This window comes from Juglans regia, chromosome 16 (genome assembly GCF_001411555.2).
Source record: "Juglans regia cultivar Chandler chromosome 16, Walnut 2.0, whole genome shotgun sequence".
In the NCBI taxonomy this organism is placed as follows: domain Eukaryota; kingdom Viridiplantae; phylum Streptophyta; class Magnoliopsida; order Fagales; family Juglandaceae; genus Juglans; species Juglans regia.
This window is the reverse complement of record NC_049916.1, coordinates 4,365,414-4,501,207: the sequence shown is the minus strand read 5'-3', so window position 1 is coordinate 4,501,207 and position 135,794 is coordinate 4,365,414. Positions and strand designations below refer to the sequence as shown.

The 135,794-nt window shown below is 34.7% G+C and overlaps 11 protein-coding genes across 24 annotated transcripts; 6 read left to right on the top strand and 5 right to left on the bottom strand.

Moving 5' to 3' along the window:
• The first annotated feature begins 6,833 nt into the window (after positions 1-6,833).
• On the top strand, positions 6,834-9,820 carry LOC109018748 (TLC domain-containing protein 2). Its single transcript, XM_019000926.2, has 3 exons — positions 6,834-7,236; positions 8,220-8,497; positions 9,309-9,820. The coding sequence occupies exons 1-3, from the start codon at positions 6,993-6,995 to the stop codon at positions 9,636-9,638; spliced, it is 852 nt and encodes a 283-aa protein (XP_018856471.1). The 5' UTR covers positions 6,834-6,992; the 3' UTR covers positions 9,639-9,820.
• An 11,526-nt stretch (positions 9,821-21,346) lies between these two features.
• LOC108989552 (cysteine-rich and transmembrane domain-containing protein WIH1-like) lies at positions 21,347-22,386 on the top strand. Its single transcript, XM_035686148.1, has 3 exons — positions 21,347-21,529; positions 21,775-21,937; positions 22,197-22,386. Exons 1-3 carry the CDS (start codon positions 21,400-21,402, stop codon positions 22,252-22,254), a joined length of 351 nt encoding a protein of 116 aa, XP_035542041.1. The 5' UTR covers positions 21,347-21,399; the 3' UTR covers positions 22,255-22,386.
• Positions 22,387-22,750: 364 nt separating this feature from the next.
• LOC108989550 (filament-like plant protein) lies at positions 22,751-27,760 on the bottom strand. 5 transcript variants are annotated; one of them, XM_018963195.2, is made up of 6 exons: positions 27,673-27,760; positions 27,425-27,460; positions 26,521-26,675; positions 25,108-25,324; positions 23,569-24,863; positions 22,751-23,416 (listed from the first exon to the last, which is right to left on the bottom strand). In XM_018963195.2, the coding sequence occupies exons 3-6, from the start codon at positions 26,629-26,631 to the stop codon at positions 23,021-23,023; spliced, it is 2,019 nt and encodes a 672-aa protein (XP_018818740.2). In that variant the 5' UTR covers positions 26,632-26,675; positions 27,425-27,460; positions 27,673-27,760; the 3' UTR covers positions 22,751-23,020. The 5 variants fall into 5 exon arrangements, with proteins under 5 accessions (XP_018818740.2, XP_018818736.2, XP_035542203.1 ...); XM_018963191.2 differs by having other exon boundaries at positions 22,752-23,416; positions 25,108-25,327; XM_035686310.1 differs by having other exon boundaries at positions 22,752-23,416; positions 25,108-25,327; positions 27,425-27,571; positions 27,673-27,704.
• A 5,159-nt stretch (positions 27,761-32,919) lies between these two features.
• Positions 32,920-33,477, bottom strand: LOC108989551. The gene has a single exon (XM_018963196.2). The coding sequence runs from the start codon at positions 33,475-33,477 to the stop codon at positions 32,920-32,922; it is 558 nt and encodes a 185-aa protein (XP_018818741.2).
• A 12,767-nt stretch (positions 33,478-46,244) lies between these two features.
• Positions 46,245-48,426, top strand: LOC109018428 (uncharacterized protein At4g08330, chloroplastic-like). Its single transcript, XM_019000585.2, has 2 exons — positions 46,245-46,603; positions 47,719-48,426. Exons 1-2 carry the CDS (start codon positions 46,494-46,496, stop codon positions 48,113-48,115), a joined length of 507 nt encoding a protein of 168 aa, XP_018856130.2. The 5' UTR covers positions 46,245-46,493; the 3' UTR covers positions 48,116-48,426.
• Positions 48,427-52,296: 3,870 nt separating this feature from the next.
• Positions 52,297-64,373, top strand: LOC108984899 (long chain acyl-CoA synthetase 9, chloroplastic-like). Of its 4 annotated transcripts, XM_018956992.2 has the most exons (13): positions 52,314-52,405; positions 52,537-52,561; positions 53,273-53,762; positions 54,055-54,135; positions 55,114-55,383; positions 56,039-56,170; positions 56,313-56,486; positions 56,657-56,886; positions 57,588-57,705; positions 62,407-62,538; positions 62,644-62,778; positions 62,845-63,051; positions 63,504-63,973. In XM_018956992.2, the coding sequence occupies exons 3-13, from the start codon at positions 53,316-53,318 to the stop codon at positions 63,669-63,671; spliced, it is 2,094 nt and encodes a 697-aa protein (XP_018812537.2). In that variant the 5' UTR covers positions 52,314-52,405; positions 52,537-52,561; positions 53,273-53,315; the 3' UTR covers positions 63,672-63,973. The 4 variants fall into 4 exon arrangements, with proteins under 4 accessions (XP_018812538.2, XP_035542695.1, XP_018812537.2 ...); XM_018956993.2 differs by lacking the exon at positions 52,537-52,561 and having other exon boundaries at positions 52,297-52,405; XM_035686802.1 differs by having other exon boundaries at positions 52,311-52,561; positions 63,882-64,373.
• A 2,478-nt stretch (positions 64,374-66,851) lies between these two features.
• LOC108984896 lies at positions 66,852-68,922 on the top strand. Of its 2 annotated transcripts, XM_035686801.1 has the most exons (4): positions 66,852-67,238; positions 68,020-68,370; positions 68,626-68,686; positions 68,791-68,922. In XM_035686801.1, exons 1-2 carry the CDS (start codon positions 66,935-66,937, stop codon positions 68,367-68,369), a joined length of 654 nt encoding a protein of 217 aa, XP_035542694.1. In that variant the 5' UTR covers positions 66,852-66,934; the 3' UTR covers position 68,370; positions 68,626-68,686; positions 68,791-68,922. The 2 variants fall into 2 exon arrangements, with proteins under 2 accessions (XP_035542694.1, XP_018812528.1); XM_018956983.1 differs by lacking the exons at positions 68,626-68,686; positions 68,791-68,922 and having other exon boundaries at positions 68,011-68,582.
• Positions 68,923-71,469: 2,547 nt separating this feature from the next.
• On the bottom strand, positions 71,470-88,039 carry LOC108984897 (small glutamine-rich tetratricopeptide repeat-containing protein). Of its 4 annotated transcripts, none has more exons than XM_018956985.2 (10): positions 87,859-88,039; positions 87,046-87,293; positions 86,297-86,333; positions 82,988-83,124; positions 79,269-79,335; positions 78,802-78,901; positions 77,626-77,789; positions 72,835-72,881; positions 72,712-72,762; positions 71,470-72,121 (listed from the first exon to the last, which is right to left on the bottom strand). In XM_018956985.2, exons 1-10 carry the CDS (start codon positions 87,989-87,991, stop codon positions 71,729-71,731), a joined length of 1,377 nt encoding a protein of 458 aa, XP_018812530.1. In that variant the 5' UTR covers positions 87,992-88,039; the 3' UTR covers positions 71,470-71,728. The 4 variants fall into 4 exon arrangements, with proteins under 4 accessions (XP_018812530.1, XP_018812532.1, XP_018812533.1 ...); XM_018956987.2 differs by having other exon boundaries at positions 87,049-87,293; XM_018956988.2 differs by having other exon boundaries at positions 86,297-86,330; positions 87,049-87,293.
• A 2,621-nt stretch (positions 88,040-90,660) lies between these two features.
• Positions 90,661-102,616, bottom strand: LOC108984898 (rab escort protein 1). Its single transcript, XM_018956990.2, has 9 exons — positions 101,805-102,616; positions 101,404-101,526; positions 100,899-100,998; positions 93,199-93,237; positions 92,853-93,099; positions 92,663-92,738; positions 91,608-91,803; positions 91,399-91,479; positions 90,661-91,224 (listed from the first exon to the last, which is right to left on the bottom strand). Exons 1-9 carry the CDS (start codon positions 102,503-102,505, stop codon positions 91,126-91,128), a joined length of 1,662 nt encoding a protein of 553 aa, XP_018812535.1. The 5' UTR covers positions 102,506-102,616; the 3' UTR covers positions 90,661-91,125.
• A 15,847-nt stretch (positions 102,617-118,463) lies between these two features.
• On the top strand, positions 118,464-125,178 carry LOC108984900 (UDP-galactose transporter 1-like). Of its 3 annotated transcripts, none has more exons than XM_018956997.2 (5): positions 118,464-118,912; positions 121,563-121,812; positions 121,919-122,126; positions 123,746-123,977; positions 124,737-125,178. In XM_018956997.2, the coding sequence occupies exons 1-5, from the start codon at positions 118,799-118,801 to the stop codon at positions 124,956-124,958; spliced, it is 1,026 nt and encodes a 341-aa protein (XP_018812542.1). In that variant the 5' UTR covers positions 118,464-118,798; the 3' UTR covers positions 124,959-125,178. The 3 variants fall into 3 exon arrangements, with proteins under 3 accessions (XP_018812542.1, XP_018812545.1, XP_035542693.1); XM_018957000.2 differs by having other exon boundaries at positions 118,771-118,863; XM_035686800.1 differs by having other exon boundaries at positions 118,805-118,912; positions 120,045-121,812.
• Positions 125,179-125,662: 484 nt separating this feature from the next.
• LOC108984902 lies at positions 125,663-127,313 on the bottom strand. The gene is made up of 3 exons (XM_018957001.2): positions 126,786-127,313; positions 126,156-126,277; positions 125,663-126,024 (listed from the first exon to the last, which is right to left on the bottom strand). Exons 1-3 carry the CDS (start codon positions 127,212-127,214, stop codon positions 125,874-125,876), a joined length of 702 nt encoding a protein of 233 aa, XP_018812546.1. The 5' UTR covers positions 127,215-127,313; the 3' UTR covers positions 125,663-125,873.
• Positions 127,314-135,794: the final 8,481 nt, after the last annotated feature.

Genomic DNA, 135,794 nt, shown 5'->3' with positions numbered 1-135,794 from the left:
CGTTTATCTTGTTGTGTATGTTGATGATTTATCATCACTGCATCTAAAGCCTTTGCCATTGATACATTTGTTCGGGATTTAAGTCTGGCCTTTCCAGTTAAAGATCTTGGGCCTCTATCATACTTTCTTCGGTTGGAGATCAATTATTTTTCCACTGGTATTTTATTATCTCAAAGGAAGTATATCAAGGATCTACTATCTAGAAGTTAAATGTTGCATTCTAAACCAATCTCGTCACCCATGGTTGCTTCCTTGAGACTGTCACAGTTTGATACCCCATTTTTTGATGATGTTACTCTGTTTAGGAGTATTATTGGAGGCCTACAATACCTATCTCTCACTAGACCCAACATTGCATTTGCAGTAAATAAGGTGTGCCATTTGCAGTAAAATAATTCTACGTTACTTGAAAGAGACCATCAATCATGGCCTCTTTTTCTCCTCATTGTCCTCCTTTAAACTTCAACCTTATTCTGATACGGATTGGGCAGGTTGCCCAGATGATAGGAAATCTACCGATGGATTTTGTGTTTATTTGGGTAGACATATGATCTCCTGGAGCTCAAAATAATAGAGAACGGTTGCTAGGTCTAGCACAGAAGCTGAGTACAAGGTTGTGGCCTCCTCGACTGCTGAAATCATCTGGATGCAGACCTTAATATCAGAACTTGGCTTACCCTTATCACAAGCTCAAATACTATGGTGTGATACTATTGGAGCCACATATCTTGCAGCAAATCCTGTTTATCATTCACGGACCAAGCATGTAGACATTGATTTTCATTTTGTCAGAGACCGGGTAGCAGTCAAGTCCCTGACCATTGCTTTCATAAGCTCAAAAGATCAACTAGCAGATGCTCTTACAAAACCATTGGTAGCTGATAGGTTCTTCAAGCTCAAGTCGAGTGTTAATGTCACTGACACTCCCTTAGACTCGAAGAGGCGTATCAACAGAAAACATTCAACCACCTCATCAAAGGAGGAAATGGACACATCATCAAAGAATATAGTAGTGGAACCTTAGCCTAATTGTACAAAATATTGCCTTGTAACAATAGGAAAACTTGTTATACTTTCTCTCCAGTTATTGTAATCGTTTTATTCCTTACATTCATGTATAAATTCAACCAGCAATGAAATGAAAAACATGCTTAAGAATTCAGCCAAAATAAACCATTCCAATTTTTCAAATCAAAAAATAATAATATTATAAAGTAATATTTTATTCAATTACTTTCACCTCAACTCACTATTCAAACCTCACCTAAGTCGTTAGCAAATAGGATATAGGAGATAGGGCTGCAGGCTTTGGGGAGTATATAATTTTAGTTTGCAAAAATTCAGACTTGTAAAATAATTATAAAAGTGTTTACTTTATCCTTATCATATACAACAATGTTTCTTCAAAATATCACTTCCCCAAACCACAAATGTCATCCTAATATATCATAAACTCAAAAAAATAAAAATTGGACCCCACACTTTAGGTAAGATTATATAATTGATATTCGGGTAGAGGGACACTTTATAGAGTCCCTCTTCGGAGAGGATGAAGTGAGTATGAGCTTTTGACACCAACCAATGGGAGGTTGACACGTGAACCTCTCATAATTTCTAAGAATACACCTGATGCAGTGAATAACAGTCTACTATCAGCCTACGTTTAATTCCTTTATTCATTTTCAGTTCCTTTATTTCTTTGTAGTTCCTTTCGGCATTCTTGCAAATTAGATTTGGCGGCCCGCTGCAGGTATTTTCTTTCTTCATTTTCTATTGCTAGTTACGATTGGGATTTCACAATATTTTGTGAATCCTTGGGATTTCATTTTGTCTAGGTTAGTCACTGTAGATGATTCTTCCCTCTCTTTCTCAATAATTTTTTTCCTTAAGATAATTTATGCTTCTGAACCATCACAATTTGTAAGTTGTATTTGCCCATTCTACTTGTTATAATGCTTCTAAACCACCACCAAAGGTCCTCCGCCCCAAATTCTAAATGGTATTTTTTGACAAATGCTTAAGCAATTAAACCTGAACTTAGTGAATTAAAAAACAAAATTCTACTCATCATCCTCACACTACACTCCACACATAGTTTTTAATTTTTTAATTTTTTTTTCTCTTGCCAAATGTCTGTTATATGGATGATGAGTAGAATAACTCAATTAGTTTAGGAAGAATAAAACAAAAAACAAAAATAAAAATAAGTGTAGTGTGTGGTGTATGAGATGATGAGAAACAAAACTCAATTGAAAAATCTTTCAAAAGATATTAATAGCTTTAAACATGAATTTCATGGAGGCCGGACTTCGATGAATTTCAATTTCAAATATCAGTAGCTATTAAACATGAGTTGCAAAGAAAAAAAAAACTCTACTTGCAACCTAGCTGGGGAATCCCGGCGTAATCGAGCGCTCGTTTTGATAAAAAAAAATATTTTTTTTTCTACTTTTCTTCTCTTCGTTTCGTTCCCTCTCTCTCTTAATTTTTTTTTTCTACCATCTTCATCCTCTCATTCTCCCTCTTGATTTCACTCATTCTCCCCTTCCCCCCAAGCACAGAGGTACCCCTTTCATCTTCCCCAAGATTCTTACTCTCCCTCCCTCAGTTTGATCTCCCACCGAAGACGAAGACGCCCCTCCCTCCCTTCCTCTGCCTCGAACCAAAGTCCGCCACCTCCATCCCTTCCTCTGCCAGAGAACTAGAGTCTTCTTCTTCACATGACAGTTTTGCGAAAAAAGTACATAAAAAAAGCTTCACAAAGATCCATTCTATGCATCCAGGTCGAAGCTATTTTTGGAGATTTTTTCGTAGCCAAACGATTCCAAATTTCTTTATATGAAATATAGTGTTCATGCAAAAAAAATAATCAAAACCTTTGAAATGTTGATTGTTTTCTGAGCATGAACGAACCTAGAAGAGGAAGGAATAGGAAATGAAAAGTATCAAATTGCGATTCTGAGTTGGAAGACCCACTCAGTTTGCTCCAAAACAAGTTGGAAGTTGGAAGAAATGAAAAGTAACATTTAGCTCTATACACCATTTATAGCAAGTTGGAAGACCCACTCGATTTGCTCCAAAACAACTGCTACCAAGAGTAAATTTGTGAGCTTTGGTGGTAAAAAAATAATGGGTGCCACAACGACAAACACTGATTTACCTTTTGAAACCTTTAATGATTTGTGATTTTCAATCTGTTGTGATTTGTAGACTGTCTTCACTGTTTTCTTGGCTTCAGTCTAGTTGTGATTTTTTTTTTTAAATATTGACTAACGTGGCAGTATGATGCCGCGGGGGTTCCCCACGGTGGTTGTCTATTGAAGAATTGAAAAAAATATGAGTTTCAGTAACTTTCAATTTTGTTCATAGAGAGAGAGAGAGAGAGAGAAGTGCCTGAAAGAGACAAGGGATGGTGAGGATAGAGAGAGGGTGACAAGGTGAGATAGGAAAAGGGACTGAGTGAATTGAGAGAAACGAAAATGGACTTTGTAACTTGTATGTGAGTGTACTATAAGTATAATAGAATCATGATGTGTCAACCTCCCATTAGGGGTGTAAAACTCACAAAGGCACCACATCCAATTTGAAGATTTTCTCTCTGGGTAGATGTCGTGTATATCTAAGAGCACTCTCATTGGATTAGATAAAGTTAAAGTACATTTTTTATGAATGTAAGATGAATTTAGCATTTAGCTATTACATTCACATAAATTTCTATATTGGAATAGCCATTTTTTCATTATATGACAATAAAATAATATAAAATGAATTTAATTTTGACTATTCACATCAAATCTTCACATTAGATTATCCATTTATTCATTATATAGTAATGAGTAATTAATAATTTTGAAAATTTTTTAATTTTTTTAATTATGAATTTATTTTATTTTATCATATTTTACTATTCATAATATTATATATTAATTAGTAATTGTATTCTAATTATATTTTTTCAATTGTCATTTAAAATGGAGAGATAAATAATTGATATTAAAAGGAGAGAGAAAAAAAGAATATAAAATAGATTTGATGAATGAATAGTTCTTTTCAAATTTAAAAATTATTTTAGATATTACTGTAGTTATATTCCAAATATTTGAAATATAGCTATTTCAATGTGAGCTATTTTATGACTTAATAACTAAATTCTCATTGGATTTAGCTTTTAGCTAATCCAATGAGAATGCTCTAATTATCTTGAGAAAATGTTAATATGCCGCTTGAGTTTATCCCATCATTTTGAGTGTTTATAAATTTTATTTTTATTTTTTAATTTTTTTTACTTAATGATTAAGAAAGTTATTTTTAATATATTGGTGTATTTTCTGTATTTTTTAAAAATATTTAAATATGTTAAAAAATATGAAAAAAATAAAAAAAGAAATTTGTGCTTGGCGGCACGCCCAGCCATCAAAGTTGGGCGGCAGCCTAGCAGGACTCATTATCTTAACGTCAACTATAGATCTTGAGGATGAGAAAATGGGTCTTTTCTTCAAAAAACTCAAAACAACAAACCATGCAGTGCACCACAACCAACCATCGTCTTTAACCAGAGCACCAATTTGAATAATTTGAATAATTGCTGTATCTAACTTGCATTTATTAAACATTTTAATGTCTTATTAAACCTTACTCATTTTCAATTCATCTAGGATGACAGTTGTGTCATCGTTAGCTTCACTTTGCTATCTTCATTGCAAGCCATTATCACTTGCTCCCTCATTTATCTTTCTACTTGGCTCAGAATTTGGAGCTGAAGCAAAAGAGCCTCGTTGAATGATCAATCTCAGAATATTGACTTTTAAAACTTGAGCATTGGAATACCATAGCTGGTTTCTCGAATTTGGATGAGCTGATATTGTGTTTCCTTCACCCTGCTCGCAAAGAAATAACAGTTTGAAATGATGCAATTCAAGTATTTTTCCTTATAAGAAGTCAAGTGGAGCGGAATTCTTGCAAGTTTGGATCTTTACTCATCTTACAACCCACGTCAAATTGTGGTGATTGTACCTCTACATCACTTAAAACACTCTCAGTGACTTTTGTATTATACAAAAAATGTAAATTATTTGAAAAATTGCTCTAAAAAGGAGTTTCATCCGATCATGTCAAAAGAATTATAAAATACAATCAGCTACAGTAACAATCAGCTACATGTAGCGGGTACTATTCATCTTGTAAAATTTTTTTTATTATTGATATTTCATTTACTACCTCATTTTTTTTTACTTTGATTTTTATCATGTAAGCAAATTCTTTTTTATTGTTCATCATTTAAAACACATATATTTCATTTTCTTCTAAAAAATATCTTGAAAATATTTTGAAACCAATTTTTTCATATTTGATTTTATTTTTAATTTTTATTTGGCTTATATATTTTTTTTTTACTTGTATAGGACTGAATTATTTTACATTGTATATAAAAAATAAATTGCAAATATAAAAAAATATATGGGTATTATAAATTTATTGATAGAAATGAAATATTTAAAAAGAATAAAAAAGAATATTTAAATGATATAGAAAAAAATAAATAAGCTGATGGATAACATATTGTAAAAGTTAATATGTAAAATAAAAAAATTAAGTTTTGATGATGTATTTTAAAGGATAGGATAAAGAATCCATTGTAAGTGCTCTGGAGGCTATTAGAATCTCCTAAAAAAATTTCACACTTCAAGTTCAAGAGTTTAAGATGATTACTTTGAGAAATTGTAGAGAGAGATTAGAGGGATTTTTTTTTTGTACGTTTACTTTTTTACTCTTAAAGTTAACATACGTAAAAATAAGAGTGTAATTTGGTCTGATTTAGTCCAGTCTGATTTGGTCCAGGGGTTCACCGTCTAAAATATTTGATCCATGATTTTTTCAAACCGGATTGATTGCCCCTAAGAACCAGATCAGACCGTTAACTAATGATCTTGTTAGTCTAATTCGGTCCATATGAGTTAGGAACATATTTTTTCTCTTTTCTTTTTTTTTGGAAAATTAATTAATACAAAAATCTAATTAAATTAATAAAATTAAAATTATGTGAACCTTTTAATATGGATTATGTAACTAATTTATTAAAAAAATAATTAATTATAATTATATCTATGATGTTAATAGTTACCAACTTAGTACTTTACTCTAGTATTTATAATGGCCTATATTAAAATTCTAACATTTAATATATGGTTAATGAATATGAAATAATTTAATTATCCATAAATTATTCATACTTACTTGCAACTTAGGTATTTTAAAAAATTACCTAATTATTTTAATTAAGTATAAATAGTAGAGTATGTATATACATATAATAACACATATTATCATATGATTTATCATATGATATATTAGTTAATTAATAGCATATATTATTTTAATATTTTACATAATCAAAGACAACAGATTAAATAAAAATTACATAATTAATTTATACAACTATTATATAAAATAATATATTATATATAAAAAAAATTAAAAAATTTATAACAATCTAATTCGATCAATTTCAATCCGTCCGGTCCAAACCAAAATATTCTCACCCTACGTAAACTCTCATTTACAGCATTTTCTGATGGGGTAGTTAAATAATTGTCATGTGTACGAGTGGATTATGTTTATTCCTCTTATGGTGTAGCCTATCTGAGATTTTGAAGCACTCATGGACTAACGAGGCTATTACTTGGATCCAAACACACCCTTTAAGGCAAAGACAAGTCAATCGGTTCGTTTTGGGATCGGGTATTTACCCGAAAATGGATTTTCGGGTCGAACCACCATTCGGGAGTGGCGATGGAGGGTCCCGTAGAAAGAAAACCCATTAGATATGGTTTGCGCGTAAAGGAAAGAATCCCCTCTCCCTCACACACACTCTCTTTCTCTGTGTCGGTAACGAAATGGAAATTTGTTCGATCTCCACATGAAACACTGGGGCTCAAAAAACCCGTCGAAGGCAATAGATTAGAGACTGCGAGAGAGTATAGTATCAGAGAGTAATGGATAGAAGAGTACGAGATGAGAACAAGGCGGAGATCTTCTTCTTGGCTACCCTGGTGCTGTGGTTCGTTTCGGTTTTGTTCGAAGTAGTATTCAACAAGCGGAAGGAGCTCCTCAGTATCCTCGCTGGCTGTTGCTTTTTTCAAACGGCCAACTGGATCATCCGCTTTTGCTTCTCTCCGGATCCTCTCTTCGTCAATACTTCCGTCTCTCTCCTCCACTCATCAATCACCTCCGCCTCTGGTTTGTTCTTTTCCCCCGATTCACTTTCTATTTGTTTCCAATTCTAGGTCTCTTTCTGTATCTTGAATTTTTTGTATTCATAGTATGCCCGAAAGGTACTGATGAATGATGTTAGGCTTGTAGAGTTTGAATGGGAAACTAAAGTCTGCAGGATGCATCAATCATCCCTGTACAGTGTACACTGATTATGGTTCTGACCACTTCGGTAGCTACTTCTAGAAAACTGAAAATTATTCCAGTAATTTGGAGGCCAGGCAGGAAAAAATAATAGTAATTATATATTGTGTTCTCATGCGTGGCTGTTAGTTGTGAAGATATGGGTTATCACTTGTCGTAGTTTTATGATCCATGTGTGTGCGTTTCCATTAGATATCCACATATGTAGGTCTCATACCTATATAAATTTTTATATTCATATGTGTTCAAGTTAGTTGACTAGGAATTTTGGAAAAAATCGTCAAAGCTTGAACTGATTTGTTAGACCTAAAATTAGGTTGTCCCTAGGCGTTGCTCTTATATATGACCCGTGTACTTGGGTTATTCTTATTCCTACAATTAATAAAATCTTATTTACCAATAAAAAAAATTAGTTTGTCCTTCAAATAAAAAGTTTCATCCGTTTCCTGATTTGTGGTATATATAACATAATAGTTATTATTCATTTTCATTTACTTTCTAAAGTTTCCTTTGTCCTGATATGTGGTCTCTCCTGACTTTTTCTGAAAGGTCGTCATTGGCTTTTTGTTCTTATAATTGCATAGACTCAAATATTCTACTGCAAGTTAGGTTGTCTTATACATTTTCACATAGAGCCCGTTTGGATTCACTCACCTCATCTCATCTCATCTCATCTAATTTCAACTAAAAATCTCACTACTATTCACAAACCATCTCAACTCATCTCATCTCTAAATCCAAACAGGCTTTGGGTCATCATGCCTTTGTATTGTTGTAACTTCAACTTTTGTTCACTTCTTGTGCAGTGGTATTCATTTTGGTTAATGAGTGGTTGAAAAATGGATCGTACGGGATGTTTGATCACTCACAATTGTTTGGGGGAACTTGGCCGTGGGCATACCCCACTTTGTGCTTCTCATGTGGTTACTTTGCATATGATCAGTGGGATATGCTGCATTACCGGTTATACAATGGTTGGATCCCTACCATCTTAGTCCATCATCTGATACTCCTGATCTGCTTTTCTCTTGCTTTATATCGAAATGTCACCATCAACTACCTCATTCTCACTCTCACTTGTGAGGTATGATCCTCTATGTTTGCTTATGCCTAGGATGAGAATCAAATTTATTTATGATGAATTGTTTGTTTAAACAGATGAATGAGCCTTAATATTTTAGAAATTTTTATTGTGTTGCGTATGCAGTGTTTGAGTTCTGTACAGTCTGCTATCTGTATGAGTTATAACATGTAAAATTCTCAGATAACCAAGCCTAGAGGTAAAGGCTGTACTTCATTTTCCCCCACTTTTGTTAACATTTTTATAACATCAAAACCTAGAGAATTTAAACATTAGGTTTTCATGAAGACTTTATTGAAGGGTGTGAAATGTGCCTTAAGGTCTGAAGCCTTGGATGACTTTTTATGGGATTAGAAGGACATCTTCAAGTGGTTACGGCTTTGAAGTTAAGATCCATTTCATTATCCTTGTATGCTATCAAAGGTTGTGCTTATTTGAAATTCAAATGAATTCTTGGCATACTAATATAAATGAGATGCTTGACCTCCACACTGTGGAAACTGTGGAAATTTAGGGAAAACTGGCTCCAATTGTTTCAATTGCAATACTTGCAAAAAAAAATATTGCTTCAATTGGAATAAATCTTGTATTCGTACAGTTGGATGAGGCATTCTTCATGAGGATATACGTTTTTGCTGCCCTTGCTATATGAGATGAAAGAAAGTGAGCAACCAGTTAACAAAAGTATTAAGGCAACTTCAAATTGAAATTAAGTCTCAGATCAATGATATTGTCCAAATTTATAATCTTAAGCCAAATATTGTGCAGAATGTGTTTGATGTAACTAAAGGTCCAATTTCTTCTGATGATACAGCTGCATTCTATATTTCTGCATGTGAGGAAAGTGCGAAGAATGGCTGGTATTCGTGATGCCAAGAGCAGAATTGTGAGGTTAGAATGGGTTCTTAATTGGATCACTTTCGTCGTAGCACGGCTGGTATCTCACGTGCTCATCACCGTCAAGCTCCTTAGAGACGCTGATAAGTTTGGACAGGGTGTCGAGCTGCCGCTTGCCTTATTTGGGATGGCTGGAATGAATTTGCTTAATGTTTTTCTTGGCATTGATCTTTATAATGCTTTCAGGAGAGAGAGAAATCCCCAAGGGAAGGGTCGTCGCCATCATGAAGGAGAGAAGGAAGGCTAGAAAGAGTTGTAACTGTATTTTTATGTTCTATCATTCGTTATATTCTTTTTGTTCGAGAAATTGTCAGCAAAAAATGAACTTCACAGTAACAAAAAATACCAATGTATGATATTCTATTAGACATGTGAAAACAGTGATTTGAAGTACAATACGATTGTTCAAGCAATATTATTTTAAAACTAGCTCTCGATTGTTTTCACAGATAAGATGAGATGAGTTGAAATAAAAGTTGAAAGTTGAATAAAATATTGTTAGAATATATGTTTTTAATATTATTTTTATTTTAGGATTTGAAAAAATTGAATTGTTTGTTTTATTTTATGTGAGAATGTAAAAAAATTATAATAATTAGATTAGATGAGATGAGTTGATAATGATTATGAAGACAAACAAGGCAGGCACAGAAGGTCCCACCGGGGTTCAAACCATTCGCTGGATTCAAAGTCCCGAGAGCTAAACAACTTCACCATGGAACCTCCACAACTACTGTTCCCAAAGCCAAAGCATAAAATTCGATTTATTTCATACATATAATTCACATGATACAGGCACTCTTTCGATTTAAAGCATCACCAAAATCTCTCTCAAAGAATAAAAAATCGATTTTCCTGGAGAATAAATGCAAGTAGTGGCATAAAAAATTAACCACCCCCCCTACCCTTTTTCTTTTCGATCAGTTCTCTTTTTTATTGTTTCGGGCGTCAGAGGTTGATGCTGGCTGGCCTTCTGGATATAAGAACATTGCTTTGAGATATGGAACTTCTAAGATTTGGTGCCATGGCTTTCTTTTCATTCGTTGCAGACATAGAAACAGTATGTAAAACTCCTGTTCACGTTAATGGAGAAAGTGTAATATTGATAGACTGGCGGAACCAGAAAATCTGGTTTGAGGGGACCAAGTTAAAAAAAAAAATTTGAAAGGGTTAAATACTAATTTTTATATAGTCTACTTTGTAGAAACACATTTCAAAACTTAATTTTCATCAAATTTTAAAAATTTTGAAGGCCAAAGCCCGCCAAGCCTCCTTGTTTGTTTCCCAAAAACATCTCATCTCATCATTACAACTTTTTCAAATCTCCACACAAAATAAAATAAACAATTCAACTTTTTCAAATCCCAAAACAACAATAATATTAAAAAATATATTCTAATAATATTTTATTCAACTTTTTAATTTTAATCTCAACTCATCTTATCTCATCTCTGAAAACAAACGAGCCGTAGTTCCGCCCCGATAGACAAGATTTTTTTTTACAACCGTGTTTTGAATGGGAAATATTTTTATAAAATAACTTAAAACTCTTTTTTTTTTTTTTAAATAAAATAACTTAATACTCTTATAAATATTTGGCAGGGAAACAATGCTAGCTAGGATCTATCTAACATTGTATAAAACATCGAGAAGTACTCAACATTAATTATCATAAACACATGAGTCATGGAATAGCAGATGATGAGCCTTTGCCGTCGGCTCCAATGGCTTATTATGTGTTTGTTTTAAACTTAAAAATCATATTTTTATGATATTATCATATTAAATATTAAAAAGCCTCAATTCATGGAGTCGAGATAATTATGAAATACTTTTTGAGTTTTATAATGTACAAGCAAGTTTGCGAGATAACTATGAAATACTTTTTGAGTTTTATAATGTACAAGTAAGTTTGCGTACCAATTTAGATATTAATATTGTTATTTTTATATTTTAAATTTAAATTAATATTATTTTTAATTAAATCTACTTTCTGATCAATTATACTAAATAAATGTTCGTATTAATGTGCAAAATCACTTATAATTAGATTATACTTTTTTATATGCTACCTAGATACCTAGAGCAATGGCCAACGTCTATATTCTGTGTTGTGTGTGTGTGTATAGACATACATATTTGATGTTAACAAAGTTGCCGACGCGCTTCAGTTTAATCGGTATCAATTCGCTGCGAACAAGTTTGGATGGATGCTGATGTAGTGATGTCTCATGTCCCTCACTTTCTCCGAGGAGCTTGTTTGTCCATTTCGCCACTTACCAAAACACATGATATTTCAGGTTCCACACTCAGCTTGCCGGCTTAAGCTTGATGACTTTCTATATCTATAAAAAAAGCATCCTCAATCTCCATGGCTCATTCCCACGTACCCAGCAGCTTGTTCTCAAATCTTTTGTCCAGCGTGCAGCTAGAGAATATATTCTGAAGAGAGATCGTCATCATCATGAATTATTACGACCAGCAACAGCCTGATTTTGTTGGTGTTCCTCAACAGCCTCATGTTGGTGTTCCTCAACAGCCTCCTGTTGGTGTTCCTCCTCCTCAGTGTACGTGTGCCATGTCTTCTTGAATTTATCTGTGCAGTGATGGGTTAATCTAGATTTTTTACGATTTTCTGGCAGATATAGCACATAAATCCATTATATTAATAAATATTACAGAATTTACGTAGTATCTTTATCTCTATTCAAATTATAGAAAATATTTCAATCGGAGAATTGCTGGCAATCATGATTGATGGGTTTATTTTGTTTAATGGTAATTGATAGTACAATGGTTTTTATACTCGCAGGGAATCCAAATTATGTTGCCTATCCTCCACCACCACCAGTATATCCTCCACCACCGGTATATCCTCCACCACCGGTCAGTATCCAAATGAATAACAATTCAACGCCACGAGTAGAGTACGTCTACGTGACTCAAAAACAAGAAACGGGTTTACTCGAGAGCTGGTATCTCTCTCTCTCTCTCTCTCTCTCTCTCTCTCTCTCTCTCGCAGTCCTACTATAATTGCCGAGCACTGAAAACTAGATAGTTGGACTGCTTGTTTTGAATATTTTCTATAGATGGGGATCCATTGATCGATATATTGTTAATGTTTGTTGTTCATTTTAATTTGGCAAAACATGTAGTATAGACACAACCTTTTTCATAGTTCTGTTATAAAATGAATGGCATTTTTATAAAATATTAATACAGATTTGGTAGAGGGAGAAAATTAACAGTTTTTTGCTTTTTGCAGTATGGCGCTGCTCTGCTGTTGTTGCATCTTTTCCATGTTTCCTTGCTAATATTGCTGAACAAAGAAGCTTCAGCTATTCAACCATGCATGGTCACTTCACTTTGATCGCAATAAATATGTAGGAGGCATGATTTTCCGTACTTTCACATATGTAAAGAGTATATATACGTTTGTGCTTTCTTCCAATGTCTGAATTGATATTTGAATGGAATATACGCACAGCGCTGCAAGACTTTTTTTGTTTTCTGTTCATATATGTTATTGGAAACGCACGTCAACTCTTAGGTAAACATTAGTATGTATAGAAAGAATTGTATAGAAAGGTATTGGTCAAGTTACCCAGACCAGAGCATCTATTCATTTATATATATGATTACAACTGTAATAATCGTATACTCTGTACAAAGAAAGAAGACTTAACGATCGTATACTCTGTACAAGGAAAGAATAAAGAGCTAAGTGTATATTCTATACAAATAAAGAATAAAGAGCTAAAGGAAAGAAATATCAAAGGAAATGCAGCAGATGCAGCAGACCATAAACAAAGTTGTAATCACGTAGACACTCCTGCCTCTTCTTCTAATATGGCAAGTTGACTATGATTGTTTTTAACATCCCCCCGCAAGCGAATGGGAGGGAGACGAACTAAGAGCTTGTCCTTGAGAAAGAGGAACCAAGAAAACGTAAGTCCCTTCGTAAAAATATCGGCAATTTGGTCATATGTAGAAATAAACTTAACAACAACATCCTTATTAAGAACCTTCTCCCGAATGAAATGAACATCCACCTCCACATGTTTAGTACAGGCATGAAACACGGGGTTGGAGGCAAGCGCAATAGCACCCAAATTGTCGCACCAAATAGTAGGGACTCGTGGAAGAGGAACATGTAAATCTTTGAGAATCATCCGAATCCAATAGAGTTCGGCAACAGTCATTGCCAAGGCCCTATATTCGGCCTCAGTACTTGAGCAAGCAACGACCGATTGCTTTTTAGCACACCATGAAATTAAACAAGGGCCTAAGAAAGTGCCAAAACCAGTGGTGGAACGACGGTTATCCGGATCACCCGTTCAATCAGAATCACTAAAAGCTTGTAAGTGAAGACTCCCTTTGGTGAAAATAAGACCATGATCAACCGTACCTTTAAGATACCGAAGAACCCGTTTGGCAGCGGTCCAATGTGTAGTAGTGGGGGTATGAAGATGCTGACAAAGTTGGTTGACAAAATAAGCAATCTCTGGGCGTGTAAGGGTGCAATATTGGAGAGCCCCCTCAATTTGACGATATTCAATGGCATGAGGAAGAGGATCACCACTAGAAGCAGCAAGTTTCGAACCTGAAGTACATGGTGCGGAATAAGGCTTGGCTCCAACCATATGAGCACGGTGTAGAACATCCAAGATGTACTTTGATTGATGAAGATGCAAGCCATGAGAGTCACGTGTGACCTTAATTCCAAGAAAATAATGGAGGGACCCAAATCTTTCAAGGCAAAGTCATATTTTAGTTGTTGAATCAAGGAGGCAATGAACAAGTTGTGTGATCCTGTGACAAGAATATCATCCACATACACCAAAATAAAAATATGCATATCAGACTTGTGGTAATTAAAAAGAGAGTGATCAGCAGAGGATCCCAAAAAACCAAGCTCCAAAAGGCATTGAGAAAATCGATTAAACCAAGCTCTAGGAGCCTGTTTTAATCCATAAAGTGCCTTATTAAGTCTACATACATAATCCGGGTGTTGTGGATCAACATAACCTTTGGATTGAGAAATGTAAACTTCTTCATCAAGAGTACCATGGAGGAAGGCATTGGACACGTCTAATTGCTTAATATCCCATCCAAAATGTATGGTAAGGGTCAAAACAATTCGAATGGTGGCAGGTTTGATAACTGGACTAAAAGTCTCAGAAAAATCAATGCCACTAATTTGATAAAATCCATTCGCCACTAATCGTGCTTTGCAACGATCAAAAGAACCATCTGCATTTTGTTTAGCCTTATAGACTCACTTAGTGTCAATGACATTATGAGCGAGAGGCCGAGGACAAAGAGTCCATGTATGATTGGCAAGCAAAGCAACATATTCCTCATCCATTGCCTTTTTACACTCTGTAGAAAATATTGCTTGTGAAAAATTCAATGGTGCCGTTGGTAGAGGAATCATGGCCAAGGCAGATATGGGATGGCGAGTAGAGTAATGGGTAACAAAATCTGGAAATTGTTTGGGCTGTGAAGAACCAATTTGTGATCTTGTCACAATCTGGTTTGAAGAAGGAATAGAATTAAGGAGAGGTGATCAAATGAGTGTGGAAGGATGAGAAGAATCCGTGAGAGAGTTGACCAAATGAGTGTGGGTAGAATCTTCTAACTCATGCTCACGAGAAGAAGGAAGTGAATCGATAGGAGGATTGTGGTCAAACTCTCCAACTTGAGAAGATGCGGATTCAGTGGATGGAGATGAAGAAGGCCCGAGAATAATGGGGGAAGAAATGGGATTAACAGGAGAAGTAGTTGCCGAAAATAGAGGGGTTGATGGTATCGGATTTTGAAGTAAAACAGAGGAGTTGTGTAGGACCGGATTTTGAGGAGGAAATCTTGGACTTGCAACGGGTGAGTGATCTTCCAGTGAACAAGTGACAGTGGACGTATCCTTGCCTGGAAAAAATTTCTCATCAAACACTACATGTCGTGATAAATAAACCCTCTTTCAGATGGGATCAAGGCAACGATAACATTTATGATTGGATGAGTAGCCTATGAAGATGCACTGTTTACTACGAAAGGTGAGCTTGTTTTCATTATAGGGTCTAAGGAGAGGATAACAAGCACAACCAAAGGATTTGAGTTGAGAGTAATCAGGCGGTCCTTTGAAGAGGAGACTGTAAGGGGAGTCGGAATGTAAAACAAGAGTTGGAAGACAATTAATGAGAAATATGGCCGTGGAAAAAGCATCAACCCAAAAATGTTTTGGAAGATTGGATTGAGGCAATAAGGATAATCCAATTTCCATAATATGGCGATGTTTTCGTTCGGAAACCCCGTTTTGTTGTGATGTATATGGACAAGTGAGCCGATGAAGAATACCATTTATATTGAGAAAGGAAATGAATTGATTTGAAGTGTATTCTCCACCATTATCCGACTGAAAGTGTTTAACTTTGCAAGAGAAAAGATTTTCCACTAATAGTTTAAATTTGACAAAGCAACTAAAAACTTCTGATTTGGTGGAAATAGAATACATCTAAGTAAAACGTGAATAATCATCAATAAAAATAACATAATACTGACAACCACTTGAAGAAGAAATAGGGGAAACCCAAACATCGAAATGAATAAGATCTAAAGGACTAACAGACACTCTATTGGACTGAGTAAATGGTAATTGTTTACTTTTTCCTAATTGACAAGAATAACAAATAGATTCTTGAGAGAGGGAGCTGGCAACGGGAAGCTTGAATGAGGAGATTATTTGCTTGGTCATTTGTGAAAAAGGATGGCCAAGTCGGGCATGCCACACATCAAGAGAGGTTTTTATTCCAAAGAGAGCTACATGTCCACGATAGTTATTGAGAGAAGTTTTATTCAACGTGATAGGATAGAGGCCACCTTCACTTGTTCCCTCCAGCAGCATTTTTCCCTTTGCGTTGTCCTTGACATAATAATGAGTATTGGTTAGAATAAAATAACAATTATTATCCACACAAAATTTATTTATAGAGAGCAAATCAATCATAGCATTAGGACAATGTAACACATTTTGAAAGGATAAATTTTTCTGAGGATTTTGGATGGAGAAGGAACCAATATTTGAAATGGATAAACTAGATCCGTTACCTACAACCACCAAATCCTCACCAGTGTAAGTCTCCTGCAAAGACAGATTGGCAACTTCATTAGTAATATGTTGGTTTGCTCCCGAATCAGCATACCACACATTGGACTCTTCAAGAACATTGTTGCTTTGAGCAACCATTGCAGCAAGTTGAGTTGGTGGATGGCGTCCTTGATAACTGTAATCCATGTGATGATAGCAGTCCAAGGCTTGATGGCTTGTTTTTCCACAAATCTTACATGGAGTGCGAGGATAAGAGTTGTTGATGCCATTGGCTACTGGATTCGAAGACCCTCCTTGTGCCTTGACAGATTGTGGATGGAACTTGGAAAATTGTGGTTTGGATGGACCTTGTATGGGAGAATTTTTTGGAGGGAAATTTCCTATGCCATTGTCCTCCCTCACGTGGATTTTTGCCAACAACCATGGCAAATGTTGGTTGCTCCATAGAAGATACATGAGCTTGATTGTCAATCATTATCTCATAAGACAACAATTCAAATTGGAAGTCATCAAAACTTATTGGACTACATCTTAAAGCAAAAGAGATCGATGTGATAAAAGGATTATAGGTTGAATTTAATCCGCTCAACACATAAGAGAGAAGATCATTCTCACTTTCTGGCTTACCAACAAATGCAAGCTGATCAATAAGAGATTTGGCAATAGCAAAATAATCGGTGCATGTCTTATTTCCTTGCTGCAGCTATTGCAATTGGCGCTTAAGGCGCTGCACATGAGCAGGGGAGTGGGAGGCATAGCACTTGGTAGAGAGTCCCACACTTGTTGGGTAGAAGTGAAGCCAAAGACAGAAGGAAAGACTTTATCTGTTAGAGTAGCATTCAGCCATCCTAGGACAAACTGGTCCTTCTTGTTCCACAAGACATATTCTGGATTAATGTTCTTAGTAAGCTTTCCCTCAGAGTCACAAAGAAACTGATCAGGACAGGGTTTGGAACCATCCACAAATCTGAGCAAATCATTGCTGCGTAAATCAGGTAGCAGCTGTGAGATCCAATTAAAATAATTGGTACCGTCCATTTTTACCAAAACCAACTGAGAAAAATTCGATTGAGAAAAAATAAGGGAGCAGTAGAGTTAGCGGAAGCCATTGATGAAAAAAAAAAGACAGGAACTTGATTGAGCATGAGCTATTAAAGCTCTGATACCAAGAAAGAATTGTATAGAAAGGTATTCTTCAAATTACCCAGACCAGAGCATCTATTCATTTATATATATATATGATTACAACTGTAATAATCATATACTCTGTACAAGGAAAGAAAACTTAACGATCGTATACTCCGTACAAGAAAAGAATAAAGAGCTAAGTGTATATTCTATACAAGGAAAGAATAAAGAGCTAAAGGAAAGAAATATCAAAGGAAATGCAGCAGATGTAGCAGACCATAAATAAAATTGTAATCACGTAGATACTCCTGCCTCTTCTTATAATATGGCAAGTTGACTATGATTGTTCTTAACATGTATGTCTTTTCTTCGCCAGTGATTGCAATTTTCTACAACGTAAAAACAGAACCACGAACTGGTGTAGCATGCAGTCAGTTTGCCGTTTCCAAGGTACTGTTTGGAGAGACCCAATACAGTTTTCTTATTTCCAAAAGAGCAGGAGAAGTTAGAGGTTGGAGGAGTTTCGAAAGATCTGCAGAAAGCCCAAAACAAGGAAATGGAGAAGTCAGAGACTAGAGAGTAATCTCTCACATACCCACTTTTTCAGCTCTATTCATAATTCTAAAGGACCGGAACTTTCAACGGCCATTCATGAAGAATAAGAATCTCTTTTAGGTAAAAATGTTTCATTACAATTTTCACAATTCTCCGTCAACTTTAGTCATCACCGATACACCTGCAGAAAGCTCTGATACGTTGGCAGTATCAATCAGAAAGTCCCCCAGTGTTAACTGCTAGAGATTTCAGCTGATCCCAAGAGATACTATTGTTTTACGGCACTCTGCAAGTTTTCCAGTAACTACAGCTATGTCCTCCTAATTTAGACAAAATCCTCAGGATCGTTATATATAAAGAAACATAATATTTCTTTCCATACAATTCTCCTGATTTAAGTGCACCCATTTTGGAAACGCAATAGTTTTTGTGCATGGTCTATATATCTTATATGCACACTCGGGACTCCGAAAATGAATAAGGGGAAGATTTACTTTTTGATATTGTCTGGTTTAGCCACCAGGGATAGCACAACCTTACCATGAAGGTTAAACATGTTTTCTGATATAATATGATATGATATGATGTGATGTGATGACGCTCAGTCATGCTATGCCAAATAATTTTTTAATATGAACATTTTGAAATGTCGCTCTGATGTTATGATTATAACATGTTTTTGGATTTTACATTCTGAAACTGAACTGTTTTGTTCTGCATTCTGAACTTTGTGAAAAGACTCATATTTACATATTAGTATATATTCTCAACTTACTAAGTTGTTGATAACTTACCCCTTATCTCTACAATATTTTTTAGATAATTTAAATGTTTCGTTGGGAATCAAGATTAGAGAGCATGAATGAAATTAGTTAAGCACAATGGACTAAATACAAAAGGATGTCATGGTTATTGGAGAATTTTATTCAGTAAAGTTGTTATATTCTGGTGATGTGATATGTCGAGAGATTGATGTTTATATTGAGAATTTATAGTGTTCCTAGTTAATTAGAGTAGTTGAGTTAAAAATAGTGAGATCTAAGTGTAATTGAGAAATTGTAGTTTTTATATGTACTATCATTTGTGAGTTTAAGTGATATGAAGTAACTATCCTCCCCATCCGGACCGGGGCTTTACAAATAAGCCATTAATTCAACTTTTGCTCTGGAACTTCTAAGATTTGGTGCCATGGCTTTCTTTTCATCAGTTGCAGACCTAGAAACAGTATGTAAAGCTCCTCATGTTCTTATTGGTGAAATTTAAGGATGGCAATATGTGACACGACCCGTTAACCCAAAACGAACACGACACGATAAAAGCGGGTTAAGGTTTAGCCTTAACGGGTTCGGGTCAAAACGGGTTGACCCGTTATGACACGATTGCTTAACGGGTCACTAACGGGTCAACCCGTTATGACCCGTTAAGAAAATTAAATTTACCTTTATACCCTTAGACCTAAAGGGCAAGGAGGATGCTCCACTTTCTTCTTCAAGTTCTAAATTTGTTTAGATCTGTATTTTAAATTTTTTATTATATTTGAGATTGTAACATTAATATATTAACATTATATGTTTTGTTTATTATATTTGATAATGAATATTATGATAAATTGTGTGGATCATATTTGTTTAGATTGTAATTTTAGACTTGTAGTTAGTTTTTATTTTTTATAGATATTTTTTATATTTAAATATTTATATAAAATCAATTAAGTCAAACGGGTCGTGTCGTGTCGTATCGTATCTGTTCAACCCATTAATATAAACGGGTTGAAACAGAACGGGTCGTGTCGTGTCATATCGTGTCAATTTATTTATTATTCATTAACGGGTCGTGTCGTGTCAACCTGTTATCTTATCGTGTCGTGTTCGGGTTTGGAATTTTGACACGAAATTCTTAACGGGTCGTGTTCGTGTTGACCTGTTAAGTGTAATGTACATGCCTTGACACGACACGAACACGACCCGTTAACACGATTTGACACCCCTAGTGAAATTAAGTGTAATGATAGACAATTTTTGTTTTTTTCCAACTATGTTTTGAATGGGAAATATTTTTATAAAATAACTTAATACTTTTATAAATATTTGGCAGGGAAACAATGCTAGAATCTATCTAACATTGTACAACATTAATTATCATAAACAAAGTCATGGAATAGCAGATGAGCCTTTGCCGTCAGCCCCAATGGCTTATTATGTGTTTGTTTTAAGCTTAAAAATCATATTTTTATTATATTATCATATTAAATTTTAAAAAGCCTCATTAATTTTAGTTGTTTTCTATAGGTCTCAATTCATGTTGAGTCCAGATAACTGTGAAATACTTTTTTATATGCTACGTAGATACATAGAGCAATGGCCAACGTCTATATTCTGTGTTGTGTGTGTGTGTCAGGTCCGGCTCAATGGTAAGGCCATTTAGGTCATTGCCTAAGGCCACATCTTATATAAGGCCTTAAAAATAAAAATGAGATTTTTTCTTTTTCTTTTTTTTGAAAAAAATAAAAACTTTTTCATTAAATAAAATTTTCAATATTTTTTTATAATTTTCAATGTGTGCAAGGCCCTATAATACTAAATTTAATATTTAATACAATGATTTTTTTAATAAGTAATACAATGAGTTATTTATATTTTAAATAATTTTTTTAAGATCTTGCTAAATTAAGATACAAAATTTGCATTAAAGCCTCATTTTAAGTTGTTATTGTAAATATAAATTTACAAAAATTGTATTAAAGATTTTAAATAAAATTTCATTTTATTAAAAATTTTCAAAATATTTCATATAATAATTTAGATTTTATTATATTATAATTACGAATCACTCGTTTAAATTTTGCTTTTTATGTCTCAACTTATATCGAGCCGCCCCTGGTGTGTATAGACATACATATTTGATGTTAACAAAGTTGCAGACGCGCTTCAGTTTAATCGGTATCAATGCGATGCGAACAAGTTTGGATGGAAGCTGATGTAGTGATGTCCGTCACTTTCTCCGTGGAGCTTGTTTGTCCATTTCGCCACTTAAGAAAACACATGATATTTCAGGTTCCACACTCAGCTTGCCGGCTTAAGCTTGATGACTTTCTATATCTATAAAAAAAGCATCCTCAATCTCCATGGCTCATTCCCACGTACCCAGTAGCTTGTTCTCAAATCTTTTGTCGAGCGTGCAGCTAGAGAATATATTCTGAAGAGAGATCGTCATCATCATGAATTATTACGACCAGCAACAGCCTGATTTTGTTGGTGTTCCGCAACAGCCTCCTGTTGGTGTTCCTCAACAGCCTCATGTACTTGGTGTTCCTCAACAGCCTCCTATTGGTGTTCCTCCTCCTCAGTGTACGTGTGCTATGTCTTCTTGAATGTATCTGTGCAGTGATGGGTTAATCTAGATTTTTTACGATTTTCTGGCAGATATAGCACATAAATCCATTATATTAATAAATATTACAGAATTTACGTAGTATCTTTATCTCTATTCAAATTATAGAAAATATTTCAATCGGAGAATTGCTGGCAATCATGGTTGATGGGTTTATTTTGTTTAATGGTAATTGATAGTACAATGGTTTTTATACTCGCAGGGAATCCAAATTATGTTGCCTATCCTCCACCACCACCAGTATATCCTCCACCACCGGTATATCCTCCACCACCGGTCAGTATCCAAATGAATAACAATTCAACGCCACAAGTAGAGTACGTCTACGTGACTCAAAAACAAGAAACGGGTTTACTCGAGAGCTGGTATCTCTCTCTCTCTCTCTCTCTCTCTCTCTCTCTCTCTCCAAGCACTGAAAACTAGATAGTTGGACTGCTTGTTTTGAATATTTTCTATAAATGGGGTTCCATTGATCGATGTTAATGTTTGTTGTTCATTTTAATTTGGCAAAACATGTAGTATAGACAACCTTTTTCATAGTTATGTTATAAAATGAATGGCATTTTTATAAAATAATACAGATTTGGTAGGGGGAGAAAATTGACAGCTTTTTGCTTTTTGCAGTATGGCGCTGCTCTGCTGTTGTTGCATCTTTTCCATATTTCCTTGCTACTATTGCTGAACAAAGAACTTCAGCGATTCAGCCATGCATGGTCACTTGACTTCGATCGCAATAAGTATGTAGGAGGCATCATTTTCGCATATTTTCACATATGTATTTATGTTTGTGCTTTCCAATGTTTGAATTGATGTTTGAATGGAATATACGCACAGCACTTCAAGACTTTTTTTGTTTTTTGTTCATTTATGTTATTGGAAACGTCAACTCTTAAGTAAACATTAGTATGTATGTCTTTTCTTCGCCGTTGATTGCAATTTTCTGCAATGTAAAGAGAGAACCACGAATTTGTGTAGCGTTTAGTCAGTTTGCCGTTTCCAAGGTACTGTTTGGAGAGACCCAATACAGTTTTTTTATTCCCAAAGAGCAGGAGAAGTCAGAGGTTGGAGGAGTTTCGAAAGCTCTGGGGAAAGCCCAAAACAAGGAAATGAAATTCAAGAGTGATTGGAAGAGACTAGAGAGTAATCTCTCACATGCCCACTTTTTCAGCTCTATTTAGTTTTGAAAATGGAGATGTATTCCCACCATCTTCCATTCGTGAAGAATCAGAATCTCGTTCTAATGATCATTTCATTAAACAAAACATAAACAGAGGACTTGCCTGGCATTTCAGATTGCAAAGATCCCCATTCATATGAAAAGGAAATGGAGCAAACTCTTTTGCTGCCGATTAAACGGGCATGTAATCCTCAGCTTTCAAATGGAAAAGAGTCCAGAATTCTCTGTTTACAACTGAGAAACCATTTACTCCTTGTTTTGTACATCCTCACTAAATTATCCCACTCTTCGTACGTGAGAAGAACTTCGCAAACCCATTTCGATTCTTCTCAGAAATGACATGAATTGACGATGCAGCAGCTGAAGTTGCTGAAGATGAAAATGGTGGGGAGTTCTCTTCATTTTTATTTACTAAAGGGCCAGAACTTTCATCGGCCATTCGTGAAGAATAAGAATCTCTTTTAGGTAAAAATGTTTCATTACAATGCAATTTCCACAATTCTCCGTCAGCTTTAGATATCACGGATGCACCTGCAGAAAGCTCTGATATGTTGGCAGTATCAATCAGGAAGTCCTCCAGTGTTGCTAGAGATTTCAGCTGATTCCCAAGAGATGCTATTGTTTTACGGCACTCTGCAAGTTTTCCAGTAGCTACAGCTATGTCCTCCTGATTTAGACAAAATCCTCAGGATCGTTATATATAAAGAAACATAATATTTCTTTCCATACATTGCTCATAACCAGCAAACAATAGAAAATGATAGAAGTTCAAATAAGCAACACATTCATAGTATATAGCAAAAGTTCATGATGACTGACCTGTTTTATCTTCAATTCACCATTCGAGCTTGTAGTTTTCTGAAGTTCAATTTCCTGCCTCTCCCTTGATAGCTCTTCCTCTGATTTTCGACACTTGGCTGCAATTTCTGCTGACAAAGTCCTCTCTTTCTGAACCTCTACTTCTAAAGCGTCAACTTTTGCTGACATGGTCCTTGCTTCTGCTTCCATGCTAATGAGTCTAGACTCGACAACTTGCTTGGTTTCTTTCACGATGTTCAGCTCTGTTTGCAACTCCTCCAACTTTAGTTCTGCCTCCCTCAGCTGAAGCCGGGATACCTCAATACGGTCTTGACTTGTGGATAGAGCACTCTCCAGGTCAGCTTTCTGTGCTTCCACCTTCCCTAGCTTCTCTTCTAATTCAGCTTTCTGACGAGTCAGGGCTTCTAGTTCAGTTCTCAGGGAGCTTTCTCCATTAGTGGATTGATTGGAAACTATTGGTGCAAAACCATGGCTTTCACTTTTGGTTTCGGGTAGTGCAGCAAGTCGCTCCATCTCAAGAAAATCGTCCATGAGATCAATTTGAACAGAACAGGCTTGGATATTTCTTTTAACAGTCTTGTCATTTTTGAACTGATCAAGTTCAGAAATCGGGGCAGATGCCCACGAGTCCGAGCAACTATGTTCACTCTTATTTGACTCTGAACTACTCATTTTGCGAGTATCAATCTCTCCCAAGCTGAGCCTCTCTCCACTCTCTGACTGACTATCTGCAAGGGATTCAACACAAATAGAGGAGGCAAGAGTGGATTTATGATCATTAACCCTGAATGATTTACAAGGCATTGATTTAAGCTTCCGGCACTCAGCCTCAAGCTTGGCCACCTTCTTTATGCTCTCTAAATGTTGCTTGCTGGCCATCTCAGCTGCTTGGGTACTCAAGTCCCACTCGATCGTCCTGATTTCCAACTCTTCAGATTGTGATTGGAGCTCAAGTTTGAGAGCTGAGTTCTCCTTCTCCAAATATTCAAGTTTCTGGCAAATATCAGGATCAATATTTGCATGAGATCCAGATTTAGCCACTTCAGTGTTGCTTTGGAGCTCAAGAAGCTGGCTCTCAAGTTTGAGTTTAGTGGTTTCCCACTCTCGGGTTTTCATCATCACAGCTTCGTGAATCATTTGCTCCTGCTCCTCCCTTGTTTGTCGTAGCTGCCGAACAAGTTCTATGAGGGCCCCATCAAGATGGTTCGCCCGATCTTCAAGAACTGAGTTTTTCCGAACTGAAAATTCAAGTTGTTGCTTTAGGACCACCACTTCATTTTCAGCCTTCTCCCATCCTAGGATGATATATTGAACTGTGAGAAATATTATTAAAGATGAAAAGAATACATCAATCATTACCATGTTTGGTTGAGATTTAAAAACTTATCGGGCAGACTTATTCATGCAAGCTTAGTTTGAAACATTAAGAGAGAAAATCTATTTCAACTAAACTGCTGCAACGAAACATGGCCTTGTGATTGGTTGTTCTTAGAATAAGAAATAGCAGACGTTCCCTAGCATTGTATGTGGGAGTACTACCAGCAACAGCTTCTTCTGCAACTTTTGCATGCTGCTTCACCAAGTCTTCTTTGGCAATAACATTTACTAAAGCAGCTGATAACTTCTCTGTCAGGCTTTGAATACTATCATTAACATCTTTCTTTGATGAAGCGCCACTAACATCTTCAGCACTTTCCATAGCTTTTGATGTGACTTCAGGTGATTGAGTGTCGTGACTAGGAGATGACTCGAATGCCTCCTGATTCAATGAGTTGATTATGGATAAAACAATGATCAACATGCATGAAAACAATATGACAACCTCATGCAATAGCTCCAAAATGCCCACAATTCAATTCTATGTTGGCAAACGGGAAGAACACAGGTTTCTATTAGAGCTACAAATCAGGAAGCAATATGCAAATGTAATTTTATAACAGCTGGGATTAGGGTGGCTGTTTCATTATTGTAAGCACGTGTAGTTGTGAGTTTCAAATCCAGTTACTATTTATACTGCCTGTGCTGTGATGAGGTCATGGATCCTGCCTATATCATGGAGGTGATGTACAGGGGCAGACATTGCCGAGAATGCATCTGGGATTAACTTCAACTTCACTTCTTCTATTGAACAATTGTCATCCCAAAGGAGAATTCGTGCAAATGCTTGTCATCCTAGAAAATACGAGCATTCATTCTCCTCATTCCCTAATGCAAATTTTGACATTCGAGCATACAGGCTTTAGTTGGCTACATGTCTTGTTAATTTGGTTCTACTTACTATATAATTTAGTCAGTGTTTGTAGCACAATGGGGGTTTTGTGTTTATTATAATGTTTTTGGGAAGTATAGTAATTAGGTTTCTTTTTATGAATTGTAACAAGATGGTATGTTGCTGAAGTTTATCAATTAAGGTCTGCTCAGGCTTTTGGTTAACAAAAATTTTTTGTTCTTTAAGCTATGATATAAATGATATTAGCATCCTAGGAGAGCACTAACATTGGATTATGCATTTACATATTTGCATAATATAACCTTAAATTGGATTGCATTGAATTATGTATATTCAAAAATTTGCATAGTTATAAACAGTGTTTATACAAATTTGATGCACTGTTCACTCTCCAAATTTTATTTTATTATTTTGTCTCTCTCCTCCCCCTCTCTCTCTCTCCACCAAGAGATAGAATTTTAAGAAAAAAATTTAGGAAAAAAAAAGTCATAATATTTTATTATCATTTGACTCAAAGATACATAATCTAACGTGGGAGTTTTTTTTTTATATACAAAATAATTTCTAAAAGATGTGATTTTGTTTATAGAAACCAATGCTAGTGCCGGAGTAAGAGGGCGTTACAACCAAGTTTCCAACAAAAAAGGGGGGGGCCAAAAGAAACCGTCCGAGAAGTCACAATTTAACCCATTCTATTTTTTGCGAGGGATTCTGTGTCATACCGGATCATCAGAGTATCTCTCTGAATGCGAAGATATCGACCGCGAACTCTCACTTTCAAATGGACTTTTGTCAGAAGGCTTCCTCTTCCACAACCATTTCCTCTTTTCCATTGCGAAATAGTCCAACACCAACGAGCACTTCACTGAGTGTTCATCTGCACACACATTTACACCATTTGTCGACAGGTCACCAAAAAAACTATCTTAAAATCCTCCCCAAAATTGCAGTGATATGCAGACAACAGAACAATCTAGTGGGTATCCAATTGCAACACTATTCCTCGTTGTTAAGTAACAAAGCTACCACCAGACTGTTCAAGCCTTTAAAAAGCAGAAATGTACATCCGCTTCAACAAACTCCAAAAAAAAATTATACAAAAAGATGACTTGGCTTATGATTCTTTCAGCTTTGCTTCAAATCCAATCCAGTTACCATCCAACTCTAACACAAAAAGCATATGATATCCAAAGAACCAAAATCGGTTTCTCTTAGTCAAAAAGCCAAATGATAGCTTAAGAGTAAAGGACAGAAGACACAAATACATTCAGAAGACGGATTCAGTTTGCACCTTTTATTCACATTCAACACCTTGGTGGTTTCTGAAACCCCCACAAGCTTCAAAATCAACACAAACTGAGGATTTGAATTACGAAGTGAGAACTTCCCCGCTGATAAAATTACTAAAATTTTCCAACACATATGAGAGAGAGAGAGAATTCAAAGCAAAAACAGGGGATGGTACGAATTTCCCGTCTAAAAGATCCTAAAGATGAGTGACCCATCAAAGCACAAAACCCAACTAACTTTTCCCAAGACGTGATAAATAATAGCAAATCAATAATTTTATGTATTTAGAAAAAAACAAAAAGAACCAATTAGAAGAGCAAGATCCGGATCAAATACCTTTGACTGGGAGACCAAAGCAACCTGGAGATTAGACTGGAGCCAGCCATCAACGAATGAAAACAAAAGAAGTTGAATTGGTTCAGTTCAGACTTGATATGCAAGATTGCAGAAATATGATTGATATATAATACCAACAAAATAACTCTATAAAAATCTGTGGAACATCAGCGATTAATCAGATATATAAAACAAAGAACGAACAAACAAACAAACAGAGTAGCAGATTTCCTTGTTTTTCACTTTACCTTTTTATTTCTTTCTTTTCTAAAGACGAGAAGAGGAGCTGGTTTGTGGAGGTGAAATTCAAAGGTGAGAGGAAAAGAATGATCTCAAATGCTGACTTTTTCAGCTCTCTTTAGATTTGAAAACGGGAGCTGCCTTGTTCCCGCCCTCGGAGATCAGGTATCACAATTTTTCAATTAATTAATAATTAGTACATATTTATTGGTAGAAAAATTATACTCATCATTCACACGCCATACATCATATATAATTTTTTATTTTTTTTATTTTTTTCTCTTACCAAATATGTGATCATTGTGGTGTATAGATGAGAAGTAGAAAAAATCAATAAATTTATGAAGAATAAAATTTAAAAAAATATATATATATATAATGTATCGGAATGATAAGTAGTAAAACTCTTCTGCATAAAGGGAATTTTGAAAATCTTCTAAGTCTCATTTTATTTATAATTTCATATCACGTATCAATATGTAATTTATTATTTTATATAAATATATATATATTTACATATCGTGTATTTAGATAAAAAATAATAAATTATGTCAATGAATGATAATTTAACATGCAAAGGGGCAAAACAATCTCAATTGTCAAAGTCATGATAGGGACCCAATTATTACATGAGCAATCTGTAGGCAATTTAATGTAATAAAGGTTTTTTTTAATACAAATAAATAATTATTATTTTATTACCGAGCATGCCTTCTCCTTGCACGAACTGTTGGGTCATTTTTTGTGTGAGAATGGCTTTTTGTTTATGACCACACGAATGATGATATGATCTAATTTGATAATGATTTGTTAAATTTTTTTTTATAGATTTTTAGACTGCGTTTAGTTTTCAAACTTAATTGAATCATTCCACTATAAACTCATTCAACCATCCAAACAACTAAGGGAATTGCTTTCATACATAAATTCGGTGAGTTTTGTTCCTGTGAATGGACTGACAAAAACTGATCTCGCAGCTTTTTTTTTTTTTTTTTCCGTAACTCTTTCACTCTGTCGTCAACTCTATCTATCTCACTCTCTGCTGACAAGCATCATCTCTCTCTCTTTTCTTTCTTTCAGCTAGCACAAGTCTCTTTTTTTCAAAATATCATTGTAGGTTGGCGCGATGGGGGACAAGCATTGCCAGTGAATAGTCATGGGTCCCACCAACTTTATAAATTCTCATAAATATATCTAAAATCATTTTAACATCTAAACACATTTTAAACTCATTTTAGATGGGTCTCACATAACTCTTTCTATTACTTAACTCACTATTATTTATAAATAATTGAGTTTAGCTCAACTCAACATCCAAACACAGTCTTAATGAACTTGTATCATAGTCATAGAGTGAAGGTTTGGGCTAATAGGCACATTGCCTACCCAATCCGTTAATTAGGATTTGCTCGTAGATTATATTATATTATTATATTGTCAATATCGTCAGGCAAAATAAGAATTATTTTGACGGCTTGTTAATTAACAAAACTTAGGGATTGAAATTGATACAAGATGCATAACAGAGAGAAAACTATAAGAAAATGTTTATTGATAAAATTCGAAAAATTCTTTGTGAAAGCTGCAAGCCAGCTCAAATAGTTAAGAAAATCTGAAATTTTACTCGAAAAGGAAAATTTTCAATTATTATATAAAAATAAAATACATAATAAAATAATAATCTTGCCAAAAATAAGTCCAAATCAAAATTAAAATCAAAATTATCCCTAAAAGTGAAGGAGAAACATTTTCATAAAAAGGAAAAAATAACTTAAGTTGACAATTCAAAAAAGAAAACGATTGGTATCGAGGTCAAAATGGGGACCACCAGGCATAATGTGGTGACCAGGTATCGAAAAGAGTTTTTCAAATTCGGGATTATATGTGTGATTATGATATCCGTAACTAAAATTATGATCAAAATACTGACACGTGCAGAATATTACCACAATCCGATGAATCTTCACTTTTTTCATGTCATATTTATTCTAATATGCGATCTCGATGGGGAATCTGCCAACTTAGCATCATCAGACACGAATCTCCATGCATCAATTGTTGTATTGTTTTTTATTATCATATGAAATAGAACTCGCTACAACTTTGTAGACGTAGTCACATTATCAAATTATATAAATCTTATATTGTGTGTGATTAATTCTACTTTTCATTATTTTCTCTTAAGTGTTGTTTGGATAGTGAGATGAGATGAGATGTTTTAGATGAAAGTTAAATAAAATATTATTTTTTAATATTATTATTATTTTAAAATTTAAAAAAGTTTAATTGTTTATTATATTTTGTGTGAAAATTTAAAAAAATTGTAATAATGAGTTGAGATGAGGTGAGGTGAAACACTTTTACTATTTAAACGGAACTTATTGTTCATAACATGAATGTTCTCTTTGATACTATTATTTAAGGGTCGGCCTTGTTTGGATTTAGAATTTACCTCAATTCATCTCATCTCATCTCATTATTATAATTTTTTTAAATTTTTACATAAAATATAAAAAAAAATTCAACATTTTCAAATCTTTCCGTTTTTAACTATTTAAAAAGTGACAAGTCGATAAGATAAGCATGGTTAATGTTGAAATATAGAAAATAAAATCTTTCCGTGAGAATCACTCAAGTGTTCCTCTAAATTAGGACGATGAAGGCTAAAGCCTCTCAAATATATATAACCAATTATTTTCTCTTCTCTAAGGTTGACCACCGGCAAATTTGGTCCAATCCTAGCAATTCTTATTTAATTTTCTTTACGTTTTCATCTATCCAAACAATAAATAGCTGGATTCTTAACAGGATGTTGGATATAGATTGATTTAGGAGTGGTTTGGATTTGAGATGTATTGAGATGGTTTATAAATAGTAGAATAAAAATTAAATTATTTATTATATTTTATATAAAAATTTAAAAAAATTATAATGATGTGATGAGATGAGATGAATTACGAATACAAACGAGATCTTAATTCAAATATACGTTGTCATTGGGTTGGAGTACTAGAGGTCGAGAAAATCCCATGAAAATTATATACAAACATAATTTTTTTTTTTAAATGTTAGTTTAATTATAAATAAATTTATAAATTAACATAATTTAATATAATATAAATAATTATAAAATTATTTTTATTATAAAATAAATCAAAATCATGCCGATCAGGAGATCGTGACTTTTCAAATGGCCTGTCGTGTATAGGCAAGAGAATCTCGAATCTAATTGGGCCGGCGAACAATGCTTTTTGTGGTGTCACTTCAAGATTAGTCAGCTTCAGTAAGTTCGGTCCAGCTCGAATTTTGGGAGGATGGGTGTTATGGTCAGTAAATTAGAGAATAGGTAATGGATTACTCAAATATTTTTTTTATTTTTAAATTTAATAAATATCATTTATATTTACTTTATATTGAATTAGTTAAATTATTTACATTCAAAATATAAATTACATAAATTCATTCTTCTTTTTAAATATGAAAAGAATTATAAAAAGTCTAAAAATATTTTTTGAGATTATTATATTATAAATATGAAATTTTGATTCATATAAAATTTTACCATCTATATACATATGATATTATTATATTATAGATTGTTGGATTATGAAAATAAAAATGAATAGGATGGTTGGAGGTTATTAAATATTATGAAAATAAAATAATTAAATAATTAAAATAATAATAAAATAATTTATTATTATAGAGAGTGTGATGATTAATATAATGTAGATTTCAAGTTTTGAATGATTAGTTAAAAGTGAAAAAGTTACATATTAGTCAAAATCTGAAGAATAGGATGGTCAATCCAATGCTAATGCTCTTAGGATTCGTTTAGTTATTAAATTCATCTCAACTCATCATTACAATTTTTTTAAATTCTAATACAAAATATAATAAACAATTCAATTTTTTTCAAATCTCAAAATAATAATAATATTAAAAAATAATATTTTAACAATATTTTATCCCTTTGAACTAACGGTAGACACATGTTTCCTCCTAATATACTTTGCACGAAAAAAAGGACGACCATAAATTGTCCACCAAAAGGAGACGCCAAGCCATTTTCATATGAAGCACACGTTGGACCTCTTTTAAATCTCTAATGCCCAAGCCTCCCTCACTAGTGGGTTTGCAAATCTTACTCCAAGCTCTCCATTTAGATCTAGGCGAACCATCAACATTACCCCAAAAGAAAATCCACAAAATGGAAATAATTTTCTGAATAATAACCAACGAGACATTCATCACAGCGAGAATATGGATGACCATAGAAGATAAAATATGACGCAATAAAATAAAACACCCCCCTTGCGAGAGTAAGTTGAACTTCCAACCAGTCACTTTCTTTCGAATTTTTTCCACAAGAGGTTCAAAAATGCGAGCCGTAACTCTACCAGAAACCAAAGGAACCCCCAAATAAGATAAAGGGAACTGACTAACCTTAAAACCTATAGCTCTCACTAGGCTACGCACCCTCGAAACATTAATCAACTTCGAAGGAAAGAAAGCTGATTTTTCTTTGCTCATAACTTGACCAAACCAATGCTCATAAGTCCTCAAAGTGTCCATAAGCCTTTTCAACGAACTCTTATTGCCATTGATAAATACCAAAAGGTTATCAACATATAATAAGTGAGAAATAAGAGGAGCACCCGTAGGGTGGTAAAAATTTTTAATATGACCCTCATCGAAATTTTTCCGCAAAAGCCTAGTCAATACCTCTTCAATTGAAATAAACAAATAAGGAGACAAATGATCTCCCTGACATAAACCACGAGAAGGTTTGAAAAAACCTTTATAAGTCTCATGCATCATCACCGAAAACCAAGGTGACTAGATACACTCCCCCACCAATCTGCAAAAATTAGCAGAGAAACCAAATCTCCCTGATCATAGGCCTTAGCCATATCAATTTTCACCATAATATTTCCCCCACAAGTCTTCCTGTGGAGAGAATGAACCATTTCTTGGGCGAGGGTAATATTTTCAAAAATGCTCCTTCTAGGTACAAATGCACCTTGTTCCATAGAAATCAAATAAGGAAGAAGCCGCGTCAACCATTTGACTATGATCTTGGAGAAAATTTTATAAGCCACCGAATAGAGACTAATCGGATGGAATTTATCAAAACTAGTAGGATCTTGCACTTTAGGAATTAAGACAATATAAGAGGAAGAAAAATACATTGGCAAAGGTGCACCTTGAAAGAAATTTGTTGCCGCCCCAACAATGTCAGCTTTAACAATATCTCAGCAGGCAATGAAAAAAACCGAGTCGAAACCATCAAGGCCAGGACTGCTGTGTCTTGGAATGGAAGTGAGAGCTTCTATGATCTCTTCCTCCGAGGGAGCCTTACAAAGAGCGTTATTCTCTGCCATCGAAACGCTACAACTCAACAAAGGTGTAAGATCCGCCTGATCCAATATTGGACTCTCAGTAAGAAACTCCCTGAAATACTCAACAGCACCCAGATGAACCTCTTCCGGATTTCCCAAAACACGACCATCATCTAGCTTCATTTGAGAGATCATAGTTTTGGATCTTCTTTGATTAATAACTGCATGATAGAACTTGCTATTTTGATCCCCTTCAAGTAACCATTTTTTCTTGGCAATTTGAGCCAACCTTGTTTCTTCTATAACATCCCAAACTTCAAGCACAATTTTGAACACAAGAAAATCTGCTTCTACATCTTCAGAGTAACCCGCTTGAAGTTGATGTTCCAAAGTTTCCACCTGTTCCTCCAGAGCCCGAATGTGAGAATCCACCCTTCCAAAAATGGACTTATTACAGGCCCGCAAAGCCATTTTTGTCTTCTTTAATTTTTTAGCAAGCTTCCAAAGACCCCTCGAGCGCACTGGAAACATCCAAACCTCTCTCACACAAGACAAGAAATCGGCATGAGATACCCACATATTCTAGAACCTGAAAGGGTGTGGACCATTCAATTCCTCCATTCTCGCAAAATTAATCACCATGGGGCAGTGGTCCAAAGTTTTCCTCACCCGATACTCATAATGGGCCAAAGGAAATTTAGAGTGGACCTCAATATTAATCAAAGCCCTATCCAACTTTGCCCAGCTGCGGGACTGACCCTCATGTCCATTGCACCAAGACATGTGTTGTCCATTGCTAGAAAGTTCGACAATGCCGCAACTATCCAAACACCTATTAAATTCCTCCATGGAGGCCAAGGGTGTAGGATTTCCACCAATCATTTCTTCATCCCTGCAAATAGCATTAAAATCCCCCACTACAAGCCAAGGCTTATCCACAACCTGCATATCCTTCAAAACCCTCCAAAGATCCTGACGATCAATTTGAGTACATTTAGTATAAACAAAAGTAAGGAGAATTTTTTTATTATCCAACACAACAGGGCTAGAGATCATTTGAGATGAACTACCTACCTTCTCAAAGGTGAGTGACTCCCTCCAAAACATCCAAAGCTTACCACCTTTAGCCTCATTACAACAAAACTTCGACAAGCCCAAAAAACATCCCAGACCATGCATTTTATCTTCCAAACTAAAAAGGTGTCAATCATGGATTAGTTTTTAAGGACGGGTGGGCACCCGCAAGGATTTTCTCACAGGCATATTGGTGAAACTGCTCGACTTATCAAGGGTCTCTTTATCAAAATAGTAAGCCTTTTCTTTTGCCAAGTCTGACATCCTCTCATGCACGTTGCTTCGAGTCACACCTTTTTCCGAGTCCTCCTCCTCAACAGAGAGAGTTCCCAGATCTGGCTTCCCCTGAACCTCTCGAGTACTATCAAACCGAATAGGACTTTTGACCGGCTTCGGATCACACAAAATTTCTTCACAATCCTCTTCATCGGACATAGGCCCCATGTCTTCCTTTTCCATTTTGTCCAACTTTTCAGATTGTAAAACTTGAGTCTCTCCAACCATCTATACGGGGCCACAAGGTTCTAAGATCGTCATTGGAACGTAATCCTCCACATACACTTCCCCCACTCCTCTCGAGACCACCAATCTGTCAGTATTTGTTTCCCCATCATTGCTATCATCAACATTTATATTGATACTCGGCTGTTGCGATAAAGATCCAGTGCATTCCCGAGTCAAATCTTCTGCATTTCCATTAATTCCTTCCTTGTGCTTCTGGTTTTTTCCTTTTGAATTACAATCCCCTGCTTGCTCCCTTGCTTCTTCCACATTACTATCCTCTTTGTGCAACATTCCCTCCTCTAGATCAACAAACTCAATTGGATTGCTTGTCTCTGCCCTTTCCCAATGTCCATCCTCTTTTGAATTATCTGCCTCTTTTCTAATCCAAACTTTCTTCTCTCTTCCTCGTTCTTCCTGCTGCCGATCTTCCTTCTTCAAACCTCCATTCCATTTACAAGTAAAGCCGTTGTGGCCCTGCATTCTACGTCAATAGGAGTGAGCAGAGAGATTTTCATATATTACTTCTTGCAAACATCTAAAGGCTTGATGGGGCATGCCTATCCAGAACGACTCAAGCGAAGTTTTGGCAGCGTCCATTTTGATACAAATCCGTGCTCCATCTGTTCTAGTTGCACATCTTGTGCTATTGTCCATTCGGATGAACTGACCTAGAGGCATTGTAATATTACGCAAAAAAGCCTCATGATAATAATTTGGGAGAAGACCTGGTAAAGTGATCCATATCGGCACCAATGAGGGCTCGATTTCTTCCTCAAACTCAGGATTCCATTGAAAAATACGATAAGGTACTCCTTCAACATCACAAGTCTCTCTCGAGAAGGCTTTAATGTAATCAAATTCATTAGAAAAATGAATAAAAACATACCTGGCCTTAAGCATGGTAGACACCACCGGTTGTGAATCCAAGCCCCATCGACTTCGAATGAAGGCTCTAATGATATCCAATGAAGGTCTTTGTCGCAGGAACTTCATCACAAGAGAAAACTTGAAGGGTAGGGCCGATCGATCTATCTCCTCTTTGGAGAAAAAACCATACGGGACCCCATCGAAGATCTTCAAGGGCCGTAAAGGAATCTCGACCTCCGGGATAGGCTGAGGAGTCTGGTTCACGATCTCTGCAAAAGATTTGAGTCTTCCGGTTGGAGCCCGGACATGGGCCTCGGCGGCCATATTTCACATGGAGCTAAAACTGTTAGCCCATACGGAACTAGCCAATCGAGAAACTCTGCCGAAGCTTTCCGATGAGGACTCCCACTCCCCACCTCCCCACCTTTCCGACGAGGACACCCGAGGCTGAAACCGCCGAAGACCTCCGTCAAAGGAAGCAGAGCCGTAACACAGATGAAAGACAGAATCACAACCGTGCTGGAAGACTCTTGGCAGAGTCGCCTGAGTTCTGCGATAAAGTCTGTGCCAGTGGTGAGCCGCCACTTGCCAGACTATGGCGGCACTGGGTCTTCTCTCTCCTCACGGTTTTCTCTCCCAAACGGAGAAAAAACCAGCCGCAACAGTGCCGGAAGACTCTCGGTGGAGTCGCCTGAGCCCGGTGATGAATTATGTGCTGGCGGTGAGCTGCCACTCGCCGAACTATGGCGGCGCTGGGTCTTCTCTCTTGTCACGGTCTTCTCTCTCCATAAAGGTCTTTTGGATTGTAGGTAAAAAATTATGCACTTCTAACTCAACTCAATTCAGTTCAACATTCAAACGTAGCCTTAATGTGTTATGTGTGGTGCACATCCCCAACATACTGGTAGTATTCATTGAGTTGCACATTTTGTTTACATCTAGTACTCTTGAATCTTTGACAAATTCTCCCACACTTCAGAGTAATAAGTCTGCATTTGGTTGTAAAACTTAGTTGACTTCAATCTAATTTTAAACCAAGTCTAACATCCAAACACTCAACTATCAAATTATTAAACTCATCTCAACTCAAAACCTCCTTACACATAGGACTCACAACCTTTTTCAACTTAACACATTTATATGTGGGACCCAAAACCTTTTTCCTTCCCATAATAAGTATTAAACTCATCTTAACATTCAAACACACTTTAAACTCAGTTTAGATGGCTCCACATAACTACTTCCACTACTATTCATAAAGAGCTGAGCTGAGCTCAACATCAAAACGCAGTCTAAATCTTTTGGTTGTAAATCGTCTCGTTTGGTTATGCAGTTTACATGAAATGAGATGAGATGATATATTTTATTGAGAGCTAAATAAAATATTATTATAATATTATTTTTATTTTGAAATTTAAAAAAATTGAATTGTTTATTATCTTTTATATGTGAATTTAAAAAAATTATAATGATTCTATAAGATGACATGAGATGAGATAGTTTTCAGCCCTGATTCTATACCAAAATCTTTATGCCCTGATTCTATACCAAAATCTTTATGCATATTTTGGTTTTATTGCTTTTGATATTTGTAATTGCTTAGATATTTTGATCTGTTTGCTTTTTAATTTCTGTTGTGTTGTTTGAAAACACCTATTTAACCCTTTAGGTGACATCGAACGAACTTATCTTAAAACTAATTGCAACTCAATTGAACTAAGCTTTATCATTAGAATTTTCCAACGCTTAATTTTTACTTTAACCAATACAATAGAGAGATCTTGTTTACGTTATTTCATTTCAGAACAAGTTGGACTCAGGATCTTTATTTTGAGGGGCTTTCTTTTAAATGTTAGGAATTTAAATAAATTGTCTTGTTTATGTATAAACTCTTGTATATAGAAACAAGAGCATCGCTACTCTTCATCCTTAATTTTGTTATCCACAATCAACCTTGTTAAGTTGGCATATTTTAAATGACTATTCATTTAAGTAGTTAACATATAAAATTATTTATAATGCGCCAAATAGATAATGTGATTAAGGATGATAAATTCAAGAATAAAGAACGTAATTTCTCTATAAAAAATAATAATAATCTAAATTTTGGTATGATATTAAGCTCGCTAATGAGGCTTGCCATGACATAGTTATTGATTATTTATTGAAATACAATTTACACCCTCAAATTGATACTCAAATTTTTTTTCTCAGCAAGTTAAGTATTGTATAGATAAACTAAACGGTTACAAGGATATAAGATTCAATGAGGTGGGAGTCCCAAACAATTATCCCAAACACAACAAAAGTAGCACAGAAAATAAAAATAAAAAAGCAGGTTATTAAGTCAAAAGCTTGACTCCAACCCAATCCCACAAGGGGATGCCGCTTTAAAGCAGTTTTAATATAGCCTGATAAACATACTATAAACCTACGACTAAAAGTTGTAGTCGAGAGGGGTGTGTTGCATTTTGTTGATCTGGTTCAACTGTAAGAGATTATCACATCGTCTTAATCGTTGGTTAGGGAAAGCATGAACATAGGAGAATAGCAACCTGAAGATGATCTGATACACCGGTGAAGGACCACCACCATCTAGCTTGTGGGACACGCGCCACACTGAGGTAAGAAGTACTCAGATCTGAAAGATCCGAAACCGATGGCCCTGATGGTGCCGCAGGACACTCCCTTTGGTGCGGTAGTGCGTGTGGCCCACATGCACTGTAAGCCGCACATGAGCCACACGCGCCACTCGGTTGGACATATTTCTTCCACCGTTCAATAAATTGGCAACTAGGATTCCTTTGGAGGGGCACTTGACGGTTGGATATGGCCGACAAGCAGCAGATTGGAACCTCTTGGTACTATTGTGGCGCCCTCGACCCCCACGTGTTATTTTTGTGGAGTTCGTGACACCGGTATGATGACCACACGAATCATGCACCCCATCGACCAGTGCTCAGAGTATGTACAACATGTAATAAGTGTACAAAATAATATTCGCAACGGAGAAATAAAAGGTCTAACTTTATTAAGTACTATAATTGTTCAAAAACAGTAAAATAACTTTACAAGAGTTACATAGTCATCCGACAGATAAATTAAAGACATGAAATATCATAAAACGCTGAACAGCAAATCAGCAACTTAAACCTCCGGCGGAGTCGGCCCCTCAGGTTCAAACTCGGGCTCTGCGTCAGACTCTACGACACCATAAGACGAAATCGTAGGGTAAAACAACACAATGAGATTATGACATCTCAGCAAGTAATTAACCAAAACAAGATCATGACATCTCAACAAGTAATTAACCAAAACAATAAAAAAAAGTAACCTGCGTCCCAATACGGACATAATCCACATAAAACAACACCATATGTTCTTTTTTCCAAAATACTATTTTTAAACCACTCACGCCAAAATTCCATTTTGGTCAAATCATAACCATTATTTTATTAAGCATGCACCACGGTCTCCCTTATGGACCATCCGCACGACCTGGCTCTCTTCGTCACACCACGGGTAACGTCCGTGCATGGAACTTCGTAACGAGCGATGCCCAGTTCCGCGCCCAGCGCGTTCATGGCCAAGCATCCTCTAACCTCGCCAGCCAAAAGGTCACGGAATCAGTACGAGAGCGTTACCGTCTCGTCCGTTCCAGTTGTCGCCCTGCAACAACTCATGGGACGTCACGTCAGTCTGTTACGCTCCCGAGTGACCAGAGGAGCTCCACCGAGAATATGCCCCATCTCGGCTTGGGGTCGTGATACACACGCACCCACATATTCATTCACAATTGCATACAGACCACGTGACATCATAACACAATTTATTAAAGACGATAAATATGCTTTTCAACATTTTATTGGAATACGCATTTAAATATCTCATTTACAAATTCTCAATAATACAAAAATACAATTTACAAGCAACTACACACGTAATCCCGTCCTCCAATCTGGCACAAGGCCCAACACCAAATCCAACCATTTATACGGTCAAACATTTTAACAGCCCAAGACCCATTTTCCAACATACCAACAGTTATAAGTTACAATAACAATATTATTATAAACTGGGAAATTACGTACAAGAAGAGGAGTAAATCTGGAAGATCACGAATAAGGAATTGTTGCCAGAATTGGCAGCACAGCAGCGGCACACGGCGGAGCTCACGGCAGAACACTGCCAAACAGGCCGGTCAACTCACGGGTTGGTCAAAACACAAGAGGATGGAAACTCAACACAATTCAACCCAACAATTCACCAAGAACCCAAGCAAAATTTATGATTTTAGAAACAATTTAGAGCTCACGGGTTCATAAATGAAAACACAGAAAATTTCTCAAACACCAACAAATGCGAGATGCTTAAGCAAGAGAGAGAAGATGCGTGATTGGAAGACTTAATTTGAGGAACCTGTGGACTATAAATAGGCCGAAATGGCGGTTTGAGAAGCATGCGTGTCGCACTGGTAGAAGAAGTGAAAAAAGGCAGCAAGCCGTGCGTGGCGGTGTGGGTCGCGTGGTGAAGCTTCGGGTTGACAGCAGATGGTTGCCGAAGGACACAAGGGCAACCGATGAAGCTTGAGGTAGAGAGTGGTGGGTGGCCGCGTGGGGCAGCAGCTGGACAGTTAGCACTCGGAGCCGCAACCGAGCGACACGGAGCTACCATGGGAAGGTGGAGGTGGCTCATGACAGCTGCTGCATGGGGCTTGAAGAAAGAAGAAGGGAGAAGAAGAAGAAGGAAGAAGAAGATGAGAGGGGAAATGATGTGCGGTGCAAGAGGAGAACACGATGGAACCTAAGGGGTTCCTCAAAACGACGCCGTTTCAGAAAGTGGGGGGCTGGGTTCTCGCACGGGTTGGGCTGCTGGGTTAGACAGGCGCATGGGTTGGGCTTCGGGCTGGATCTAAAACAAACACACACACACACACACACACACAGCCCAGCAAAACTAAAACACCAAAAACACAAGCTCAAATAAAATAATCACTACAAAAATAAATAAAATAACACACTTAAAATAAAATTAACATAAATAAAATACCAAAATAAATAACAATAAAATAACACATTTAATTAAAATAACAAAATAACACCTCAATTAAAAATAATAATAAAGATTTAAAACACATACAAAAATTAGAGATCTCACAACTATCACCGGAAAAAGTAAAAGGAAACCGAAAATAAACCTATAAACAGGGTTTGGGGGAGCGGAGGAAAGCTCCTCCCCCCCCTTGGGCGGAGATATTGAGATGACGGGCTGTGGGTGGAGAGAAAACTTTGGAGGGGAGAAAACAAAGAAAACACTATGATACTCAATTTGCATGTGATACTCGTTTTACATCTTCAAACTACTAACGAATTATAATATTAACCATCTATTTGTTAGATTTTATTATTTAAAAAAATATATTTTGGGTATTTCAAATAAATATACTTATTTCCTTTTATATATATATATATATTATCTTGCATGTGCATTGATGAAAAATGTTAACTCATTAAAATATACGAAAAAGAAAATCACTACAAGAAATCTGTTTATTTGTGGCCATTTAATTCCAGCGAAATGACTATTTACAGCCAAAATGAGTCTGTTTTAGTCACAAATAACATTTTCGCCGCAATTAAACGGCCACAAAAGCCCATTTTTCTTGTAGTGAATGTCAATCCCACATTGATAAAATAAAATGTAGATAAGTAGTTTATATTAAATCATTCCCACTATAGTATTATCTTAAAGAGAAGGAGAATATAGAGCTACATAAGACGTGGGCAATGACAATTGGTTTTGGGTTGCTATAAGCACACTAAGCACATAGCACTTCGAACACATCGTCGGAGTTCTACAATTATTTTAAAAATAAAGTGTTGTCTACATTTGTTACATACTGAAATTATTACTATTTTTTTTTAGCACAGATCAAGTTCTTAAAATCTTCAAAGCAACAAGACTCGGGTTTGTTTGGAAAGTGAGATAATCTCGTCTCGTCTCGTCTCGTCTCATCTAAAAAATTCTTATAATTTCATTTCTAAAGATTATTCAACTGTAAATATTTTTTAATTTTTAATTTTTAACTTTTTTATCTAATCATTATCTAATTATTATAAACTTTTTAAACTTCTACTTTCAAATTTCAAAATAAAAATAATATTTCAAAATTCTATTATAATAATATTTAAACTTTATAATATTTTATTCAATTTTTTCTCTGTTTCACAAACCATTTCATTAATATTTATAAAATTCTTATCTCAATACCCAAAAGAGCATGATCATGTTGGTTCAGACTCCTGGGTTTAATTCGGTTTAAGATTCATGGGTTTGTCATGCATGGCTAATCTTCTCAGACTGTTGAGACAGGCGCTATTATAATTAAACTTAAGTTGAACAAATTAACATGTTGATCAAAGCAAAGCAAAGCAATTAAAATGTCGTACTTTGGTTCAGACTTCTTATTACTGGCTGATCAGGCTATTATAATTTATAATTGCTTAAAAAAAATACATGATATCTGCCTTGTAAATTTTATCATCTTTAATTATATTTATATTTGTTGTATAATATTTTAAATAATATTTATTTTGAATGATTGATACATGAATCAAGGATTTCTTATAGTTTTTTTTTTTTTAGTAATACTACATACAATCGTGGAATGCACAAACATCGTGCAGTTGCTTTAAAAAAGAGTAAGGTCCATTATTAAAAAATTAATTTCTTTTCATGTGGATCTCATATTTATTCACTTTTTTTAAAGTGATTGTATAGTACTTGCACACTCATGATTATAAGTATCATTGCTCTTTTTTTATTTTATTTTATCTAGGTACCTGTTATAAATTATAATTCAACAAAAAGACAACATGTAGACCCTACTGTATTTAATATTACTTGCGGATAAAATGAACTAGATCCAATCCATTGGAAGTGTATTACAAGGATTAAAAAGAAAAAATAAGATACGAAAGGGATAAAGTCAAAATAATTAACTTACACATAAAAAGATAAAAGTGACGTGATTAGCAAATAAGCCTTAGCTATTTCTAAGAAGGAAGAATCTCTACAAACGTGGGGATAATCTCTACACTCTCTCTCTCTCTCTCTCCCTCCATATTTCAATCGGGACGGTATTTACACTTTAATTAAATGTGTATGTTTAAATAAAATAATAAATTACATATTGATTAGGTGGAAGCGTATATAATACTTTTTTGTAACATTTCTCTAAGTCAATACGAGACCATGAGAAATTATAGAAACACCAAATATAGTAGACTTCACTTTCAAACCACCAATGTAATTAAACTTTTATGTATGCTGAATAATGTAAATTTTTGTATCTATCTTTATTTTATATAAAATTAAATTATCTCGTCTCGTCTCATATAATCATTATATTTTTTTTAAACTTCTATACAAAATATAATAAACAATTTAATTTTTTTAAATTTCAAAATAAAAATAATATTATAACAATATTTTATTTAATTTTTGACAAAATCTATCATCTCATTTAAACTATATAACAAACGAATCATTTCATCTCATCTAAACTGCGTAACAAACGGGTTATGTTGGCCTACACCTCCATAAAAAAAATTGCATCAACATTACCCAAGAGTAGTAGTAAAACACTGTGCTTAATGCCTTAATTAACTTATCGTATCCTAGTTTACTGCATACAGTAGTTTACAAAAATATTGAAGATATATATTTAAAACAACAAATTATAAAAATAAAAATAAAAATAAAAATAAAAATCTCAATCAATCGTATCGTATAAGCCCTGAGCTGCTAGCTAGTTTGACCATTGATTAATGCCTTAACTTGGTGATGGTCGGTGTTGAATTAAAGCTAGATCATCCGATTGTCGGTGGTGCAGGACCTGACACCTGTCTATTGAAGCTTTGCCCATCATGCGTAATATCTTAAGAAAATAAGCCAATAAAATAATAAGCAAAAAATAAATAAATAATTATTCTCGCACGTAACGACGTGGCGGCTGTTAATCAATCCATGCATGCAGGCTTAATTTATTCTTAAAGTTGCTAATCATGGCCGACTTCAGACGACCTTTTCACATCAGGGAGGACTCTTCATGCAAACTGACACGACACCAATTCACATATCAATAATTCATTTCCCAACGTCTCATTACTTTTTTTTAAAATAAAAAAGAGTACCGCTAGAGCCTGAGTGCTATCGCTGAGTTTAGTATGTTTTTTTTATGTGTTTTTTTTAATTATTTTTTATAAAAAATTTATAATATTTAAAAAAAATTAAAATATTATTAAAAAATATTTCTTTAATCATAAAGTAAAAAAACAAATATTAAAAAATACTTCCTTAATCTAAAAGTTTTATTTCGTGATTAAGGTAGTATTTTTTTATAATATTGTAAATTTTTTTATTTTTTTAAAATATTTAAAATTATTAAAAGTATATATATAAAAAAAAAGAACTAAAAACAATACATGCTAAAACCAGCCGTAGCTTCCAACGATGACTTTAGCATTATTCAATAAAAAAAATACAACGCGTCCTTAATTCATATATTACTATAATGATTAATCTTCCCTGAAGTTTTAAACAGCGCGTATAGAATTTATATATTTCAAAATTGTATTTAATATTATTCTTATATATAATAATATATATTAACAAAATAAATCCTTATTTTCTGTCAAATATGCAAATGTTAATGTATCACTATCCACAGATACCGTAGTTAGGGACGAAATCAGGATTATAAATTTGGAGAGGTCAGATGAGTTTTGCTATACAACTTTTACTATATTTTACAATTCACATTTTTTAATATTTTTAAATTTTTTAATATTTTTTTTTAGTTTATTCTTTTTAAATTATTTCAAATTTTTTATTTATTATTCATATAATAAATATTTGATAAAAAGAAAAAAATAATAAAAATTAAAAAAAATGTAAATTGTGGAATGTGAGGAGATTGTGAAGATTTATTCATTAAACTATGAAAATAATCTATGTAGGAATTATAAAAATTAGGTAATATATGTAAACCATAAACTAAGTTTTGTATTTTGCTGAATAATGTATAGCAGTAACATCATATATTTAAAAGTTTTTAAACAGTAGAATTGCGTACTGCGTAGTCAGCTATCTAATGAATGTGGTTTTTTTTTTTGTTAAATATGTTTCACCTCGATAATTATAAACCTTAAAAGAGAAATAATCAAATGTGCATCTTATATTCTAATTTAATTTCTTAAAATAAAACCTAAAAACAAAATGTAGTTATTATAAAATCTTAAATGAGATTAGGGTTTGTTTGGATTCGCAAGTCATCTCAGCTCATCTCAACTCATCTCAACTCATCTCACTACTATTCATTACTATTCAACAACTTTAACTCATAAATCTCACTACTATTCACAACTCATCTCATTACTATTCACAATCCATCTCAGCTCATCTCAAGTCATCTTCGAATTTGATGATATAAAACAAAGATCTATTGTATATTTTTCTTAGTTTTTGATATTTTTGTTTTTTATTCTTGTCCACAATTCATAACTGGCATTGACCACTGCTTGGGGGGCCATTGGCCTCGTGCATGACTGAAGTACACCAATTAACTCTCATTAATAATTTAAGTAAAGTTTGAAGAATCTGTTTGGAACAGTAGAATTTTCTCAATCACCAAATATAATCAAGAAAAATTCTAAACATAAGTCTCACATCCTGCACATCTACTTAAAAATATGTGATTTTACTTTTTTATCCTCATATTTCATATTGAATTTGAAATATGAGGATAAAAAAATAAAATCATATATTTTTAAGTGGATGTGTAGGGTGTAGAGCTTCTGTGTAGCACAACTCTATAATCAATGGTAAATTTATGAATAATACTAGCATTGAATAACTTTTTTTTACGTTTAAATTAGAAAAAATCGAGAGAAATAAGCATTTATGGATAGTAATAAATTGGGTAGTGCTACAAGGACCGATCGAAGAATTCAAAACGATAAATGCAAATGTATTTTAATATTTGAAAAATACTATTATGTCTACTCTTTTTGACACCATCATTTGACTGCTAATCAAAAATTTTTTTTTAACTTAATGACTAAGGAAGTAATTTTAAATGTATTAATGTATTTTTTTATTTTTTAAATATATTTAAATATGTTAAAAAATATGAATTTTTTTTTTTTTTTTTTTTTTTGTTGGGTGTATACCGCCTAGCGGTCAAGATGGGGCAGCATAGTAGCCGCACCCTTTATATTTTTGTCTTCTTTTTTTTAATTACTTTCTTATCTATTAAGTAAAAGAAAAAATTAAAATTAAAATTAAAAATAAAAAAATCAATCGGTCACTTTTATAAGTTTAACTAGTATTTTCTAATAAATTTAATAATTGCATCAAACAAATAAAACGTAAGATAATAAAAAAATAATATTAAGATCTATTCCTTTCTCATATTTTTTTTCCCGTCCTAGTTTAAGTTTTTAACTTTAAAATAAAATTAAATATTTAGTTAAATAATTAAATATTAAAATAATATTAAAATATAATAATTTTGCATATTTAAAAAAAAAAAATTAATCATGAAAATGTTAGGTTTTTGCTCGTGGATACTGCACTCTCAATTTGTAATATATTTTTTCAATTAAATTATGTTATGAAAATGAAAGATGTTTAATGCAAAAATTATTGTAGTCGTGCTAATAATTTCGCCTGGGCCACGTCGGATAAGGATGATAAAGTCACAGGAGAGGCACAAAACCCATCCCTACCCTGAGAAAGGTCACCTTCTTCATTTCTTATTTCACTTCGCTCTTTTCCAGTCTCTCTCTCTCTCTCTCTCAACTGCTTCGCATCGGCTCCATCTGCGATATCCGAATTAAGAACTCGATTCGTTAAAGTCACCCGGATCGGTGATCAAACTTTGGTCACCTCTCTTCACTCTGGGGAACCGTAGCTTCGAAGAGGTGGTTCTCACCGTCACGGTCACAGGTACGATCGCAGTCTTCTGCTTAGAACATCAAATGGAGGAGGAGCCTACGTCTGTCAAAGACGGATATCTGAACGCAAATCACCGCCACAGTTCCTTTTCTTCCTCCTGTCCTAATCCCTCTCGGAGGGATGTTTCTTATAGGTTCCAACCTCTCTATCTCTCTTAATTGCCTCTTGGTTTGCAGATTTAAAAATAAATTTTGTTTTTTCATTGGTTTTTTTTTCCGGGACGCCTGATTTTCGCATAATTTTCAATCTTCTCAGTAGAAAAACACTTGTGGATTGACTTCGTTTGATAATCGTTGATGCTGATAGGAAGCAAGATCATGGAGAATCAACTTTATTAAAGTTTTCTTCTTTATTTTCCCCTCAGAATACACAAATTTGATGGTTTTTTTTTTTATCGGTTATAGACTTATAGTCAACTATTTACCACTTCCGTGATTAAAACGTTTATAGAACCAATCCAAATTGGTGGCTGATCATACATATCCGTCGCTCACTTCGATGCTTATCTTCCTTAATTAGAAAATTTGCTTCAAATTTCAGTTCAATAAGTAGAGGGTTTTGGGGTCCTCATCTGCAACTATAACTTGTTTTATATTATTTTAGAGACGTGAGATCGAGATGAGATAATTTTAGATAAAAGTTGAAAGTTGGATAAAATATTATTAGAATATTATTTTTAATGTTATTATTATTTTAGGATTTGAAAAAATTGAATTATTGATTATATTTTGTATAAAAATTTGAAAAAGTTGTAATGATAAGATGAAATGAGATGAAACCGTTTCTGTATGCAAACGAGGCCCTCTACATAAGAAAGTTGTTTTCTCTTTTATCTTATTGATCTTGGACATATTGTAATTGAAAAAGGGGTTGGACTGAAAATGGCATTTGCAATGCTTTTCCCCTCCCTGGACAAATAGAATACTACATGTCCAGGGGTGGTTTCTGCCATTACAAGAATAGAATGTTACCACTGTACAAAATTTGAAACATTGCCTCTCTTGAGTTTATGATGCCTTTATCTCTAAAATCATCTCTGTTATATCATCAAAGTCTGACTAGTTTTTTAATCTCTCAATGTCTCATCACCTTGTTTTTAGTGACTGACATCGTCATGTTCAAGCTGAGAGGGACACAATGTTGATTTTCCCGTGGATATTGGTTGCTTTTGTCTTTGTTATGTTGTAGTAGTATACAGATGTTAAGATGGTTCTTTACATGGCAATGACAATGGTCTATTTCGTGCAGCTGTGGTTCTTGTGGGTATGAACTGAACCTAAGCTCTGGCGATCGGAACACCTCAACCATTGGCTCTAAATACGGGAAATCTATAAAGACAGGGATCATATCTTTCTTTTATATTGACGAGAGCAGATTTACTCAGGTTGATGAAATCCAATGCATACCCCACTTTTCTAAGCACTCTTGGGGTTTGATCCGCCGGAGAACCAAACTTCTTTGCCGCAAGTGTGCTAACCCGATTGGAATTGCTTGCAATGATTGTACATCATTGCAACCTCTTGTGACGGATGCATCCGACTCTTCCTCTGGCAATGAAGTTTCAAGTCAAAGAAAATATGACATCAAAATCCGTGCCTTACAGCCTTCATCTTGTGAAGAAAATGGTACGCCGTTTTTCACGTGACATGCTCGGCAGCTCGAGCAAGCTTGTTTTATATGTTCTTTTCTTGTCGAAGAAATATCTGCAGCAACGAAGCCTAGAAATTTCCTGTAAGCCTATTTATCTAAAGGTGGTGTTGTCTTTGTCTTGTATTTGTTTGGTGTTTTCCCCTCTTATCTGAATGCTTACATGTATATAACAGTTTCTAATAACTGAATTATAAAGAAAATGGTGCTTAAACTGAAGGGATTTTGGTTGAGAAAATTTTGTATTTATAGAGCTAAACAAAGAGAGTGGTTTGATATTTTTGAACAAGTTATATGGCTTGATTTTGAGTTTGGTGGAGCCTTAAATAGACGAACTTGAGCTTTATCTTTATTGTGATTATGTGTCCGAGATAATTTTATCGGAATCTAAGAGCACTGGTATTGGATTAGTCAAATGTCAGTAAAATTTAAAATATAACTAAGTTTTGTATAAATGACCCGCAATAGGCAAGCCAAAAATCTTTAGTTTAAATTTTGAGCTATAGTAACTCTAAATGAATTTTCAAAGTCGGAGATTTACTATTCATCTATCAAATCTATATTTTATTCACAAAATTAAAAAGGCTTTATTAACTTTTTTTTTTAAACTTTCATTAGTAAACAAGGCTATATCATATGGTTCTTTCATAAAATATTTTTTTGTAAACAATGTTATATTATATTGGATAATTAGATTGATATAAAAAATAGTTAGAAAATAATAATTTTAAGTAAAAATTAAATTAATATTTACAAAACATAAAAAAAAATTATTATTAAAATATATAATATTATATTATTATTTTAATTTTAAAATAGATAGTTTAATATAATTTAATATCTTCAATAATTTTAATTTTAGCTAAAATCTCAATTTGTAACCAAAATTTTGACTTGCCAATGCTTCTAAGTTTCCATGAGCATTCTCATTGGATTAGTTAAAAGCTAAATCCAATGAGAATTTAGCTATTAGGTCATAAAATCTCTCACATTGAATTAGCTATATTCCAAATATTTGGAATATAGCTACAGTAAAGTCTAAACTAATTTTCAAATTTGGAACACACTATTCATTCATCAAATCCCTTTTATATTATTTCTTTCTCTCTCTTTTTAAATCAATTATTTCTCTCTCCATTTTAAATGACAATTGAAAAAATATAATTAGAATACAATTACTAATTAATATATAATATTATGAATAGTAAAATATAATAAAATAAAATAAATTCATAATTAAAAAAATTAAAAAATTTTTAAAATTATTAATTACTCATTACTATATAATGAATAAATGGATAATCCAATTTAGAGATTTGATGTGAATAATCAAAATTAAATTTATCTTATATTATTTTATTATTATCTAATAAAAAATGACTATTCTAATATAAAAATTTATGTAAATATAAAAATTAAATGTTAAATTTATTTTATATTCATAAAAAATATACTTTAATTTAACTAATATAATGAGAGTGATCTGACACAACGGGACTCTCCCCTTTTATTGTTGGTTTGAATCTTTCTGCTGAATCTGTACTGTAGGCTCATAATTTCCTACCTTTTATTGATTTTAGACTTTTGCGCTCGCCCAAGTAGTGGAATTGTAATCATATCCAGGTCAAATGGTCAACTTTGGAACTCTGGAATGCTCCTACATAGAGCTGCTTAAAAGATTGATTTTCAACTAGATATTTTTAGAATGAGATAGAGATATAATTTTATAAATAATAATAAGAAGATGTGTGAATAATAATAAAATAATTTAAATTAAATATTTATTAAAATTTGAGAATATAATATTTTTTTAATATTATTTTTATTTTAAGATTAAAAAAAATGAAATTATTTTTTATATTTTATTTAAAATTTTTAAAAAATTTATAATAATTAATTTAAAAAAACTGTAATGAAATTGAGCATATCCAAAAAGCAATTAAAAAAGAAAAAGAAAAAAACTTGGGCGTGCTGCAGTTACTTACACTGTTAGGATCATGGAGTACAGATACAATCATACAAGGTCATGCCTGGGAAGGATTGACAAGGGAGGCAATGCATCTATGGGATTTCTACAAGTGTCAACCATCCATTTATACACGTGGACTTCACATCATGAGGCTTCGGCTTCATTTAGGAGTTCAGCGTTTATTTTTATATAGAATTAGTCTCGTTTATTTTTATAGATAAAATAAAATAAATTAAAAATTAAATAAAATTTTATTAAAATATATTTTTTAATATTATTATTATTTTAAGATTTAAAAAAATTAAAATTAAAATTTTTATTTTATTTAATTATTATTTATAAAATTATCATCTCATCTTATCATATTTTTCAATAATTTCGAATGAAATAATTTGGTCGGGATTAGGATATATGCAGAATAATTATCAAGTGAAATATTTAACAACAATGGTGCTTCGAATTAACTGTTCAACACTCCTTGTGTAGTTTTAGCTACTAAAATCAAGATATTTACAATTCTCTATTTAAATATTTTTCATAAATAGAAAATTAAAAAATGCATTATTTGTACATCGCACATAAGTTATAAGGTATTCTATTATCTAGACTTCTTTTGATTTTAAACATTCGTTACAATTTAAATGTTTCGATTCTACTTAAATGTTTTATCTAAATAAGTTACATGCTGATGTGGCTTATTGTAGTATATTAAATTACTAAATTTGTTTTAGTATAAAATAAATCTAATGCAGTATTATATTTAGGTCTTATTTGATTATAAAAATGAGATGAGATGATAAATTTATAAATAATAGTAAAATAGTTTGAGTTAAAACTTTTATAAAAATTTGGAAAAGAAGAAAGAAAAAGTTGAATTAAAAAATTATAAAGTTAAAAAAGATTAAAATATAATCTTTTAATATAATTTTTGTTGTAGTACTTGAAAAAATTGAATTATTTTATTTTATTTTTTTAAGAGTTTGAGAAAGTTGTAATAATTAAGTAATAATTAGATGAAAAAACTGAAAATTGAAAATTGGAAAATGTTTATGTTTGAATGGTATTTGAATCAATATTTTGAATACCGTACCGAAAGCTGTACCGGTCAAGGCACTGGAATGAAATATTTCGGTATCGGTACCGTTTCTTATACCATTTCGAGATAATCGATATATGAATAAATTATATATAAATATATATAAATTATATTCTAAAATAATAGTCTATATATGAATAAATTATATATAAATACACATATATAAATTATAAATAGCTTAGTTTGAATTGGAAGTAAAAAAATAAGCATGTAGTTTGAAAAAAAAAAATGAAGGCCGAAATATCGGCCGGTACAAAATATATATGATACCTGTACCGGCCGAGCGGCTGGTACGGAAAATTTCAACCGTACCGATCAGTACGGTACAAAATTAAAAATAGTAATTTAAATATTAAGATGAGATAAAGTAGTTTAAAAAGTTTATGAAATCAAACTAGTACTTAGCCGTATTAATTTATGAACTTGATTTCCGTCGTTTGAATTTAACAATAATTATTAAAACTGTAAAAAAATATAATCAATAAAATGGAATTGGGTCAGTTTGAGCAAGAGCAAGTACAGTCTTTATTTGGGGATTGTATTACAAGTATAATCAATTTTATTTTTAAAATTTTTAAAATTTATAATAATATCCTTATCAAAATGATAATTTTTTTTATTTAATGAAGAGTTTACATATACAATTTCTATTTAGAGATTGCAAATAGAATTTTTCTTTAAACAAATCAAGTCTGATCTATATTATATTAAATAATGTTATATACAGTTGTGTAAGCACTATATATTTTTTTTAAAAAAGAGACAAGTCGATTATTAAAAAATTTATCTTTTTATGTGATTAGGTTGGAAGTTTTTTAGAAATCTGGTGGTCCATAAAAACACACACCACAACCTCCAGCTTCATGAAATTGACACTTGGGATTGCCGTTCTGAGTAACCAAAGACATTGCTTTTTTGTCTCTCCTTTTGGACGGCTATGATTTGAGAATCCAAATCGGCATCCTACACTTTCCATCACACAGATTGAATGGCCCAGGTCCACCAACGAAAAACACACATCACCACGTGTACAGATTCCAGAAACAACAACAACAAATGGTCCGCAATTTACATTTTTGCCACTCTCTCTCGACCGCGTATTTATGTTATGTATATTTTGGCAACAAAAAACAGTACACAGACAGCTCCTTCTGAAACTCCAAACCTTCTTCCCTTTGATTTCTCCGCCTCAACTATCCGCCTCCAACCCTACTCCAGCACTAGTAAGTCACCGTTTTCGATCTCTGGGCCCTTTATAATCCTTTTCAAACTCTTGGTTTCCAGTTCATTGCTTGAATTCTCGCAATGCTGATCACTTGATACCTGTTTTTGTTTTTCTGCTCTTCCGCTTCAGAGCCCAGAACTGAAGATACTTTCAGGTTCACTAATTTGTTTTCTGAAATGGGTTTCCCATGTTTAGTGGTTTCCTGCAACTTATGATTCTTATGTTTTTATTTTTCCTTTTTTCTATGCGCTACTTACATTGCTTTCTCCTTGAAAATATTTGTTTTTTCTTTTTAGTATCAAGCGTATTGGATTTGTTTATATCTTGTTTTAAGTTCATGTTTGCTGTGATTATTATCTTCCCCTCTGTCCTTATATTGGCCTTTGTATATATCTGCAAGGAGTCCATCAAACTATATTGATTTTCGAAAGTTGCCTTACTATGTGTCGATTGATTGTGATATACGCGTAAGTCTCCCCCTCAAAATTTTTCATGACTCATCGACTATTTTATTCGTATTTTTTCAAGTTCATTAGCATCATAATCCAAGATATCCTCTTTCTGTAACTCAATCAGTTTGAGATATTTTACTATCTTTGAAAGAAAATGCTTATGTGTTCGTATCTAAGGTTCTATGCTGTACTCCCTGTTTCGTTTCTGAACTTATAGATCCGTTAAGATATTCAAAATTTTTGACAGGGTGGCATTGACATTTGCTAGTTCGTTGTTATGATTTACAAATATCAACATTTTAGTTGAATTTGCATTTTTATCTGATTTTTACTTGTAACATTTGGTTTTATGTTTGTCATGGACTTGGATTTTGGGTTGAATTTATCATTGAGTGGATTTAACCCTGTTTCAGGATTTAAATTGGTGGACTGTTGGGGCCATATAGCTGTCCAAATATGAGTGCCTATATTGTTGGTGTCCTTGTTCCCCTCGTTGTTACTCTTCTACTTAGGAATGCAAAGAATTCAAAGAAAAGGGGGTTGCTCGCTGATGTTGGTGGAGAACCTGGGTATGCTATCCGGAACCGTCGGTTCACTTCCCCAGTGCAAACAGCATGGGAAGGTATCTCAACTCTTGCAGAACTTTTTGAGCATTCATGCGAGCAGTACCGAGATAAGTACTTACTTGGAACTAGGGAGTTGATTTCAAGAGAGGTTGAAGTCACTGAAGAAGGAAGGTCCTTCGAGAAGCTTCATTTGGGAGACTACGAGTGGCTAACCTATGGTAGAGCATTTGAAGCTGTGTGCAACTTTGCGTCTGGTTTAGCTCAACTTGGGCACAGGAAGGAAGAACGTGCAGCAATCTTTGCTGACACAAGAGAAGAATGGTTCATTGCATTGCAGGTGCTTGTCTTATGAGTCCAGTTACATTTAGAACGGATCAGTCTTTTTACGCCTATGGAATATAATGATCCTTATTTTCAGGATTTTTGTCTATATGAAAATATGTTCTGTTGCATGTATGATTCGATTTTAATTTGTCTGCGCTATATCTTTCCAGAAGTATCTCCTCTAGTAACGTGCATCTAATGATGATGGTGGCATTACATTTCTCATAATATTGACAAAGATGCCCTCCATAGTGCCCGTGCCTTTCACAATGGTTTGATGTAACTGATACAGTTTTCAATGTCAGGGTTGCTTTAGGCTCAATGTCACTGTTGTGACTATCTATGCATCTTTGGGGGAGGAGGCTTTATGTCATTCATTAAATGAGGTTCTCTCTCTCTCTCTCTCTCTCTCTCTCTCTCTCTCTCTCTGTGCTGGTGTTTTATATTGCATTACAAAGCTGGAATGCCTTTTTAGGCACTTGACTCCCTGCTTGTATTGCCCATCCCAGAATTTAAGTTTAAACATGAAAAAAAGACAAAGCTTTGCGTGTTATCTTTTTCCCCATCTAATGGTATAACTTTCGTAAGTGAGATGTATTGCTTTCTAAATAGTATATTTCTTCATATTCGTTGTACTATGTATCACTTTTGGTATTTTAAAACGAGTAGAACTTCATTCAGAAGATTACAGGAATTTCCGGATGGTAATTGTAACCTAAGTGTAGATTTAGATGAAAACTAATCTTGCAACCTATGCACTTCTTGTTGTGCAAGGAATGTCTCCCAGGTTGATAGAAATGATATATTCTCTCACTTTTGATTTTCTTGTCTGAATCATCCCAAAAGAAGCAAACAATTCTTTTCTTTCGTGTCAAAGTATTGAGTGCCACAGGACTTGTTATTGAAAACAATCTGAAGGTTGTATTCCTATGTTCTTATGAAGAATCTAGTTACGTGTTTTGGAGACCTCATTTTTTACACTGACGCGTTTCAAACTTCTTTCTGGAAACTATCATTTTTTAATAATTATTTTCTCCACATATTAGTGAAATGTGAACTCTAGCTCCTTAAGTTTTACAAATCTCTTTTCTGAGTCGTTGCTTTCTTTATGCATGCATGGTTAAAGAGTGTCTATATTGGTGATAAACAGCTTAAAAGATGGGCTAGGCAATTAACAAGTTACTTTTCAATTAATTTATGTTCCAATTTTCTGCAGCTGGTTATTTCCTATATCCGATCCAATGAATAACTCTGGCATTTTATAAGTGGAGTTAATGTGGTAGTTCAAAACTAGTTCCTTGCCTCTTAAGTCGCATTATTACTCAATACTGATTAGTTTTATTTTTATTTTTCTTTTGTTCCAGACAGAGGTTACTACTGTGATATGTGGATGCAAAGAACTAAAGAAACTCATAGAGATAAGTGAACAACTTGACACGGTTAAACGTGTGATATGTATGGATGATGAGATCCCCTCTAATGCCTCATACGTTGAGAAGAGCAAAAGCTGGACAATTACCTCATTTGTAGATGTGGAAAGTCTTGGCAGAGAAAATCCTGTTGATGCCGACTTACCACTTCCAGCCGATATTGCAGTTATAATGTACACAAGTGGGAGTACTGGATTGCCTAAGGTTAGAAGCATCTGATTTATATCATTATTCTTCTGGTTTCTAAAAGTTTTGTCCATTGCATTTTCCTCCTTGTTTCTCTCTGTCTTTCCCTATCCACATATCTACTTGGATGGATGGGGATTAAGAATTTCCTCGGTATGGTTTATAGTTACATTTCTCTGCAATATGAGAATGGCGTCACAAGTGGAGCCACTTCTGTATTTGCTAGTTCAAGTGGAAACCAGACAATTTGAGGCAGATTGCTCATTGCTGATCTTCACAATTCAAATGGCTGGTCCACCATGATACTCAGAAAACTAGGCTTTTCCTCTTAAGGCTTTTCTTCACAATTCCCTATATATCTTTAGGCTTTTCACTGATCAAAATATTTCTTTAGGCTTTTCCTCTCAAGGTTTTTTTCTTTTCTTTTCTTTTCTTTTATTTATTGATTTATTTATTTTATCAGTGTTCCTGATATACATCTTGTGTACTTCAGTCATATCTCTTTGTGTCTTTTTAATGAATTTTATTCATGAGCAATGTTTGTCTTAAACTTGCTGATGTTAAAAAAGGCCTTCTTAGATGATAGTTAAATGCTTAATGGTCTGACAAGGGTTAATCAATTCAGATAAGAGTATCTAGTGCTAATTCACCTTTACTTTTACACTTTATACAGGGTGTAATGATGACACATGCCAATGTCCTAGCTACAGTTTCTGCCGTCATGACAATTGTTCCTGGCCTTGGAAGCAAGGATATTTACATGGCATACCTACCCATGGCTCATATCCTTGAATTAGCTGCTGAGGTACAGTGATTCTGTAAAGTGGTTCTATTGATTACTATTGAAGTTCAATGGGTATTTTGCATCCATTTATTACAGTAGGTTATTATATTCTTATTTTTCTTTCTAATGTGTCTTTCAAAAACTTTCACTCTTCTTGTTGTAGAATGTGATTGCTGCTGTTGGAAGTGCTATAGGATATGGATCACCTTTGACGCTTACGGATACATCAACCAAGATAAAAAAAGGAACAAAGGGGGATGCCACTGTGCTGTTGCCAACTTTAATGACAGCTGTCCCAGCAATTCTTGACCGCGTTCGTGATGGGGTACTCAAGAAGGTTTGTAAATTTGTTTTGCATGTATGGTACCTGCATGAATGAATGCATGGGAATTTTTAAAGGCATTTGAATGTGTGTTTGTATGCATCTGCAAATCTGCTTTTAGATTGTGTGAAACTTTTCCAAATTATAGGTGACTTCCACCACTATTGATCCCTCCAAAATTTCAGGTAAATGCAAAGGGTGGATTAGCAAAGAAGTTGTTTGACTTGGCATATGCTCGTAGGTTGTCTGCGGTTAATGGTAGTTGGTTTGGGGCTTTTGGCCTCGAAAAGGCCGTTTGGGATTTTCTTGTGTTTAGAAAGGTCAGAGCAATTCTGGGAGGTCGCATCCGCTTTGTGCTGTCTGGAGGTGCTCCTCTCTCCGGTGATACTCAGAGATTCATCAACATTTGTCTTGGGTTAGTATCCTAGCAAACTTAAGTTATCATTACATATAATTGAAATTAGGAACCTCCAAATAAAGGTATGATCATGCTGCAATCTTCAAACTTGCTATAAATTAAAAGGTGCAAAATAATTTTTTCCTACCTAGTGTAGGAGTCACTGCTTCCTTCCAGAGTATTAGACTAAGCACTCTCTTTCTCATGCACAACAAATAACATAGAGGTGTATAATGTCACGAAGAAAAGTAAACCACTGTAGAATTATGCAAACTTTCATTTCTAGTTGAACCACATTTTGAATTTTCATACACAGCTTAGATATTGAGCTCCTCCTTTCCTTTGATTTAATCCTCTGAAAGACCTGAAATCCTGAAACAGAACTAATTAGAGTCATATGAACAAGAGCATGTGATACTGAATGTCCTATTTGATGTTAATGGAAACACATCATAAAATGCATAATTACAATTTTTCTCCTTATTACTTAAACTGCTGGAAAAACCAGTAGTTACTGTCTCTATTGAAATTAGGCCATCAGGTTGGCCTTTCTAGTTGTTACCTCTATGTATGCTGAATTAAATACTATAAAAGAGTGCATTTGTGATGTTATGAGACACTTTGCTGAGAAGGTTTATATTTGACCGTGTGAAGAATAACCATCCACTATAATTTTTTTTTTATCTAATTTAACATTCTAATTAGATTGCTATTTACAGTGCTCCAATAGGTCAAGGTTATGGTCTTACTGAGACTTCTGCTGGTGCGACATTTTCTGAGGTCGATGATACATCTGTTGGTCGTGTTGGAGCTCCACTTCCTTGCTCATTCATTAAGGTAATGGATAACTAAAAGTACTTTTATCTGCTTAAATGAAAACCTTATGAACAACACATGCAAATTTTTCAAAATTTTGTGTGAATTTAAAACTGTGGCTACTGGTATGTTAGATAAATGCATTTATTCATTTCAGTTTAGTGTCAATATATCCAACTTTCATCTTCCATAGAAAATGCTTATGGAATAGGTTTTAAAGCACATGACTCCAAAGCATGAGCCTCAAGGCATGATGTAGCCTTCATACACTCGTCCTTCTTTCTTTTTAAATGACCACTGGGTGGAGTGTCTAGAATTAAAGATTAGGTCCAAGATTCAAGTTGAATCGGCCTTCCCTCATATCTCCGGGTGGGGCAAGTATTTCGATCAAATATTTGTAAGGTTGCGTACTTTCAGGAAATGTTCGAAACAAAGAATTTACAATCATAGAATGCCAGAGTCTCAGTAGATTGAGGAAAGAGAAGAGATCTATTGAGAAAAATATTTATCTTGGAGAAACTGTTTGAAGTTTATAAACTTGCAAATAAGATTTGTGTTTGATAAAATCTCGACAGTTACATCCAATCACGAACTTTTTAGACATACAGAGTGAAAGTTTTGCGGGAAAAGTTTCTTAAACAGGTGTGTCTGGTGCGTGAATTTGAGAGAAATATTGATCAAAAGCATTGAAGCTTTGAAATGGAGTTGGTATGTTGCTGATAGTTGAAACTATTGGTGCAAAGGGGCTGCAAAACAAAAAATAGTGAGAGAAAAGAGTTTGCTTTAAAGCACGTTACAATATCGCTTTCCTTAAGACAATATTTGTCCCCACCAATAACGGTATACACACGGGTTACACGCGAATTTGTCTCCAAGATACAATGAAACCCAGAACAAGTCAGTTTATCTAATTGTGTTATGCACACACGAAATTAGACTCTAGATACCCTCATATTTTTCCATTCAACCAAGATATTAGAAATTTGAGAGGAATATTGATCAAAAGCATTGAAGCTCCGAAATGGAGTTGGCATGTTGCTAATAGTTGGAACTGTTGGTGCAAAGGGGCTGCAAAACAAAAAATAGTGAGAGAAAAGAGTTTGCTTCAAGAAACGTTACAATATTCGTCCCCATCAATAACGGTACGCACACAGGTTATACGTGAATTTGCCTCCAAGATACAATGAAGCCCAGAACAAGTCAGTTTTTCTAATTATGTTATGCACACACGAAATTAGACCTCAAATACCCTCTGATTTTGCTATTCAACCAAAATATTAGAAATTTCTCTGCAAAATAAACATATCCTAATGATAAGTTTTGAAGAAATTAAAACTTTTGGGAGAGAACTTCAAAACTAGCTTGTTAGATTGTCTAATTCGTCGGCCAATGAGTTTATTTATAGATGACCAAACAATATGAAAGAAAAGAAAAGTTACACCTTTTCGTAAATCTGTACCTAATAGGTACATATATTACACCTGCTGCCAAGCAACACAACACTTGGACTTGGTCCAACGGTCATGTGCACTTCCACCAACCAGTTTGTATTGGTTTGAAACCTAGCCAATGCGTCTTTCAAGATTAATTTTTACATTAATTTCCTAAGGCACCTTGGGCACATGGGTCGCACGCCCAGACCTATGTGGGTTGACTCTTCAATGTGGCTCAAACAAAGGCATCAATGCCACTAGGCTAGATCAGTTTCTTTATAATTTCTCTCTTTCCAAAATAACTCATATCTTCCAAAATCAATCCCAAAAATGATATTAATAATAAATCTAATATATAATTATTTTGAAAATATTTTCAACAATCTCCCACCATTTTCAAAATATATCTTGATTAGAATAGGAAAACTTAGACATAAATGAAGGTGTCTTTTGGACTTGAACCTTCACATAGTGAAAAAACATCAAAGCTAAATCAGAATGACATAGTAGACATGCTTAGCGATTCTATACGATTGGCTGGATATATCTCACATATAAATTTTTTTCTTTCTGGGTAGTTCATAAAAACTGACACATGGATTGGCATTGTGTCTATATCCTTGTTTCATGAGCGCTCTAGAGACAAAGCCTAATTTGCATAGGAGGTAGCATCACTCCCGACACTCATATAGGTAGACTTATCAAAAGTGTCTTGTAACTAAACACTTTAACAAAACCATGTTATAAGTCTATTAAGAGCTTATAAGTCTGCAAAACAAAAAATAGTGAGAGAAAAGAGTATGTTCAAGAGGTACGAGTCAATGGAAGATGGCCATTTTCCTTACATGGGGAACTCGTCCACTTCCGTAGTTAGAGGCAAATGGACTATAAATATGGAATTTATCTCTGGAAAAGTTCTTACTCTCAAGGATGTGTATTATGTACCAAGTTAGAAATAATCTTGTATTTGGCAATCTTCTAAATAAGTTTGGGTTTAAATTTTTTTTTGAGTCAGATAAATTTGTGCTAACCAAAAAGGGCAATTTCGTGGGGAAGCGATATTTGAGTGAATGCATGTTCAAACTCGATATTAATAATTAAGTTAATGTTTTGCTTGATTTATATTATTTAGAACACATTAATACTAGAAGCCTAGAAATGATATGATTTAATTTATGAATATGCATGCAAACAAATAAAAAAATGTGACTTCTATATATGATTTTTCTATATATTGCTATGTTTATATAATGCATTTAAAGGGTCAAGTTAATTGGATAGTTGTACAAAACATTTTATAGTATTTGAGAAATATTATGGATTATAGTATTGAGTACAATGGGTTTTCTTCAGTTATAGAATGAAATTTCTTTCGGTTGTAGAAGGAATATGGATGCCAGTTGGGAACTGAGCATGATGATCACAAACCAATCAGTGGGTAGATATTTACCCATGGTGGAGGAGTAATCTCTTGGGATCAAAGAAGCAAGCATGCATAACTTAACCATGACAACTGAGTTTATAGCATTGACTTTTTGTAGCAAAGAGGCAAAGTGGCTAAGAAATTATTGGTAGAGATCCCAGATTTGGCCAAAATCAATGCCACCTTTATCTTTTCATTGTGACAGTTAGGCTATACTGTCATGAGCCTAAGCCATACATATAATGGCAAGTCTAGGCATATTAAGGTAATTACTCATAGATGGAGTAATTACAATTAATTTTATGAGATATTGTCGAAATTGACATATCCATTAACTAAAGAGCTTGCAAGGAATTGATGTGGGACATCAAAGTGATGGGTTTAAAGCCAAAACAATAAAATCACTAATAATGGAAACTCAACTTAGCTCTTAAACATATCACGACTTGAGTTCAATGAGCAAAGTATATTATATGTTTGTGGTTTGCAAGTACTATGATATCAAAACTAGTTTTCAAACTAATTTACCATCCCAAGGTTTGAAGTGCTTGGTACTGTAATTTACAATCTAACAAGCCAGTTTCAAAATTCTCTCTCCCAAAATATTTCATTTCTTCAAAACTTATCATTAGGATCTGTTTATTCTGCAGAGAACAAATTTTTAATCTCTTAGTTGAATAGCAAAATCTAAGGGTATTTGGTGTCTAATTTCATGTGTGCATAATGCAGTTAGACAAATAAACTTGTTTTGGGCTTCATTGTATCTTGGAGGCAAATTTGCTTATAACCCGTGTACATACTATCCGTTATTGGTGGGGGCGAATATTGTCTTAAAGAAAACGACATTGTAATGCACCTTGAAGCAAACTCTTTTCTCTCACTATTTTTTTTTTTTTTTGTAGCCCCTTTGCACCAACAGAAACACGTCTTCCTTTCTCTCAACGTTTTCACATTTTTTTAGAGTTGTCAATTTCGCAACTTTTAAAACTCATGTCCCTGGTTTCTTACTCCTACTATTTAACATGACAGTTTTATTGCTTAGCAATACTGTTATGGTTGACACTACCATGAGGAATAATTTTATTTTATAAGTAACCTTGATGAAATTAAGGTAAGGTTTGGATAGTGAGTTGAGATGAAAGTTAAACGTTGAATAAATATTGTTATGATATTATTTTTTAATATTATTGTTGTTTTGAAATTTGAAAAAGTTGAATTGTTTATTATATTTTGTGTGGGAATTTAAGAAAGTTGTAATGATTAGATGAGATGGATTGAAACTATCTTTATATCCAAACCCAGCCTAAGTGTAGCAATGTTGCAGAGGATATGCCTCAAATGCTGAGGCAAGTTCTCAAAAGCCTTACTATTGTTCTAACTCCATGATATTTTTTTGTGATACACTCACTTTGAAATTATTTTCTAATCTTAGCTTTCTTATTTATGATTTTTTTAGTTGGTTCAATTCCCCCCCCCCCCCAAACACACAAAATTTATTTCTTCTTCTTCTTTTTCTTTCCTATTGACAACTGTATATTTACATGGCAGAAGTAGTACATTAAGTATATAAGGTCATCATAGCTTGCATGGCCATTCGCTGGGGGTCAGCCTTTTTTTAAACTTTTTTTATCATCTTATAATTCTTTGTTTTGGGTACTCATCATGAAACTTTGTAAGAATTGAAATTTTTCTATGTTGACTATGATAATTATTGCAACACATATACCCTATATCTCATTTATCTGTGTAACAACAATCAATCTAATGGTATCCAATGAGAACTTTCCTTTGTGATGTACATTTTACGTGATCATTATGTTCAGGGAAGTATCTATTCATATCAACATCTGGTCTTTTCTATCTCAGTTAATTGATTGGCCTGAAGGTGGATATCTAACCAGTGATTCACCAATGCCTCGTGGGGAGATAGTGGTTGGTGGTCCAAATGTTACAGTTGGATATTTCAAAAATGTAGAAAAAACAAAAGAATTATACAAGGTAGAGTTCAAAGTTTCCATTCTGTAGCCATAGATACATTGGAAGTTGTGAATTATGCATTTCGTTTTTTTATTTGTTCATTTCTTTAATTTTTTCTTGTGAAAGGTCGATGAGAGAGGAATGAGATGGTACTATACAGGTGACATAGGGCAGTTTCATGCTGATGGTTGCCTTGAGATAATTGATCGCAAAAAAGACATAGTCAAACTTCAGCATGGGGAGTATGTCTCCCTAGGCAAGGTATGTGCAAAATGAAATGTATTTCTTCATTGAACCTTCTTCAGGGGCTAAAGTTTTTCCCTACAGGTTGAAGCCGCTCTTCTTGTTAGCCCCTTTGTCGACAATATCATGTTGCATGCTGATCCCTTTCATAGTTACTGTGTGGCTCTGGTGGTAGCTTCTCAGCATATGGTGGAAGATTGGGCTTCCAAGCAAGGAATTCCTTTTACTGACTTTGCAGACTTGTGTGAGAAGGCCGAAACGAAGAAGGAACTTCTTGCATCAATCCAAAAGGTATCTATGTTGGATCAAATCCATATGAATCTGACTTTAGCTTAATGTTTAGGAATTCAACTTCAAGTCCTGAAGAGGGTGCCCTTCTATGATTATTATGCGTTTCCTTCCCATTTTGCAACTTCAAGACTCAATACATAATATACTTGGGAGGTAATGTTTATGTCCAGCATCTGAGATGGATGGTTAAAAATTTGGGGGATTGAGTCGAAAGAGATAATGTAAAAGTTGAGTTGGCCAAGGTTTAGGAACCAGAACTCTTGGAGAGACCATCCCTGCGCTCAATACGTATTGTTTAGTATTAACTAAAAGTGGGTCTGGGACACCTCATTGTCTTTGATATGAAAAATGACATGAGTCTCAACACCTGACAACATAAACTAAAACATCCACCTGGTTCAACTTGCTTTAACTTTCATATCTTTTTTTGTTATATACTTAAATGATTACAGGAAGCAAAGCGGGCACGGTTGCAGAAGTTTGAGATTCCCATAAAAATCAAAGTGCTTTCTGAACCGTGGACTCCTGAATCTGGCCTAGTCACGGCAGCTTTCAAGATCAAGAGAGAGATTATTAGAAAGGCTTTCTCTGAAGAACTCTCTAAATTATATGCCTCATGATTCTTGGGAAAACTTGGGCTGGTTTACTTTTTCCTTCTTTTAATTGCCACCGGGGATGAAGAGGAGATGAGGTTGTTTCTGCCTTTATATTTTTATGACATGCTGGGAATCATTGTTAGGAAAAATTGACATGTATTGATTTTGGGTACTTAGAAATCAATACAATTGTCTCCAATTTTTGTCAGTGTATTTTCATGTTTATTGTTGCAGTTTCAAAAGGTAGTCCCTAGCAAAATCTGAAGATCGTGGATGTGTTACCACAGATGAATTGAACAGAATCACATACAGCAGGTTACTTTGTATCCAGTCACGCTTTCAAATATATCTTAAACTTTGTGCTTGGAAAAAAGGAAGGAACAATGTAGACAATACAAATGTGAGCAGCAGGTTACTGTGAAAGTAGGGGAAAGAGGCAAGGAGCTACCATCCAAAAACAAGGGAAATTCTCGATTGCAATGGGGTTGTCTTGCATGTTCTGACAAGGCAAGCTTTGTATTCATGTAGTTGGTGCAAGTGTTTTCTTCTTTCTTTTCCGTTTCAAATCGATGAGCCTACCACCAGCAGCCTTGGCAAAATCCTTGCAAGAGCAATCTACTCTTCCTCCTTAGATGTGTTGCACGTTTTTAATGACTTCATAAATCAATCACATTCCATTGATGTGATTGAAGATAGTAAAAGAATAATAATATTTTTCTTTCCATAGTCCATGGATAGAGACTGAACAGCTCCTTTCAGAATATTATTCCCATGTACCACTGCAGATAACTGAAAAGGTTTTAAAGAAAGGAAGATTATGGTACAGAGAAAGAGGACTGGGTATGGGAAAGGGGTGACTCAGTTTGGAAAAGACTACACAATTAGGTGGCAAGAGGGGAGACCCACATCCAACTCTGGTTCATGATTATGAGCCTGACTTTGAAAGCTGAAGCCAAGCCTAACCCATTTGGCAAATCCCCCACCCCCACCCGTCTCCCCCATGTGAACATCGGCTTATTTGTTTCCTTCAGTACTACTACTTGGAGCCTTCAAAGATGTTTCAAGGACAGTCCCATTGCCGTCCTAATTTCTGCCTTTTCCATATATCCATATTGAAAAATATTGTTTCTGTTTTGTATTTTGTCATCTCCAATTACAACTACTTGGAGTGGTTTTATTTTTAAACAATTAGCTTATAATATTTCCACTTATTGGTTTATATCCCAAAGAGAAATGCTATTAATCATTTCATTATCCCGTTGTATCGTATCAATTTATTGAAAAAATGTTTGTTATATTTCACTTGTATATTAATCTTTTTTATGCTACATCAAGGAATGACGATAAAAGAATGATGATGGCATTTTTCTATATGTAACAATATACAAAACTATAAAACATCCCCCCCCCCCCCACCCCCGCGCGGAGGCCCAGAACCCCCTGGAAAGGGGGACAGTGCAGCAGGAGATGGAACTCGTTGGGACTCGATGGTCTAGATTCCTCAGATAATGTCCAGACATCAAGTGCCCACCCACTTAGCATACGCAATGTGCGGAGGATCGTTGATCTGCTGATAGGGAAAGCATGGACGGACTAGGAGAAGAATGTTGGAGTACTACATCGAATTTAATGGCCCTGTCGCCTGGGTGGCACACCGCATTAATGGAACCGTCGTAGGACCAGGCCACATTTAAAGGATATGACAGAATGAATAGTACGAGGATTTCAGATCCCATAGCTACATACTTGATCTACTCACCAAACTTCTAGTATAAATAGTTAATCCTAGGTACGAGGATCATCTCTAGTTTTTTAAGTTTCCTTATTTATTGTACTCCAAAAACATTTACTGACTTTGACATCGGAAGCTTCCCGCCCCCAGGCCGCCCTCTCAAGCCGCATTCGTCCTTCTCTTTGCAGGGCCCGTCATAAAGACCTGAATTGTTGGAGCCTGGTTCAAGGGTGTGCAAAACACGACATCAACAGTATTATATAAGTAGTAAAGTGATATGTGACTTAAGATCCACAAAAAGATTTCATAAAAGCAAACTCACAATGTAACGTATCTAGATGTGATACGTTAGATTTATTTTATAATAAAAAGAACTTTACAATTTGACGTACGATATCAAGGCACATCAATTTGTGAGGTTATTCATAAAAGTTTTTTTCTTTTTTTTTGGTGATCTCCGGTGATAAGCATCAAATTTTAATTAGTTTTTCGTTTAGATGGCTGATTGATGAATAACTTGCCTCATTGAGTTGAGAAGTTTTGTGAAGATAAACGAAAGGAAATCCATTTAGCAAGTATGACTAAGAATGAAATCTAGGGTAAAAACTAAAAGTATTACAACCTAAGAATGAAATCCATTTAGTAACGTCAATAGAAAAAAAATATTACAACCTAAAGTATTTTATAAAACTAAAATAATTTCATGACTGTATACAAAACCGTGGCCCATAATTCCATTCCATGCATTCGAAATCAGAGAGAAGGTTAACTAAAGTGACAGAATATATTCTCTCAGGGAATGCAATCGAAGTTCATTCCTCTTTAAATGATACTCTTCAGAACTCCTTCCTCTTTAGCCACTGGATATCAGACACCTCTCACCCTCACCCTCACCCTCACCCTCGCTTTGAGAACTGAGCCAAGATAAAAAATGGGTTTAATAAGTACATGACGAGGCAGTTCTTTTGTTTTTCTTTCTGTTTTCTCTTCTGAAAATACCTTAAATTCTAAAAAAATTGCTAAAAATTACTGATAAAATTTTTTTTTATTTAAGAATTAAGGAAGTGATTATTAATAAATTGATTTTTTTAATTTTTAAAAAATATTTAAAGATATATAAGAAATAAAAAAATAAAAAAAAAATACATTTTTACTAATCGATCAAATTTTATAGATTCATCATCGATTTTCATAGCATTACTCAAAAAGAAAATCACCTAAGCAATATTACACTTCTCATGTTACTACCTTCTTTTTATAAAAATAATTTTTTGTAGATTTTAAATTTATTTAATTTCTTTTTAAATAATGTAACACCAAAAATTAAAAATATTATTTATTATTATTACTACTACTACTACGATGGGCTATTGATTTGTTTGTGGGCCATATATGCATATATGTTCAACTTTTCTGTGTACTATAAAATGAATCTCCACCATATAAATTCACAGAACAAAGTCACTGATCACTCCTTCAGATTCAAATATTTTCTTTTTGTGTTCTCCACAGTCCACTGTACGTGCTTTCTTATTCACCTTTCCTCAACTATAACATGAATGGTTACAGAGAAGAAAACTCGTTAATCTGCTATTTTCATCCCAAACAAGTGGAAATAGGGGTCTGCCCCTTGTGCCTGAATGAGAGGCTCCTAATCTTGGCCTCAAAACAAGACCACCTTTCCTCTGCAGCTCGAAGCAGCAGTACCCGTAGATCAGCACAAAGCTCCTCCAAACACAGAATGCCACACATCACTCTTCCAAAGATCTTTGCTCTCGGAGGCTCTCTTCTCAGTCGACTCGAGTTCCGGCATTGGAAATCCGAGCACTCAGATCACGATGCCTCCACTAGTCAAGAAGGTATATATTGCTATTTAATTAGTACTGCTACTGATCCTCTTATCATTCCTGCCATTGTGAACTTACGATCATCACAAGTTTCCATTACTATTATATGTAGCAGATTTAAAATTTCCAACCTTTGCTTGCTTTTATCTTTTTGTATACTGATAAAGTTATGGTCAGAGCAAAGCAGCACAGAGATAGTGTGGCAAACAGAAAATTTGAATGGCATTGTGCGTGTTAGGAGTAATTTGGGTCTAAAATTTATGGAATAATAGGAATATACTCACATGATATAGAGAGACGACTTTTGAGAAATCATGATAGTTTAACTAACTTCGAAAAAAAAATATCATGTCTGCTAGCTAAATCTTGAAAATACAAACCAAGAGACTTGTAAAGAAGGATATTTGAAATCATCGATGCGCTTCGAATTCAGGGTTTTTGACAAAATAGTAGTGAAGACAAGCAAGAACATTCTATTGCCGATTTATATATATATATATATGCAATGAGATCTAGGAGGGATCTCTCTCGGATCATGACCCATATCCCTTAGCCTAGATATATAATATTGACAGTAAATAATAGCATGAAATGCAGGTATAAGTTATTTGGATCTGTGCAATTCAGGTCTTGATTTACCACATTTGGGTTCAAAGAACATGTATATCTTTTAGTTAATTTCCATATATATGAACGAAACGATTTTTTTTTTTTTTTTGTCCGTATAAGTTCTTTAATTATATTTTTTCTTGTTTTGGCATCCATTTTCACACTCGCAATTTAGCTTTTGAAGACTCATTTATATCTATCAAGTTTGGAGACAATGGTGCGGCCTCGTGGGAGAAGAATCCAGTACTTTCTTCTAAGGTCCCTCTAGAGAACTGCAACATATCTCGGAATCACCCGGCCTTGTTCACCAAAGAAGCCAAGGAGACGGCAACCACCAAGTCTGTAGTAGAACATGGGAAACCGCGTGCCTCACTCAGGTGGCGGAAGAGGATTGGTCACCTGTTCCAGCTCATCAGATGGAAAAGGTCCAACAAGAGCAATGTGTGCCACGTGAGCAGCAAGGTGGAGGGAGTGAAGGTGATCAGGAAGAGTTGGATAAGGACTCTGACAAAGAGAAAGACCACCATGGAATAAAGTAGGTTAAAGGTTTTGTACGAAGTGAAAACAGTCGATTTCTTTTCACTCTCTCATACCAATTGGATTGATGTACTGGGTTGATGCTCAAATGTGACTGTAAAGTTATCTATATATATATATATATATTGTGGAGATGGTAAAGTCAAAATAACTTTATCACTCAAAAATGTGCTTTTCTTTGCTTTGAAATCTTGTGGGGGTCCTTTTACTTTTCCCGCTTTCTCTTTTAATTCCATTGTTTTTTTTAATGCAGATGACAGTCTGTAATAGGAATGTCGAAATGCGCTCCGGTTTCAGAAATGGATGGCCAAAAGGTAGATCATATATAAATATATATATATATATATATAAATGTATAGATCAGAAAAAGCATTTATAAGCTAGCTGTGAGTTATTTTGGATATATGCTGCATGTTAGGTGTAACAAAGTGGGAAACAAATGGAGAACAATGGCCCATAAACAGTGCTAGAAAACTTGTCGTATCGTTGTCTTTAGTGGGAGAATATCTTGTTCCTTCTTCTCTGAACACACAAAATGCAGGAAGTGCAGAGAGCCATATCGAATGTTTTTGCTTTTATATATATATATATATATATATATAAATGATATGATTTCATGGATTAGAAAATGGTCAATAATTTATGTGCAAATGTTCAATTAGCTATATAGCTAGGCTTAACTTGTTTGTTTAATTATTTATGTCCTTTAGTACTTGAGGTATATACGTAGTTTGTCCCAATTAGTGTAATTAAACAAGCACGCTGCTAGCTCTAGCTAGCTAGCTAGTCTTGGGACCATTGATTTGCTACGTATATATACAGGACCGCATCGATCGGAGGTTGGAACAGCTAGCGATCTTATACGTATGGAGTGGACGAAAATGACGGGACATGAATCTTCACCCAAGTTCATGTATGTCATCAACAACTGCACAAGAAGACGTCCTATTCTCTAAGATATTATTATATACATATATTATATATTAAACATGACATGCAGCACATAATATATAAATGGAAGAGTTAGGGTCTAATAATATTATTTGAAAGCCGGCCAGTAGTACAAGATCAGATTTTAGCATATATATATATGAGCGAGAGAATTATAGTGAGAACACGAGCCAATATTAATGAAACATGAAAAAAGATGAGCCAGTACTCGATCTAGATATATAATATATATAGTTCTGAAGATGTAAGTCCGGCCGGTTGATGATTAATGTCGTTGGGAGTACTACGTACTCGACCAAAACTAAAAACGAAGGGACCGGAGAATTACATGAAATAATCTGTAAATTAAAGAAACATCACGTACTCGACAAGGCGATGCATGCATGGTCCACGTGGTAGCTAGCTAGGTGTACATGATCCAAATTCTCAAAGAAAAAATAATAAAGAAAAAAAAAAAGAGAGAAAATGGAAGGAGCCGACAAGGGAAGGCATGCAGGCGCTAGGGAGGAAAGATCGGAAGGACTGCTCCCCCTCCATCATGATCCCTTGTCGATGGATGAACTCAACATGCGTCGGTACGTTGCGAGAAAAGTAACCAAGAAAATATGAAAAGAAATGCATATATATGTTGATAAATGATCAAGAGGCCAGGCAGAGATAAAAACTTATAATTAGTGTACTCTTACTCAATATTATATATGTTTCATTGTACCATGCATTGGGGTTTTTTGTGTATACACTACAAGAAAGCTTATTTATGACCAATTATTTCTAGCGAAAATGATTATTTCAATTCCTGTCAAAATAAGTCTGTTTTTATCGCAAATAATTCATCACAAATACTTGTTTTTCTTGTAGATATATATATATATATATATATATATTACTCGTGCTTATATTAGATTAGTACGAAGAGTGCTAATTTTCCTGTTTCTAGTAGTTTGAGGGTGAAAATGTGTATAAATTTTAAAGGTTCATAGTGCAAATTAAGTGTAAAACATGACCTTATGTATCAATTTTCTTTTTTTAGGAGTACTGACTTTTAACATATATCATATATATATATGTTCACCATCGTACGTGCATGTTGCAGTACTTCTTGTGAAAATATATATAAAAGAACATTAGTATGTTTTTATGGTACTTAATTTACAGCACTAGTGGTGAAGGCATGCATAAAATTAAAGGATGTATCATGTATCTGAGTCTGAGAGAGAGAGAGAGAGAGAGAGAGAGAGAGTTTGTGGGTAAGGTATAAGCTGGAAAGATCAGTAGAGTGGGCGAGGGAGGACCCAGCAAGCAAAGCCTTTCATCCACCAAATATGAAGTGGAGATTGTCAGAAGAATAAAGGGAAGCAGCTTTACTGGCTTTGGTTCAAAGATGAAAAAGGGATTCTCTGAGTAGCCCGAGAGTCAATGAAACCTTTTAGATGCACATTGTTTTGTCACACCTCATCAAAGACCACTGTAAGTAATTAACTTCCTTTCCTCTTTTCCCTCCCTCCTCGTCTTCTCATCTTTCATAATTTTCTAGTGACTATGGCATGCAACGCATATGACATCATCATCTCTCTTGCTTCAGTTACTTCATTTTACAACAATTTTTCTATTCATTTTATATATATATATATATATATATTAATTACTTAAACATACAACCACTACTTAAAATGTGAATCAAGTACTGATAATGAAAGAATGATCATGACTAAAAGATGTAGTACTATTTTTCAATAAGCACTTCAAATCATCTTATAAAAACAAAAACGTAAACTAATACGGTCTGTGATATTGTAAAATATGTAAATCTACTTTTGTCAATATGGTATTTTTCTGCAGCCGAATAGTACTCTTATTCCTGCATTTTGCTGTGTTTGAGAGAGAGAGAGAGAGAGAGAGAGAGAGAGATGAAAGGCATGCATTAGAAGCTGCTTATAAATGACTATAATGGGGACACGACTGAGACAAGTAATAGTCCAAGAAGTGAACCCACCCTTCCAACAAGAAAACGACACAACGACACATACGAACAAAGTGGAAAAGATTTTGCGGTTGATTCTCTATTTAAGAGTACTGGAAGGATGCAACGACCTTCAAGCAAGCAAGCATGCATGATGGGTTGCCGAACAATAACGAATTATATACATAAAAAAATGAGGACAATTATATATAATGGTCTGCTTTCATCTGAAAGGTTGGTGCCTGTCCGTCAAATTTGACACAATTTCGTACTAGAAAGAAAATGAAAAAGAATAATAACGATGCAAAAAGTCGTGAGAGTTGAGTTTACTTATACAGTTCTAAAGAGTAATTATTAGATATTTCCAAAGTTCGAAGATACCTCGTTATCCGTACTTCGAGAATATCTAATAATTTTCCAGTTCGAAGACACTCGGAAGAAGATTTTAGTTCTGTGGCGGTCTTCCTTCCGTGGTATCTTGTGAATTATGATGGGATGCTGCCCCTGTGAACATCTCCATCACAGATCTCAAAGCTCCTGTCAGCTCCTCAGGCATTTGTTCTCCAAAATTCAAATTGATATTCCCCCCTATTCTTACTTCAGGATCTTCGGCTCCATTCACATGGCCGTCTTCTTCATGCCCGTCTCGAGAATTCTGTCCCTGGTATGCATTTGCGGCACTTGCAGCCATGTTCATAAACATGCTTGCAAAATCAGCAGGGAAGGCAGTAGTGCCAAATGGAATGGACGTAAATTGAGAAGGTGTAGCATGACTCCTTTGCCCTCTTGTAGACTGGTTTTCGGATTCTTGATCTCCACGACTTGTTGAAGAAGTATTCTGTGCAGGATAAGGGACAGGATAAGTTCCACAGAACTTGGTGAAACATGGTTAACATTAGCAAAACATACAAAGGACGACAACAAATGCTTAAATGTGTTTCAGAAAAGCATTTGGAAGAGATCCCAAGGAACCATTGTGTTGTCGTTGATGTCAAAAGTTGTGCGGAAGTATGATTTAGCTGCGTTTGGATGCTAAGGTGATCTCAAATGATCTGAGTTGATTTGTGAATTGTAATGTTTTGTAGGTTTCATTGAGATGTGTTTGAATGTAAACAGGTTGAGATGTGCGTTTGAATGTATGAAGTAGGTTGAAATTGATTTTAACTTTTTATGAAAAGTTGAAAAAATAGTGAGTCATCAATGATTGTTTGAGATGAGTTGAGGTGATCTAGACATAGCTTTAAGTGAGTTCAACAAGGGCCAAAGAACTTCAGTATATATGCAGAAGTACACCAAATAAGCTTAAGTAAAAATATCACATCCTAGTCGAGAAACTAGCGAAATGTCATATCCTACATCCAAAAAAGCGTCATTTAATAATGATTTTAAGGTGGCCTGCAATTCTTTTCTAGTTGAGAAACTAGGTACCTGATCATGTTCTGTACGTTGTTGCTCTTCCCTCAGTTTTTGCTCCGCAACCTGGTAACAACAATGCCATGATAAAGATAAAGTTGAAGAGGAAAAAGAAGAATTAGGAATAAAAGAACCAACCCGAATATTTTCCTTGACAGAGTCATTATCAGGATCTAATTCCATTGCTGAAAAGGCAAAATCTCACAATTAGAGATAATTTTACTACAGTTCTTAATCGAGCCAAAAACAATAATTGAAAAAAGAGACCTATTTTGATACCCAATGAAGGATTGTTCTTAATATTTTTTTTTATGACGAGGAACCCTTTTTTTTTTTATAAGTAATCAAAGATATTGTATTCATAGAACTAGGCAAGGCCCAGGTACACAGGAAGTATACATGAAAAAGCCTAGCTAGAGGTTACAATAGAAAGGAGAAGATCATGGACACTAGATCCAATACAAACTATAGCCCCCGCCCATAGGAACAATGACTTAAAGAAGAAAGCTTTAAGCTCAGCCAAAGTTCTCTCATGATCATCAAAACATCTAGCATTTCTCTCACTCCAGAGACACCAACACATGCATATTGGTACCAATCTCCAAATTGCCGCTACCTGAGAATCACCATGGAGGCCTCTCCAACTTGCTAGAAAGTCCACCAATCTACTAGGCATAACCCAAGACAGGCCGACTCTAAAGAAGACGTCATCCCATATAGCCTTGACTACCTCGCAGTGTAGAAGCAGGTGATCAACTGACTCCCCATTCTTTTTACACATAACACCAATCTAAGACAATAACCCGACGTTTCCTCAAATTATCAGTAGTGAGAATCTTGTCCAAAGAAAGCTGCTTTTGAAGGAGCTTTCGTCTTCCATATGCTCTTCCACGGAAACATTGACAAACCGGGGTTCGTGAGCTTATGGTAAAAAGAACTGACAGAGAAAGTACCTTTCTTAGTAAGATTCCAAAGCATCTTGTCTCCGGAACCGCCTGAAATACTTACGGAATATAAAGCCGCAAAGAACTCCGTAAAAGACTCCAGTTCCCAATCATGAGCTGCCCTAATGAAATCCACATTCCACTGAGGGGCGCCATTTGAAAAGATCAAGATATCAGCAATCGAAGCCTCCTTAACTCTAGCAAGAGCAAAGATGGCAGGGAAGGTATCTTGTAAACAGTGGTTGCCACACCATATATCAAGCCAAAAACGGACACGCGAACCATCACCTACCACAAAATGCTCATGATCCCGGAAGGTCCCCCAACAGCTTCTGATGTTTTTCCACAAACCCACTCCGTGAGAACCTCGTACCTCATTCGAGCACCAGCCTCCCCAAGCTTCCCCAAACTGAGAATCTATAACGGACTTCCAAAGTGTCTCCCTTTCATTTTGGTACCTCCACAACCACTTACCCAAAAGAGCTTGATTGAATTTCATCAAGTGGCAAATCCCCAACCCTCCCCCCGATATTGGGTTACAAATTGTAGACCAATTAACCAGGTGGAATTTGAACTCTTCCCCCAAGCCACTCCATAAGAAATCCCTTTGAATCTTCTCAATGCGATTAGCCACCTTTACAGGAAGCGGGAACAAAGACAAGAAATAGGTGGGTAAGTTAGAGAGAGTGCTTTTAATCAAAGTCAACCTACCACCTTTCGACAAGTAAAGCCTCTTCCAAGCAGCCAATCTGCACTCCACCCTTTCGACTACAACGTTCCAAATCCTTTCAGATTTAAAAGACGCACCCAACGGTAAGCCGAGATACTTCAAAGGAAGTGATGATATCTTACAACCCAAGGTGGAAGCTAGAATCTCCACATCAGGGGCAGCCCCCATTGGCACTATTTCCGACTTTGCAAGGTTAATGCTCAAACCTGACACAGCAGCAAAGCAAAGGAGAAGCGCCCTCAAGACACTTGGACTTGTCCAAGATGAGCACCACAAAAGATGAGCGTGTCATCAGCAAATAATAAATGAGAAATGTGGAGATTGCCATTCCCCACCGAGAAACCATGGAGCAACCCACCATCCACCAGACCCTCAATCATCTTACTGAGTGCTTCCATGACAAAAAGGAAGAGAAGAGGAGAAAGCGGATCTCCCTGTCTCAGACCACGAGAGGAGTTGAAGAAACCCACTGGCGATCAACCCTACTGACTAGACAAACATGACATGTCTTTTACCTAGTTAAAGGATTATTCAAATATTATTCTAGAGACAGCATTTTTTAATATGTAGATGAACTTGTTCAAAACAAAAGAATGTGTAGGTGCATGATTCTATAAATAGAGATGGGCTCGTTAGAATAGTGAGATGAGATGAGATGGTGAGATGAGATGAGATGAATAAAATATTGTTAGAATATTATTTTTTAATAATATTATTGTTTTGAGATTTGAAAAACTTGAATTGTTTATTATATTTTGTGTGGAAATTTGAAAAAGTTGTAATGATGAAATGAGATAAAGTGAGATGGTTTCTGTATCTAAATGAGCCCTAACTGTGCACCATAAAGCAATTGTTAAAGATTCAGGAAAAAAAAAATTATTGTTTTGGGATTTGAAAAGTTGAATTGTTTATTATATTTTGTGTGGGAATTTGAAAAAGTTGTAATGATGAGATGAGATAAGATGGTTTCTGTATCCAAATGAGCCCTAACGGCTCACCATAAAGCAATTGTTAAAGATTCAGGAAAAAAAAAAGAGGATAAATTCAATGAACATCCATCTAGAGAGTACGTTTTCTCTTCACTCATACAATTCTGTCTCAAATACAGTGTCGGACATGTAACTGGCTATTATGATTAATGAGATGAGATATGGAAGGATGATGTTCTACTAAATTTGACAGGAAAAGTTAATATGGCCATGTGATAACTGGATCTTATATGAGAAATAACAAGGGCTACGTACAATTCAAGCCTCCACAAAAGTTTGAAACTTTGATGTATAAAAGAGACCCGCTCTGCTAAGTGCTAACTAATAGAGGAAAAAGCAAAAGAGATCAAACATTCTAGAAAACTAGGAAATTTCTGCATATGCGGAAATTGTGGTCCCCGCATATGCAGAAACATCCTCCACACTTCAATGATACCGTCTTCCCAAAGGATATTGCCAGTATCTCCACCGACCCCTTGGGATATAACCCATTTGAACCCAAACAGAAGAAATATCAATACCCTTAACTCCCAACCACCATTAAAAGTTTTTTTGTCTATGACGGGGGGGAACCACCCCACGGCAGAGCCCTTAGGACTCACCCATGGAACCTAAACCCCGGGGAGACTAACACAGCAACCCACCACTATGGCCTCCCAATTAAATTGCAGTTTGATCCCAAGGGGAATCAAACTAGTGACATGGGGCACATGCAAACAAGTTCGCCCTTACCACTTGGGCTACCCATAGGTGAGTCCAACCACCATTAAAAGTTGATGAAAGAAGTGATCATTCCGCCTACAAATACAACACCAGTCCATATTATCACCCATTCCTTTCTCAAATTATCTACTGTATATGAGGGTTGACTGTACGGTAAAAGGATTTAACCTCAAAGGACAGGTTTTGGTAGGAATCCAACCAATTTTTAACCCCCCCCTCTCATCCTTACAAAATATTCTCAATAAAATAATAAATACGTCTCCAAATCAAATGCTGATCCGATAAAGTACTGTTCCATCGTGGTATATTGTCCAACTGCTCAAGAGCTGCAACCGAAGCCTCGTTACAGCTAGAATTACTAAACAATACCGGGAACACCATCTTCATAGGTTGATCTCCACACCGACATCATATTTCAAAATCTAACTTTCAACCCATACTAATAAAACGAGAATAATCTCCTCATCCCCTTCTGATATTTTTCCACACTCCAAGCAAAAGGGCGATTAACCTCATTTGAAGCCCATCCTCCCCCCACATGCTACCGAATTTTGCTTCCACCATTGATCGACACAAGGCCTTCCCTCTCCATGGCATACCTGGTACCTCCATAGCCATTCGCCCAAAAGTGCCTTGTTAAACATGATTAAGTTTTTAATCCTTGAACTGCTTTATGAATTAAAGTGCAGGTCTTAGGCCACTTGACAAGGTGGTTGAACTCATCACCAACTCAAGTCGCACAGTTACTAGGGAAACGAATAGGTCACATGCTTCACTTCTGTACATGTGTATATTTAGTCCCCTTCTTTCTTATTAGTCGTGTTATGCTCTGTTGACATATTTCTTCGTTATATCTCCAATAGAAGGGGGAAAACAACAAGAAGAAGAGAGACTAACTAATTACACCATTAAAATCAAGTTCAAGCTTTCAATACCCTTTTCACGATAATGATAAGCTCATGCAGAGACATCTGAGCTTGAGTCAAGCCCAAACACAAATGACACACAAACAAACTAGGCATCAAAGAACCAAAGTTTGGCATAACTTTCCTTGCATTCGCCCCTAGAGAAAACAAGCTGAAAATATAGGCAAAATTTTTGTTAATAAAAAATGAGCATAAGAGTTTTGTTTTCAAAAAATAAGCATAGCATTTTATCTTTCATCTGTCAACTGTTCAAATATAAGGGAAGATAGAGATCATTTTGCTCAATCATTTCAAGGAAGTCTGAAGTTGTCCTCCATTAAGACTTGCAGACTTTATCTGAACAGTTTTGGATTTATAAGGATTCCACCATCGTATGCTAGGAGAGTCCACCACCACCAATGGAAAATCCCTTTATTAATTTTTTTGATAAGTAAAAATCCCTTTATTAATTATCCCCAACTGATACATTAGTATGCATGCATGATGCATATAAATGACTTAATTGTTATAGTTCAACCTCTACTTTCCTCCAACAGGGATGCAGGGAAAAAACTGAAAGCATTATAAAAAAAAGTACTACGCAATGACTGGCACTAAGAAATTAATCTGTCACCAACCTTTTTTAAATCCTTTATTGATAGCATCACTGTAGTTCCCTTGTGCATAATAAGCCAAACCCAGACGACTGTATGCCTTGCTATAACTTGGGTTAATTTCAATGGATTTCATGCAGTCTCTGATTGCTTCAGTGTATTGGTGGATCTGAGTGTAAGCAGCAGCTCTGAGTTTCACACATCATGTTAATGAATCTATATTTGCATTCTAAAGAATACAAAAATCTAATAAGTTTAAAATTGTGGCAAACAGATAAAAAGAAATAGTTTTCAGCAAGCAAGGCATGACTGTCTAATTACAGCAATAAATTTTAAGCACTTGAAGTTCCTGCTAAATGTCATCAAGTAAACAGCAGATGTCCTTTGAATTTTTTTCTCTTCTTCGTAATTGAGATATATTGACATTACAATAGATGGTGTGTGTTGTGGGGGAGGAGGGAGGGATGGAGGGGTGTGGGGGAGGAGGTTAGATGGTGTGATGACTTGGGTCACCTTGACGTGGAAGGTTGGGTTTAGAATTCTAATTCACCTTTAGATCTTTATTTTTCTCATTGTTTACAACAGACTTTACCATCATTTGGCATTGTATACGATCTGAACAACCTTATGTATACAGCATCAATATTACATAAACCCCAATTTAGACTACCTTTCATTGGTGCGGTATCTAGATTTGATGCTGGGGAATGGACTTTTTCTTTTTCCTGGGCAAGATGCGGTTGGCTGGGGAATGGACTTTTTCCATCAAGTTTTAAAAACAGTGGTTGACATGCATCGCAGTGTTGAAAATTATTCTATATTTTAGGAGACCAGTACAGCTTTGTACCCAAAGTACCAAAAATTGACCCACTACACCTTCCAACTACCAAGACCTAACACTTTGAATATTCTTTCAATGTTGAACATTAGGATGGATGAAAAATAGGGGACGTGGAACAATATTGATAGTAGGGTGAAAAGTGTCAGTTTTAGTAGTTTGGGGTACAGCAAAACTCCTAGTAGTTTGAGGATGTAAATTGTATTTATCCCATACTCCAGGCTTAAAATTTTGAAGAATTACACAAACATACAGACATAATCAAAAGAACAACACTCAATGTGAGCCACTCTGTGAGAACTAATGTCAATGCATACAGCTACGACAACAAAGATTAGTAAATCTAAACAGTAGTAGAGTACCTGTTACAGTAGTAGACAGCATTATTTTCGCGAAGTGCTATAGCACAAGTATACAACTCGATTGCATCAGAATACAGCTTTGACTGCATGGCCCTGTTACCTGCACACAGAAAACTTTACATAATAAATCTAGCAAGCGGATGGCTTAATCAGATAATGTAGATATTTTCAACAACATATTGCACGGAGAGCAATATCATTGAATGTTGATGGACCAAAACATAATTTCAAAAAAAAAAAAAGCCCCCAGGTTCACATTCATAAAGGCATATATAAATGTTTGGATAGCATTTTTCATGGCATATATCTCATTGGAAATACATGTAACTGAGAGTTAGCACAACTTCTGCACGAGGGAGAATAAAATTCAATTCTCACAAACTCTCTTTAAGAGAAATATGAGCAAGAAAATATAGGCATGAAAAGCACAAGCTAGCACAACCATAGGCTTGCAAACTTAAAAACACCTTGTGATTTTAAGGTCTCAGCTAGGTTGTCGATATCCAATGTCTGGCATCCGGATCTTTCCAACTCCTAATGTGGCACAGAAAATTTTTGTCAATAAAGTATTATTTGTTTGATAAGTGAAAAGAATTGTCAATAAAGTATTATAGGGGAAAAAGAATAAAAAGAACTAGGAAATCAACAATTACATAACTTAAATGACATGTTTAGAAGGAATAAACATAGCAGAAAACCATTAAAAAAGAACATAATAAGTACATCACTAAATATTGGAAACCAACCAACAAAAGGATCAAAAAGGAAGAAAAGAGTGGTAGACTCAACAAGAACCGTGTATAAAATCAGGTTCTCAAATGGTTATGATGTGGAATCTCACATAGGCAAAGTCCTTTGAACCCGCCATTAGGGAATAAATCCCAGATACACAACCCCACAAGCCAAAGTCGTGTATCAGGTAATCTAAAGGAAAGGAACTTATTATGCATAATCGAACCCAGGATGTTATAGCCTACAGCTTATTACTTGATTTGATAATCAAGCAACAAAAAAGTATATTGGCAATCACGCCATGTTAATTTCAGATCCCTTAACAATTCAACTGCATTCAACAAAAGGGAAACTAATATAGATGAAAAAACAACATTAACAACCTGTAACACCCCATTCCCATGGTTAATAATAAAATCACTTTTAAAAATTCTCGGGAGCCGGAGTGCTACTACTGAACCTAACTTAAAAATATATTTGTTTTTTATAATTACGCCAGATACAAAGATTCCACAAAAAATAAAAATCGTTCTTTATTAAAAATACTGAAATCATAAAAGAGAGTGCGAGGAAGCATTTATTAGTTTGTGCTATAAAAATCATAACTTCAAATCTCCATACATGATCTAGGCCACTGCCACGTCTCCCTGGACTAAGTCTCATTCTGCAACTCTAGCTTCATAAATATTCTGACTTGGGGTGGTTTAAAAATATAAAACAACTGAAATGAGTCGATGACTCAATACAAAACTCATCATAACATATACATACTTAACATAAGGTTTTTCATAAAATATTTCGTGCAGAGAACTTAAAATCATGATTGTTCATACGTATGCTATGACATGCATGACTTATCTTGGCTTATCTAACTTATCTTACTTAACCCTGTGTGCAAGGTTGTGCACCAGCCCCACATCTCGCGGCCACAAAGGGAGCCGCTAATAGTATTCTAGCATATTATGGTGGACCACGCTTAGATTTGTGGCTTGTACATCCACCCTTAAATTGCATTGGTACCATGCATCTGAATGATTATCTAATTAACTGTTCTGAGTTTATCTTACACTCGATCTTATGAAAGCTTACGTGTCTTATACATGAGATGCATAATATATACATAACTATAATATGCAAAATGAAACATGATGAATGACGTGCTTGTAAATATCATGACATGCGTGGTACATAAACACTGGCTTCCAAAGAACTGACTTTAATAATTATATATAACTAGCTAATGTATATTAATCCTAATTTATAATCAAGCTACTTACCTTGTAGTGTTGTTTTATTAAATTTCCGACACAATCGATCACGGTGGTGGACTGGATATCTTGGGTTCGGCTGCTACACTTATGGAGGTTTATGGTTTTTTTTCCAAATAAGACACAAAAGGGAGATATTTATAGAGATTTGGGAGAGGATGCCAACGAGTTTGAGTTGGACTCGGTCAATACATGTAGTGACACTAATATGCTGAACACTCAGTCGTGATCATCTAAGATTTGAATTTAAAAATATAATCTAGTAGTTAATTCAATGTAGGATTGATAGTGATTAAGACTGCGTAAGGGACTTCAATCAGTGATGATTTTAAATTGAAATAAATTTCTAATGACCGATCTTTAAATTCTAAAAGGAGTCTAACTCGTTTAATAATAAATGAGATTTAACCTAGTTATTGAGCCTAATTAAAACTCTTAATCCACTTCAATAATTTATCGCCTGTGGACTCATCCAATATGGCCCATTAAATATAATTTAGACCCAATAAAAATTATCACGCTCCTCAATGTTTTCATCAAGATGCTCACGACACATGACCCATGAGAACAATGAGAATATGGGCGTATACTGTAGAATAATCCATTAGTGACTTTCTATTTCAATTCTGCTGAAACTCCCTCCTACAAAGAAAGACTTCATATGCTTTTCCTCTATACAAAGGCCCTGATGCCAGACATTAAGAGTGTATGTGATCTTTAGAACTACAAAAGGCTAAAGGCAACCAATAAGGATTTGCCAAAAAAATATATTAATTCTCATGTTAGAGCATATCCTCACTTCTAGGATGTATTGACACGTGTAGTGTGTACTCCATGCATAAAGGTAAGGGATGACTTGACTTTGTCCCAAATTGTATTAGAATTAGCCCGAGGATATAGTTTTTTTGATAGGTAATTAAAAATACATAATAAGATTCAATCCTTTTTGTTTGAAAAAGTGAGAGAAATATAGTTGCTCATGTGTTCTCCCAAAGAAACAAGAGGAAAAGACTGAGGAAGAGATTCTGAAAAGAAGAAACACTCTCAATATTGCTTCAAGGGAACGAGTAATGTGGGAACTGAATCGAATCCACACTGACCAGATGATGAAGACTTTCAACCGACAAAGTAGAGAAGATAAGATGAAGCAGGATTTGTGTTTTTTAAAACATTTTTCTCTATTTTTAGTGACGTAGAAACATAGAGACGAGATATGAGGGAAGGCGATGTATAAACCCTAAGAAGCCAGAGAAAGGGGCGAACTCTATAAATCAATAAGACCCATGAATAATGAAGCCACCAAGGGAATATAAGGGGAAAAATCACACCACAACATCCTCCTTATAAAAATATGAACTCCCATCAACATCCTTTTAATTCACCAAAAAAGAGGGACCAATATATTGTTTTTTTTTATAGGTAAATTTTTTAGGATAAATACTTGGATGGTGGTTTGAACCCAGGAACTCCCATCCCATAGCAATGAGCTTAACCGTTGGGCTGCAACTCAGTTTTTTTGGAACCAATATATTGTTAGTGAATGAACTGCTCAATTTATGAATTCCAACCATGTGATTTACAGTTAAGCAGCATTTTAGTATGTCGAGGTGAATCCAAAGCATGGATATTCTATTGAGATACTGCATGAGGGAACTGGATGACCAAACACTAAAGTTGACTAAAACCCAAGGGGCAAAACTGAGATGGTATGCAAGATTCATATGTTTGACAACTACTCCTAAATTTACCAAAGATAAGCCCACAACGTCTAAGAAATAAATATTATTTTTTATAAGATATAACAATAAACGTCTGAGAAATATATATTAACAACTCCAAAATCACTAGACTGTTTGGCATGAATTCCCTTAATTCCCATTGGTCATGACAATGAAGTGGTCTCACCTTTAGATTATTGTGCTTTTGAGACCACACACCTTTCCATTCTCATAGTTTTGTGCAGGGAAGTTGAGTCACTTTGCTTTAGTAGCATTTCCAAGGCACACGGAATAACATCTTGCAAAATCCCTTGTAGTTCTATATTTTACATACTTATCAAAAACAATATTTTTATGACTACACACTACACTAAAATAATCAGCTGATCCATAATCTTAAGCAGCATAAGCATACAAATCCATATATTGAATACAACATATGTAGGTTTGCAGGAGAATGAATCATACAGATAAAGCATCCTGAAATAAACGGGTTGTTTTCTCCAATTGGACTGGGTCATCATTTCCATCAGGCATGGTTCTGAAAAAGTGGATTTTCTCAAGTGCAGCAAAGAATTGTCCAAAAAGTTCATCTTTAGACATACCTACCAACAACATTGTCAATAAAAAAACATTAGCACAAAATTTATAAATATGCGGGAAGAATTCTAAACCAATCTCCAGCTCAATTACATTGTAGAATAAAGTCTTAACATCTATGAACACCTCCAACCAACTTATTTGTGAAAGTATTCTTTACCAAAATCTCAGCAATACCTCAAAACAAAATAGATACAAAAACATTCAAATAATACAGGGGCATCAAACAATTTCTTCTTATCTGATGGTTGAGCAGTTTCCCCAAACGGTACCAACACTAGGCAACAAAATGTAAGTCTTTTTTAATCCATTTTAAATTTGTAGAGGTAAAAGAATATTAACTTGGTGAGCGGGATGTACAAGATTCTCTCCAAAGTTTTGGTGAAAAGATTAAGCAAGGTGATGGAGAAGTTAATATCATAGCCTCAAAATGCCTTTGTCAAAGGTAGGCAAATTCTCGACTCGGTGCTTATTGCCAACAAGTGCTTGGATAGTAAATTCAAGTCTGGCGAGCCAGAACTTTTGTGCAACTTAGATATGGAAAAAGCTTATGATCATGTAAATTGGAGAGTCTTGCTTTACATGCTCGAGAGATGTGGCTTTGATATGAAATGATGTACATGGATCCATCCTTGTATTTCTACAACTTGCTTCTCTATATTGGTGAATGGAATGCCAAAAGGCTTCTTTAAAAGCTCACAAGGCTTGAGACAATGTGACCATCTATCTACGCTACTTTTTGTTTTTGTGATGGAAGTTTTTAGCAAGATGATTTCAGGCATCGTGGAGGGTGGTTTCATATATGGGTTCTTAGTGGAGGAGGAAAATATTGGCACTCTCAACATATCCCATCTATTATTCGCCAATGATACCCTAATCTTTTGTGGGGCTTGCCACAATCAACTTCAAGCTTTGAGGGCTCTCCTTTTATGCTTTGAAGCTGTATCAAGGTAGAAGATGAACTTGGCCAAATCAAAAGTAGTTGCGGTGGGGGATGTTCCTAATGTGGAGGGTATGGCTTCAATTTTGGGATGCAAGATGTCTCAACTGCTTATGAAATATCTTGGCCTCCCGTTGGGTGCTTTGTTCAAATCGATATCTATTTGGTATAATGTTCTAGAAAAAATTGAGCTGAAATTGGCTAGTAGGAAGAGGATGGATTTATCCAAAGGTAGCAGGGTCACCCTAATCAAAAGTACTCTTTCCAACTTGCCAACCAACTTCCTATCCTTATTTCCTCTCCCCACCAAGGTGGCTCATTGCATGGAGAATCTCCAACGTGACTTCTTATGTGGGGGGGATAAACAATGAGTTTAAGTTTCACTTGGTGAAATGGACCACAATATGCTCTCCTATTCAAGGAGGTTTGGGTGTTCGGAACTTGCAATTTTTCAATAAAGCCTTGCTTGGCAAATGGCTATGGAGATACCACAATGAAAGGGGGGCCTTGTGGAAATTCGTCATCGAATTAAAGCATGGTGAACCAGGGGGACGATGGTTTTTCAATGAGGTGAGTGGGCCTTATGGTGTGGGGTTATGGAAGCATATAAGAAGAGGTTGCGACACATTCAAGAAATATCCGCTTTAGGGTGGGTGGTGGATTCAAAATTAAATTTTGGCACAATGTATGGTGTGGCGATAGGGCCCTCAGGGAAACTTATCCTTTATCGTATAGCAAGAATAAAAGAAGCCTCGATTGCAAACCTCTTAATACTCTCTAATGGTATTCCCCAATGGAATGTTACATTCCTCAGAGATGCACAAGATTGGAAAATTGACGCTTTTTCAGAGTTCTATGACCTAGTGTACTCCACCCATTTGTTGGGGGAAGTCGAAGACAAGATAAGCCCTCTAAGAAAGGGAAGTTCATAGTTTGCTCTTTCTACCAAGCCATGACAATGCACAATACAAATCCATTACCATGGAGAGGCATTTGGAAGATAAAGGCAACATTTTTTGTATGGACGACTTCCTTGGGGAAGATCCTTACTCTAGACAACATAAAGAAATGTCAAATCATAGTCATGGATTGGTGCTATATGTGCAAAAAGAGTGGAGAGTCGGTTGACCATCTACTACTTCACGGATATTTTCTAGTTTGAATGAACCAATGAATGCCTTAGAAAAGATCTTGACGATGGAAATTTGGGAAAGAGGCATATTGTTGTAATGGAGTGGCATTGCATGTGCAAACAAAATGGGGAAATTTGCGACATTATGAGTTGGCTAAGGACTTAAAGGGCAGAGCAATATTTAACACTTGGGATCAAGTGAGTTATTCCCCTAAAGGTGATGGAGTCGTTGGTTGTTGGTGAAATCTTTGGGAAAGTCACGAAAATTAAAACGTTTAAAGGATGGTCCCGCCGGGCTTAATATGGTGCATTTGGAAAGAATGCAATGCCCAAACTTTTAAAGACCGTGAGAGGATGGTGACAGAGTTACAAACCATACTATAGAACAATCTCTATCACAACAGCTCCCACTTCTCTAGCCTTCTAGACTTTTAAGGACTTTTTCCCTTCATCTTCTTCTCGCTAGTTCGGTGTCTCCTTTTATATACTTCTAGTGTAATTGGATTTCTGCACTTTTAATAAATTTTGCAGTACTTACAAAATACTATTCCTAGCTAGTTCCCCCCAAGTCTTCTCAATTAGACATAAGAATGATATACTTAAATATCCAGAAAAATCCCTTGAATCTAAGACTTTCTCTTCTGCAACCATTCCTCTTTCTTCACAAAATAGTGAAGCCTACTTTTCCATTATGAATAAAATTTTCTACTTATCAAGAAAAATTACTTAAGCCCCATGTGCAACACATAAAAATAGTCAATCATATGACTACTAACAATATTCAGAATAATTAATGTGTTTCTGATAGCTTGTCGAAGCTAGGCTGTTTAGGACCAAAAAAATCGAAGGCATTATAAATGCAACACACCTGTGTACTTGGGCTGCACTGTTGTGCTTCTTAAAAAAAAGTTTCTTTCTTAAAAAAAAAACGCAACACAGTTTTTCCTATAGGGGCTTTGTGTTGTCAGAATTTTTAAAAAAAACCAGCAAATTCTATAACAAAGTCATACCTTAAAATACCATACAATGAGAAAGCTACAGAGTAAGAGAAGATCAATACAGAAAGCAACAACTTCAGCATCAAAACAAGAAGACATTAACCTACCCGATACTAGAGGTTTCCTCGTCCCAACCTCACCCTGCTTGAGTTGGAAAACATGAAACAAAGTCACAACTCAAATTCAAGAAGCATTGCATGATAACAGAAACAAAATTAATTCCAAATGCATGCAACTCTGCAGCATCATCAAAATTATAACCTCAGATAAAACCAAAGAAAGGAAAATCAACAAGCAGAATGTAAGACACAAATTTTAACACCACAACATCATCAACCAAATGTAAACATTTATAGTATATCAATTCAAATCCTCCAACACTATGACAAAAAACATTACAGACAGGGTAAATATCACCTATAAACATATTAACAGACAAGGGAACTTTCTACCATTTCATGAATATATTAAAGTATGGCAAAATTTATATAATCATATCAATTTTGTCGATTAGGCCTAACAACAAATACAGTTACCAAATTAGAGTCCATCATATCCTCCTCAAATCAACAGTAATTAAACTTAAGTATCATAGAATTCCATGGGCATTGCCTCAAGAAATGGTTCAAAACATCAGTACTATTTCTAATGAGCACTCAGAGCTCCACTACAAGCCATTTTACTCCCATGTTTTGGAAAAAAAAAAATCCAGCACCTAAACTAAACATCTTTAAAGGCACACATTAGGATGACTAATTATCAAAAGCAGACTAGGAGAACAATGTGTGTGTGTAAAAACATATAACATGATGCATGCACAACACACACACACACGAGAGAGAGAGAAAGAGAGAACCACAGAATTTGATGCCTCTGAAAGCTTAGCATCAGCAGTATCAGTTCGAGCATCCTCCAAGATTGTGCCATGAGCAGTATAAGTTCGAGCTTCATGATGCTCATTTGCTTCCAATGAATGAAATAAGTCAACCAACAAATTGGGCTTTATATGGTCATCAACAGAAGATGAATTGAGCTTAAACGCCTCTGTTAAACATTCCCTAGCAACTTCAAGACCTTCAAGATCAACACCAGGAGCAGGTTCAACTGTCCTAAAGGTAACAAACCACCATCAAAATAGGCATCTAAAAGTTAAAGATGAGATTTTTCATTCAAAGAAAAGATATAAAAGTAAAGAGACAAAAAATACAAAGCCATATGCACCCACTAACCAGAAAGGAAAAAAAAAATCTCCAGATAAGGCTTTTTTTTTTTAAACTTCTCTAAGCGAAATGTCTACTCTTAACGATCAACGAAAATTTGATCGCACAAACGGCGAAGCACACAGTGACACAACAATGGCTCATTATAAGGCACTAAAGTCTCAACGCTCTAGCATCTATTCCAATCTCTCCGAATGAAAGGCTTGAAGTATGTAGATGAGCTAGATTTTAAGTACGATTTTGCAACTCTATTTAGAATGATAATCCCGAAGAACGATGCTGGAAATAATATCAGAATAAACGATCATACTCGAGCAAAAATATACCTTTAAAGAATGCACAAAAACCAGAAAGGAAATCAATATCTAAACATATAATTGATTAGAGATTCATTAGTTTAGAACTAGAAGACAAAAACAGAGAGAGGGAGAGATAGAGAGAGAGAGAACCGGAGTTGAGGAAGTCGAAGAAGGCACGAACAATGCGACGAGAGATGGGAGAATCGGTGTTCAGGTTGTAGTTGGCCATGGCGAGCGACTGTGCATTATGAAGGGGATGAGCGCGTGGCTCGATGGCTTTCATATGCGGGGTTTCGGATCTTTCGGGAGTCTCCAAAGTCCAAAAAGTAGGAGTTTTGTGCAGCAGACTCAGTGTTTGGCTGCAGGTCGATGCAAGTCTTCACCGGGAACGGAATAAGTTATTGGCCAAGTTTTTTTCTCGAAGAATAATGCTTAGTCCACCGGTAGAATCCATCGGATTATTATTATTTTTTTTTTACTTAATTAATAAATTATTTTTTAATAATATTGTGAATTTTTTTTAATGTTAAAAAGATATAAAAGATATATATAAAATTAAAAAAAAAATGCCATTTGGCCTTGTCAATAGCTCCCATCGGTGGAATCCACCGGTTGGTGTAGCACCACTATTTCTCAAAATTAAAATTTGCAAATCTTTCACAATCAATTTAAAAAAATAATTAGTCCACAGTTTTAAAAAATAGAATTTTTAATGTAAATTTTAGTTGTTTGTCACTATTTTTAAATAAATTATGCAAAATTTATACGTTTGAAAATTGCATAAATTATTATTTTTAATTTAAAATATCTATTTTAAGACTAGTTTAGATTTAGAGATAAGATGAGATGATTTTAGATAAAATATGAAAGTTAAATAAAATATTATTAGAATATTATTTTTTAATATTATTATTATTTTAAAATTTGAAAAAGTTGAATTGTATATTATATTTTATGTAAAAGTTTAAAAAAATTGTAATAATGAGTGAGATGAGATGAAATACTTTCTGAATCCAAAATAGACCTCAGTTTTCTTTAAAACCTAAGTTGAAATTTTGTAAGGCAACTCGTGGTGGCTGTTACCCTAACCACAACAAGGTAGTCATGTTACCCTTACATGATTTTGTTATATTTCTTCAAATATAATATCAATTATACATTATAAAAAATGTATTTCTTATTTATAAATATTATTGAAATTTTTAAGAAAAAAAAAATAAATTGGATAATGTGCATGGTAATCTAGGATTTGATAATGTGTTTTCCGTTAACATTGGAAAGAAATTTTGGTAAAGGTCCTCCACCTAAATATCCCCTAATAAAACAGATATTTGGCCAAAACTTGTAATGATTTATAATTTCTTTAGATCAATTAAATAGAATTTATCTAACCTTCTTAAAAGAAAAAAAAAAAAAAAACTTAAAGCTCAGCCTCCAAATTTATTTTGTTTTTGAATAACCCACTTTTTTTTTTTTTTTTTGTTTAGAAAAATTCATTTCATCAGTCACTATTTACCACTCTACACTTCACACCCTATGAAAAACACTCTACATCTTAGGGGCGGACCCACATTGGTGGTTGGGGGGCTATCGCCCCCCCCAAAAGTTTTCAAAAATATGGTTTAGTATATGGTTTTTTCAAAAATATCCTAATATAAAGATAATTTATCTCCCAAAACATTTTCAAAAATCTCATTTAGTATTTAGTTATCTAGGTTTCGTTTAGTTTTTTAATAATTTTTTTCAAAATTACTCCTATTTTTTGTCATTAATAAAATCTGATCACATTCTCATTTCTTTTTTTACACGTCATAAGTGGCAATAAAATATCTTGGTCTCTTTTTATAAGTTATTTAGTAAATTTACAATCTCATTTTTCCTATTTATTTACACTTTTCCTTTTAAGTCTTCCACTAGTTAGTTTGTTTGGATTAGTTTTGTTAATAAGTATATATATTTTATATATAACTACCATCGAGTTAACAATTACAAATTAATGCAACAAATATCACATAGTTATTTCTATCTATATTATAGAGACTTTACAATATTCAATATTAGATTTAACAAAAAAGTTTATCTTTATTTACTTAATTTTTATCATTTGCTTCAAAAAATCTTACATGGCTATTTCTATCTTAATTTTTATATTTCACTTGAGTTCGATGGAGCTCAAGTGAGAGGTTTAGATGAGTGGTTTTAATAATTTAGTTTATCCCTAGATAACAACTTTATATGGTTAATGTTAAATGTCGGTGACACACTTTGCTACCTTAAATGTCGATTACTGTTCATCCCTACATATAATACACTTTACTAATCGCCCCCCTAAATACCAAATTCTTATTCCGTCCTTGCTACATTCTATAAAAAAGTTATAAATGTAAAGTACGGAAGTGAATAGTAATTAATGCATAATATTCATTTATGTGTTTTTTATCTTTATATTAATAGAAGAAATATTTTTCTAAATGAAAATGATTTGAGCAAGTTTAAAATATGCAAATTCTTTGTAATCCTTTTGAGGAAGAAAAAAATGAAAATTACCCCCAAAAAGGGTAATCGTTTGTTACTCGACAAATAGTAATGCTAGGCTACTGCATAGCACAAATTTATCTTTTTATTTTTTCATTCTTTTTATTTTTATATTTTTATATTTTTTAACATATTTAAATATTTTTAAAAAATAAAATAAAAATACACTAATACACTAAAAATTATTATTTTTTAATCATTAAATAAAAAAAATTAAATACATGAGCAGTTAAAATGAGTAAGCAAATTCAAACGACATACTAACATTTCTCCTCAACAAATGTTGCTCTTACTCTATTATAAAATTAGTGACATAAACAATTTTAGTACCACGTCATTGATATTCTGAAAATATATAATAATCTTTAAAAAAAACACTCATAGCATTATTCCTTTCCAATTGCCACCTTGACATCATCACGAAGTTTCCATCCCTTCATTTGCATGCCCGAATAGTAGCAACAGCCAAGATAGAAGAAGCATTTATATCAAAATTGCAAGAACCATGACATCCTACACGAATGTGATTATGTTTGTTCTTATACACTGAAATACAGGAGCCATAGCAGCCACTGAACGGCAGTTAAGGCAAGACTTGAATAACGATACAGATGAAAAGCTAGATGTACCCTTTATAGTGAAAACATCCCAAGTTTTTTCTTTCCTTTTTTTTTTTTGTAAATTGAGGAAGTAAGTTTTCTTTTCTTCCCTGCGCATTCAAGGAAGTAAATTACATGTTTTTCAAGTACAATCAGCAGCACTTCAACACCGTCGACAATTCAGCAACTCCCTGAACCAAAGATTGGTGGGCGTAAAAGGCTCCAGGTGAGTCAGAGCTCTGGTAAGCTTATAGATTAAGTCATCAAATCAAGCAAAGCACCATTAGCTCTCCAGACTAAACTCATTATCATCATCCTCAGGATTCTCAGGCGATGCTGTCTCTGGAAAGACTTCTTCATGGGGATACATCTTCTGAAATAGCTGCCATAGTTACCACAACCACCGCCAAACTCTAGTCAGTTGAGACAAAAATAATCAACGGAACAGCGTACCGATCAACTTAGTCCTAGTAAAAGGATGCATAAGGCTATCTAACATTAGTCTAATACTTAATCCTAAACCATCATTGGTCAAATAAAAGATGAATTGGAGTACCTTCAAAGTCGCATCTAACAGATTATTGTAACTAAGATCTCCATCCGGAATAGGAGTGGTGCTGATAGATTCAAATTGATCCTGGAATTATCATATAGTTCTCTCAGATGGCAACACATGTCAACCATAATGCTGAAGATACACAAAAAGTATCCATAGGTCTATAAAAGAAAAATCTAAAGATGGGCACATTGTGAAGAGAAGCACACCACGGTAAGCTCCTGAATATACAATGCTTTCCAAAGTATGGTGGGCTTTACTTCTGCTGCAACCTCATTTTGAACTGCAGTACCACTTTCAGGACGTCCAGATTCAGGTAGTGTGAGAAGAGCATCCATTGCTGCATGTAGTAACCTTTTCCCCTCGTTGCCATCCTTGCACAAAGCAGAAAAGTATAATACAAACCTAAACAAGAGAAGCAAATAGTGTCAACCCACGTTTCACAAGTTCCTCTTTAGAGGAAGGGTATCAACTTAATTTAACAGGCATAATTAATCCACAGAAAAACATAGTACCATAAATGCCAGAGTCACACGACATGATGAGAAAGGAGACAACAAACATATCATTTAACCCTCTTATGGCACACATCTCTCGACAATTAGCGCCAAGTTTCCAACTCATGAAAAGAACCAAAAGCAACCAATTGCACAGCCATAATCATGTTGAGAAGGAAGAGCATGTTTTTCTACTCTTGTTTACTTAATTCTTTTTCTTTTTGGGCAGGATCTTGGCTGCTTCTCTCATGTTACATCACCCTCACTAAAACAACAGAATCATGTTAATAGACTTACGAAGTTTTCTTATTAGGAGATGCTTCATCCACTGTTCACTTTCAAAATCAAGATCCCATTAAAACTTGAAATAACTCACGATAGGATCTAACATTTATGTCCCTAAGTATGAATGTGCAACAGAATTAACTTTTTTAAAGCATCAAACCGCAACATTTATAATGTAAGAAAAACAAGAAACAAAAGAAACTGGATCTTAGGATGGAGGTGGCAAGTGGCTAATTATTTCCAAATCTTTTCGAGAGGCAACATTGTGCTCCTGATTTAGCAATTGAGGACCAACTTTCATTGATCTTAGGCAAATTATACATGTTTCATAATGCAACAGGCCTCACTTGTTTTATTGGGCATAAACTAATGCCTCAGAATTGTGATGCTCAAGTCAAGAACAGTGTCATCATGACATACTAATGGAAAAAATCGAAAGCAGAAAACATTAGTAAATCACAATCAAAAACTCACAAACTTACATGCCCGAAGGACAAACGGCTAAATCACTACTGATCTGGAGAGCACGGATTGGGGTAACCTGTTCAGGATACAAAGCTAGAGAGGAGAATATGTCAGTTTCTCTCTGTCTCTGTCTCTCTCTCTCTCCCCTTTATTTTTTTCCTTGCTTCATTAACAAAGTACAGGAATGGAACTAGCATGTGATCTTACATCTAGGAGGATATACCACCAGCAAATTTGATGTATCTGGCCTCAAGGAACTCCCTGTGATGCATATTCCCCTTGCCAGTTTCCATTTAACATCTCTTGTATCTGAAACTTTAAGACTTTCTTTCAAAGGCTCTGGTGGAGATGAAGCGAATGGCAATGAAACTATGTAGGATGGATCCAGGACTAGTTGCTGGCTAAATAAATCTTGACCCGAAGATAATCTAACTCCTTTATAATGTCCAGTACACTACAAAATTTCCAGACAACGATAATAGAATTTAATACAGGTGCCACAATGCCAAATAAGCACATGTTAAAATAATGAATGAAAAATATAGTCATGCACCTTGTCCATAAGCAGTGCAATCACTGGCATCCGCAGAACCTGCATATTAGAAATTTTGGAGGCAGATAAGTATCACAGCATGATAAAGCAAGAACATGAGTTTTTTGCCCTTTTTCATTCTTTGATATGAAGGGAAAAGGGAGGAAATATAATCAGCACACTAGATGTTCAATTCGAGTTGAATATTAGCACTGAACAAGAAGGGGGTAAGTCCAACAATCCACATCCTCCAGATATGTACTATCCCAAAATTTTTTTATAAGCAATAAAAACTTACTGTTATCCCAAAAATCTATTGCCACCTTTATCCATATGGTAACCATAAATGGAATCTTATTTAAAGTAGAATGGAACCAGAGTTTACTGCTTGCCTCTTCCGGTTTCCTGTGGAGGGTTGGGAGTGCGAAATTTAAGACTTTTCAACAAAGCTCTCCTTGGGAAATGGCTTTGGAGGTACCATAATGAGAATAATGCATTTTGGAGAAATATTGTGGATGTTAAATATGGGAGGATGTGGAGGAGTTGGTGCACGAATGAAGTTAGAGGGATGTTTAGGGTGGGTTTGTGGAAGTCTATTCGGCTGGGATGGGGGGACTTTGTCAAGAATTCCAATTTCAAGCTGGGGGATGGGGCAAAGATCTATTTTTGGCATGACACCTGGTGAGGGGATTCACTTTTCTAACAATTTGATTTGCTGGTCTGTGGAATCTATTAGAGATGTGCAGGATTGGGAAGTATGCGAAGTTTCTGAATTTTTAGGAAGATTATATGAGATGAAGCTTGATCAGAACAGGGAGGACAGTCGGCTGTGGGCGCATACAATTAATTCCAGATTTTCAGTGAGTTCTTTTTATAAGGTGTTAACCAGTCGTAGGGTCAAAGACTATCCCTGGAAATGTATTTGGAGAGCCAAGGTGCCTAGTAAGGTTGTCTTTTTCTGCTGGCTGGTGTCCTGTAACGCTCCAATGGAAGGCCCAAACAACATAGCCTATACCCCAAAAGGACTAGTCAATGATACAATTGGAGTCCCATTGGAACCTTATAAAGAGCAAGAACTTCTCATTCCCAAGCAATGTGGGATCCCATACACCACCTACCCTTATCCATATCATATGGGGTATCACAATCTACCCTCCTTAAATTCTCGACGTCCTCGTCGGGCCTATCCATTGTAGGTGACATGGCTCAAGTCCCACATTTCTGGTTGGAATAGGCTCTGATACCATTTGTAACGCCCCAATGGAAGGCCCAAACAACATGGCCTATACCCCAAAAGGACTAGTCAATGATACAATTGGAGTCCCATTGGAACCTTATAAAGAGCAAGAACTTCTCCTTCCCAAGCAATGTGGGATCCCATACACCACCTACTCTTATCCATATCATATGGGGTATCACATGTCCCTTGGGAAAATATTAACCACATACAACTTGAGGAAGAGAGGTTTCCATGTGGTTGAATGGTGTTTTATGCGTAAGAAGGAAGGTGAATCGATTGATAATCTTTTTCTTTATTGTGAGGTAGCGACATCATTGTGGAATGAAATTTTTGCAAAGGCTGGCATTTTATGGGTGATGCCTATGCTGCTATACATTTTATTTTATAAGTAAAATAAGAATTTATTCATCCAAACAACTGTCAATTACAAAAACAGAATATGCCCTAATTATGTAGGAGCATTAGAAACTAAAAACTCATGACAGTCCATGCCATTAAAGTCCACACCAATAGCCCAAGTACAAAGAGTTCTAAAAAATAACATTTTTAACTCCGCCATAAATCTCTCTTTTTCTTCAAAAATCCTCTCATTGCGCTCCTGCCATAAGCACCAGATAATACAGATAGGAATCATCTTCCAAACTGCTTTGATCTATCGCACGCCTTGAATTGATGTCTAGCAAGCCAAGGCATCCAACACGGTTTTCGGCATAACCCACGCTAAATCCATTCTGTTAAACACCCCATCCCAAATAGTCCTGGCTACCTCGCAATATAAAAGTAAATGATTCACCGATTCACCCCCTCTTTTACACATGCAATACCAGTCTGCTATGATTATGCTTCTTTTTCTCAGATTATCCGTAGTAAGAATCTTCCCCAAAGACGTTGTCTACACAAAGAAAGAAGCTTTGGGATGAGCCTTATTACGCCAAAGCTTTCTCCAGGGAAACTGTATCTCAGGAACTTGTGTGAGTACCTTGTAAAAAGAGCGAACAGTGAACACCCCTTTCCTTGCTGGACTCCACCACACATCATCTGCACGCTGGATATTTGGGCGACAAGAATATAGAAGACTATAAAAATCTACAAAACTCCCCAACTCTCAATCTTGTGCCGCCCGATTGAAGTTGATATTCCAGTGGATGTTCCTTCCTACGACTTCCATTACCTCCGCCACCATGACATCTTAGGAATTTGCAATCAAGAAAAGTATAAAAAACAAGTCTTGAAGAGCACTATTAGTACACCAAACATCCTTCCAAAATCTGATCTTGGAACCTGTACCCAATTGCAGTCTTGTGTGTTGATGAAAAACCATCCATCCACTTTTAATGTGTTTCCATAGCCCCATTCCAGAGGCCCCTCTAATTTCTCTAGTACACCAACCCCCCTAAACCACCATATTTGTTCTCAATCACAGTCTTCCATAAGGCTGCTGGTTTTTTGATATATCTCCACAACCATTTGCCAAGTAATGCCCGATTGAACACCCTCAAATTTCTAATACCCAAGCCGCCATTGGAGATAGGACGGCACACCATCTCCCACTTGACTAAATGAAATTTTAACTCTTCACCTAAGCCCCCCACAGAAAGTCTCTCTGTAGCTTCTCAAGACGACCCGCCACACTTGTCGGTATAGGGAATAAAGATAAGAAGTAAGTGGATAGATTATAAAGCGTACTTTTAATAAGCGTAATCTAGCCCCCTTTTGATAAATACATTCTCTTCCAACCTGCCAGTCTCCTCTACTTTTTCAATCACAGTATCCCAAATAGAACATGCCCTCGAGGCTATACCCAGTGGTAATCCCAAATAGCTCATAGAGAGAGACGTTATCTTACAACCCAGTGTGCCAGCCAACACCCTCAAATTCTGAACTTCTCCAATAGGCACCAACTCAGATTTATCATAATTCACTTTTAAACCAGACACTGCTTCAAAACAAAGCAGCAATGCCTTCACAGCCCTCAGGATCGGCTTCGCACATAATAAGCGTATCATCTGCAAACAGCAAATGTGAAATAGTAGTGATACCCCTACTCGGCGATCCAATCTGGAAACCACTAATAAAACCATTATTCACTAAAGCCGAGATCATTCTGCTTAGTGCCTCCATAACAATAACAAAAAGTAATGGAGATAATGGATCCCCTTGTCTCAAACCACGAGAGCTCAGGAAGAAACCCTCTAGGCTGCCGTTGATTAAAACAGAGAATCTTGCCGTGGATATATACCATCTGATCCAAGACCTTCATCTTTCTCCAAATCCACATCTACCCAGTAGCTATAGGAGAAAATTCCAATTAACATGATCATATGCCTTTTCCATATCTAACTTACACATAAGCCCTGAGTTGCCAGCCTTCAATCTACTGTCCCGACATTCATCAGCAATTATAACCGCATCAAGTATCTGTCTACCCTTCACAAAAGTATTTTGAGGCTTAGTAACAATCTTCCCCAAGGCCCACTCAAACGATTAGCGAGCACTTTAGCAATGATCTTGTAAGTACCATTCACTAGGCTAATAGGCCGAAAATCAGAAATCTCAGAAGCCCCTACCTTTTTAGGGATTAAAGCAAGGAAAGTGGTATTGAGACTTTTCTCAAATTTGCTTACCGAGAAAAACTCCTGAAACACCTTCATAAGATCCTCCTTTATCACCTCCCAACATTCTTGGTAAAAACCCATAGAGAAACCATCGGGGCCGGGGGCCTTATCTTTTGTCATTTTCCTTACTACATCATAAATCTCTTCCTCTTCGAATGCCCTCTCCATCCTAGCAACTTCCCCAGACTCAATAGTGTCAAAAACCAATCCATTCAGAGTAGGCCTCCACCCCACATGTTCAGTGAGAAGCTCTCCAAGAAATTAACCACGTGATCTTTTATTACCTCTTCTTTTCTACACTCGACCCCCTCAATTTTCAGCATCTCAATGGTGTTATTTCTTCTATGAGAGTTTGCAATTTTATGGAAAAACTTTGTGCTCCGGTCCCCTTCCTTTAGCCAAATAACTCTTGATTTCTGGCGCCATGATATCTCTTCTTGTAGAATTATTCTCTCAAGATCTGCAACTAGCAAAGTTTTATGTGCTTGCTCCTCCTCGGTTAGTGGTCTCCCTTCTTGTGGTCCTTCTAAATCCTGTATTTCCTCCCACTTAGTATTTTTGTTATCCTTTACATTGCCGAAAGACTGTTGATTCCACATCTTTAAGTCTCTTTTTAAAACTTTCAGTTTATTTGCAAAAATGAAATTGGGGGTACCTTCGAAATGATACGAACTCCACTATTGTTTGACCCTTTCCACAAAACCTTCAGACTTCAACCACATATTCTCAAACTTAAAATACCTTCTACCGTTGCGAATACCTCCACAATCTAGCAAAATTGGCCAATGATCCGAGGCTAGGCGTACCAAACGTGTTTGCCAGATATTAGGAAAATGGCTTTCAAGCTCAGGTGAAATTAAGAAACGATCCAAACGGGACCAAGTCTGATTATTCGACCATGTGGCTACACCCCCAGCAAGTGGAAGGTCGATCAAGTTCAAGTCAAAAATACACTCAGAAAACTCCAAACTTGCGGGCCTCAATCTTCTACTTCCAAAACATTCACTTTGGAAAAGAACCACATTAAAATCCCCCCAATGCACCAAGGGAGCTCCCACCAACTATGCACCCTTACAAGCTCATCCCACAACCATCTTCTATCTACATCTTGATTAGGCCCACACACGCCTGCAAATGCCCTCAAAAAACCATCTGATACACATTTAAATGAGCATGCTATCAAATATCTCTCTATGTATTCCTCCACTTTCTCCACCACTCGCTTATCCCACATCACCACAATTCCTCTCGATGCCCTTGAAGAGGCCAAGTATACCCAATCTACATACATGTTACTCCATAAACTCCGCACTGTCTTCCTACTGATCATTTTCAGCTTTGTCTCCTGTAAGCACACAATGTCCGCTTTCCACTCATGAATTAAATGCCAAATCCGAAGACGTTTCTCTACCTCATTGAGACCCCGGACATTCCAAGATACAATCTTGGGCTTCATTGGAAAACAGTCAACCCCTTCCCTTTTGCCCTATTCCTACCAGAGCTACCCTCCGAGTTTATTGACCACATCAATCTTTTCAATTCTCGATTTTTCTTCGATTCCCCCTTCTTATTTTGGCGATGTCCAGCTTCCATAGCAGTTAACAGAACTATGTACTGCTCCTCATACCCATCACAAACAATCCCCACCACATGTTGAATTTCCTTTGCTTTATGTATAACCCAATCTGAGGCTTGATCTGGAAAATAGTAGTTCAATGGGATAGGATTCCCCATTTTGTTATTTAAGTCCTGAAAACCACCCCCCACCGAAAGCTCCTCCAACCCGCAAGCCTCAGGGATGAAAAGTTCATCCTCCACTGAGTGCATCAAGTCATCCAAATCCTCCTCCTCCTCAGCCACCTCAAATTCCTCAAAGTGTTTCACAGACAAGTCCACCGAAGCCAAGAACACCCCACCTCCCATCTTCGGCGATTTCTGCCCCTCCTTAGGCAGAGAAAACCGAGCCTCGAAACCCACCAAGGCCTGTTGAGCAGAACGCTGGCGATACCTCATCGGTGGCCTCCTCTACCACTGTCGACGCCATCTGTGCTACCGTCGGCTGACCCAATGCCGTCGATTGGCTTTCCAGCACAAACTCGAGGCTGTGCAGCTTGGGTGGGAATAACTGGCTAGGGCTCACGCCAAACGTAACGGGCTGGGCTGACCCGAATTCATTTCTGCAACTGTGGGCCCTGGGCTGAGACGGCCCAAGCCCATTAAGGTTCTACGCATTAGGCCTAGAAGCCCCTGCCCCATCAAACCGTGGTGGGTTGCGAGTTGGATTATAGTTATTGGGCCAAGACAGCCCACCCCTCTTTCTCCACACAGCCCGTCCCTTGCCCTTTATTAATTTCTGCTGGGCCTTATTCTGAGTATTGCCAAGCCCATGACCCATAACTTGAGATTTCCCTTTTAAAGCCCCCGTGTCCTCCTTTGCCTTAAATGAACTAACAAACGCCACTATTCTAGCCACGTCCCTCTACAGAGAACGCAGCTGTCCCTGACACGCTACAGCGACTCTGCCATGGGAGTGGCTCAACACACCACTAGGATTCGACATTCCTTCCCGACGCCATGGCCCTTGCTCTCTACCTGCACCTCTCGCATCACCATCATGCAGGTTCGCACCACCATCATGCAGGTTTACATTCACAGACAAAGCCTCCTTATACGACCGAGCATGGTGTCTCAGTGCCCATGTACCGTGACTCCGATACCCTCCACCAGTCAAACCACCCACTTTCGAGCCATCCTTCCCTTTCTCTAACAGCATCTCCCTCATCTTCCTCCATCCCCATCCACTTTCTCCCTTAGGAATACATATAACATTTCTCCTCCCCCCTGATTATACTCTAATATTTCTATATATCTCCTTCTCCTATTTACACAGCGTTGTGCAATAATACTGCAGAATCCATTTCGTGTTGCCGAATAAACCTCCTTTTTCCCCTTACTTAGACACTCCTCTAATACCTTCCCAAGCCACTGGATTGAAGAGTAACCCAGCACCACCGAGTGCTCTGTTTTCCATCTTCTCTCTGTTACTTGCATACCACCATCCCCAAGTTTTGACAAAATAAAGCATTTGGATTCAATCACCACTTCTCTATATTGACCCATCATCATCTTGAAACTTCCAAAACAATCAAACGTAACATTGACGACGAAGGCACTTACAGGAAGCAACGAGAAGAAAAAAGTTGCATTTGTACGGAGAGAAAAAAGTTGCATTACTCGCATAGATAAGAGATTTTAGTGCTGCTGCCATACATGTGGCGGATTTCTTTGCATGTTGGCAAGGTATCGAGGGGAGAAGTAACAGCACTGCAGTGTTGAAGATGATCCCCCTGTGTTTACTTTGGTGTTTATGGTTAGAGAGGAATGGGAGGTGCTTTGACAATTTTGAACATTCTATAGGGGAACTTAGGGAGTATTTCCTTAGTACTTTAATCTTTTGGGTGAAGAATCTTGTAAGGAATGGGAATGATTGTAATGTTTTGCTTTAGTTATATTCTGTTTTAGCTTGTAAGTAGGTGTTCTCATTTGTATACATCATGTGTACTTGAGCTATGCCTATTTACTTGGAATAAAATTTCTCTTATTAATTATCAAAAAAAAAATTCTATTGAATCAAACAGCGGAAAATTTATTCTCAACACCATCAAGCAAGCAGCTCAAGGAAAACTGTGCTTTGAAATAAGATCAGATAAATATGAACATAAATGTACCTAATTTACATGAAAATGAACTCATGAACAAAAGTCACGAGGCACATGTACTCAGCAGGATGTAAAACATGTACAGGAATCAACAAGTAATGTTGCTTCAAAATAAATAAAGTAGCAAATCCGTTAAATATAACTTACATGAATGCAACCTTTGACAGCAGCACGACGACAAAAACCTTGTGGGAGTTCCCCTTGACCATAAATTGGATAAATCAAAGCCCCAAGTGCATTTGAAAACCTGATAGGTCAGAGCTATAATGCATATATTCATCGCACCTCGATTCTCAAAATCAAAGCAATCCCAACGTTCTTGATTCAAAGATAAATAATATAAATCCAGAGCATCAGAACATAAAGCAACCCATTATCCAAACAAGGACACAATTACAGGGAACCAATATTACACTTGTAGCAGGTAGACGCAGTAGCAATAGGAAGTCACCTTATCACACAAAACTACTTAATAAATTGTTTTTATTACACAAAACTATTACTTAATAAATTGTTTCTCCGATGGCCTTACAGCCTAATGGCAAATGTCTAATGTCTGGAGATTGAGTCCCCATACCCCAATCCCCCTTAGAAGGAAAATATATAACTAAATATAATCGTTTTAACTGTGAGATAGAGTACAAGAACTAACCTGCCAACCGATGCATTGTAGAGAGCTAAACGATCTATACCATCTTTTGTCTTGAGTACTTGTTCACAAACCTCCATGTTTTCCTGATCGTAATCAGCCATGGCTATAGCATATAGAATAATCCTGAATAGCAAGAACAGTACAACTTCTCAATAGAAACATAAGACACGCCCACATATGGATCCATCCTAAAACAATTATATTTACAGCACGTGAGAAACATATAAGCATCAGAATAGGCAGCACAATCCATCATTAACCAAACAAAATTAATCAGAATTTTCAAAAATAGTATGTAAATTAATAATTATGATAAAGAAAAAGAAAAAAATAAATATAGCCAAAAAGAAAGCTCACTAGCAGTAGCAGTTAGAGAAGAAGAAGAGCAAACTGATGTGTACGATTTAATCTTTGGCGGCAACCGCATTTTCTTCAAGAACTCGACAAAAGGACTCTCCAAATCCTCCGCCGAAATCTTCGAAGTCACACCACCACCGTCATCACTACCAGCCAAGTGCTGCTGAACCAGCTTGAAGAACCTCATCAACTGGTTCTTCTCGGTCAGCCCCAAACTCTTGTCCTTGAATATCGCAGCTCGAGAGTCAGGCACGCTCATCAATTTCTTATCATTCTCCTCGTACACAAAGCTGGCGTCGATGCTCTTAAACTCCACGTACTGGCTGCATCCGGATCTCAGCATGAGATCGATGGATTTATCGGCGCAGAACAAAACCCTAGGCCCGCACAAGTCAATGCTAAACTTTCTGGAGTGTTCTTCGCCGATGATCTCGGGGGAATAGGAGGAAATTTCGATGTCGGAGTAGAGGGACCTACGGGTGAGAGCGACTGGGGTGTAATCGTGGCCGGTGGATGCAGAGGAGGGAGGAGGGGTAGAGTGAGAAATAAGGAAAGAGGAGAGTTGGTGAAGAGGGAGGGAGGCAAAGTGGGAGCCATAGAAGGGGTTGGGGTCGAGGTGAAGGACGGTTTTTCCGGTGGCGGATGCGGCAGCGGAGATCACAGATTCCGGTACGCCAGTGCCGACGACGATCAGGTCGAAGGTGGTCGGCTCGATAGGAGGGTAAGAAGAAGCGTCTTCGCTCATGGCGGCGCGTGGAGATCGAGACCAGACTGGGTTGGTTTTAGTTGGACAAGCAATCAATTGGTTTAATTGCGAATTTGCTTTAAAATATTTTAGCAATGTGTAGTCTCGCGAACTCAAAGCCCACTTCCCTTTTGGTGGTCGGCATCATCCGGAGTGAAGGCTCGTTTAAGTTTTCAAAATAGTAATAAAATAATTTATTAATACTAATAAAATGGTTTGAGTTAAATATTTTTTAAATTTAAAAAAAAATAAATAAAAAATATTATAAAATTTAAATATTATAAGAATATTATTTTATAATATTATTTTTATTTGAGATTTGAAAAAATTAAATTTTTTTTTATTTAAAAATTTAAAATAATTATAATAATTAGTTTAAAAATTTTGTAATAATTAGTTTAAAAATCTTATATTTGAATTATATTTAAAAATAAGATAAAATAAATCTAGATGAAAATTTATGTCTCATCCCATGTCTCAAACATGTCCGTAATATTACAGATTATGGTACACAAGTAATTATTTAGCAGTTTTTTAAATATTTTCAATCCATCATAAACTACGTGTCATTCGGGTAAAAAAAGTTAATTATAAATTCAATACTTATTAGTTTTTGTTAAGTAGAGCATTTCCAATGAGTTATGTAAAATTTATGTTTTTGTAAAATTTGAAAGAAATAGCTCAAGAAATATTCTATTCAACTGCCCACTATTCATACATCATTCGCACACCAACCCACATGGCTTTTTCTTTTTCTTTTTTAACGTTGTCGTTTCTTACAATTGAAAGTTCAAATGTTCTCTCTCCTAGGAACTACCCTCCCATTACGTCCCACGTCTTCTCCCTCTCTGCTCTCTCCCTCTCTGCAGTGAATCTAGGGCAAACTTGACCCATAGCAGTGAATCAAGCGGCAAGCTCGAATCGACGGCAAACCCGACTCCTATGCTTTCGTCAATTTCAAATCCCCTTGCATCCAGAAATAGCGTCGATTTGAACACTATTTGGAGGTTGTTTTCTGTACTTTATATAGCCTATATAATAATTGGGCGTTTTGCTTCTCTACTCTTTGACGATCTCTCTGCTTGTTTTTCTAGGTCTAATACTTGCTTGTAAAATAATTTGATAGATATCAAATATAATGCGTAGAAGATGGGTACTACTAAGCCCAAGTTGGAAAAGTTTTTTTAGGAGAAGAAGCGCGTTAGGAACCCTCTTGTTCCTATTGGTAACCTCCTATTCTCAGTTTCCATTAATCATTTTTTAAAATTTAATTTTCCTATTTATACCTCCATTTGGTTTTTGTATTGTTCTTTAATGTCATATTTATGTTTGTTTCTGTCAATTTGAGACTTTTCTTATGTTGGGTTAGGTTATGTACGTCTACATTTTTCTTAATCAAGAGGAAAAATAAATCTTTATATGAGATATTTGCCTCAGCTAAACAATAACGTCATATTTTGGTAGGAATTGAGTTTGTGGTTCTAGGAGAAAGTGGCCTAGGTTGATGAAATTTCATCTCGATATGGGATTGTTTGTCTTGTTTTGGCTATATTTATGAGATTTGTATCAATGTTAGAAATGGTCATGGTCATGGTCAATTTTTTATAAAAACTTATTGGTAGTTTTATGTATTATTGGTGATGTTCTATATAATCTAGATATGTTTTTCATTTGTGTTACCAAGTTCCTTGTTGATTTTTCTTCTAATTTGGATATATTTGTTGAAAGACAGTCAGTTTTTATTTCTCTTTAGGGGAATTTCTAGGTCTCATGATTAGAATGCAAGAAACATAGAGGGTTTTTAGTGGAAGAGGGATACCTACCTTGTAGATCATATAATATTTGGATGTTATCAAGATGTGATTTTGTAGATTGGAAAGTTTTGTGCTATTCTTTAAATGTATATTGCACACACACAAAATTGACTTTATGATCAAATATTTGGATCCCTCATGTTTTTACAATTTGTAATTTAGCTTTTTGTTTCCTCATAAATGTTATGTTTCTATTAATTACTTTTGTTTTTACAGATGATGCTGAATGAGTTAGAAGTAGGGGCAAAGTGTATCTTGTGTATTTCGTGATTGAACAGTCTAAACAGCTGCCCCAGCTTCATGCTGCTTCTGCAAATCTTAAAGTTACAGCTGCCTCAATCCTTACATGGAAAAATGACGAGTGACTAGAAGGAAGAAGCTTTGAAGCAATTTAGATATGGAGAAACACGTTAAAATGTTGAAGCCAGTAGCCTAAATGTAATATAATATTTTGTTAAATTGTTGTTAAAATGTTGTTAGAATGTAGCTAGGCTTTATAGGACATGAGTTGGTGTTAATTTGTCTATCACATCCTCTCTGGTCCCAACAGTCCTTATTTTAAGTAACTATGTCATAAACTTCAGATTTTATGGACTGCAAAAGATCTGTCTTTTTTCTCATGTTGATCACTTGTAATTTATAACTCAGGACACAATCTGGACAATGGTTGTATTTCTCATGTGAGATTTTATTTCTCATTGGTTGTTCGATTGCTCAAAAAAGAAATAACCATATTGTTTATTTATTTTTATTTTTTTTTTGTCAAAGAAATGCACGTGCATGGAAAATGAAAAGGCTCGCAAGTGAAAGTATTTGAATGCTATCGCGGATGCTTTTTTATATTTATTTTCTTCTTGAATATTTTGTACATGTTATCAAGCACTTCAATAAATTAAGAACACGCCTTACCCATTTTGTACCATTTTCTTTACTGCTTTTATAATCATTCATAGGGATGTAACCGGTCCGGTCCGGTCCGATTTTGGATAAAATCTAGGACCGAACCGGTATGTACCGGTTTTGTATTTTTTAAAACCGATTACGCACCGGTTACCCTCTTAAACTGGTACTTCCGGTTTTACCGGTTTCCGGTCCGGTCCGATTTTTCGATTTTTTTAAAATATAAGTTTCATAATTTGTCATTAAAAATTTGTTTATAAAAAAAAAAATTGATTTAAAAAAAATTGTTTTATACTTTTATTAATATATTAGACTATATAATAGTATTAATATTAGACTATTGGTATAGTTATAAGTTATATATTAGTATTAGTTATAAACTTTTAGTGATTTAGTATTAACATTTTATGTAATAATTTATAAATTATAATAAAAAATTATTTCATATATGAATATATATATATATTATATATAAAATTTCACACAAAAATTTATAATTATACATTATATATAAAACTTATATATATTAATATTTAATATATATATAATATTTTGTATAAAACTTATATATAAAAATATTATTTATTATTTTTTTTAATTAACCGGTCCAGTCCGATCCAAAAAATTCCGAGACCGGAACCAGCCGGTTTTTACTAGGGGTGATTAACGGTCCGGTCGGACCAAACGGACCGACCGTTTCGGTCCGGACCGGACCGGACCGAGACTTAGACCGGTCCGGTCCGGTCCATATTTTAGAGGACCGAAATCATTCGGTCTGGTCCACGGTCCACAGTTTTTTTGGACCGGACCGGACCGGACCGAATGAAAAATTAAAAAAAAAAAAAATTTTATATATATTTTATATATAATAATTGTACAATTAACAATATAAATTTTTAAATATATTATTAATACTTGTTAATATTCTATAAATTAACAATATTTTATATATATCTTCATTTAACCTATCACTATTAACAATATAAAATTTTAAATATACTATTAACACTTGTTAATATTCTATGAATTAATAAATATATAATATCAATTAGTTAATTATATAGTAATTATATAAATTAATAATATAATTTTCATCTAATTTATTATCATTGACCATATAAAATAATTTTTTATTGAGTTTGTTACATAATTCACATTAATAAGTCACTTAATTTAATTTAGTATTTTAAATAAATTTTTTTATTAATTATTAAAAAAAAAAAAAAAGGGCGAACCGACTGGACCGGACCGGACCGGACCGGACTGATAGCTATCGGTCCGGTCCGGTCCCTTTGGGTGTTCGGTCCGGTCCGGTCCAGAAAAATAATGGACCGAAAATTTTCGGTCCATCGCCGGACCGGACCGGACCGGACTGGCCCGTTTGCAGCCATAGTTTTTACATTTTAAAAACCAGTTCCAGTCCAGACCGATTTTCCGGTTTGAGTTTACACCCCTAATCATTCACAACAAAATTTGTAAAAGACAAGACCATACCACCTTCATCGAGTAAATTTGCCAAAGACAAAAGATAATTTGTAAAAGACAAGACCACATTCATCCAGTAAATTTGCACATGCTTATTTAAAATCATTTTCATACCGATTCACAAAAAAAATTATAATCATTTTGTTTACAATTATTTCCATATCTGCCACTCTTCGTCACAAAAAAATTAATTTACATACCTCATTCAATCATTATATAATAATTTTCACACCCCTCTAGTATGGAAACCACACCAAAATATTTTTCATACCTCATTCAACTATTTATAAATATCCCTTTTAATAATTCATCTAAATCAATTGTTGCTCAAAAAATTCAATCGATGCCATTGGTTGTGTTAGAGTACTACATTGAGTTAGGATAATAGTCTCGTCAAGACTACCACCAACTTGTGATTACGGGAGGTCACTATATTGTGCTTTGTCGTCAAATATTTTCCTGCAACTCTAAATTGACAAAAAAAATTTATGTTAGAAAGTGACATGCATGCAACCCAATATGTTCATCACTTGGGGATACACACGTTGCCAATCTCAAACATCTTTTAACTACAAGGTCATACCATCGTGCATCCGCGTTGATCCTCAAGTCATTAAAGCTACTCTTCACCAATGTGTATCTCCTCTTTAAGTCTTTTCTCCATCGATCCAATACATATTCATCTGGCAGCTCATAGATATACTTCATCTGACAAACTATAAATGCATGCCTGCAAACAATTCTTTCATCTCAAATAGGGCACATGTGCATTTAACTTTGCACTCCTCTTTATTATAATAAACTGAAAACTTGACACTTTTTACATGTTCATCGGAAGTGAAATTTTTTTCAAAAACGTCGAATGTGGAAATGCAACTTTGTGTGCTTACGAATGCAGAGTTACACAGAATCATCCCTCAAACCTCTCGTTGGTCCTCTTTAAACTTTGCATTCGTGTACAATGATTGAAACTGCTTCTCAATCTTGAATACAGATGCACATGGTATCGTTTGGTTGTAAGAATGGAAATCAGCCGTCATCTCCACCTCCACCTTCTTTTTTAAAGCATTGTCAAATTGATCGACAAATTCCTTTAGTGTCGTGTCGGAATGCACAAACCAGTCAAAAAATACGTTCATACTCTCAGACCGTTGTATAGTGCTCATATTAGCTTAGAATACATCATTCAAGTAAACTGGTACCCAAAATGATCTCTCGTTGTACAATCCCTACAACCATGCATTATCAGAAAGGTTATACTTATGAAGTAATTGCCCCCACTTCTCCTCAAATTTTTCGCAACTCTGTGTATCATATAATGCACTTTGAATAGCAGTCTTCAACCTTGCGTCGTATGCGGCATGTGATCATAATTTCTCGGGCAATTTTCACATGATATGCCAGAGACAATATCTATGGTTGTTGTTCGGGAATACAATGGCAATAGCATTCTTCATTGTCCGGTCTTGATCTGTTATAATTGCTTTGGGTGCCCGTCCATTCATGCACTTTAGACATGCTTCAAACAACCAAACAAAAGTGCTCATATCCTCGCTTGAAATCAAACATGCCCCTAACAGTATGAACTGTCCATGATGTTGACACCAACGAATGGAGCAAACGGCATCCCGTACCTATTTGTTAGGTACGTTGTATTGAACGTGATAACATCTCCAAAATACTCGTATACCGCTTGTTGTTACATTTTAATAAAAATTTATTTTGTAACAATTATCTTTTAAATTGCAACGTTTGGATTAAAGCATTAATATAGATTTTTGCTTGCATGCCGTTTCAGATTTTCATACATTAATATATTTTGTAATTATCTTGAAAGTTGTTTGTAATAAATTTTGGTTGATTTAAGTGTTTTACGTTTTCTTTCAGTAGGCATGCATTGCATTTATGGCTATTGAGGTGCTAGTTTTCTAGCTATAACTTTAATTAATGTATATACTTTATCCTAATTTTAACTGATGGAAAAATAGCTCCAACTTGAGAAAGTATTTTCAACTTTTGATTAATGATTATGATTTTTTACAATTTTGTTTTAAGGCTCAATCGTTTCAAATCATTATTTTGTGCGTTAACTTATGCAGAGTTTAATTCTTCGATTACTTCATGAGTCGTTTTACAAGGTAATTATTAGCAAGTTTTTACTAACCTATAGATAGGTGCTTTGGTTATCAGTCAGATATGGCGTATAAAAAAATTTCATCTAATAGTTTTTGTGTGTTCGAGAGATTCCAAGTAAAAGAGAGGTATTTTTATTTTGTGGAGCTTTGAACTCAACCACTTGTGCAGAGTAAGCTTGAGTCATATGACAATCAGTTGAGTTGTTGTATCCTAGAGGAGTCAAGTCAAAAGGAGTTCTACTGCACCGGTTAATTCGAGATTTTGTACACAGCAGAGGGATTGAATCTCCTTAAAGAGAAATATTTTCATGCCTCAGTCTAAACTGGCTTCGTCTTAATTTTAATTTCATTGTAATTTTTATTATATTATTGTGATTTCACCAACACCGCACGACTTCGTGTATCAACCCAGAACACATTCTTGACTCTGCACTCGCCATCCACATCCATGACGGACACAAAGCCATCATTCATCGCTCTCATTCTCTTAAAGTAGTCGTTCAATACTTCACAACCTCCTTTACCCAGTCTCAAATGTCTAACTTTCTAAATAAAATCCAAACAATATTTTTCTTGGAATTCTAACTTCTCAAACCCCCCCTCCCGCGGCTTCAGTCACAAGTGCTTAGAAATTCTTATTCATTCGAATACATGTTCTGTCATTCAAGTCGAGCATCCTCTGACTGTATTCATCTAAATATTTGTGAGATATAAAAAATTTAGACTTTTGTGGACTCACAGTACTATGATTATGTACAAGATCAATAGTGGTCAAGACCTATACCTCATTCACCAAGTGAGCATTTATCTTCGCCTTACAATCCGTTTTAATTGTTAGTCGTGGCTTTGATAAATTGTTGTGGCTATGATAGTACCTGCCACCACGTGCACATCTCATCGTCACATACTTTGCACTCACATCTACCTTCGTCCTTTTTGTGATAACACTAAAACCCTCTTGCTTGGCATATTGTTTGTAATAGGCTAAAACCTTTTTATCAGTTATAAACATCATCCCAGATTTTGGAGGCTCAACTCTTTCATCATCTTCTGATACTTTATTTGTCTCCTTCGCATCTGGCTCTATGTTGACATCAGATGAAATTTCTGAAAATCATATTTACGTTTAGGTTATCATTTTTGTTATATTTAATAGGCTAAAATAATATAACAAGTGTTGATCGTTCGGTTGTGATGTACCTCTAACATGCTTTTCACTTTTAGCACTAACTGACATAGTTTATAAATGACTTAGGCAGTGTGGATAGGACATAGTTGGTCCGTATGGTGGCATCGCCGGATGCTACAAATACCCACTGGGTTAGAACGAATCGGTGCATGCACGTACAATAAAATATTTCTCAAACATAAAAACATATTACATTCAACATATATTCAACTGGTCTCAAATAATTCGGATTACTCAAATGAGGGTCCGACATAGTTGGTCAAAATGGTAGAATTGTCGGATGTTGCAATTATCAATTGTGTTAGAAAGACTCCATTATAGACACTCTGTCACATGCAACTAAAAAGATTTAATAAAAAAAAAATTGTCTACCTAACTTCCCCAAGCGTAAGGATATGTATTTGGATATGTATTTGATGTTAGTATATATAGCGGGTAGTATGGAATTAACAGATCATGGTATCCTTATAATTCATTAACTTAATGCTACAATGTAAAATATTAACAACATTTTCAACTAATAATGTGTATCATACCAGATTCAGTGAAATCGTTGTCGAAGACATGGGTGAGCTTTTATCTTCTCCTTTGCCCATCACGCTATTTAACACAAAGTTGATTACATGTGACTAACACCCACACCTTCAACTGTACACGCAAACATAAAGAGGTTAAAATTCTAAATTGCATAATAATTATTAACATGACCTTTCATGGACATTTAACATGAGAATGAATGGAGGACATGACTCATCAAGAAAAAAACATTTACCTTGAAAATTTTATATGTTATAGATTTATACAAAAATAAAAATTATGCCCGCCATGCATTCTTAAAAGAATGGAAAGTTAGATTGATGTGCCATTCGAAAAAAAAAATGTTTATATCAGAATAGAACTTAGATTGTAATGAAAATGAGGCTACCATTAAGATTTGACTATATTTTACTTTTATTTTACATTTTTTAAGGAAGCAAGTCAACGTGAGTTTAAACTAATTTAATTTGCAGTTATTTTGAGCAAAGACAGGTTGTTAAGTGCGTAGGCTGCCTGCCTTTGAGCATTTAAGATTTAACTTATTTTCTGTTTTTCTTAGATTCCTGTGAAGAAAGTCTTGATCATCCTTACTTCTTGCTACAAACAATCAAAATACAAGTACATGCATACCCTTTATCAATCCAGTTAACATGAATTTTGGACCTAATGGAGGCTTGAAAAACCCTATTTATTTGAATATTCAAAACAACTGGACATTGAAATGTTTGACACGTCTTTTTATTTTTCTCTATTTTATATTTGAGTTATACCTAGCATCCCTTGATTCAAAATCCTAGTTCTATCATCTTGGCAGTTCCCCATCGAGCAACTAAAAGGCTATTCATGGTTACATTATTGAAACAAAAGTAAAATCATGTCAAGTTGGAGTTAAAAGGGGGTATTGTTGTTTATTGAACCATGATGAAACTTGAAGTAGAGATTTAAAAAACAAACCAAACCCCAAAAACAGAACACAACATCCCTACAAAATAGAACAAAACCCCACAAAACCATCAAAACAAAACACAACACCCCCACAAAATAGAACAAAAAGCCCCACAAAACCCCCAAAACAGAACACAACACCCCCACAAAACTCCACAAAATACAGATAAAAAAGAAATACAAACTCACATATCCATTGAACACAAAACACACAAAATGATAGAAACTGAGAGACAAAACTAAAAGAGAAAAATAAAAATGATTTCTTTCATTTCTTACCCCCTTATGAAAAAACAAAACAATGCTGGCTTGGTGTAACAATGAGCTGGGTTGGTGGGGTACATGAGACAACACATGCTGGCTGGGGGAAGGACGCTGGACAAGTAACATTGGGGGGGGAAGGAGACGCGGGACGTTGGGGGGTGGGTTCCTAGGAAAGAAAACATTTGAAAGAGATGTAAAACGGCAACGTTTAAAAAAAAAAAAAAAACTGGTGTGTGGAGGATGTATGAATAGTGGGCGGTTAAGTAAAATTACTCATAGCTCAATATAGTCCATCAAATGGCTTATTTATTTTATAACTAATATCCAGTTTGATACGGTACCATCTATACATCTATAAAATACTATTCACATTTGTATAAATATTTAATTCATTTCTCTCTCTACTTTTTACTCTTTATTCATTTCTTTATCTACTTTCTACTTTTTACTTTATTTGAAATGAATAAAATATGTTAAAAAATATAATATTTAAATGATATAAAGAAAAAATATGTAAGCTGTTATATGGTATATTGTAAAAGTTAATGTATAAAATAAAAAAAAATAGATTTTAGTGATATATTTTAAAGGATAAAATGAAAAATCTCTTGAGAGTGCTCTCTATAAAGTCACCAGCGAAAAATGATAGAAGGATAAAGAAAATGAAGGTACGATCAAAAATGAATTTGTGATAAAAACAAATTAAAAAAATGAAGTTCAGAAAAAAATAAATAAACATGGGGTATTTACCGTATTTTAGTTAGTTCAGATACGATATGCGTTTTAGCCTAACCCAGATCTTTTGCAAGGGCACATTAGTCTATCACCATTCGTAGCAAGGACATCCTAGTCCAACATAAGATCTATAAAGTATCATTTTCATCCAAATATTCACGTAAATTCCTAGATAGTAGAATCTAAACTCACTTTTTTCTTATTTCCAACAAAAAATTAAAAAGACTTTCACATCTTGAATTTGTGAAAGTAATGGAATTTGACAACAACAGGCAAAATAGTAATCTGCCACATAATGGCCTGTTGGGCTGAAGTATATGTCTGTTGATCCATTTTCATTTACTATTGAATGCACCAACAAACAAACCTAACATCGACTTGAATAATAAGAAGGACAAATAATAAGTTGTTTTCGTTTCCAATTTCATGAGATATATAACTTTAAGATGCCATCCACAGATTGTGATTTTCATAACTTTGGTGATCTTACACCTATCTTAAGGGATAGTGTAGTTGTCCTAGGACAAGTCGTGGAAGGGAAGTTGCATTTCTTATTGAGTTAGGCCTGATTGAGAGAAATGCATGTGCCCCTCATAGGCCAAACTGAGTTTTTACCCAGAGCCCTCAATGATCCACGGGCTACGTGAAGGGTAAGAGGTCTAGGGCCCTAGTGAGAAAGGGCACTAGACTTTTTCTCACTAGGGCCCAGACGGTAGGGAAGCGAATAACAGAGTGACGAGGTGCCGACATCCCTAACACCGCCCTGTACAACCTCGTAGTGATATGGTTGTGTCGTAGAAGAATTGACACACGCACGGGCAAGGGTCACAATGAGACACCTTGTCCCCGATAAGGTGCGCAACATGACCCATGTCTCTGACAAGAACACATAGGGAGTGGTTGCGCCCACCAACCTGCTACAAGGATGACCCAAGAAGGCTACGCCACGTCAGAGGCGATAATGTAATGTTCCGTGCGAAAGACTGGTACCTCTGATGCGGGGATACAAGGGACTACAACGGCTAGCGATATAAAAGCCAAACACTAAGTCAAAATGATCCCTCATGCTCTATTGTTTACTGAAATAATCTCCAAAGAAGAAAAATATTGATTTAGACATCAGAGGTTACACACAACCTCGAGCCCCTACCTTTTCTGTGTTGCAGGTGTCTGAGCCCGTACCTGGTGTGCGAAACATGTTGCCAACAAGTTGTATAAACATAATGATCTAGGTTCGAAATTTTGTATTCCTACTCTTGCACCCATAACAATATGGAAATTTTTTCTTAAATTATTCGATATACACTTTTGAAAAACTCTTTAACTAGGGGTGGCAAATCATGTTTTTGGGTCATGTTCGTGTCGTGTCAAGTCATGAACATTCGACTATACAAATCAACCCAAACCCAACCCGTTAAACTAAAGTGTCAAATTTTCAAACCCTAACCAACTCATTTAGATAACAGGTAGTGTCATGTCGTGTCATCGTTTAATAATTAATTAGAAATATATTAGTACAACATGACTCATTTAAACCCTTTTGTTTTATGTAAATGAGTTGAACTAAACACATAACTCATTTGACCTAACTAACATAATTTCCATAAAAATTAAAATCTATATTTATTAATAACCACAATATATTAAAAAATATATATCAATATTTTTCAAATTTTAACATATAATAAAATCAATATTACAAACCATATAGTAACAAATATGAGTATAGGTCTAAAACTACAATAAAAACATAAGCATACTGAAAAATAACAATATTACAACTTAACAATAATAAAATTTTAATTTTGAAATAAATTATAAACGAGTCAAAGTGAGTTGATTCGTGTTAAGCAAGTTGACCTGTTTATAAATCATGTATTAACAGGTCAACTCGTTTTAATCTGAACTCGTTAACATCAAACACAAACCTACTAATTGCGTGTCGTGTTCGTGTTCGTGTTGGATTCACGGGTCGTGTTATATAGTATCACCCCTATCTTTAACGAGAAGTATACGTCCGAGACTAATCGAGATTTTCCTTATATATTAAAAGCGGCTATAGGTATATGAATAGGAATGAATAGTTTTTCTGTTTGACACTTTCTATTCCACTTATGCCCTTATGTAATTGATTGTTATTACAATTATGCTCCAAAATGTTCTGTACATGATTAATAGTATTTTTTCATCCAATTTTGCCCTCTGTTTTCTCAAATTTTCATAATTTTGTGTTTTTCTTTCCCTCACCGACAATGTAAAGTGTATTTTTACGGTGTTTTACTTGTCTCTTCATAGTTTTCTTCTTATCCAAAGGTTGGTTGAAATCTCTTTCCTTTCACTTTCTCACATTTCCAATGTTTTTATCTCTCCAATTTCTCACACAAACTTCTAGGTTCTTCAGTGTTGAAATTTTTCTTCTTGCATGTGAATCTCGCCGTTACGTGGGTATACGTTTTCTTCGTCTCTCTTTCAATTGAGGTTCTTTGGATTTTTAGAAGCTGTGTAAAAAACTCACATGTATAATTTGGGTTGGCCTTTAACTCGGATGAAACTAGTCATCAAATCAGACGAAATAAACACTATATAATATTTATTTAGATCTAAAAAAATTGGTGATGAAACGATTTAACTGTTAACAAACACCAAATCGGACGAAACAAGTATTGCGTAATATATGTTTAAATAAAAAAAATGGTGATGAGACGATTTAACAAAAAGAAACAAATGAAGTCTTAGAGATCCTTACACCAACGCATTGAGATGGCGTGAGTGGAACTAAATTTACGTAAACAATTGTGTTTATAAACTTGGTATTTTCGTATGCAACTCTCACGAGCTTGTCAATTGAATAATGATTTTGTATGTTGACTCATTTATGTAAATAATGGTGTTTCTAATTAAGTGTTGTTAAGAATCTATTTTTAAAAAGTTTTTATTTAATGAATTGTTACTATCATATACTTCTGTGAAAAGATTTTAAGACTTTTTTTTCTCCAACTAAAAGCCGCGTACAATGGGCTTTGTTTCTCAATACCTGAACATTTTCACTATCCCTAGGTTAGGATGCATACGTCGTACATGAACATTTTTTACAATTGGGTTGCCTGATCAATAATTGACTAATATAGGCATAATCTTAGCTCACTTAGTATTAATTAGAGGGCACACCATGACATACCTTGAAGTATACTCATAAAAAATTATATGTTACAGGGCATAAAAAATAACAATCATCTGACCCAATTTTATTTTATTTCTTTTTAAAATTTAGATGTCTTAAACAGAAATCAGTTGAATATATTTTTCTTTATTTAATAAATTTCACAGATTGCAAGGAAAAAAAAATTAAAATTGAAAAACTTGTTCGAAAGGTTATCAATTGTTATGCTAACCAGTGTATTCCATATAAAACAACTCTCGCATTAGATCAGGTAGATTGTGTGGCTAACAACTAAAATCAAGATTTATAAATAATTATATTGACTCAAAAATGATATTTTCTTCTGTTTTTTAAGTATTTAAAAATTATAATAATATAATGTGCCTTTAAGATTAATATTTTGCATTAGTTTTTGTAAATCCTATTATTTACTTTAAAGTTTGTGATATCCAATTAAGAGAAATATTTTAGTTATAAAAATATTTTACAAAAATAAACTTATAAACTGATGTCAATTGACATAGTACGTCAAATTGTAAATATATTTTTATTGCAAAATAAGTGCATGTTAGGGATTACGGTGGGAAATATAACTTATAATTTTAGAGTTTTTAGCTAATAATTTAAGTAATAAGTTCTACTATTGAAAAATTATTTATTGTTTGGTATCCATTTGTTTAAAACACTTTCAAACACGTTACGTTTATTTGGAAACAAATTAAAAAAGTGTTTTCTAAGGTAAATATGATGATTATTTTAATTTTTAAATATTATGATTATATCCCTGAAAGTTTGAAAGTTGTATAGGTATTTTCGTTCATTGACAGCCTTTTTAAAATTCGAATTACGTTTCGCATTATCCGGAAAAGCACGTTTGATTTTTTCCTCAAACATATTTTTTAGCTTATTTGAGATTAAAAGTGTTTTGATATGTTTTTTTTTAGTAATTCTACATACAACTGTGAAATACGTAAACGTCGCGTAATCGCTTTGAAAAAGAGTGGAGTTCACTATTAAAAAATTAATTTTTTTCATGTGAGTCTCATGTTTTATTCACTTTCTTCAAATCGATTACACGGCTGTTGCACAATTTACGGTTGCAAATATCTTTTCTCTCTTTTTTTTTTTAAGTAAAAGTGATTTGATATGTAATACACAAACAACATAATTTTTCTATTAAAAAGCTTTTAGGCCTCGTTTGGTTCCTTGATTGCACTGAGTGCAGTCCACTTTTAAACTCCTTCAACCAAACAAACACCTCAAGTGAGCTGCATTATACATGATTTTGGTGGGTTCAATTCTTGTTATGTGACTAGGCTGGTTGACAAAAGCTGATCTCCTATGTAGTTTTCTTTTTTTTTTTTTTTTTTGCCGTCAACTCTCTCTCGTGACAAAATCGATTTGTGCCCAGTAGTGAGGGGACAAAAATTTTCTTTTCAAATGTCTCCTCTACATGTTTGGTGCGTAAGGGACAAAAATGTTATGTGAACAGTAGTGGGTCTCAATAATTTTATAACTTTCTATAAATATATATAAATTCATCTTAATATCCAAACACACTTTAAACTCATCTTAAGCAGGTTCCACAAAACTTGTTAAGCCATCTCAACTCATTATTATTTATAAAAAAACTCATATAAACTCAATTGAGCTCAACATCTAAACGAGGCTTAATGCTATTGAAGCACTTTGTAAGACTCCTATTGCAATCTCAAACACGCCTTAAATCTAATATATCATATAAAACTGCATTAGTTTATGAGTTTGATAAAATCTATGTTTAGTTGTTTTCTTCAATTAATTTAAGAGTTAATTTATTTTCAAACCAGTGTGTAGAGCGCATCAACTACATTACTTAAATAGTAAGATTTGATTTTAAAATTTAAAATTTATTTTTTAAAATAAATTATGTTATATAAACACTTTACTAAATGACATTTACAGCTTATGAAGTGGATGATGGTGTTTTTTGCCTTAAGCCGAAAGGAATATAGTGTTTTTAAAGTTGATGAAATTGAATATTTGACAGTGTTAAGAGACTTACAAATGGTTTTTGGCATGGGTTTCTACAGTATTATTATAGAAGGGGATTCCTTGACAGTTGTTGAAGACATTAAAAAAGAGAATGCATCTTTTTCTTCACATAGGCCTTTTGTTTTCGGAAATAATTCAACTTCTTCACCTTTTCTTAATTTTTGAAAATTCACATGTGGGAAGACAAGATAATGAAGCTGTTCATATGTTGGCAAGATTTGCTCGGATTATTGAGGATACCTTACAATGGTGGAATAGCTGTCTGGATTTAATTTGTAATCTAAGTAGTTATTGATACTGAAAGTTAATTCTAGTGTTGGGTTACTAGTCTAGCAATTTTTGGGTTGATAAAAAGGTTTTAGTGCTTTGTATATTGTAATAGATATTATTTCCATTTGGAATGAAGTACATGTTTGTTATAAAAATAAAAATAAAAATGTCATCACAGCTTGCAAATAGATTTTTTTTTTTTTTAATTTAAATGAATTATTGGGACTTTAAACACCCACCTAAGATTAGGGGGAATTAATTGGAGGGAGGCTGAGAGGTCATGATTAAGGTCACCCTTTCGGTTGCATAAATTTAAGGATCCTCCATTGTAATTAGCAAGAGAAATTCTATGCATGTATTCGGGTCAAACCTCAACGTTCATCTCAACTACATTCATTTTGAACGGCTGCGATTTTCTGATCAACTCCTTTGTGGGCCCCACAGGAGTGGGGTCCTTTCCTACAGAAGGCTCACACAATTTGCGTAGAGAAGAGAGAGAAGGCAGAGAGAGAGATGTTTTAGGTAGAACAGAGTGAGAGTGAGAGAGAGAGAGACTGAGAACACATACGAATAAGCACGAATCTTACGTGAAAGTGGAAAGAGCCACCTCCACCGTTACAGCCTCCCTCACATTTCTAGACACCTTCAAAAGAGACGCCCCGATTCCGCCCAGTTCTCTCGTCTGTGTGCGTCTCTCTATCTGCTTAGCCCTTTCATTCCCAGCAGTGCTGTAGGGGGGGAGAGGGGGTGCTTTCTGATTTGGGAACTGGAGTCCTTCTGATCCAGGTTCTCTGGTGATCTGGTTCTCTAGAGAAGAGAGAGAGAATGATGGAGGAGACTAAGTTGTGGCAGTGGAGCGTGTTTAGATCTCTGTTGGCAATTATCCAATGGTGGGGTTTCAATGTCACTGTAATTATCATGAATAAGTGGATCTTCCAGGTCCGTTTACATTTGTCTTAATTTAGTTTGCTTATTTTCACGCTTGTGCTGTGAATTCTAATTTCATTTATGGATTTGGGTTTTTTCCCCTTTAATTTTACTTATTTTAGATGTGTTTGTGCTGTGCTTGTGACCCAAGCAGTGAGACGATTTTTGTTTGTTTCGGTAGACAAAATTCCTATATCATTGTTTCTTTGTTTTTTTATGTTTTTTTTTTTTATTCTCGATAAAGTTATTTCTGAAATCCGAGTGTCGTAGAATTTTCTATGCGCAGTCACTTGGGCAGATTTGGGGCACAAGACAAAACATAAAATTCTATTTTCATTTCATCTCATTATTACACTTTTTTCAAATCTCCATACAAAATATAATAAACAATTCAACCTTTTTAAATCTCAATACACGTTTTTCAAATTCTAAAACAATAATAATATTAAAACATAATATTTTAAACTTCAAAACAAAACACAAAATTCTCATCTCACCCCCCAAACCTCCTCTAAGTTGTTTAAATTAGGTAAGTGGAGTACACAATACATACATTGTGGTTTTCCATAGGCAGCACTGTTTATTGACACGTTAGAATCTCTCAAGGGGAGGGGGAGTTGCGGAATTGGGGTTCAATGGAGCTGGTTATAGTCTCTGCCTTTGCCATCATTGTCATTGTTATGGTGTTATTGGCGGCAACTAGCTTATCTTCACATAATAATTGGTTACCTTTCATTTTGGTTAACAAGGCGATCTACTGCAAGGCTGTCACTTTTTATGATCTTTGAGCTAATTGGTTGGCTCTGCCTGTGTGTGTGAAGTAGGAGAACAGATCTGTGGATATAAATTTGTTGGGTTGAAAATCTGTAATATATTTTTGTTAACACTCCCATACGTTACTAATGAAGCAACGTGGCTAATGAAGCAAATGCACAAGGGAGGAAAGTACCTAGAGAGAAAACTTGCTCAAGACATCTACGTAATTCTTTAGATTTTTTCTTCATATTTTTTTAATATTAGCAACAGTCCTGACTTTGCCTCCCACCATACATGTCATGTGAAGACGGTTGCTAGTATGGGACCGTGAAAAGTTTTGTTGATGAAATTGTAGCCTGACTGTTCTTTGTATTAATATTTGTTTCAGGTTCTGCTGGAGTTGTATTCATTTCTTTACATTCTTTCTGTAACAGACAATCCATACAACTTATAAAAAAAAAACAGACAATCCATACAGATAAGTCATAGATTTTGGCTGCAACAATGCATTGTATACATTTGTGTTTCAGGAGCAGTTGATTATTATCATTTTTCTGATATCTGATAACTTGATAGGTTGAATTGCTTAGCCTTAGACTATGCATGTTTTCTTTTAAAGATGAGATGAAATATAATCATGAGAAGCCCCTGTTTTCATTTAATTAAGCTTAACACGCAGCTTGGAAACCTTGAAAATCCCAATTTTGGAAAGATTTCTGGACCACTTGTTGGTTCCCACCATACTAGTAGAACTTGATAATAATATTAAACTATTGTTGTGTATACATGAATAGATTGGTGGTTACTAGGTGTTTTTTTTGTATTCTTCCTGTGTACTTGAGTTATGCCTTCTTTTATCAAAAAAGTTTTACTTTTACATATAAAAAATATTAATCTATTGTTGTTGGACATACTGGCAAAATGTAATGTAGTTTCAAATCATATCATTGGCTCCTTTGAGAGTCTTCGTCTAATTTATTATTTTTCTTTCCAAGGTATCTACGTCAAAAGAGAATTTGGGCCAAAATAGGTTTTGATAGGGGAGAATCTTATATGTCAAAACTGTTTGAGTTGTGTGTGTGTGTGAATACGGGCTTTGTTACATAAACGTTCAGGCATGATGTTTGTCACTGGGCATTCTTTACTTATATCCAAAGAGATTCAGATTTACGTTCAAATTCAGGTTGGTGTGTTTAGTAATTTTAGTTATATGGAAAGGCGGGATGGTTATTTGCTCTTTGAACACATTTGATGGGTTGGAGTGATTACTGAATAGTTTCTTGATCTAGACTAGAATGCTATTTGCGACTCCTTTTCTTTATTACTTAATAGAAATTCTGAAATGAGTTCAAACCATGGGAGTTTTTGAAATTTGTGTGGAGAGAAGTAGAATTGTTGTGGATGAATGTTGAAACAAGACATGTACCGCAACAAACCAAGAAAGAATGTTTTCTGCAAGTTATCTTGAGGCTTTCAAATGAGGGATTTCCTCTCTTAAAAGAACTTGGTGGACATGCCAGAAAGCGACGTACGTACCAGGCCCCTGAGACCTGAGATCTTCAATTGCTCAACTAATGTGCATACCTTCCACATGTATAGGTTTATCAATTATGTCAATATTTCTACTTTATGAATATTACATGTTTGGAAAACTATTTTGGTGAATTTCTGATAATTACAATTAAAGGAACTTATATTGCTTGCACTGGTGTCACCATTATATTTGGTTATTACAATTTATGCCATTTTAAAATTTAATCATTGTCTCTGCACTCATTTATTATCAACTTTTGATCTGAGTCATTACTCCCAACAATAGTTGGAAAAACAGTGTGACCTTGACATGTTTGTGGCTTTGCATGGTGACCCATAGCTGATGTGAAAATAAACTAATTTCTTCTTCCAGAAACTGGATTTTAAGTTTCCTCTATCAGTATCATGTGTTCATTTCATTTGCTCGGCCATTGGAGCGTACCTCATGATTAAGGTGCTGAAGCTTAAACCACTAATAGCAGTTGATCCTGAAGATCGCTGGAGGAGAATATTTCCCATGTCATTTGTGTTCTGTATAAACATTGTTTTGGGGAATGTGAGCCTACGTTACATCCCAGTTTCGTTTATGCAAACAATTAAATCGTTCACTCCAGCTACTACAGGTCAGTTTCAAGTATGATAACGAAATTTAACAACACCTCTGTCCTTGCTTTTTAGCATAATTCTTAAATTGCATCATAACTGCATCTGATATATCAATTCGAACAGTTTTTTTGCAGTGGCTTGTTTGGAGAAAGTACTTCGACTTGCGAATATGGTTTTCTCTGGTACCCATTGTTGGAGGAATTCTTCTTACATCTGTTACGGAGCTTAGTTTTAATATGTTTGGATTCTGTGCTGCCTTATTTGGCTGTCTCGCTACTTCCACAAAAACTATCCTTGCAGAGTCTCTGTTGCATGGATACAAATTTGACAGGTAGTGTCTTTGTTGTGGCCTTTTGCTTTTCCTTACTATTAGATTTCATTGTTTTGTTTCTTTTTTTCTTTCTTGCTTTTTTCCCTTTTTAGAATAATCGTCCAGGTCAACTTTTTCCTTTAGTTGTAACCAATATACATTAATGTTTTGTTTGTTTATTGTTTTCAGTTCCATAAACTACCATAAACCGTATACGCATGATAAGTGATGTTTGACTTGCAATGTTGTACTATGAAGTTGGATGTCTTTAGAATGGTACCATCAATGTTTGTGCTTCCATGTGGGTTCAGTGTAGTGAAAAATGCTTTCTAATATTGGTCAAAACTTGGTGTGGCCTCACACAACCTATTACCAGCCTCCTAGCCTGGCAATGACTGGCTAAAATGGATTCCGGTAGATTTTGGAGCAACTTGGCCAGTACTGACATTATATTAAGTTTGAAAATTACTGTCGCAAATAGTATAGAGTTTGCTTTATTGAGATCCATTTCAGTATATGTGAATGAAAATATGGAATTTAATGGATAAAGAATTATGATTTGTGGTTTTCGTGCAAGTGATGTTCCTAACTGATGGCATTCTATTTTATACCTTGCCTGGATTGGGATAGATAATGGGGATGGGAACACTTTTATAAACATTGGGCCTTTTTGGATTCGCTACTGCACTAATTTTTCCTATATTTCTTGCTGTTCATGAATTATGATGACATGGCTTTTCTTTTGTCTTGGTATTAGGAACTCGTCCATCTCATTTTTTGAAAGGATTCATTATTATCTTCCCGAAAATTACCATTTGATACCCTATAAGCATTTCTAGCATTTGATCTGTATTTAGTTAGTGTGACTGGATTTGTGAAAATCTAATGCTATTGCCACAACGATAGTTCCATTTGCCAAAGTATGTTAACTCCAATGTGCATGAGCCCCATGTCACAAGTTTGATTCCCCTTGGGATCAAACTGCGATTTAAGTGGGAGGCCATGGTGGTGGGTCACTGTGCTAGTCTTCCTGGGGGTTTAGGTTCCATGGGTGAGTCCTAAGGGCTCTGCTGTGAGATGGTTCCCTAGTCATAAAAAAAAACTACTGGCAACATCAATGCCTGGAAGTAACTTAATCTGAATTTATAAACAATGTTGATGGTGTTTTCTATATTTAGATTTATTTTGCGTAACTTTTTATTCAATGTATTGCTATGCAAACATTAGTATTATTATATACTGGATTGATGCAGTCCGAGGGTCACTAAATGGTCCAATAGTTGAGGTGGGGAGTTTGTCACTCCAGCACCAACCTGTGAGCACATTTTGAAAATCTCCTGTTCTTCCCGTCATTTCTGCAATGGGGTGGATCATATTATTATATTATTATTTACTCGCTATGGTTTCTCTTTTTCCTCGCCTGTTCCCTGATCTGGGAACATGTGTGGTGATATCATTGGTCTTCTTCCCTTGCTTGCATAGTCAATAAAAGAGCTTTAAATTAAGTGTGCGAGACTGAGTACTCGCATGTGTTGTGCGCCTGAGCGTGCGACCGTGGTTTCTTGCGGCTTCATAAGTGCATGATTGATTCTAAATTATATATGTATTAACTTGAGCTTTTTTTTGGCTGTAACCTTTAGCATAAACACGGTGTACTACATGGCACCTTTTGCAACCATGATCTTGGCAATACCTGCAATGCTACTCGAAGGTAATGGGGTATTGGAATGGCTTCACACCCACCAGTCTGTTTGTTCATCCCTCATAATTATCTTCAGCTCGGGGGTGATGGCTTTCTGTCTTAACTTCTCCATCTTTTACGTGATTCACTCCACAACTGCTGTCACATTTAACGTTGCTGGAAACCTGAAGGTGAGATCAGTTTAGCGGACTCAGATAATTTGATCTGTCTAATTTCTTGCTATTACTGATGTCATTGTTTTGTTTTATGCACTGCGCTTTGTGTTTCTTCTTTATTTCTCAAGTCTAAAAGCATAATGTTTGTCTATACTTAGTTTTGAACTTTTTACTCTCTCTAGTTTCAATTTTGGTCAAATCAAATCTTTCCATTAACCCCGTGTTAATTAACCATTAGAAGTGCTACGTGGCATGCCACATTAGATGCCATGTGTCATGAAAAAAAAACTAATAAATCAGGAGGGCTCCTCCCGATCGCCCTTTTTGAATTCTTTATATTTTATTTTTTGTAACACGTGGGAATGATAGATTTGGTCAAATTTGAAACCATATAAGAAATAGAAAGTTCAAAACTAAGGTATAGAGATCAATTGGTCTATAGGGCAAACCACAAGAACTATTTAAGTATTTAACTCTTTTATCTATCTCATGGGTGATATTTACTTAAATGCTGTATTCCTTGTCTTCAAGGCATCCTGTATTTCACTTGTTGAATTTTTGTGTACAGTTCCAACTAAGAACTTCATCTTGTTACACCCTCATTTACTGCATCTTCTTGCTCGAATGAATTCTTGAGACTTCCTATGACTTGATGTTGCATGTACTCATTGGTTTTTCAACTGGATTGTTGCTGGTATTCATCTAATGCAAACAAACCAATATGTTTGATTTCGTTAGTCAACTTTAACGATTGATGTCGTGTTATGTACACAGGTTGCAGTTGCTGTTCTCGTATCATGGCTGATATTCCGAAACCCGATTTCAGGTTTGAATGCCGTTGGATGTGCAATAACACTTGTTGGATGTACATTCTACGGATATGTGCGACACATGCTCTCACAACAGCCACCGGGAACCCCTCAAACACCCCGGACTCCACGGAATCTGATCGAGCTGCTTCCACTTGTAAATGATAAAATAGATGATAAAGTCTGATGCTGAGGTGAAGTTATTTGAATGTGAGGTTATTTGCAGAGGATATAATAGGGGGACTAAAAAAGGTACAAAAAAGAAAAAAGAGAGACTTCACACTTTGTTGCGTAAACATGCATTAGTTCACTTGAAATTTTTTAACTTAAATGCTTTTTTTTCCGGTCACTGAACTACAAAATTTCTTCAGTTTCTCATTGGTCCTGGTTTTGGCCTGAATTCTTCAGATGATATGGGTTGCCGTTCATTCTTATGCTTTTTAAAAGGAAAAAAAAAAAAAAAAAGCTCCTACGGCTGTATCCACTTACCACCCATTCCATAGTAGAAATTGGCACAAAGAATTAGAGAGGCAAAGAGAGAACACGTGGCTATTGTTCAGATACTTGAATTACGATATTTATCGTTGTCTACATAAATTTTTCGGGAAGTAAGAATTATGATGCTGTTTGGAAATTGAGTTCAGATGATGATTTTAAATGAATTGAATAAAATATTATTATTATTATTTTAAAATTTAAAAAATTAAATTATTTATTATATTTTATGTAAAAATTTTAAAAAAATTATAATGATAAGATAAAATAAATTGAGATTACTTATCAATCCCAACGGAAGATTTGGGCAGAATGAAGTGATTTTAAATGAAAGTTAAAAAAAATATTATAACATTTTTGTTTAAAAATTTTAAAAAATTATAATAAGAAAATGAATTAGAGTGATTCTTGAATTCAAATCCGACCTTATGACTCATTTATATGTCAATAGATCTTTGATATCTAAATCATCCACAAACAAAGGATCTATCAGAAACCAAGATCAATGATCTAGTAGGTTAGCAGTTACAGGGCATTAAGTTGGGCAGCTAATATTAGATGCTACCTTCTCGTATATATTAATGTTAATTTATGACATAATAATTACTTAAGCCAAGAGCCAGAAGTTCTTCTGCCATCTGGTGCTGATTAGGTAGCCACCCATGCCTCGGCTCTGCTTCCTTACTCCCAGAGTCAAGCACTCCGCGTTGTTAATGCACCGCTCCACAAACTCTTCTGTGCTGCTGGTCCCACATAGGCTGCACAAATCCCACCATTATTAAATAAATGATAATAAAAAACGAAGTCAAGATCTCTAAGCTTGAGATCAAAACATCACAGGGTGGGAATAGGAAGAAGACGAAGATCGGACGGTTGGATTTTGACCCACCAGCTGATTACTAGAGATGGCTTCTTCTGACCCAGCACCAACACAGACACGTCCAGCTTCTTCACTTGGCTCATCACTGTTGCCAGTTTTGGGCCTTGAATAACCAGTGTTTCTACTTCCACCTGAAATATTACACCCAGTCAAGCAAGTAAACTCAATTCTGGCTAGAAGACTTTGAAAATTCTAGACCAATCTCTATTTCTCTAGCTCTGGAAAGGAAAGAAGGCAACTGATATGAAAACTAAAAAAGCATCTGAAAAATGAAATCTGTATCTAATTCCCCTTCTTTTTTTGGTTAAAAAAGGTAAAACAAAAGCAAAAACAAAACTTTAAAAAAAGCTGAAAATATGCCCCCCCTTGAAAGAATTGGAAGGTAAAAGAAGACGACCAAGATCTATCAAATACAGTAAGGATGCCCCTATAACTTTCTCTTTTAATTCTCAACATATGGGATCTATCAAAAACAGAAAGAAAAGGCAAGAAGGAGAAGAGAATGCAATACCCATTTGAGCTTAGCTCTTTATTTATTCTAATGTTCACTCCAAAACCCAAAAAGATATGAGGAAAGCATACATACAATATACTCACTTGAACATGACCCTTTCAAAGAGGACAAACACAAACACGTACCTCAGGCCTGCAAGCCTTACAAAGAGAGCCAAGAGAGTTGGCCAGGTAAGGAGAACAAGAAGAGGACTCATGAGAGGCCCTTTCAGAACCCTTACTAGAAGCAGCTGCAGGAACGATGTGAAGGAGAGTGAGAAAATCACCCTTGTTGGCTACGTAGTTGAGTGCCCACATCAATGCATGCTTGGAATGTGAGCTCTGATCCACCACCACCATCACTCTCTTCCTCGTTACCGAGGACCCACCTGCATTCTGATGATCACCTCCTCCATACATGTTCAAGCCTTCCATTTGCTTCAGACTTTCCTCACATCCGCCATTACCACAGCTCCCACCAGCACTATACTTGTTTGTCCCACCCCACCTGCTGGATGTTGATTTCCAAGCCTCTCTTCCACGTAACTGCTTCAGAAAGGAAACTGAACCTGGCATTTTTACGAAACCGGTTGCTCAACGTTCGTGAATAACTGAAGATACAGTAGAGGTCTAGCAGTAGAATTCTAGAGAGAGAATGGGGAGAGGGAGGGGGAGGGGGGGTTGGAGCTAGGGGTGTCAAATCGTGTTAACGGGTCGTGTTCGTGTCGTGTCAAGACATGTATATTATACTATATAGGTCAACCCTAACCCGACCCGTTAAGCTTATCGTGTCAAAATCTCAAACCCTAACACGACCCAATAACATAACGGGTCGTGTCGTGTCAACCCGTTTTGACCTATTTATGTAAATGGATTGAAACAAACCCAAAATTAACCTCCTTAATCTAGTTAAGTTTAGCATAATTTTATATAAATGTTAAAATCACAATATCTATACAAAATATAAAACTAACTACAAGTCCAAAATTACAATCTAAACAATAAAAATATCTAAATTAAAATCTCAACAATTTTATTTTTTAGGTATAAGGGTATAATTGTAATTTTAACTTTCTTAACGGGTCATAACAGGTTATAACGGGTCATAACGGGTTGACCCGTTATCAACCCGTTAAGCTATCGTGTCTTAACGGGTCAACCCGTTTTGACCCGAACCCGTTAAGAGTAAACCCTAACCCGCTTTTATCGTGTCGTGTTCGTGTTGGGTTAATGGGTCGTGTGACATATTGACACCCCTAGTTGGAGCTGAAATGAAATGGGGAGTTGTGTATGATTATTATAGTGAGAGAACAGAGAGAGAGAGAGAGAGAGAGACAAAAAGAGGGATGGGTGGGGGTTTAAAGGAGTAGAAAGTGGTGGGGGAAGTGATGATGCAAAGCCTTCGATTTTTGGCATAAAGACCATTAAGCAGGTTAAAGTATCACGGGAATCCCTGCCTAGTTATGGCTTTTTCTCGGGGAGAGATCTGGTAAACAATCACTACGATCTCTTTTGATGATGAAACGCTGGATTCTTCGTACGATCTCCCACGTATGTAAGAGCATTCTCATCTAATCCTTTTAAAATACGTTATCAAATTATTTTCTTTTTAAATACTTATTTTTACAGTATATTATATATTAATTTATCTATTTTTTTTATATTATTTAAATAATATTTTTTTTATTATTTTTAAACATTTTATTTCTACCAATAAATTTGTAATATCCATATATTTTTTTTATATTTACAATATATTATTATATACAATATAATATAATTCAGTCATATACATACAAAATAAAAATATATAAGCCAAATAAAAATTAAAAATAAAATCAAAATATAAAAAAATTAGATAAATAATATTTCCAATATACTTTTGAGAAAAAAATAAAATAGAGGTGTTTTAAATGACGAATAATAAAAAGAATATGTATTGAAATATAAACATAAATGAAAATGAGGAAGTAAATAAAATATAAAAATTTAAAAAATTGTTTAAAGGATGAACAATTCAGTTTCAGATTATTTTGTCCGATTTTCAATTTTTCAGATTCTCCACATCTGTAAAGGAAATTCTAACAATAAACAAACCATTCCTTCTTCTTTTTTTTTTTAATAAAAATTGTAAATTTAATTAATTAACCTCATTTATGGTAATGTATATATAAATGGCAGCCGGAAAATTTCCCTCCCTTTCCAAAAGTCCCTAGACCTCATTTAGTTTGCTTCATTGGACACGTGTCCAATCTGCATGTTCAAGCAATTTCTCAGAGAAGATATTTTGCATCCAAGTTTCACTTATATGTACATCCAATTTGCAATGATTTAGGGAATCAGAATCATATTGAAGTGTTATTTCATGGCACATGTTGCACATGATATACAGCATAGTTGTGAAAATCGTACCGTATTTATCGTAACGCCCACTGGGCCAACACAAGTACTACCTGTATTTCGTACCGGCTGAAACTGTACCGGCCGATATTTCGGCCTTCCTTTTTTTTTTTTTTTTAATTTTTTTAAACTACAAGCTCATTTTTTAACCTCCAATTCAGACTAGACTATTTATAATTTATATATATGTATTTATATATAGATTATTATTTTGGAATATAATTTATTTATATATCAACTATCCCGAAACGGTACCAGTACCGAAATATTTCATTCCAGTGTCTTGACCGGTACAACGTCCGGTACGATATTCAAAATATTGATATACAGTGCTCCATATTCATCCATCAAATCCCATTTCCATTGCAGCATTGCTTGCTATTGATGTGACCATCATGATCTTTCATTTCATTTCAGCTTCGTTTGCATTCACAAACAATCTCAACTCATCTCATTATTACAAGTTTTTTAAATTTTTATACAAAATATAATAAACAATTCAACTTTTTCAAATTCTAAAATAACTTTCTTAAATTTATACACAAAATATAATAAATAACTCAACTTTTATTTTACTATTTATAAATCATCTCAATTCATTTCAACTCATTTATGAATCCAAACCACTTATCAAGGTTAAATGAATGAATTGCTTTGGAGAAATAGATGAAAATAGGTCATCATTTTTTTACTATTATTCACAAAATATCTCAGAATACCTCACTATCCAAATGCAACCATATTGAATTGGCTTCAGTAGTCTCCTTCTTGGCTCTACTAAGAGCACTCTCATTAGATTAACCAAAATTAAAGGACAGTTTTGATGAATGTAAGAGAAATTTAATTTTTGACTATTTTATTCACATAAATCTCCATATTGGAATAGCTATTTTTTTATTATATAATAATAAAATAATATAAGATAAATTTTATTTTAGTTATTCACATTAAATCTCCACATTAGATTATACATTTATTCATTATATGGTAATGAATAACTAATAATTTCAAAAATATTTAATTTTTTTAATTATTAATTTATTTAATTTTATCATATTTTACTATTTTACTTATTATATGTTAATTAATAATCATGTTCTTATTAAATTAATATATTAATTGTGATAAAATATGTGATAGAAAGAAAGGGTGAGAGAAATAATTAATAAAATATATATTTGATATATATACAGTAACCTTTAAATTTGAAAAAATTTTTAAAAATCACTGTAGCTAAATTCTAAATATTTAAAATTTGACTAATCTAATATGAACGTATTTTATTATTTAATAGCTAAATACTCATTAGATTTAACTTTTAGTTAATCCAATAAGAATACTCTAAGTAACATAAGTAAGAACTTATGGTTCATTGCCTTCTTTTTGTAACTTACTCTCTTTCTCTCCTAGCATTGCAATCATTGTAATAGGGTTTTTTTTTATGGGGAATCCCACTTTCTCCTCTTGTATTTCTGAATTATTTTAAAGAATGTTTGATTATAAAGAGAGAGAACAAGGCCATGGCATTGTGTGACATATGATTCTATTTATAATTTGAATACAGTTATGTCAAATTTAAAATGTAAATAAAAAAATATTAATATTTTTTATGACATGATACTATCATATAGATGATTGCCAGATGTAAAATGAAAGAATACATTATTAATTAAATAATGTTATGAAGTGTAGCATACATGTGTTTCTCTTTGGTCATAGAGCTAGACATGTTACCAATACGATAAATGATTTGTATAAATCTTATTAAAATCTCGGTATAAAATAAATCTCACCTTAAAAATTATAAAAAAAAAAATTAATATTTTAAAGTAAAATGCACTTTTTTTTATATAAAATAAAATAAAATTCATCTATTTAAAATTTATATCTATAGTTACTCTGCCAATATTAATTATGATATATTTTCTGTGTTGGTTGTGTTGATGATATCTTATAGCCAGTTGAGATTGAGAAGGACAGTACAAATATAATTATTTTTCTAATAAAACAACTTCTCAGTTGTCTTTGCTTCTTCAGCCTTCAGCCGTCAGATGGAAAATAAATAAATAACACCAATACAGCAATAAAAACTGACCTGACAGCCTATAATTTAACGTTTTTGTTTTGTTTTTCCTCTAAAATATATAAATATATATATATATATATATATATATATATTTTGATGACTGATTCAATTAATTGCACCACAAATGCAATTCCAGAGTTATAAATGCCATGGGCCGCTCAAAATGCAAAGATCTAACATCACATGGAAGCAAGCCGGCACAAAAAGATTCTCAAGTGTCAAGATTTGTAAGTACTACCAAGCATAGTTCTTTATATTGTATACAGAAAAATGATTTGAATAGACAAATTTCATACAATAAAAAACTAGGTCAGAATGGAAACTCTGATCGAGAGGTTTGTGTTGAAGTTTGCATTGATAGTGCTGTTGATATTGGTGGCTCTCATGGGAATGTCAAAGACTTGGGAGTGTTCCTACTTGCTGCAAATTAGATCCCCTGCAGATCCTCGCATCCCAACCTGCTTGAAGAACTAGAAAATTATATAATGATCTTCTATAAATTCGATTAAACTACTTCAGCCATTGAAATATGAAGAAACTCGCAGATTTAAACCACTGAAATATGAAGAAAACTAAACGACAGTACTAGAAAAAAATTGACACTAAATCGACCCAGACGTACAGATTGCATAATAAACCAAAAAACTTGATAGGTTCGTTGCTTCTTGTCGTTCCAAAGCATTCAATGGAGGTGCGGGCAAGAGAATAGAGAAGGGAGAATCGGGGAGAGGAGAGAAAGAAGAGGGAAAAGGTGAGAGGGCGAATCAGGGAGAGGAAAACACTGACTTGATTCAATGGATTGTGGTTTATTGTAAGAGAAATACACTTCACAGATGTTTAAGTCCTATTGGCTGGTGTGAATATGAGATAGTCACCCGACCGTTCCTAAGCTTTTTCCGTTCTCTAATATAAAGTGAAAGACACAATATTAAATATTTACAAAAAAAAATATTTATTTTATAAAATCTTGACGAACTCCCCCCAAATAAGAAAATGGGTAAACAATATCATCCTTACATATGCTATTGTGTATTTTTTTTTTTTAAAGAAAAATGTTAAATGTATTTATACAAAACTTACGACCTCATTTGTTTTCGCATATGAGATGAAATAAATTGAAATTAAAGTTAAAAATTTGAATAAAATATTGTTAGAATATATATTTTTAATATTATTTTTATTTTGAGATTTGAAAAAATTGAATTGTTTATTTTATTTTGTATGAAAATTTGAGAAAATTGTAATGATTAGATGAGATGAAATGAGTTGAGAAATTTCCTAAAAATAAAGAGGATTTTTTTTTTCATATGTCAGTTATTGATATGTTGAAAATCATAAAATTTAGAATTCAAAATTTGAGTTTCAAAATAAAACTAACAAAATAAGTAAGTAAAACTATGAGTACATATAACATTACTCTTTTTTTAATATGTTGGGGGAGGGGGGGTCCAACCCATAATCTCATTTTGAAGATTAGGCTATTGGCCTAATGGATCTTGTGCCATTAGGCTAATTGGCAATTGTGTATCCCTTTTCATTTGGTCTGTGGGTGGCCTGGTGTAAAAAAATCATACATGACAACATTAAATGTTATAGTAATTATATGATGTATTTATCTTCTTTTTTATATATAATTATATCATCAACATTAATATCATCTATAAATTGGTGTGACTTGTTGTTATACGTTAAATTGTAAAATTAATTTTATTATAAAATAGATATAACGTATCATATGAAACTATTTCAATTTATAGATTTATTTTTGTGATTTTTTTTTATATTTTTTTTAGTTTATGACTTCATTACCTCCAAAGCTTTTTTTTTTTTTAAAAAAAAATTACAAAAAGGGCAATGTCTAGGGACCATATAGATAGATGTCTGGATTTGAATTCTGTTTTTCAAAATTCAACTATGAGACGGGTTTCTTTGCCGTCCAGAATAATACACTTATTTTGGCATATAGTTATTTTGTAGTTATTTTTTTATTCATATTTTTTAATACATATAAATATTTTTAAAAAATAAAAAAATACATCAATATATTTAAAATCACTTTAAATAAAATAAAAAATAAAAATTATCGAGCGGTCAAATTAAGAGGTAAAGTAGATTTTTCCATTCAACTGTATTATTTGAATTATAAATTAACCTTTTGAAAATTTTAAATTTCAAACTTCATAAAATAAAATAAAAAATATGAAATGATGTGACATGTCAAATTTTTATTGGTTTTTGAAAGCGAACTCAACTCCGCAAACCAATTCCGTCCATTTCGATGCAAGCAAGATTCCAAGTTTCAACAAACTCAAGTGCTAAAATTTCTCCTTTTCCCATTGAAAATCTAAACATGATTTTTTTCTAACTCCTATTATTGGGCTTCGATCCCATCCAAGTTCCTTATCAATCTGCCACGACAAGAGATGACTTCTAACGTGGGTTTGGTTTTCTTGGGAGATAAATGCTTTCCAGAGAAGGGAAAGTCTACTATGCCGCTCAAATCATACCGCTCGGTTTGACCGTTCGGTTGTTTTTTTTTTATTTTTTTACCGAATGATAGAAAAAATGATTTTAAATATATTTATATATTTTTTTAAAAAAATATTTAAATATATTAAAAAAATATGAATAAAAAAAAATTAATTTTACAACTAGCAGTCCAGAAAAGGCTTTTTTTTTTTCTTTCTGATCATTTTTAAAAAAATTAAAAAAATATAAAATTTATATAAAAAAAATTAATATTTTAATAATAAATCATATACTTTTTTTCAAAATAATCATACACACTTGTACACACTGAATATAGAATTACTTTACATAAAAGTCTGTTTTTTGTCTTTGTCTTTTTCTTTTTTATTTTTGTTCTTTCTTTTCTTTTTTTCCCTTACAGATGCCACGTCACCCCGATTACATGCCACTTGTGCGGTGGCACTTGTTTGCAAAATACCTGAATTTCATAATATATTTTTAGAGAATTCTCAATAAATTAATTAAAAGTTAAATTTATTAAATATTTAATTATTAGAGAATAAAATATATTTACAATGGATCCGTTAAATTCTAAATAGTTATAATGATTTTCAAAAAATTTTTTAAATTTAAAAGTTATTGTACATACATCAAATATCTCTCTCTTTCTTTCTATCACATATTTTATCACAATTGATATATTAATTTGAGTTAGTAATATATTAATTTAATTAGAATATGATTATTAATTAATATATAATAAGTAGAATAGTAAAATATGATAAAATAAAATAAATTAATAATTAAAAAAATTAAATATTTTTTAAATTATTAGTTACTCATTACTATATAATGACTAAATAGATAATTCAATGTGAAGATTTGATATGAATAATCAAAACTAAATTTTCATTATATTATTTTATTATTATATAATGAAAAAATAGTTATTCTAACATAAAAATTTATACGAATGAAATAGTCAAAAGTTAAATTTATTTTATATTTATTAAAAATGTTCTTTTAACTTTGACTAATCCATTAAAGATGGTCTAACAAAGCGGACAGGGATTGAGACAGAGCGAGGCTACTTTTCAAAATTTGGTTAGTCCAAGACCATTCATCTTCGGTATCATAAGAGCATTGGCATTGGATTAGCCAAATGCCTTTTCATCTTTAAATTTAGCAAACATCATCCATATTTGTTTCACATTGAATTAACTAAATTATTTTCATCCAAACTATAAGCTACAGTAAATCCATTCTTCTTTTCAAATATGAAAAGAACTATAGCAAGTCTAAAAGTATTTTTTAACATTATTATATTATAGATATGATATTTTTATTCATATGAGATTTTACTATCTATATATATATTATATTATTATATTATAGATTGTTAGATTGTGAAAATAAAAATGAATATGATTTGTTGGAGATTATTAAAGATTATGAAAATAAAATAAAAATTAATAAAAATAATAATATTTTATTATTATAGAGAGCGTGATGACTAATCTAATGTAGACTTCAAGTTTTGAATGATTAGCTAAAGGTGAAAAAGTTACATATTAGTCAAAATTTAAAGAATAGGATAGCCAATCCAATGCTAATGCTATAAGAGACAGCCATGCATGATCAGCCAACCCAAACCATCGTTGGGACGTGTTCCCTTCCCCTATAAGTCTCAGTGCTACAGGAACTTCCTCAAAACAAAAAAATGGCTTCCCCTGCAAACCAAGCCCCCATTGACGAAGAAGATGAAGGAATCGAATATGCAGTCGCCTGTAGGGCTGTGCATAATGGGCCATAAGCCCGACCCGTCCGCTAGAACCGATTTCTTCAACCCGTGAAAGACGGGCCATCGGGTCAATTGTGTAATATCGGGTTTTAGTAAAAACAACCCGTCGAAACCGACCCTGAGCTGAATACGAAAATGCTACTGAGCTGAAGACGCTGAAGACGAAAACAATCTCCTCTCCACTGGAAACCCTAGTCACCATTCACCATCGCCGGTCGCAACGGTCATCGCAGAGGTGCATTCTCTCTATCTCTCTCTCTCTCTCTCTCGGTAAGATTTAAGTTTTCGAGCTTTGTTTGGTGCTTTGTGTGAGCGTGCGTGTGTTTTTTTGGGTATTAGATGTTCATAATTTTTTATGGATTTTTGCATGAAATCCCTACTTTGTGTTGGGCACTTTCTC

Excerpts from the sequence above, each read along its gene's own strand:
- LOC109018748 (XM_019000926.2), top strand. The coding sequence starts at position 6,993 with ATGGATAGAAGAGTACGAGATGAGAACAAGGCGGAGATCTTCTTCTTG. Across the intron at positions 7,237-8,219 it reads ATCAATCACCTCCGCCTCTG|TGGTATTCATTTTGGTTAAT; the intron begins GTTTGTTCTTTT and ends CTTCTTGTGCAG. Across the intron at positions 8,498-9,308 it reads TTCTCACTCTCACTTGTGAG|CTGCATTCTATATTTCTGCA; the intron begins GTATGATCCTCT and ends CTGATGATACAG.
- LOC108989550 (XM_018963191.2), bottom strand. The coding sequence starts at position 26,631 with ATGGAAAAGAGGAAATGGTTGTGGAAGAGGAAGCCTTCTGACAAAAGT. Across the intron at positions 25,328-26,520 it reads AGAGATACTCTGATGATCCG|GAGGCATTCGAGTCATCTCC; the intron begins GTATGACACAGA and ends TCATTGAATCAG. Across the intron at positions 23,417-23,568 it reads GTGAATTGAAGATAAAACAG|GAGGACATAGCTGTAGCTAC; the intron begins GTCAGTCATCAT and ends TGTCTAAATCAG.
- LOC108984900 (XM_018956997.2), top strand. The coding sequence starts at position 118,799 with ATGATGGAGGAGACTAAGTTGTGGCAGTGGAGCGTGTTTAGATCTCTG. Across the intron at positions 121,813-121,918 it reads GTTCACTCCAGCTACTACAG|TTTTTTTGCAGTGGCTTGTT; the intron begins GTCAGTTTCAAG and ends CAATTCGAACAG. Across the intron at positions 122,127-123,745 it reads CATGGATACAAATTTGACAG|CATAAACACGGTGTACTACA; the intron begins GTAGTGTCTTTG and ends TGTAACCTTTAG.
- LOC108984898 (XM_018956990.2), bottom strand. The coding sequence starts at position 102,505 with ATGAGCGAAGACGCTTCTTCTTACCCTCCTATCGAGCCGACCACCTTC. Across the intron at positions 101,527-101,804 it reads TTGCCGCCAAAGATTAAATC|GATTATTCTATATGCTATAG; the intron begins GTACACATCAGT and ends CTTGCTATTCAG. Across the intron at positions 100,999-101,403 it reads TACAATGCATCGGTTGGCAG|GTTTTCAAATGCACTTGGGG; the intron begins GTTAGTTCTTGT and ends CTGACCTATCAG.
- LOC108984899 (XM_018956993.2), top strand. The coding sequence starts at position 53,316 with ATGAGTGCCTATATTGTTGGTGTCCTTGTTCCCCTCGTTGTTACTCTT. Across the intron at positions 54,136-55,113 it reads TATGTCATTCATTAAATGAG|ACAGAGGTTACTACTGTGAT; the intron begins GTTCTCTCTCTC and ends CTTTTGTTCCAG. Across the intron at positions 57,706-62,406 it reads TTCCTTGCTCATTCATTAAG|TTAATTGATTGGCCTGAAGG; the intron begins GTAATGGATAAC and ends TTTCTATCTCAG.
- LOC108989552 (XM_035686148.1), top strand. The coding sequence starts at position 21,400 with ATGAATTATTACGACCAGCAACAGCCTGATTTTGTTGGTGTTCCGCAA. Across the intron at positions 21,530-21,774 it reads TGGTGTTCCTCCTCCTCAGT|GGAATCCAAATTATGTTGCC; the intron begins GTACGTGTGCTA and ends TTATACTCGCAG. Across the intron at positions 21,938-22,196 it reads ACGGGTTTACTCGAGAGCTG|TATGGCGCTGCTCTGCTGTT; the intron begins GTATCTCTCTCT and ends TGCTTTTTGCAG.
- LOC109018428 (XM_019000585.2), top strand. The coding sequence starts at position 46,494 with ATGGAGGAGGAGCCTACGTCTGTCAAAGACGGATATCTGAACGCAAAT. Across the intron at positions 46,604-47,718 it reads CGGAGGGATGTTTCTTATAG|CTGTGGTTCTTGTGGGTATG; the intron begins GTTCCAACCTCT and ends TATTTCGTGCAG.
- LOC108984902 (XM_018957001.2), bottom strand. The coding sequence starts at position 127,214 with ATGCCAGGTTCAGTTTCCTTTCTGAAGCAGTTACGTGGAAGAGAGGCT. Across the intron at positions 126,278-126,785 it reads GTAAGGCTTGCAGGCCTGAG|GTGGAAGTAGAAACACTGGT; the intron begins GTACGTGTTTGT and ends GTAATATTTCAG. Across the intron at positions 126,025-126,155 it reads CCATCTCTAGTAATCAGCTG|CCTATGTGGGACCAGCAGCA; the intron begins GTGGGTCAAAAT and ends GGATTTGTGCAG.
- LOC108984897 (XM_018956985.2), bottom strand. The coding sequence starts at position 87,991 with ATGAAAGCCATCGAGCCACGCGCTCATCCCCTTCATAATGCACAGTCG. Across the intron at positions 86,334-87,045 it reads CAGAGGCATCAAATTCTGTG|CAGGGTGAGGTTGGGACGAG; the intron begins GTTCTCTCTTTC and ends TTCCAACTCAAG. Across the intron at positions 83,125-86,296 it reads GAGGAAACCTCTAGTATCGG|GTATGTCTAAAGATGAACTT; the intron begins GTAGGTTAATGT and ends TGTTGTTGGTAG.
- LOC108989551 (XM_018963196.2), bottom strand. The coding sequence starts at position 33,477 with ATGGCTTTGCGGGCCTGTAATAAGTCCATTTTTGGAAGGGTGGATTCT.
- LOC108984896 (XM_018956983.1), top strand. The coding sequence starts at position 66,935 with ATGAATGGTTACAGAGAAGAAAACTCGTTAATCTGCTATTTTCATCCC. Across the intron at positions 67,239-68,010 it reads TGCCTCCACTAGTCAAGAAG|CTTTTGAAGACTCATTTATA; the intron begins GTATATATTGCT and ends CTCGCAATTTAG.